Here is a 111,036-nt window from a genome sequence, read left to right as displayed (position 1 = left end):
GTTCTTAAATGCGACCGCAACCCAATTTTCCCTCGTTTCTTATGAATTGTGAGCATCAAGTTAGGGTCAATATGATCCTCGTGACAACCTTCACAACACTGAAATCCCAAGAATGCCAAAAAAAATATTTAAAAAAATTAAAAAGTTTTGGAAGCAAACAATTATTTTATGAAAGAGTACAACCTTGCCTAAGTTACAACAGTGCTACAATTCCTAACCTGATGGGGCCCGTGAAGATCCGGGGTATAACAGGTCTTCATATCATCATACCATGCTTGTCGTAAGAGGCGACTAACGGGATCGGGTAGTCAGGCTCGCTGACTTGCTGATGCACGTCATCGTACCCCAATTGCGTAGATCGATGCTCATGATGTCAATCACTGGATTGTTTGGTACAAACTCGATTACTTACGGACCGCCGTCATATAGCTGGAATCTTGCTTAGAGCGGCGATAAACACCAAACCAAACCAAACTAAAACCTAAGCTGATGGAATGGTAAAGACGTCGTATGTATGACACGAGGAGATGATATTTGATACGTGCTTATCTGAGAACAAGGCTGGCTGTGACCTGTCACCATATCTGCTGGGACGGTGTCGAGAGTGCAGGCTTTGGAATCGCCACAACAACATGAGGTGAGGCAAACATCGCATTTGTCATATATATCTGTATGCGTTCACGAATTGGCATACGTAATATTGTATAACAAAGTTTTAAGGGTTAAAGTAGTTTGGACCCGATTCACGAAGCAATCTCATCGCTACGGGTTACGATGATCGTAGTGCAGCTATTGTTTTGCGAAACGGGTCTCTGATCCCTTTTACCCCAGTAAGGACCTGATATCTCAGTCAGGATGTAGTTACCTAGTAAGAACATTGTACCACAGTAAGGACCTAGCACAACAATAACGATATTGTACTACAGTAAGGGCCTAGTACACCAGTAAGGACCAAGCATCACATTTAGGATATTGTACTACAGTAAGGGTCTTGTACACCAGTAAGGACGTAGCACAACAATAAGGATATTGTACTACAGTAAGGGCCTAGTACACCAGTAAGGACCAAGCATCACATTTAGGATATTGTACTACAGTTAGGGCCTAGTACACCAGTAAGAACTTAGCACAACAATAAGGATATTGTACTACAGTTAGGGCCTAGTACACCAGTAAGGACGTAGCACAACAATAAGGATATTGTACTACAGTTAGGGCCTAGTACACTAGTAAGGACGTAGCACAACAATAAGGATATTGTACTACAGTAAGGGCCTAGTTCACCAGTAAGGACCAAGAACCATATTTAGGATATTGTACTACAGTTAGGGCCTAGTACACCAGTAAGGACGTAGCACAACAATAAGGATATTGTACTACAGTAAGGGCCTAGTACACCAGTAAGGACCAAGCATCACATTTAGGATATTGTACTACAGTAAGGGCCTAGTACACCAGTAAGGACCAAGCATCACATTTAAGATATTGTACCACAGTAACGGTCAAGAACGAATCGAATAACATGGAGGCGGTTCGTCAGTATGGTTGAAGAGGCACAGGCCTCAATGACAAAGCAGGTTGACATCTGCGACTGTAACAGCTATACTTTAACATCAAGTCATCGAAAGGCATTAAGACTAGGTACACATAAGGAAGCGAATTTATGGATGTCAACTTCTTTATTATGAGGAACACAACGTCTTGGAGAATACACTCACTGCTTCATCAGGTGAATGAATGCCCTCTGCCTATTGTCTATTACCCATCAGTGACAATTGGCTGTCATCCATCACCGTCACCTATCAGCGCTAATTTACTATTAAGTCCTGGCTTACATTTGTTCATTGCTTATCACCTGACAGCACCAATTATCTGTTGTTTTTTCCTCTTAAGTTTGCACCTTTGTTATGATACCGCACTTATTTACCTGATGAAGGAGTAAGCATATACTCTAAAACGTTGTGTTCCTCATAATAAAGAAGTTGACATCCAAAAATTCTCTTTCTTATAACAACAGACTACGGTTAAAACGAACACGCTTATAACGAACTGACGGATATAACGAACTTACTTTTTGGTCCCGACTATTTGCTGACGTATATGCTTATAACGAACTAAAATTAGTAGTCTCTTTGAGTTCGTTATAACCGTAGTTTACTATACTTTAACATGTACAATTCCCGTAGTGTTGGTCTATCTGATCCAGGTTCAATCCATAGCTTCCACGGTATAGCTTTGCTATTGCCGACTGAGGCAACGCACATGTAAATTCACGCTGTTATCAAAGAATGAAAAATATGTAGCCAGACATTCTATTTGTTAAAATTTCCCAAGACATGCCACAAAATTGAATGGATTTCTACTACGCTACTTTCTGAGATATCACATGTCAGTGCTGTATGCGCCCGTTGCGTCGGATTAGAATGAGGGACGTTCGCGTCTAGACATCACGCGTCAAGTCTTTCCGGTGAGGGAATATCTACATCATACTTACATGTATCTGTGTGGTGGCCCATACTGAGGCGAGCCATGGGGAATGGCTGTGACGAGCCCTCCCATAAACTTTGTCTCAAAATGTCTTTCCGACACATTTTTGAACAGTTGATTGAGATGCAATTTTACTGTATAACGCACTTTCTGTATACATAGATATATGGTCCACAGAAGTGATTTGATACACAAACTCTAGGTTGCATATTGTAATTTCATAAAAGTTGTATGGGTGCCTTACAACAAGGAATTTAAATCAAGAAGCGTCAGCGTAAGTGTGTTAACGTCGTTCTGAACAATATATCGGTGAATCGCGGCGTGTCAGGTTAAGTTTGGAGATATTCCAATGTGACGCAGGTTTTGTACATATACACATGAATACAAGAAAGATGATTCCGGGACGCAATTCAGCACTGCCTAACAAACGCCGAAGGAATGAGTTTCATCGACGCCACGTGAATCTGATGACGTTAACTGGGGAACCTGGTGACGTTAAGTGGTGGAATCTGATGACGTTAAGTGGGGAACCTGATGACGTTAAGTTGGGGCGTCTGATGTCGTCGTTGTTAGCATTATAATAATAAAGAACCTGATTTAATAAAAAAAAAAATTAAGTTAAGAAAGTCAAGGAATCTTTCTTAGCATTCGTTATCCAGCGATAATAGAGGATCTTCTCTTTCACTGTAAACAATCGGAGGCACGGGTGGCCCAGTCGTCTAAGGCGCCGCGATTCACTGTGCAAAGTTGCGTCCCTTGGGCACGCCAGAAACCTATGATTGTGGGTTTCAATCCCGGTTGTCCCCGATTATGTTTCTAGGTTTGTCAGCATCATACCTCTGATCGGGGGTTTCACCAACGAAGTAAACGTCCGAGACCTGCATCACTTTGGGCTTTCCTCCCACATTCAGCTGACACACCGTGTTATAACTGGAATACTGTTAAACGCGGCGTTAAACCCAACTCACTCGCTCACTGTAAACAATCAAAAGCATCCAACTGTTTGAACTGTGAGAGACATGCTTTTCTGATTATGTTTCAGGTATATAACACTGTTCTTCTCAGCGGCCTGGGTACTTGGTGTCGTGTCTTCCCAAACCATCGCTCTGTCTTCCAGTGGTATGACGGTCCTGAAGGCTGTGTATGGGGCTTCCTGTGGCACGGGCAGAGCTCTGGCAGATGAAGAATCCCTTCTCACAGATTACGTGAAGGCTCTCTGTGACGGCAGGGACGTTTGCTCGGGCGTCGTGGACGTAGACATCTTAAACGGGGCCATCGGCAGCTGTGACGGGGACTTCCACGTGGTAGCGGTTTGTGACCACGGAGAACTTCGCTCCTATAGTCTGGATGGAGAGGCTGCGGGAGATGAGTTCACCATTGACTGCAGAAGTCGGGAAATCCCCGCGGCCCGACAACACCCGGACTGGATGGGGAACATGGGTGATGTACTGGTAAACAAGACAATCAAACAGCTCCGTCTAGCGGGGACACATCACAGCGGGACGTTCTCCTTCAATATGTTCCTGTACCACCTCGCCAAGTGTCAGAACGTCCGGGTGGGACAGCAGCTAATGGCGGGTGTGCGGTATGTGGACTACAGGCTTGGAGCAATGGAAGAGGCTTACGGAGCTCGGGTGGTACACGGGGTCTTCTACGGACAACTCGTTCTCGCGGATCTCCTTGAGATATGGGCTTTCTCTCAGCTTCATCCGAGGGAATTCTTTATAGTTGATTTCCAGCATACATCAACACTGGAAATGTCGATGCAACGGCAGCTGTCTGTCTGGCTGAACGTGTTGTTCCGGGAGACGGTCATTAACAGATGGACCATCGGTCTCACCGAACACACCATGGGAGATGTGTGGGGGTCGGGCAGGAGGGTGCTGTTCCTCCACGACAGACCCACCTCAACCCAGGTGTGGCCTCGTGGGGTGATATATGCTCGCTGGCCAAATGTGTGTACTGGGGAAACTCTGGATGAACACTCGGAGAACGAGTTGTCCCAGATCCACGTCCACCACCATCAACTGGTCATCCTTCAATGGGTCATCACGGTCCGGTTCCAGTGCCTGACGAGTCTTTACGGACGGTCCCTCGACATCCGGGAGGAAGGGATGCTGTGGCTGCAGCAGCACAACCACCCGTTCACCATTGTCCTTACAGACTTTACACTACAGCCTCTGGAGGAGGCGGGCCTCGTGGAGCAGATCATCGAGGCCAATAGACATGTGGATGCTTAGTGAACCAGGGCATTGCAGTTGATGCTGATGGAAAGAGCGAGGACAATGTATATAAGTCGGTTGGACGTTCAGTGAAAACATTTACAGCGCCCATAGGCAGCTTGGGTTGTATACTCCTCAGGGAGTTGAGAACTGAAATGCAAACGGATCCATTGGTCGGGGAACATATAAAACCGCATTTGAGCAGATACTGGTACCTGGATATCTGCGCAATATTTAAAGAAATAAAAGCCTCGTGGTCGTTGTTTATCGTACAATATAAGTTAGCTCCGCGATAAATCACAGAGAACAATAAAGAACAAAGCGTGGTTTATTTCACGCTAAAACACTGTTCTATCATGACGTCATTTCTGGAGATTCGAACATGCGCTGGCAACTTGATGACGTCGTAAATTGGACGACGTTATTCTTGAGAGGGAAGGGTTTGCTATCTTATGTATAATATAATAATAAGTACCCAGTTTATTATGTCTCTGTTCTTTTACGATATATACCCTAAAATCATTCACCGTCAGGGTCGGTCGGGTAGCCTGGTGGTTAAAGCATTTGCTCGTCACGCCGAAGATCCGGGTTCGATTCCTGACATATGTACAATATGTAAGGCCAAATTCTGGTGTCGCCCCGCCGTGATATTGCTGGAATATTGCTAAAACGGGTGTAAACCCGTACTCACTCACTCATTCACCACAATAGCTTCGGAAGTGACGTCACCTTTTTCTGTTTGGTTCGGGATGTTTAATAGAACCATAAGAGTTGACGTCATCTTCCCGAGGCAAGGGAGTTAACTGACTCTAAAAGTCCAGTTTCCACCCTTGCCGAACTAGACTGGAATTGTGGAGTCACATTTTAGCTGGACCAACGTGGTTATGCATAGTCCAATCAAAATTGCGTAACGAAATCGACATCCGGATCGTAAACTGCCGTGCAGATTTCACTCGATTGCTAGATTTACGTGAACAGATATTTTCCAAATCTTTTCATGCTTTTAATCAAGATGCTTACATGATTTTAGGCACTTCGCGCAGTAAGACACGTTTTATTACAATATAGATTTTGATTATCTATCAGATCGTATTGATCTTGTTTGAAGCAAATGCAAGTGATATGAGTGGTGGAATCGTATTGGTCAACAGGAGGAACAAAGAAGGGACATAACTCGTAATAGCCACTGGTGGCGTTACGATCAAACCCAGAAATTCCAGCCTTAACTGAAATTCCAGTTAACTCCCTTGCCTCGAAAAGATGATGATGTTTTCCTGGAACATATATTATATTGAGTATATATGAGACAGGAAGGGGTGTCTTAAGATCCCAGTTGTAATTGGTACAGTACTCAACAAGGCGAGTTCTAGCGTTAGCACTTCTTTCAATTATGAAAGGACAGTGTAAAATGATTGGTCGCCTAAATTTAGCATCATTTCAACCGGACTCCAAACGAAGGCATGAGTGCGAATGGCGAATGGGCGAATGGTATGTATCATAATAAAACGAACGTAATGCACTGGGTGATCGAGGCTGTGTGAACGAGGACATTGCAGATACTGTATTGGAATAATATGAAAATTTGATGGACATTTTAGATGTGGACATTGCATGTGGTGTAGTTTGAAACTAAGGACCGAGGACATTGCAGTTAATATGTGATGACTTATGACACATTTACACTTAGTGAACGGAGCATTGCAGTTAATATATGATGACTTATGACACATTTACACTTAGTGAACGGGGGTATTGCAGTTAATATGTGATGACTTATGACATATTTACACTTAGTGAATGGGACATTGCAGTGAATATATGTGACTGATGACATATTTACACTTAGTGATCGGGGCATTGCAGTTAATATATGATGACTTATGACATATTTACACTTAGTGAACGAGGACAGTGCATATAATATAGTAGGAAAAGTGACAGCGGACATTGCATATGATATCGTTCGATAACAATTGACATTGCAGTTAATAAAGGTGACTAAGTGACCGAGGACATTGCAGATAATATATACTTGAATAACACGTTAACGAAGACATTGACAAGATACTGGACACTTGAAGAGGACCTATGAGCCAAAGACAGTTCTCGAACAAAGATATGTTATAAACACCAAAAGAAGGATACACCTATGTTTGATGATGACTAGTAAGGAAACAAACAATAAATGGTTATTCGTTGGTTATGTGTTTGCAGGGTTTCGGCGACAGGGTTTTGATAACGTTTGTCTTTTGTTAAAATCAATTTGTCAAATGTGTACTTTCACCCTGCGGTTTAATAGTGATGAATTTAAAGTAATCCCACCCTAAATTCATCTGTCATGAAGCATAACCCATATCGACACAACCCATACAGAGTATGAAACTGGCTTTTATTTAGAGTAGGGTGTATATTTCAAATAAAGGCAAAGCTTTCAACTCTAATATTTCGCCTGTTCAAGTATCAATGATTGTACGTCTATCGCCCAATGAATGCTGAGCACCCGTTGTGCAGAGTTGGGTCCCTTGGCCATGTTTTGATCAGTGATTTCGAATACAAAAATCGCTCCGATTGTCGTTCTTGGCCTGCCAGTTCTACTTCTGTGGGAAAAGGGTAAACGTTTTCGAACTAAAGCATTTCAAATTTCAGTCAACAAAAATCCGACATGTATCCTTAAGACCAGGGCCCACTTGCACAAAACGATCTTAGCTCTAAGATGATCGTAACTCCCATACTTTAACATAGGCTTACGATAGGTGTAGCGCCAAGATCGCTTTGTGCAAGTGGGCCCAGGACCAGTATACAATATATGTCCCTGGTATATCTGCATCCCGTAAAAGACTCGTGAAGATCCAGGGTAGATTAGATTTTTAGCAACCTGTGCTTGCCATTAAAGACGACTATGCTTGTCGTAAGAGGCGACTAACGGGATCGGGTGGTCAGGCTCGCTGACTTGGTTATTGCATGGAGTCAAGGGTGAATCGATGCTCATGATGTCAATCACTTGATTGTCTGGTCCAGACTCGATTATTTACAGATCGCCGTCAAACAGCTGGGATATTGCTGAGTGCGGCGTTAAACAACAAACAAAGCTTGTCGTAAGAGGTGACTAAATCCACTGGGAGGCTTGGTGATATTATCATGCTTGCCAGACAATTCTATTTTCAAGGTTGGGAAGCGGTGGAAATCTGATGGTGCCCGAGTTGGTGAATACAGATGAAATTTCATTCAGTTCATAATATAAACCGCTGGTTTGCTGACAAAGACTCAATTATTTACAGGTTGCCGTGATAAAGTTGAAATATTGCTGACAGCAGCATTTAAAAGATTCATTTCTTTACTTACATCTGACGTTTCGTTGAGAAAACTTAACGATTTAACAGATATAATAGACTAGGATTCAGAAGCACGTGTTCGTGTGATACGAAATAAGACTGATAACCTAAATCACGGTATTGCCAGAAAGTGTACACAGCGGAATGTATCGGGCGGGTAATGATTGCTGCGGTTGCATTCAACCATTAGTGTAAGGACACCCACACCTACCTACTAATTATCCTTCCCTATCCACATGATTTGTGATAATACGTTTTTTGACACATACCATAATGAAAGACTATTGGCACCATCACTGCTAGATTTAATATTGGTGTTATTTGGCATTGGAGGACGATGGAGGTAATGAGTGCCCAGCTCATGTGATGATGTCGGAATTAGGCTACAGACCCTTGAAAGGCTATTCGTACTTAAAACTGTCATGTTGTGGGAGTTTGACATAGTACGATGAAAGGCTATTCGTACTTATATTGCACAGTTTGTGTTGTTGTGGGAGTATGGCTACAGTACGATGAAAGGCTATTTGTACTTATATTGCACAATTTGCGTTGTTGTGGGAGTATGGTTACAGTACGTTGAGTGTGGGTTTTTGTTTTACGCCGCGTTTAGCAATATTCCAGCAATATCACGGCAGGTGACACCAGAAATGGGCTTCACACATTGTACCCATGTCGGGAATCGAACCCGGGTCTTTGGCGTGACGAGCTAACGCTTTAACCACTAGGCTACCCGACCGCCCCTACAGTACGATGAAAGGCTATTCGTACCTATATTGCACAGTTTGGGATGATGTGGGAGTATGGCTACAGCTACGATGAAAGTCTATTCGTACCTATATTGCACAGTTTGTGTTGTTGTGGGAGTTTGTCATAGTACGATGAAAGGCTATTTGTACTTATATTGCACAATTTTGGGATGCTGTGGGTGTATGGCTCCAGTACGATTAAAGGCTATTCGTACTTATATTGCACAATTTGGGATGCTGTGAGAGTATGGCTCCAGTACGATAAAAGGCTATTCGTACTTATATTGCACAATGTGGGATGCTGTGGGAGTATGGCTCCAGTACGATGAAAGGCTATTCGTACTTATATTGCACAATTTGGGATGCTGTGGGAATATGGCTCCAGTACGATGAAAGGCTATTCGTACTTATATTGCACAATTTGGGATGCTGTGGGAGTATGGCTCCAGTACGATAAAAGGCTATTCGTACCTATATTGCACAGTTTATGTTGTTTTGGTAGTTTGTCATAGTACGATGAAAGGCTATTCATACTTGTGTTGCACAGTTGGTGTTGTTGTGGGAGTTTGACTAAAGTACGATGAAAGACTATTGGTATACCGGTGTTGTTGTTGGAGTGTATCTGCATACTGATAAAGAATATTGTTGCATTGTAGTATATTGCACAGTTTGTGAGTGCACAGTTGGGATTTTGTTGCAGGGTCAAAGGCTACTTGTACATACTGTTATATTGCACAATTTACATTGTTGTGGGAGTATGGCTACAGTACGATGAGTGTGAATTTTGGTTTTACGCCGCTTTTAGCAATATTCCAGCAATATCACGGCGGGGGACACCGGAAATGGGCTTCACACATTGTACCCATGTCGGAAATCGAACCCGGGTCTTTGGCGTGACGAGCTAACGCTTTAACCACTAGGCTGACCGACCGCCCCTACAGTACGATGAAAGGCTATTCGTACTTATATTACACGGTTTGGGATACTGTGGGAGTATGGCTTCAGTACGATGAAAGGCTATTCGTACTTATATTGCACAGTTTGTGTTGTTGTGGGAGTATGGCTACAGACCCATGAAAGGATGTTCGTACTTATATTGCACAGTTGGTGTTGTTGTCGGAGTATGGCTACAGGACGATGAAAGGCTATTGGTATACCGGTATTGTTGTTGGAGTGTATCTGCATACGGATAAAGGCTATTGTTATAGTGTAGTATATTGCAAAGTTTGTGAGTGCACAGTTGGGATTTTGTTGCACGGTCAAAGGCTGCTTGCACATACTGTTATATTGCACAGCTTATGATGGTGCTGTGAAAGCCTTCCAGAATCTGTATTATAGGAGTTTTGTCGACACATCATTAGTAGTAGTCGTGTTTGTCGTGGTGGTAATAGTAGTTGTTGTAGTACTAGTAATAATAGTTGTTGTTGTAGTAGTAGTGGTATTAGACATAGTAGTTGTAGTAGTGGCAGTAGTAGAAGACATGATATTATTATTACTGTTTCTTCTTCTTCTTATTATTATTAGTAGTAGTAGTTGTTGTTGTTGTTGTGTTGTTGTAGTTGTGGTGGATGTAGTAGTAGTAGTAGTAGTGGTAGTAGAAGTACTAGTAGTAGAATTAGAAGTAGTAGAAGTAGTAGTAGTGGTGGTGGTGGTGGCAGTAGTAGTCGTCGTCGTAGTAGTAGTAGTAGTAGTGGTAGTAGAAGTACCAGTAGTAGAATTAGAAGTAGTAGAAGTAGTAGTAGTAGTGTTGGTGGTGTGGTAGTAGTAGTAGTAGAAGAAGTAGTGGTAGTAGATGTACTAGTAGTAGATGTAGAAGTAGTAGAAGTAGTAGTAATAGTGTTGGTGGTGTGGTAGTAGTAGTAGTAGTAGTAGTAATAGTAGTAGTAGTAGTAATAGTAGTAGTAGTAGTAGTTGTAGTAGTAGTAGTAGTAGTAGTAGTAATAATGGTAGAAGAAGTAGAAATAGTAGGAGTTGTAGGTGGAGGAGTTTTAGTCATAGTATATGAGTGCATGGTCACCATCTTGTACTGAATACTGTAGTTGTCCACGGTACTGTAGTACCGCGTGTACACCACTAGCAGGAAACACGGAATCGAACAGACATGTTTATGTTTCCCATATCTTCATCACCTTGTGATTGTGACTGATACAAGTATCATTAGACCTGTCTACATCGCAGCCCGGGGACAGGTGTCGGTGGTGATGAGATTACAGAGGTTGATTGGTCTAGGAGAGGGGCAACAAAGTGACGCTGACGTCGGTAAAGGTACACAGGTATGAAACTCGAAAATATTTGTTTGATAGATGAAAATGTGACTCGGGTGAGAGGATGGTGATGAGGAGTGGAGAGATAGGATGGGTTAGAAAGGTGAGATGGGTTTGAGGAGTTGGGTGGAAGATAGTGATGGTTGAGAGGGGTTGAATGGGTTTGAGTGAGTGAGTGAGTATGGTTTTACGCCGCTTTTAGCAATATTTCAGCAATATCACGACGGGGGACACAAGAAATGGGCTTCTCACATTGTACCCATTTCGGGAATCGAACCCGGGTCTTCAGCGTGACGAGCGAACACTGTAACCACTAGGCTACCCGACCTGAGTGGAGAGGGGTTGGATGGGTTTGAGGAGTTGGGTGGAAGGTAGTGATGGTGGAGAGGGGTTGGATGGGTTTGAGGAGTTGGGTGGAAGGTAGTGATGGTGGAGAGGGGTTGAATGGGTTTGAGGAGTTGGATGGAAGTGAGTGGTGGTGGCGCGAGGTTGGCTGGGTTTGAGGAGTTTGGCGGAAGATAGTGATGGTGGAGAGGGGCTGGGTGGGTTTGAGAAGCTTGGAGGAAGGTAGGAGGGGTAAGGTTGAGGGGCAGTGGAGTCATAAGGTGGGATGGGTGGTTGGAGATGGAGGGAGCGTTACACTGGGGTGGCACAGAGAGAAGGGTTGTTGGGATGTGTGTCTCATTTTATGGAGATCGGAGTCATATGAATGTATGAAAATATATTCTGTTTTGAACCAGTGTATAATGCATGATGTATTAGACCTTAACTCTCTTATACATCACTTCCCCGGCCCGAGGTTTCATTCCGTGACTCACATGTCACATGAAACACAGACTAAACTCTGGACTTTACCGTCCTCATTATAGGGACACTATGACACACGACTCCACACTAAGTAATGAAACGGCAATCGATCATTATTATGATTAATTTCCTAATTTCGACTCCTGATTGATATGTTCATGCGGAGACATACCTCTCAATCGTTTCCTCTGTCGATGTTATCTTGATCGATTCCTCATATTAAAGCCGGCGAAATCCAAGGCTTGTCGTAAACCTAACCACACCGCTTGCCATCGTACGTGATCAGAGTTCAAATATTGGTAAGCCGAGGCTTTAAACCATCATGTTTCGGATAGGTATGGTCTTGAAACTTCAAAGTAATTGATGTGTCGCATTAAGACCATTGCTAGAATGTCAAGGATCTATCCCTGCGGATATGTCTGATTCGGTATTTTCACTGGTAAAGGTTCGTACTTTTGGAAGCTCCAATCTGCCATGGTATAGCATGTATGGAGCATGTATCGATGAAATATCATCTCTGATATTGAAAGATCATCTCTGATAGTGAACGCTCAACTCTGATATTGAAAAGATCAACTCTGATATTGAAAGGATCAACTCTGATATTGAAAAATCAACTCTGATAATGAAAGGATCAACTCTGATATTGAAAGGATTAACTCTGATATTGAAAGATCATCTTTGATAGTGAAAGATCACCTCTGATATTAAAAGGATCAACTCTGATATTGAAAGGATCAACTCTGATATTGAAAGATCAACTCTGATAATGAAAGATCATCTCTGATATTGAAAGATCAACTCTGATATTGAAAGATCAACTCTGATAGTGAAAGATCAACTCTGATAATGAAAGATCATCTCTGATATTGAAAGATCAACTCTGATGTTGAAAGATCAACTCTGATAGTGAAAGATCAACTCTGATAGTGAAAGATCAACTCTGACAGTGAAAAAGAAACTTCATGTTGTGTTTTTTCTTTATATCAACCATCCAAAAATATTCAGTTCTGCTCGGATCTGACAGCGGAATACATCCCTACTATGAGGCGCCGTGTAGTTGTATCTGTTGTTGATAATTACACGTGTCAGTCATTCACAGAAACGTCAGTAGTATTTTCACTGGCTTTATTTCCTGACATCACACTCACTGCCCATACAAACATCAGTTCAACACTAGTAAGACCAGATCAGATCAGAATACATAACACATTTATATTTGGATCAACATTAAAGAGAGCTTCAGTTGTACACTCATATATAACACAGAACACATGCACCCGAGCTGCACAACATCAACATATATATATGTATGTATTTCGAAGCAAATTAAGTAACATCAAGTTCGTTGTCTCTACCAGTCTGGGAACAGTGTCTACCCTATATCACAATCAAAAGTGTAATATATAATTACAATAAAACCTCATAACCTCGAAATCTGTAGTTAATGCGAATGTTATACAAGAAGACTGTGACGGTAAGCAAGTGACATATCGAGTTATATGAGTTCGAGGTGAAGAGGTTTCATATAGACCCTCTTTACTTAACTCTCAAAAACATACTGGTGACGAATATTTTGTTACCCGCAGGTCCTGCTGACGACCCCAATCAGCAGGAGCTGCAGAAACCTCTGTCCATATAGTAAGGCCATGATAAATTAAGTATTAGATTTTCATCCCAGCCCGCCTCACTACCATACATCCACCTCGCATCACTGTGTGTTACCTCCTTCTTTACCTGATGACATAATACATTGTCCTGCTAAACATTTTTCTTGTGAATCACATCCAATGAAGCTAATCTACACATTTGTCCTGAATAGTATTCCTAGACATTGATATAAAGTGTAATATAAAAAATAAAAGGCCTCTCGACTAGCATTTTGATTATTTTATGAACATCGAGTAACAAATTAATTGTGGTCTAAATACTAGAACTTCACTTATATATGTTGCTTCTCTGTGCAGTAGAATTAATCAACCACATAACATTTTCATCACGATCATTGTTCAACAGTAAAACATTAGTTGTGGAAACACATTACAGAAAAAAACGGCGTCTGACAAACTTGTCTAAGTCTCCTTTCACATGCTGACGTTTACTCATGGGTTATTTGTGCATATGGGGTTTGAGTGCATATTTACTTTCTGATCGGGCGACGTTGCGATTATGTCATGGGTGGAATCTGACGACTACATACAGGTTATCTCTCGACTCGAAGATAGCTTTTCATCATAAGTCATCGTGAACAGAAGAGGCAGAGATATTTTCCAGTCTCCTTGTGCACAGGTCTTGTTCTTGGACAAGCCCAGGAAAATAGAATTTGGATGAGGAAACGATCCCATGATTGGTAGACTAGGGGAAACCTTTGACGACGATAATTCGGTTCCAAATGTCCGTACGATGAATGAAACTTCTATATTCAATGTGAAGAATCTCTTCCTATTTTGTCCCATCAACGTAAACATTCACCCTGCTTACATTTATGAATTTATTTGTGAGCAAAATTTTTAAAATATAATTTTTCATTATTTCCCAGGAGTATCTATCCACACATATGGTTCACATGACAATTATTTCAATCCTATGTACATTCACGTAAATAGAACCATGAGTAAAAGTCCACATGTGAAGGGGATTGATGACAGTGCCAGTAGTATTGGAGGAACTGAAGGAATAAGACCGTCATAGAGTCACACATCTGCGTCAATTACACATCAATAACCAGTACGATATGCTTTGACCCAACTCGTCCACATTTGTACATAGTGTAGGACAACAGGTAGACGAACGGCTAGCACAACATGCATAGGTCATGATGGGTGGATGTCATTCAGGCACCGTCACACCACCTCCATTCAAGGTATTTTCAGTTACAATATTCAACGCTTGTATAACACTGTCACCATAGAGAATCATCAACAAAACTTGCTCTTGAACCTTGTACAGCTCCATTGCAACACTGAGTTCATAATCCATTAGGTATCATTTTGTAGCATTGCAACACCAAAATATATTCGTATCTAGTAATGACACTACTGCAACGTTGTTCATAGTAACTAATAACGGAATACGACAGCCTTTTCACAAAAGCCATGAGTGTTAACACATCATCATGTTAGCAGCAATGTCAATAAATTTTATCACATCACTTTGTCCCCACTGCAAAATTGTCCGTTAGTTGTAGCTCATCACTTGTGAGCAGTACAACATAGTCCATTAGTATTAGCACATCATTTGTGATTAGGGCAACATTGTCCATTAGTTGTAGCACATCACTTATGAGCAGTGCATCATTTTCCATTGGTTTTAGCACATCATCTGTGAGCACTGCAACATTGTCCATTAGTTTTAGCACATCACATTGTGAACATTGCAACATTATCCATAACTTTTAGCACATCACCTTGTGAGGACTGCAACATTGTCCATAAGTGTTAGCACATCACCTTGTGAGCACTGCAACGTTGTCCATAAGTGTTAGCACATCACCTTGTGAGGACTGCAACATTGTCCATAAGTTTTAGCACATCACCTTGTGAGGACTGCAACATTGTCCATAAGTGTTAGCACATCACATTGTGAGGACTGCAACATTGTCCATAAGTTTTAGCACACCACCTTGTGAGGACTGCAACATTGTCCATAAGTGTTAGCACATCCCCTTGTGAGGACTGCAACATTGTCCATAAGTTTTAGCACATCACCTTGTGAGGACTGCAACATTGTCCATAAGTGTTAGCACATCACCTGGTGAGCACTGCAACAATGTCCATAAGTTTTAGCACATCACCTGGTGAGCACTGGAACATTGTCGATACATTTTAGTATGAATTAGCACACGACTTCCTCAGCAGCAATGTCCATAAATATAAGCACATCACCTTGTGAGCACCGCAACATTGTCCATATGTTTTAACACATCGTCATGTCAGTACTGCGGCAATGTCCGTCAGCGTTCTCATGTGAGCCTGTGAGCACTGCAACAATTCCAGTTGTCCGTCGAATATCATTAAGGCAGCAAGGCGACCACTCTTAGTTACTCAGCATGGGAGTACTACAACATATTCCATATACAGTAGTTCATCGCCATCATGGACTCATGATCATTGAGTATTATTGAGACTTCTGTGACTACGGTACGACTTGTCGAACCTTCTGAGACCTCTGTGACTACGGTACGACTTGTCGAGAGTTGTTAGGCTTCTGTGATCTCGGTACGTCTTATTGAGCTTTATGAGACCTCTGTGACTACGGTCGACTTGGCGAGTCCTATGAGGTTTCTGTTATCATGTTACGACTTACGAGCCTTACTTGGCTTCTGTGACTACGGTACGACTTGTCGAGTGTTATTAGGCTTCTGTGACCTTGGTACGTCTTATTGAGCTTTGTGAGACTTCTGTGACTACGGTACGACTTGTCGAGAATTGTTCGGCTTCTGTGACCTTGGTACGTCTTATTGAGCTTTATGAGACTTCTGTGACTACGGTACGACTTGTCGAGAGTTGTTAGGCTTCTGTGACTACGGTACGACTTGTCGAGAGTTGTTAGGCTTCTGTGACTACGGTTAACTTGTCGAGAGTTGTTAGGCTGCTGTGACCTCGGTACGTCTTAGTGAGCTTGATGAGACTTCTGTGACTACGGTACGACTTGTCGAGCCTTCTGAGACCACTGTGACTACGGTCGACTTGGCGAGTCCTATGAGGTTTCTGTTATCATGTTACGACTTACGAGCCTTACTTGGCTTCTATGACTACGGTACGACTTGTCGAGTGTTATTAGGCTTCTGTGACCACGGTACTACTTGTCGAGTCGTATTTGGCGTCTGTTATTACGGTGCGACATGTCGAGTGTTATTAGGCTTCTGTATCTATGATAGGACTTGTCTCGTGGTATTAGTGTTTTGTAACTATGCTACGACTTGTCGAGTGTTATCAGGCTTCTGTGACTACGGTACGACTTGTCGAGTTTTATCAGGCTTCTGTGACTACGGTACGACTTGTCGAGTGTTATTATACTTCTGTGACTATGGTACGACTTGTCAAGTGCAATTAGGGTACTGTGACTACGGTATGACATGTAGTGTGTTATCAGCCTCCTATTATTAATGTGGTAAACGTGTCGAGTCTTTTTTGGCTTCTGCGACTACTGTACGACTTGAGTGTTATTAGGCTTCACTGACTGCGGTACGACTTGTCGAGTGTTATTATGCTTCTGTGACCACGGTACGACTTCTGCTTACATCATAGGAGTCGGAGTCCTTCCCGATGTATCGACGTCCACTGCAAGAAGTAAACCAAAATTCAGGAAATGTAAGCTTGACAATTAAAGAAGGTGCAGGTACGATTCTGCCCTATATTTGTATCGGATTTCAAGACCGTCAGGCAATGGTATTTTTCTAGATCTTAAGAATCATCCTTGCAGTACCATCACAGAAGAAACATAGGAGGTTGTACTCTGAACGGTAAATGATATAAACTCATATTGATCAGATTATCCACCTCCACATCCAAGTCCAATCCACATGCACATCAAAGTCCACATCCACACTCACATCCATGTCCACATCCATGTTCACACCCAAATCCACATCCACATTCACATCCACATCCACATCCAAGTCCACCTCCACATCCATATCCATGTCCACATCCAACTCCACATCCACATTCACATTCACATCCACATCAATGTCCACATCCATGTTCACATCCATGTCCACATCCATCTCCACATCCACATCCAAGTCCACATCCAAGTCCATGTCCACATCCACATCCACATTCACATTCACATCCACATCCACATCCATGTCCACCTTCACATCTACATCCACATCCACATCCACATCCACATTCACATCCACATTCACATTCATATTCACATCCACATCCACATCCACATCCACATCCACATCTACATCCAAATCATTGTAGGGGATGTTATCAGATGGTGATGATATATCATTGAACGATACTGAAATGGGTTTGCAACAAGAAAGTTAGGATAGAAACGCTAATTCAGATCGAATTTACTGTCCTCGCATATAATGTCACCAACTGCAGAAAAGTTGAGTTTTAACTTGACAAAGGCAAGTTAACGTTATACGTACCCTTTAGTTGTGGAAAGGGGCTCCAGTTCATCTGTAACAGAGACAAAGACCCAATGAATCGTACAACATGGCAATACAACATTACTATAAACTCGTTAACAAATCAGTTTGAATGTGTTTTTTGACATAATTGTGACCAAAAACGTATCTCCGTGACATTTTAAGAAATTAAAAGACGATAGGATTGCTATTTCTAAATCAGTACGTGCCAGAGTTGTGGCAGAGATTAATGTCGCCCATCGCTCTATGTCTCGTCGTGAAGCTCATTATTAAACACACACAAGCAGAATAAATGTCTTACGGTCCGTGTCAGGACAATATTTCATCGATCTTCCACTGTCTTATAAAAGAACACAAGGTAAAACTATCTCTCTAGCCTTTGCATCTGTCTTGACACATCGATTGACAGTCATTAGGGTCCCTCTCATAAGGTAATTGCTCAATGAGAGAAAATAAAGGCCATGCTTCAATCTTTCTCATCTTGTCTCCTACAGCTTGAGGAGGTGTAAAACACAGGCACTGGAGACAATCTAGGCGTTGCTGGGATTGCAGATTGCGACGTCGGTGACGCTGACAGTGTACTTACGGTTGTTGTATCTGCGCATGTCCTTGCCATCACAAGGGAGGTAGATACAGGCACACACTGATTTGAACTCCTTCCGGAACTTGCCTTTCATAAAAGATAACAAAAAAATCAGTAAACGATATTGAGCGTTTGCTGGAGGGTTTGGTCACAGATACACCCACACATGGACGATTGTGAATGTTCGATGTGCCTGAATATGTTATTGACATGTGGCATAAATGGGCCATGTATTTGTTTCGGATTTAGACGTGCCGTAACGTCATTTTTCTGAATCTTCAGAATCATCATGACAGTAACATCACAGAAGAAACATGTCAGGTTGTACTCGAAAAGGTAAATAATGTATCCTCATATTGATCAGACTAGCCACATCAGAACGGGACAGCCATTGGAAGAGATGGTGGTGACAGATGATAGATGGATATTGAACTGAGCTTGCAACAAGAAAGTTAAGATATTAACGCTAATTCAGGTCTAATTGACTTCCCTTGCAAAGATGAAACTACAGAAGAGATGAATTATAACTTGACACAGTTGGCGTTCCAAGTACCCAACGACCTACGTCTAATTACGAATGATCTGTCTTGAGTTATATATATTGTACGTCCCAAGTGATGACCAGGGTCTTATTTCTCGAGGGACAGTGATATGTTCGTTGTATGATTCAGCCTCTTGATGTCAGTAGCCAGCTTGAATAAACAACAACATTAATGTGGCTGATTTGACCCCATTATCTTTCTGTATGAAATATGCCCAGGCTTACCGCTCATGAAGTTATAGATAATTGGGTTGATGGAGCTGTTGAAGTAGACGAGCCAGTGAGCTGAGAGTGTGCAGATAGACACTGAATGAGGATGGATCATTGCAATCAACGAACTGTCGGTCAATCTGAAGGAGATCAAACATCATTCAATGAAAACCAATCTTTGAAAAATGATAGTGTGTTCCCTACAGTATCAAACATACAAAGGGCATCTTAAAAGAAATTTTGCAGTTAACCATAAACAGATTCCAGTCAAATTCTGCAACAAATTTATTTTTCAGGAAATATTCCACTGATCCATTGCATAGAAATAAGTACCGCAGTGAAGATTGTGTCTGGAATTAGGCGAGTCTCTCAAAAGGAAATATTTTTTAAATCACATTAGATGTAAAAAGCTTCGATATACTGTTAAAAGGATGTTCAGTTAAAAAAAAACAGTTTCATAAGCTGACCACAAAAGACAAAGAACCAACTGTTAAGTCTTACTTTGAAGTCCCTGAAAATATTTACACTTCAACCTTGATCATATATAAAAACGACCGTTAACTAACAAAATCAAATTCTGAATCTGCTTTAAAACGTGTACGAAATATAAACTTCCCTTCACTTTTAAAAGCACACATTCATATGAAAACAAAGTTAACACCTATCCTTTAAACTCCCTAACTCCCGCTATGAAAGAAGGGGAATGATCAACTAGACTCATACCATGCATCCACGAAGGTAATAAACCAAAGAATTACATAACAATAATTGAGACAATTATTAAATGTTTCCTCTAAGTTAGCTTCTGTTAAAATAGCCCACCGCATTAAGATACTATCAGCATAAAGCAAGAGATTCATAATTCATGTGAACAACGAGGTATTAATATCTTGTAGATACATGAGAAAATTAACAACAGTGATATGTGACGTAATGAGTAATACATAGACTTTTACACGTGTATATGGGGAGGAAACACAATCCTACCTTAGCAAGCTCCACGTGTATATGGGCAGGAAGCATAGACCTACCTCATCACGTGTATGTGGGGAGGAAACACAAACCTACCTCATCAAGTTCCACGTGCACATGGGCAGGAAACATAGACCTACCTCACCACGTGTATAAAGGGAGGAAACACAAACCTACCTCATCAAGTACCACGTGTACAAGGGCAGGAAACGGACCTGTCCATCAAGTCCCACGTGAACATGGTGACGACACACAGACCTACCTCATCAACCCCACGAGCATTTCGGGAGGAAACAGACCTACCGTAGCAAGTTCCACGTGAACATGGAGCGGAAACAGACCTACCTCATCAAGTTCCATGAGTATATCGGGACGACACACGGACCTACCTCATCAAGTCCCACGTGTACATGGGGAGGAAACACAGACCTACCTCATCAAGTTCCACGTGTACATGGGGAGGATTTACATACCTACCTCATCAAGTTCCACGTGTACATGGGGAGGAAACACAGACCAACCTCATCGAGTTCCACGTGTACATGGGGAGGAAACACAGACCTACCTCATCAAGTTCCACGTGTACATGGGGAGGATTTACATACCTACCTCATCAAGTTCCACGTGTACATGGGGAGGAAACACAGACCAACCTCATCGAGTTCCACGTGTACATGGGGAGGAAACACAGACCTACCTCATCAAGTTCCACGTGTACATGGGGAGGAAACACAGACCTACCTCATCAAGTTCCACGTATACATGGGGAGGAAACACAGACCTACCTCATCAAGTTCCACGTGTACATGGGGAGGAAACACAGACCTACCTCATCAAGTTCCACGTGTACATGGGGAGGATTTACATACCTACCTCATCAAGTTCCACGTGTACATGGGGAGGAAACACAGACCTACCTCATCAAGTTCCACGTGTACATGGGGAGGAAACACAGACCTACCTTATCAAGTTCCACGTGTACATGGGGAGGAAACACAGACCTACCTCATCAAGTTCCACGTGTACATGGGGAGGAAACACAGACCCACCTCATCAAGTTCCACGTGTACATGGGGAGGAAACACAGACCTACCTCATCAAGTTCCACGTGTACATGGGGAGGAAACACAGACCCACCTCATCAAGTTCCACGTGTACATGGGGAGGAAACACATAATGAACACCAGCACCACCACAATCAACATCCGGGCAGCTCGTCTACGGGCTTGTAGTTGCGCTGTCACAGCTGACTGTTCCCCCTCTGAAACAAGACGGCAAAAATAAATATCACTGAAAGACGCAATTGATAGTAAAATGGTCCACAGTCGAATCTTTGTGACATCGCGAAATGTTACGCAAAATTAAACGTTGCATTAAATGTAAGGTTTGGTTGGTTGGTTATTTAACACCGCGCATAACATAAGCTCGATGGTGACGCTGGCAGTATTTTACTGATGATGCATATGATTTGGTTTGTTGTTTAACGCCGCACTCAGCAATATTCCAGCTATATGACGGCGGTCTGTAAATAATCGAGTCTGGGTCAGACAATCCAGTGATTAATATCATGAGCATCGATCCAAGCAATTGGGATCGATTACATGCATCAACCAAGTCAGCGATTCTGACCACCCGATCCCGTCAGTAGCCTCTTACTACAAGCATAGTCGCCTTTTACGGCAAGCATTGGCTGCTGAAGACCTATACTACCCCGGATCTTCACGGGTCATTGCATGTGATCTACATAAAAAATACGTATTTGGCTAAGAATATGTTGAAATTAGCTTGTCAGTTATCTGTTATGAATTACAATACTATGTTAACTAAGCTTGAGGAGACGCAATTTATGGATAACAACTTCTTTATTTACTGTAAAGGCGACCTTGAGTCAAGCAAGGCTGACATCAGTATAAGGATCTATACCGAAACGCTATCATTACAGGAAATAAAGAAGTTGTTATCCAATAAGTGTGTCTACTTTGTCATCCGCCAACCTCTAAGTAATGCCTATCAAACAATTCAACTTGATAAGCAAAGATAACGAGTGGGGTGTACAAAGGATATTATGCGAATGTCCGTGTCGTTTCTAGTGCAGAACTTATTGCAGTAAAGACGTCGAATGGCTCAATTATTTTTTAGACGAAGAATGGAAGTGTGTGATGGCGTCATGAACTAATTACCCATTCGCTGACATCTGATATGCGCTAACAATAAAGTGCAAACTGGTTTGGTATTTGAAAAAATAACATAAATATTATGACTGTAAAACACTGTAGGTTTCGCTTATATTTAAAGTACAATGTTCTGATCAGCAAAGTCGTTTGACCATTGTAAATGTAGAAGTAAAAGTACAGTGCCTTCTAAGAAAAAGCTTTCATCGCCTAGTTTTTCAGCCATGTCAGCCCTCAGTATCCTATCGTTATATCTTGTCTTTGTGCATTTTTCTCTCTGATCTGACACAAAATCCTCAACATCATCTCCAACCTCCACAAACCTCGGAGACATAACTTTACTTTGCAGCTCTGATTTCTCAAACTCATAAAAATGTTATATCCTAAAATATCACAAATAACTGACTTTCCTCGTACGCATGAATCTTTGTCAGGGGAAATTCGATTTAATGTTTCGGGAAGTACTTGCATACGTTGGCGATGGACCTGTTTCACACCATCACTTGTCTGACTGTACACTGTATACGTTGAATGTCGGGAGATGCTGAGTGACACTTTTAACCATATCAATTGTGTTTCTTGCATATGCAGAGATTAAAATTACCGTGTATCTTATCTCTTAAACTAAGCCGGAAAGAGCAATCAGCTGTCCACATATTTTCTCCCACAACTACCGGTGATTTAGGTTAAAAAGTCCGATTATATATCGTAAAGTTTTTTTGGGCAATGATTGGAAGAAATTGTAACTGAAACCATATTTTACCAGGAATAATATTATATGCATTCCAATATCGTGTAATTTTAGTTGCAACTTTCACTATACATATAATAATATAATGATGATGATGATGATGATGATAAAAATAATAATAATGATAATGATAATAATAACTGTAGTACTTTGGTACAGGTGATTACTGGATGTATTTTACGTATGGAACAGTTTCAACAGTCACCGTTGAGACCTCCAACGCTCTTGCTATTTCGATCGAGAAAAACATCATGTCGATGATTAATAGTAAAACTACAACAAAAACGACTTTTAACGAGTCCATTTTTTTTTAATGATATATGTATCCATTCTCTGTCAACTAAGGTTAGTTTCAAGGCATCAATAGCAGTAATTTGATCGTGGTTGCTGTGAATAACGTAGAGTTGGTGCTATCTCTCTGTCAGTTCACACACGATTTCGATAAATTTAATGCAAACAATATTGAAAGAAATACGGAACAACCTAGGATAGCAGAAATACAAAACTTCAATAAAAACAACTATCTATTCCACTTCACGCTATATTGAGCAGTATAACTGAAACGCGTACGGGAATTACGTAATGGCTATCGTTCTTTTACGGACGAACTCTTCTCCGCGCTCTTTGTCGTTTGATTAGATTAAGGTTCGATTAAATACATGGCGGTTAAACCCCACGGAGGTAATATTTCCCTCTAAAATTCTACTGGGATTGGGTGTAAATCGCATTCATTTAGCTTCAGCAGTCGCATTAATTTAGGGACGCATTAATGTCAATTTTTTTAAATATAAATGTCATGGTAATATAGAGTGCTTTCAAAACTATACATATACGAGGGTTGACCGATAACCTATGAGCATAAGCAGGGGTTTGTGATCTCTGGAAAATAGACAAACATGCAGTGATCAAGTATTTGCAGGCAAAGGGTATTAACATTAAAAGCCATCAAGTAAGGATAAGAATTAATGGATGAACAACTTCTTTATTACAATTAAGAGCGACGTTTCGGTGTAGGTTCTAACACCGTTATCAAGCAAGTGGTATAACCTACTCCGAAACGTCGCTCTTAATTGTAATAAAGAAGTTGTTCATCCATAAATTCTTATCCTTACTAAGTACTCCAACTTCTAAATGCCCATCAAAGAAATTAAAAGCCATCCTTGAAGAAATGATAACACTAAGGAAGAATGTTCCTTCCTATGCCGCTGTAAAGAGGTGGGCAGAATTAAGTCTGGCATGGAAGGACTGTGACGTCAACAACATCAAAATGATCTAGAGAATCCATGATACAGTGGTGACCGCCCGACAAATGAATGGGCGACATATTGCTAGTTAAGTGTGCATTTCCCAGGAGAGAGTACATTCCATCATCACAGAAACTTTGACAATGGCAGAAATGATCAGCTGGTTGGGTTCCAAAGCGTCTCATAAAAAGCACCAGGCACAACATGCCTCTTGATAATCTAGCTCTGTCTGAAACTGATCTTGACAGGCTCTTGCAAAGATTTGTTACTGTTGATAAGCAATTGGGCTCACCACTCCCAAACAACAATCAAGACAGTTGAAGCATTTGACATCATCACCACCAAAAATGGCAAAGACTGTTCCATCAGCTGGAAAGGTTATGGCCTCCATGTTCTGGGATACAGAGAGTGTCATCATCGTGGACTATCTTCTTGATAAGAAAGTAGGCTTACCACTACCAAACAACAATCAAGACAGTGGAAGCATTTGACATCACCACTACCAAAAATGGCAAAGACTGTTCCATCAGCTGGAAAGGTTATGGCCTCCATGTTCTGGGATACAGAGAGTGTCATCATCGTGGACTATCTTCTTGATAAGAAAGTAGGCTTACCACTACCAAACAACAATCAAGACAGTGGAAGCATTTGACATTACCACCACCAAAAGTGGCAAAGACTGTTCTACGGCTGGAAAGGTTATGGCCTCCATGTTCTGGTATACCGAGAGTGTCATCATCGTGGACTATCTTCCAAAAGGCCATACAATAAACGGAGCATGGTGTGCTTCACCTTTGAGACACTTCAGGATGAAATGATGACAAAGAGACGGGGAAGCTGAAAAAGGGCGTACTCGTCCTCGGGACATTGCTCCAGTTGACAAATTAATGACATTTCTACATCCAGCTCATTTGAACTCCTTTAGCACCGACCCTATTCTCCGGATCTGGGCCCACTTGCACAAAGCGATCTTAGCGCTACGACTCTTGAAAGCCTATGTTTAAGCATGGGAGTTACGATCATCTTAGCGCTAAGATTGCTTTGTGCAAGCGGGCCCTGGTTCCACCAGACTTTCAGCTATTCCAAAACATGAAGAAAGCTCTAGCCAGAATCCATTTGGAATCGACCGATGACGTCAAGCAACTGAGTAGAAGGACAGCCAAAAGAAGGACTTCTACGACACTTGGATAAAATCGTTAGATAAGTATATCAATGTAGAAGGGGATTATGTTGAAAATTTCATTTCAGTGTCATTTTACCTGAGGCTCAGAACTTATCAATCATCCCTCGTACATGTCCATACGTCAAGGTATATGGATGGAGTGGGTACACTGATTAACTATACATACATACGCCACGTTAATATAGGGAACATCCATAGTACTATACAAGGATACGTCATGGTCATATAGAGAGCTCCCATAGAACTATATGCAGCTACGTCAATGTAATATAAGTAACGTCCATAGAAATATAGGAAGAAAAGTCAACGTTATATTGATAGCATCCATAGAAATATACACATATACGTCACGGGTATATTGAGAGCATCCATGGAAATATACACATATGCGTCACCGTTATATAGAGAGCATCCATAGAAGTTTACTCAGATACGTCAAGGTTCTATAGAGTGCAGACTTAGAAATACTAGTATACGCAGGTACGAGAGGGTAATAGAGGGAACATCCCGATAACTATACACATATACGTCACGGTTATGTAGAGAGCATACATGAAAATATACCCATATTCGTCACGGTTATATAGAGAACAGCCAGAGCACTATACACATATACGTCACTTTTGTATTGAGAGCATCCATAGAACTAAACACATTTTCGTCACGGTTCTATAGAGAGCAGCCATAGAAATATACCCATATTCGTCACGGTTATATTGAGAGCATCCATAGAAATATACCCATATGTGTCACGGTTATATAGAGAGCATCCATAGAAATATACCCATATTCGTCACGGTTATATTGAGAGCATCAATGGAAATATACACATTTTTGTCACGGTTATATAGAGAGCATCCATTGAAATATACACATATACGTCACCGTTATATAGAGAGCATCCATAGAAGTTTACTCAGATACGTCAAGGTTATATAGAGTGCAGACTTAGAAATACTAGTATACGCAGGTACGAGAGGGTAATAGAGGGAACATCCCGATAACTATACACATATACGTCACGGTCACTGGTATTGGAGAGAATAAATACACGTTTACGCAAGTACGTCAAGGTTATATAGAATGCTGCCTACGCGGATACGCGTGGACCTATTGCACTAAAGTTCATATGAGTAGTAACATATGCGCATACATGGCGCTGAGAGTATGACACGGGAATGACATTATCTATATGATCATTAAGGGCAAAATCCGTCCGGTGGTTCCGAAAGTGGAAACTATTCAGTGCATGCGAGTAGGGGAGTTTGTAAATTGAAACTGTCGTTTAACGCATCGTTAGCGATTACATCCCATTGCTTTCTAATGAGAACGGAATGTGATAAGTTAAGCTATTATGGAACACTCGTACACCCGTCCATTACCCCAAGACCGATTTACCATTCCCGAGGCCGCAACAACGACGACTGCTGTTGTGGAACGGTGATCAAGGGTTATCAATTTGATCAGTTATAGGTCAGTGATGAATTATCCGCGTGCCTTTGAATTCAACAAGCAATACTATAGGGTGCAGTCGTGTATTCCCCGCTCGTCCATCAGATCTTAAACGGGGCATCAGGGACGGGAACAGCCCGCGAAATAAACAGCGAATCATTTTTTCTAATTGATTTTAAGTCGAGCTGCTTGACACGATGATGTCCCCCGTGTTATACAACTGTCACCCACATCGTAGGAGGGACCCCGCGTCTTCAATCCTTCACGTTCACTTGAGACATCAGCTGTATTCAATTCACATTGGGTTGTTTTATTACTGTCATGAGCACTACACTGATTAAATGGTTTCTGCCGTGAAGGCTATCTACCATCTGTGCCGTGTACTAAACACATTGCGGAGCTCAGTCGGGCTACATTTAACTTACCAGAGGATATGAGAGATATGGGTCATGCTAGACCCGCGGTACTTAATGGGCATTAGAGCGACAGAACGGCTGCCCGGATAGCGGGAGGTCAGTGGTTTGATCCCGGTCGCGTCATACCATAAGACGTTCAAGGGCTAAAACAATGACTGGTCGCCCGCAGTCAGTATACTGTGTGTCTGAGAGTGAGTGAGTGAGTGAGTGAGTGAGTGAGTGAGTGAGTGAGTGAGTGAGTGAGTATGCCTCTTTTAGCAATAGTCCAGCAATATCACGGCGGTGGACACCAGAAATGGGCTTCACACATTGTACCCATGTCGGGAATCGAACCCGGGCCTTCGGCGTGGCGAGCGAACGCTTTAACCACAAGGCTACCCGACGGCCCCGTGTGTCTGAGAGGGTATCCATGTTAAAATTGCGTTATGGTATCTTAGTGGGCTGGCACTATAAAATCGGCAATAGTCCGGACTAATATACACGCACGCGCACGCACGCACGAACGCACATGCACACACACGCAGGCACACGCACGCACACGCACACATACACACACGCACACGCACATGTGCATACACGTCGCAATATGAGTGCCATAATCTTGAACGCAACGTTGAACCCTATTTCACCTCCCCTCCCCTAATGGACATTAACGTTAACATATAATTATATGTATATAGCTCATATAATTTTGATCAAAGAACAAATGTAGCGTATCCGTAAGCATGTGCCTTTGTTTGAAATATGCCTCTGTTCCCCCAGCAGTGAATGGGTACCCGGTAGGATGAAATGATAATGTGACTGTTAATCTTCTAGTGACTCATAAGTAGATTTCGTTGTATACTCTCCAGGGAGCTGAGAATGAAAATCGAGTGCTCACTGATCCATTAAACGTCGTTATAATAATGTAACTCCATGATTATTCACTTACTGATTGGAATTTGGTGCATTAGAAATGGACCTAATATTATTAATAATGATGCGTCCCTTACGAGACTCGGAATTTTTGTCCATAACTCCGCCCACTGAATCCAAAACGAGGCTGACCCGGCTGACGATCGACCAATAAGAGCGAGTTGAAAGACCCGTTCATCGAGTAACTTTAACTGTTGTGTCCGCAAAGATCAAGCGATTCGCGCTACGAAGAAAATATCATCTTTTACGCTACCCCGAGGCAGAAGAACAGCGGAGGAAATTAATTATATCCATTCGAAGAGACGAAGGTCTGTTTTTTAAAGTACATTTGACAGTGACCTGAAAAAATCCTTGACCTACGGTTATGTAAATCAAAGCGGACAAACCTACCAACGTAAAAGTTGTTGAACGAACTAAAAACTGATACATGTTGTTCTCAAATAAATAAATTTACAAATTAACAACACAACATATCATTGTCGATGAAATTACACTGTAATCTACATCATCTGAACTGTTATAACATAATTGTTAATTTTTCAGCTTTGGAAAATGCCGTAAATAGTTCGTGTCAGATTGCTAGCGCTCCATATTTTGAACTATCTTGCCGGGTCGGCCTCGTTTTCGATCTCCTCATGAATATTCATAAAGAATATTAAGACACCCGTATTATCATATTTCCCATCTGCACGCCGTGGAACCCAATCTCCTGTCTTCCCCGATTAGGGTCATCAGTCTGTGAACACCCTAAATGTACGTCTGATCGACGGTTTCACAAAAAAGGCAAACGTCGACACACACATTCATTTTGTGATTTTCTCAAATAAAAAAACCTGCTGCCAGTATTAATGTTCATATTAAAGAGGCGTAGAACCCAACTCACTCACTCACTCTCTCGTGTCAGGGGCGGTCGGGTAGCCTAGTGGTTAAAGCGTTCGCTCGTCACGCCGAAGACCCGGGTTCGATTCCCGACATGGGTACAATGTGTGAAGCCCATTTCTGGTGTCCCCCGCCGTGATATTGCTTGAATATTGCCAAAACCATACTCACTCACTCACTCACTCTCATGTCAGTGCTCTTGATTGCCAGGGCTATCAGATTATCAAAACCGTTCGGTATTCGTCAACTGGTCTATAATACATCGCGTAGGCCGTTACAGTTGAAGCGAATTGAACCCCTCAGGACTAGTCTATATTTACACACATAATGAACTATTACTTTAAAACTTATCTATCTGTTTAACGTCGAGGCAAGTGTCACAACTTATTACTCAAACAGCGTTGTGGCCGACCCAGAGAACATTCATCTCCGTTGTGGCACAACTGGGGCTTGAGTACCAGGAACAGCGTTGCTACAAGAACACTTACTCTTAATACAAGGGTCTCTGGTGTACCAGCGGTGAACGTCTCTTGCTAGCGTGACGTCGTGACGCTAACGTCTAGACCGTCAGTCTATCAAGCGATAAAGGGACGTCTTGTGTCACACGAGTCGCCGTGTAGACATGACGCTTAAGTGCTACGACTTCAATGAAATGGACGTTTGACAGATGTCATAAGAATGTAATTTTCCTATAGGAGATATGTCGAGGCCCCTGTCTCATGGCGATGTATGGAAAAATCGTGATGACAGTGTGTCCGTTCAGGCGACGTGTGATAATATAAGCTCGGTGGTGACGCTGACAGTATTTTAACTGATGATGCATATGATTTGGTTTGTTGTTTAACGCCGCACTAAGCAATATTCCAGCTATATGACGGCGGTCTGTAAATTATCGAGTCTGGGCCAGACAAGCCAGTGATTAATATCATGAGCATCGATCCAAGCAATTGGGATCGATTACATACATCAACCAAGTCAGCGAGCCTGACCACCCGATCCCGTTAGTCGCCTGTTACAACAAGCATAGTCGCCTTTTACGGTAAGCATGGGTTGCAGAAGATCTATTCTACCCCGGATCTTCACGGGTCTGATGCAGATGAGCTCGTGCTGACGTTATGTCTGGTATGCTAAACGCGCTAATTTTTTTATTTTGTATAGATAATTTGTTACAAGATATAATTATGCACAAGACATTCTGGTTGCCCTGGAAACATGTAAATTGCGTGTCTGGTGGAGGTTAGAATTAGACAAAAGATTCAGTCTCTGACAAATATCAGGAGGAACGGACTGGTAATACACTACCGGGCAAAAAATGTAAACGCTTGAAAATTCACGCTTCAGTTTGTTCATACCTGTATACTGTGACATTACGACCCCCACTTTGCTAAAACTTCACCTGTGGTGACATATTCATTGATATGCTCCATATAATATCATCATCGAATAGCCATTTCTTGTTAGTTTCATTGTCGCCACCATCAAACAAGGTGTATACTTTCACTTGCCCGGCAGTTTATGCAATACAGTAAACTACGGTTATAACGAACACGCTTATAACGAACTGACGGATATAACGAACTTACTTTTTTGTCCCGACTACTTGCTGTAGTCATGCTGTATAATGTACTTATAACGAACTACGGTTATAACGAACTAAAATTAGTAGTCCCTTTGAGTTCGTTATAACCGTAGTTCACTGTACTGTGAAGAAGGCGGTTGATTAAAACTTCATAACCATATGCATCCCTTAACTATTTACACACCAGGGCTGGATGCTACCACAACCAGGTTCTGATAAATGCGATCACCGGTGAGAAATTGGTGATGGGGACCTTCCCTATCATTAACATCTGTTGGAAAGTCAAGGCTCCGGGAACATGTGCCCGAGGCAAAGTGAAAGAAGAAAATCTAATGATGTAAATGGCCAGTAATGTTATTGTCATCCGCATCTCAAGGACAGCCGCTGCTGTATCCTTGAGTCGTCGATGTTCATGATTCAACCTAAAGTAATAAATATTACGACGACACTTCTCACGAAGCTGAGGCTAAAAATAATAATAATGATGATGATGATGATGACGATAACAATACTGTTTGTTTGTCTGTTAGTTGTTTAACGCCACACTCAGGGATATTGCAGCTACATGACGGGGATCTGTACCAGACATGTAAGTGATTGATATAATCAATAGCAATAATCAACGCCCATCAGTTCTGGGTGGGTTTGACTAGGCAGCGCTTCCTGGGAGAAGTCCCATTCGTTGTCTGGGCTGCGTGTATGAGCCTAACCAGCCTGACTGTGCCAGGATCATCCAAACCCTCTTAGCTACATTTTTTTTTTCAATCTGTAAATAATAATAACAATAATAGCAACAACAACAACAACAACAATAATAATGATAATGATGATGATGATGATAATAATAATAATGATAATAATATGCGTGTTAGTGTCTGAAACCACATTGGCAACAAACAGTTACCTTTTATTGTAGATGCTACATGTAAGTACACACTTTTATCCAGTAAATGGTTCGAAGGTGGTACATGCACATAAATTATAGGGAGCGCTAATAGATAATTATTACCGGTTTGTTATAATGGTTAATTATATATCTAAAAAGCGGCGTAAACCATACTCACTCACTCACTCACTCACTCACTCACCCATATATCTGTATATACACGTAACTGGATGCATCAAACGTTGTTTTGGAAATTATTGTTACTATCTTCTATCCAAACTCTCCTGTGACCAGAACAATATTTCTCGTTATCTGAGGTTAATGTTTGATTACATTCGACAACGGTAGGTTAATTAGGACGTTTTAAGTAAGCCATTATTTATTATCGGTGTACACATATCGACCTACGGTCCAGTCTGTTTTATTGTGATAAGAACAATTCTGATAAATTCATTGTTGGCTGTTGATGCTTCAGCCAGCATCCACAGCGACGGTTCCTGCTACAGTGAATGTAACTTCATCTAGCCTGCCATCAGTACCATAGAGCCAGGGCGGCCATAAACCGCTGCTTTAGTAGGCAATGCTAAGGGCACAGAACCATTTAGGCGTACTCAACCAGTTTTTCGCCCCAGATGAAGATTTGAAGCGGTGGTGGTCAAAGCGTGCTTACTTTGTTGTCAGCTTTGAACTGCCAAGTAAACAACTATTATATCTGATAATTGTGGTGTAAAACACCACGTTCCAACGCCGTTGCGTCCTAGGATAATGACACACCGAGAAGCTAAACATCTTATCCATCACTAAACCATTATAATAACATGACGACGTAGATTGCAGGAAACTCTAAGAAGAGCGTTTAAGTTGGCAAAATATTAAACATGAACATATTTTCATTGTCGTAAATCAATGTAATAAAACTGACAGAAATAATACTGCGCACGCATGATCTGTCAGTTACGTCATATATTAGACAATGTGGGTGTTATAATGTCTGTGTTAGCCACCTGGTAAGTTTGCATATGATCATTACTGTAGGTGCATATGCCTCCATGCTTCCCAGTTTGCAGAACATGCACTGTTTAAACAGATGTTGTTTGTGTGGGTTGTTTACCACAGTACTCATGGTCCAAGGATATTTGACCGCCTCCGTGGTCTAGTGGTAGAGCATCCGCCCGGAGAGCGGAAGGTCCGGGGTTCGATCACCGGCCGCGTCATACCAAAAGACGTTAAAAGATGGTACTTGTTGTTACCCTGTCTGGCGCTGGGCATTAAGGAGATAAAACAAGGACTGTTCGGCTCGGAGTGTCTGAGTGGGGTATTCATGTTAAACTGCGGCATGGTATCTCAGTGGGTTAGCACTATAAATCGGCATCAGTCCGGACTAGTACAAGCAGCCACACACGTGCATGCACGTCGCTATATGAGTGCAATAATCTTGGACGCGACGTTAAACCCAATTTCACCTCACCTCACTCCAAGGATATTTGGACGAATAATGGGTATTTCATCAATTATTTACTTCCTTTTCATGAACAAATTAGTCCTTATGTTGAAAGTAGGTGTCAGGCCATTGTGTAATATACATGATATATGTAATGTAAACTCTGAATACTTCCAAAATTCATGCATACATGCTCCCCAGAAAACACTCGTTTCTCTAAGGGACCGTCTCAAAAGTTAAGTCAACCACTAGATTGAAAAAAACTTTAATCTAGAATTTACCACCAACCTACCACCTCTAGATTAATGCCCTGTATGATGAGATATTACTAGAAACTCCACACCTCATCTAAAGTGCCACCTACTTCACGCACTATCATGTAAAAACCCTGTATCGCGTTTCAATGCACACGCACCACATGACCCTGAATATGAATTAATAAAGGGGTTCATACACAGGGCAAATGCATAATTTCTATTGAGGTTTCTTGGTAAAAGACAACTGAAACAGTAAGCACATTTGAAGGCTATTAATAAATGTGTTAATTCGATCACAAAATAGCAAAAAAGCTAGAATATATTTGATGCCGGGCCACCTACCCAGATTGCGAACTTTTGAGACGAGCCCTGATATGATATTTCATATATTTGTAACTTCGGCCGGGTAGTTTACTTCACTGCAAATCTGCGTTGTGCAGAGTTTCGGCACCGCAAGTCGCTGTACAGAGTTACGATACCGCAAGTCGTTGCACGGAGTTACGGCACAGCAAGTCGCTGTACAGAGTTACAGCACCGCACATCGCTGTACAGAGTTACGGCACAGCAAATCGCTGTACAGAGTTACAGCACCGCCAATCGCTGTACAGAGTTACGGCACAGCAAGTCGTTACACAGAGTTACGGCACCGCAAGTCGCTGTACAGAGTGACAGCACCGCAAGTCGCTGCACAATGTTACAGCACCGCAAGTCGCCACACAGGGTTACAGCACCGCAAGTCGCTACACAGAGTTACGGCACCGCAAGTCGCTGCACGGAGTTCACTTCCGATTATGAAATATGGCATGTCAGAAACATAATCCTCCTTCCATCCGGTTTCAACACCATGATGCACCCACGACCTGGGCCAGTTCGGGACCCCCTTACCTTCAGTTGACAATAATAATATAATACTGTACAAACCCAACTCAATCACTATCACATTCCCCCGACCATCAGATGACGTGTTGGTTATATCATGGTAGAAATCACTCTTCTTTGTCTGCTCCTCCCAAAGGGAACCACGTCGTGTCCTAATATGGCCTGACGCATTATTGGCTGCAACCCTATCTCAACACGCACCCAACTATATTCTTTTGGATTCGTATATTCGTGCTGGATTAATACCATAAAAGGGGTCATTGAACACCTGGCGACAGCCACGAGGCGTTATAACAGGAGATTTCTGATTGGCTCCAACACCCTGTGGCAATGTCGGTGTCCCTGGGGATCGTGGAACTATCAGTATCACGTAGCCTTGCGTTTTGAATAGGAATGAAAGAGAGAGATACAAAAAAACTAACATTATCGTTATTGAATTCGTTGAGTGATTTGTATAGAATATGGTGTTTTCAGAAAAAGCAAATCTCCAGTCAAATTATGAAATATCCACTTTACGTTCCGAAGAAGTAATACAATGAATCTCATCCAAACAATGTCAATACACATCATGTAATATATTAACGCAGGTACAAAATATCGATTTGGTAATGTTGGTCGGTATAAAAAAAGTCGAATGGAGGCAACGTCCGCACGCATTCGAAGTGCAAGGGCTGATACTAATTTAGAAGGTATGGCGTCCACCATAATTCTTGTCACAGCAAATGTCTCAGTCTGTTTATGGTAAATATATTTAACTTTGTTTTCAGTTCCACAGTGCCATACCATCACGGAACGTATTTCTAACCGAAGTGACGAGACTTCACTTTAGTCACGTTCTGCCACAACGTTATAGGTTTATACAAAGACGTAGTCACATGTTGCCAGTGTTTGTGAGTGACCACTAGTGACGTCCAGTTACCTCTGTGACCTCAAGTGACCTCTAGTGAGTGAGTATAGTTTTACGTCGCTTTTAGCAATATTCCAGCAGTATCACGACGGGGGACAGCAGAAATGGGCTTAACACCGTGTACCCATATAGGGAATCGAACCCTGGTCTTCGGCGTGACGAGCAAACGCTTTATCCACTTGGCTACCCTGCCGCCTCTGACCTCCAGTGACCTCTAGTGGCAGAAATCGGCCAATCACCAGGCCGATGCTTTATCCGCCTCCATGCTGCATTGTGAGACACAGTGTCAAAAAGGTTCAACGTTCTAAGACGTATTTCCTTTTCTTTGACGTCTCATGGACCTGATGATGTAATTACGACTAGACATACCTACACAGTTGCACACTGGATAACGACTAGGCTTCTTCGTCCTCATACTTTACCCATCGTTATCAATTAATGTGTTAGGGGCACGGGTGGCCCAGTCGTCTAACGCGCCGCGATTCGCTGGGCAGAGTTGCGTCGCTTGGGCACGCCAGAAACCTAAGATTGTGGGTTCGAATCCCGGTTCGCCCCGATTATGTTTCTAGATTTGTCAACACCATACCCGTGCTCGTGGGTTTCATCGAAGTGGTAAACGTCTAAAACCTGCATTACTTCGGGCTTTCCTCCCACATTAAGCTGACACGGCGTGATATAACTGTAATACTGTTAAAAGCGGCGTTAAACCCAACTCACTCACGCATTAATTTGTATATTAATCAGACACACGTGGTTGTAACACAATGAGTTGGCTGCTGCTCGCTGTCAGTAAATCTACGAAACTAATTAGTTAACAACTCAAAAACAGTAAATAATTAACGAGTTCATTACCCTGTGTCCTGCCACTCGGTAAAGTATGTGAGTCGACGTGTGTACAGACATGCATGCATAGACTGTTACAGTAGGCTTACAGGTGTCTACAGGGGCCCTCGGGCTGAGAAGACCTCTCACCGGAGACCAGATCGATTGCAACGAACTTGAAAGACCTGATGTTGGACGTGAGTGACACGACACTCGTATACCATGTTGGCTGTACACTGACACATGTAGTACAAGAGTAACTTTACCGTGTGGACTCCATGGTAACCAGTGAGACGCTGGTAACATATCCATAGACTATGGACTATGGAGTCTGTGATAACCTATTCATGAAGTGTTATCCAGTCTATGGTAAACTATTCAGGAAGTTTTATCTAGTCTATGATAACCTACTCATGAAGTGTTATCTAGTCTATGGTAAACTATTCATGAAGTGTTATCTAGTCTATTTTAACCTACTCGTGAAGTGTTATCCAGTCTATTGTAATCTACTCATGAAGTGTTATCTAGTCCATGGTAAACTACTCATCAAGTGTTATCTAGTCTATGGTAAACTACCCTTGAAATGTTAGCTAGTCTATGGTAACCTGCTCATGAAGTGTTATCTAGTCTATGGTAAACTACCCATGAAATGTTAGCTAGTCTATGGTAACCTGCTCATGAAGTGTTATCTAGTCTATTATAAACTACCCATGAAATGCTATCTAGTCGATGTTAACCTACCCATGAAATGTTATCTAGTCTATGGTAAACTACAAATGAAATGTTATCTTGTTAATGGTAAACTACCCATGAAATATTATCTAGTCTATGGTAAACAACCCATGAAATGTTATCAACCAAGTGTTTCCCCGGTCTGTGGTAACCTATCCGGGAAGTGTCCTCGGTCTGTGGTAACCTATCCGGGAAGTGTTTCCCAGTATGTAGTTACCTACCCGGGAAGTGTTCCCCGGTCTGTGGTAACCTATCCGGGAAGTGTTCCCCGGTATGTAGTTACCTATCCGGGAAGTGTTCCCCGGTCTGTGGTAACCTATCCGGGAAGTGTTCCCGGTCTGTGGTAACCTATCCGGGAAGTGTTCCCCGGTATGTGGTAACCTATCCGGGAAGTGTTCCCCGGTCTGTGGTAACCTATCCGGGAAGTGTTCCCGGTCTGTGGTAACCTATCCGGGAAGTGTTCCCCGGTCTGTGGTAACCTATCCGGGAAGTGTTCCCCGGTCTGTGGTAACTTATCCGGGAAGTGTTCCCCAGCCTGTGGTAACTTATCCGGGAAGTGTTCCCCGGTCTGTGGTAACCTACCCGGGAAGTGTTCCCCGGTCTGTGGTAACCTATCCGGGAAGTGTTCCCCGGTCTGTGGTAACCTATCCGGGAAGTGTTCCCCGGTCTTTGGTAACCTATCCGGGAAGTGTTCCCCGGTCTGTGGTAACTTATGCGGGAAGTGTTCCCCGGTCTGTGGTAATCTATCTGGGAAGTGTTCCCCGGTCTGTGGTAACCTATCCGGGAAGTGTTCCCCGGTCTGTGGTAACCTATCCGGGAAGTGTTCCCCGGTCTGTGGTAACCTACCTGTGAGGTGTGAGCCGGTCTTGGTGCTGGACCAGAGGCAGGCTGCGATGCTGACGTAGGTGTACCCCATGATGACGACAGGAACCAGGTAGAACGTGACGAATATAAAAATGTCGTAGTTGAGAGCAAGGCTGCTCATAGAATTATCCGGCGTGCATGACGTCATCAGCAGCGTCAGATTCTGTGGGATCATCTGGTCGGGCGTCTCTTTGAACAGCAGCAACCGCGGGATCGACAACACGTGGGCCAGCAACCAGATGACGACGATGGAAATAACCACACGGCGTTTCGTTTCCTTGAACGTCAGAGGGTGACATATGGCGAACCAGCGTTCAATGGAGATCGCCGTCAACGTCAGGACGGATATGATGATCGTCACCGTCTGGAAAAAGTATTGTCAAAGTAAGTTGTACTCTGTAATCAAACAACTACCTTTAATTGGAAACAACAATGCCTTAGTTTGACACCAATCTGTTTTTTATACGAAATACTCACTTGTAACTGTTAGGTCATAATATGCATCCGGTGATGTTTTCGGAGAAGAATTTGTACCGAAATTTTCCCAACGAGGCGACTATATTGATTGTGTGGTCAGGATTCGCGATTTCGTTGACAGAGTGTCATTGGTATCCCGACAGCGTGGGGTGTTCATAATATCAATCACCTGTTTCTTTTTCTGGTCAATACTCCATTATTTACCGTCGACCCGTTAAGATCCGGGGTAAAATAGGTCTTCAGCAACCCATGCTTGCCGTAAAAGGCGATTATGCTTGTTGTAGGAGGCGACTATGGGGATCGTGTGATCAGGCTCGCTGACTTGGTTGATGCATGTCATCGTATCCCAATTTCGTTGATGGATGCTCATTATGTCAATAACCGGACTGTCTGATCCAGACTCGATCATTTACAAACCGCTGAAAATATTGCTGAGTGCGGCGTAAAACAACAAACAAACACACATATGACCGTCATATAGCTGGAAAACTGCTGGAGAAGCAACGTAAACAAAACAACAACAAGAATTAGGAGTTAGAACAAGCAGCATTCTCTAAACCGAAATAAGTGATCGGACTTTGCCTATATGTTTCCCGATTGAACGTAAGATGTTCGACGGTTGCCAATACCGTCCGATTTAGGATGTGATGGTGGATGTGATGCAATGTATAGCTGGGGAATCGAACAAGGGTCTTCGTCATAACGAGAAAGCTTTAGTTACTAGACTACCCCACTTTTAGCGTGACAGCGTGTACGTGTGTTTTATGTAACGTCTTCTAATGTCATGAAAAAAAGTAGACGTTTAGCGGTTGTTCTTCATCCATATTTATGCCTAAGCAAAAATATATGAGGCTTTATTTTGAACTCTGATATATATTACAGAAAATTCGATATCGACGTAAATGTACATTGAGGCCTCTGGAGATTCATAAAAGTAATAACCCTTGATCTGACAAGGAGAAACATGGTCGGAAATCTATTAAAGGAAAAGGTTGTGAATAATAGAGAAAAATGAAATCCACACCGATGTGTAATGATTGCTAAATGTCCATTGCAATCTTGTAGGCAGCACAGCAACTGCTCACGGGGGCGGTTTAATGTTACGAACAGGAGGGGATGGAAAGTCATGGCAAGTTTATAGCGTCATTATAATCACTGAGTGACGCTTCGGGAAGTCAGTGTTGTACACTGTTTCTGATTTTGGGCTTTCGATCGTGTTATTCTTTATCTACAAAATGTACCACTTGTGTTAAAGGCTACTGCCTTGATCACTAATCGCACTCTCTCCTATTACTAATCGATTAAGTCCATAAACCTGACTATCAAACCGTACCAAAACAAATTAATAAGATTTCGTGAGATTTCAACAGCTCCATTGATTATATGTAGGAGAAACACGATTTAAAATGTCACCGAAATGACCGTTCAATCGCAGCTAGGTGGATATATGAGACACAGATGTACATAACAATCACGATATATGTACATAAGGCATAGATTGACCGACATGTAAATACTGCGTTCAAAGATGTCGCCGAAAAGATCAAAGGCGCCGTATCTTTTTCATCCTGCGGTAAAGTACACTTTGAGAGATACAGTATAATGGGCTGACGTCATCACGCTGTTTAAATTACCTCCCCGGTGAACTAACGTATCCTTGGTAACATTGTTCTGTCATTACCGTAAATCGAGATGGCGCACCCACTTCAAATATCGATCGGTGGAATAGTTTCTTAAAACTTGTCGAATACTTTACTATTATTCTCTTGGAAGAAATATAGCAAATATGGTTATTCAACAAAATCAAACCAATGTGTCCTTTCCACGTCAGCGACAAAATTGTCCGAGGTGTTGGTGCCCTAGGCATTATGTGAATGGGCAATTCTATAAAAGTTTCGTAACAATGAAATTAACTGTTGGTCAGTGCAGGGAATTTAGCAACATACTGTAGTCGATCAAAACGGCCTATGGAGTTCCTCCTCCGCCATCTTTGTCCCAGGGAGACGATATCATGTTGTGAACCTACTCGGTACACACCCGCTTCATGCCGTCTCCCCCAACATTAGTGTTGGAAACAAAGTTGTATTTTTTACGACAGAAAACACCCCAACTTACAATAAACCAGCGACCCGTGCTAGTTCCGTGCTAGAGTAGGTCTTCAGCAACCCATGCTTGCCGTCATAGGCAACTATCGGGATCGGGTGGTCAGGCTCGCTGACTTGGTTGATACATGTCTTCGTATATCATTTGGGTGGAGCGATGCTCATGGTGTCAATCACTGGATTGTCTGTTGTCTGGTGCAGACTCGATTATTTACAGACTGCCGTCATATAGCTGGGATATTGCTGAGTGCGGCGTTAAACAACAAACAAACAATACAATATCCAGCGGAACAAAGCATCGTTATGTTTACAACGTTAGTCTTTCATTCAGCATCTTAGAAACGTAATAGAGTTAATAAAGTTTGTTCTTCCCCCTTGGGTAGTGTAAAGAAGAATAGTTTTGCCTTGATCCATTTTAACGTCAAAGCAATTCGAGCGCAAGCGTCCTTCATTACATTAATTTTGAGGAAATACTCCCGGGCATTTTTTATACTATTGGGAAAGACCTCATGACATTTACAATTTGGAAAACTTCATAACACTTACTATTTGGAAAGACGTCCTGACACTTACTGCCTACTATTTTAAAAGACTTCATGACCTTTACTTTATGGAAAGACGTCCTGACACTTACTGCCTACTATTTGGAAAGACTTCATGACCTTTACTTTTTGGAAAGACTTCCTGACACTTGCTATTTGGAAAGACGTCCTGTCACTTACTGCCTACTATTTGGAAAGACTGCATGAGACTTACTATTGGGAAAGATAAATATTTCAAAGATAGTATTCTATATCAACGTTTCCATAATTCATTAGTCAGGACGATATCAGCAGAAAACGTATCATTTAGATTATAGGAGTTTTACAGACTCTCATCCACATCCATCAAATGGCTTCATTGTTTTACTGAGCTGTACCCTTCCATGATGCTCTGGTCACCATGACGATGACAGAGACGGTGTGTGGAAACAAACAGAGTTCCCGGCACATCGTATCTTCAGGAATAAAACAAATATCCTTAGCGAATACAAGACATTTGTGATTAAACTCTCGCCCTGATGAAGAAAGACAAATATCCTTAGCGAATACAAGACATTTGTGATTAAAACTCTCGCCCTGATGAAGAAAGACAAATATCCTTAGCGAATACAAGATATTTGTGATTAAAACTCTCGCCCTGATGAAGAAAGACAAATATCCTTAGCGAATACAAGACATTTGTGATTAAAACTCTCGCCCTGATGAAGAAAGACAAATATCCTTAGCGAATACAAGACATTTGTGATTAAAACTCTCGCCCTGATGATGAAAGACAAATATCCTTAGCGAATACAAGACATTTGTGATTAAAACTCTCGCCCTGATGAAGAAAGACAAATATCCTTAGCGAATACAAGACATTTGTGATTAAAACTCTCGCCCTGATGAAGAAAGACAAATATCCTTAGCGAATACAAGACATTTGTGATTAAAACTCTCGCCCTGATGAAGAAAGACAAATATCCTTAGCGAATACAAGACATTTGTGATTAAAACTCTCGCCCTGATGAAGTAAGTCAAACATCCTTAGCGAATACAAGACATTTGTGATTACAACTCTCGCCCTGATGAAGAAAGACAAATATCCTTAGCGAATACAAGACATTTGTGATTAAAACTCTCGCCCTGATGAAGTAAGTCAAACATCCTTAGCGAATTCAAGACATTTGTGATTACAACTCTCGCCCTGATGAAGTAAGACAAGTTCTATGGATGAACAACTTCTTTATTACAATTAGTGCGACGTTTCGGTGTAGATCCTAACACCTTTATCAAGCAACTGATAAAGGTGCTTGATAAAGGTGTTAGGATCTACACCGAAACGTCGCACTAATTGTAATAAAGGAGCTGACAAATCAAGAAATATAATCAGGACGAATGTGAATTCGACCCCAAGGTCATAGTTTTATTGCATAAGGGACACAACTCGTGGAGCCACCGTATGGAAGACATTAGTACCCGTACCTCTAGTCAAGGAAAGGAGGCAATGCATCCATAGTTGTCTCATTCTGGAGGATAACGTGATATAACTGCCATACTGTTAAAACTGACTTAAGGTTGTATAACTGACACCCTGTGATATTACTGATGTACACAGCCGCTTTAAAAGAACACTAACACGTCTCACATTTCGGACTCATTATATGAAGGTATCGTCTCTTTAATTCCTGCCTGGCATTTTATGAAGGTCTCGATCAACTCTTTAACTCCTAAATGGCATTGTATGAAGGTCCCGTCTCGCTAATTCCTGGCTGGCATTATAGGAACTGTCTCATTAATTTCTAAATAGCAATCTATAAAGGAACTGACTGTTTAATTCTTGACTAGCATTATATGAAGACGTCTCGTTTGTCCATGAAGAGGATAATATGGAGCTGTAAAGAAGGATCAGCGCCCATAGTTCCAGGCAAACACCCCTTCCTAACAGAAGCCTATAACCTAGAAAGGATAAAGTTGATTTAATTCAGGGCTGATGGTTACTTATCGCTTCCAACATAATACCATGGCTTGTCACAGCCATAAGAAAGATAGCATATATTAATTGTGTTGTAGGATAGACTATCGACAAAGAAATATAGGCTTGCATTCACTCATCCCAGTTCCATCCTTCCGACAAGACGTAAGTCCCCAGAGGCATTAACTCAGTGTTAATGAAGCCTGGTCTCTGCTGAGGAGGAATGACTAGTTGTTTTAGTATCCATCGAGGCCCCCATCTCGCCGCCTATAGTCCGCTCAGTCATCCGTTCGGACAACGCAGCAAGTACTAAGTCAGTCTTATAACGAAGTTAATTATCTGCCCAAGCGTCGTCACCAGAAAAAAATGTGTTAATTTATGAATGCCTATCTAAGGACACTGCCTAACGTCCCGAGACAAGGGAGCTAAGTAACTCAACAGCCTTAATTGACCATACTTGGAACACTAATTCAACGTACACCACGAATTTACTGGCATTATACAAGTGACAGCGGGTTCGCGTAGGGTGCATATGATTACAATATGTGTATAGCATGAATAAAGCCAAAACCTTGGTGTGACATGAACAACGCAAACCCGGAACAGTAATAATAACGCTTATCTTTGTACAGCATTGATAACGTCAACCTTGGTAAAGCATGAATAACGCCAACCTTGGTATAGCATTGATAACGCCAACCTTGGTATAGCATGGATAACGCCTTTCTTGGTAAGCATGGATAAACGCCAACCTTGGTACAACATGGGCAACGTCAACCCTGGTAAAGCATTGATAACGTCAACCCTGGTATAGCATTGATAACGTCAACCTTGGTATAACATTGATATCGCCAACCTTGGTATAGCATGGATAACGCCAACATTGGTAAAGCATTGATTACGTCAACCTTGGTATAGCATTGATAACGCCCAACTTGGTACAGCATGGATAACGCCAACATTGGAATAGCATGGATAACGCCAACCTTGGTATAGTATGGATAACGCCAACCTTGGTATATCATTGATAACGCCTATCTTGGTATAACATGGATAACGCCAACCTTGGTATAACATAGATAACGCCAACCTTGGTATAGCATTGATAACGCCTATCTTGGCATAGAATAGATAACTTCAACCTTGGTATAGCATGGATAACGCCAACCTTGGTATAGCATTGATAACGCCAGCCTTGGTATAGCATGGATAACGCCTATCTTGGTACGGCATGGATAACGCCAACCTTGGTATAGCATTGATAACGCCTATCTTGGTACAACATGGATAAAGCCAACCTTGGTATAGCATTGATAACGCCTATCTTGGTACAACATGGATAAAGCCAACCTTGGTATAGCATGGATAACGCCTCTCTTGGTATAGCATTGATAACGCCTATCTTGGTACAGCATGGATAAAGCCAACCTTGGTATAGCATTGATAACGCCTATCTTGGTACAGCATGGATAAAGCCAACCTTGGTATAGCATTGATAACGCCTATCTTGGTACAGCATGGATAAAGCCAACCTTGGTATAGCAAGGATAACGCCAATCTTAAACAGCATGGATAACGCCAACCTTGGTATAGCATGGATAAAGCCTATGTTGGCATAGCATGGATAACGCCTATCTTGGAAAAAAATGGATAACGCCAACCTTGGTATAGCATGAATATAATGTAATTAACATCGACCTATGTAACGCCTGATCCTGTTGGTAGAGGCAGTAGGTTGCCAGTGTTTGTTTTTAATAATATGGTGCTGGCGCCAAATGAGTACGTGTTCTCTGTGATACCACCCGACAAGGCAGCCCTCCATGCAGAAAAGTACAAACGCCCACGGTATAAATACACAGACAACAAAATGAGCAGGTGATAACCTGTTCCGTAAATACTTGTTGAACTGGAAAACCTTTAACCTAGAAGTGTCACATCCACGTTCAAGTGATGACGTAAGTACTATCCTCGACCTTTCTGTGATTTCTGTGATTACACAAGGGGCCTATGTTGTGACACCTGCGCGTATACATTGTTCTCCTCCTTTGGGGAAAGACACAGATTCAAGCTTGTAAGGTCACGATGAGAAATGTTCTTTTCTCTATATCGGCGCCAGGGAATTGCCAGTCCTCCTTTGGGATGAGGAAACAGGCCGGAGTTGCTGAACATTAAAAGTAGCGTCACTGACGGCGGAGTTAACACTCGTATGAACTCCATTTTCATACCACGGAGAGGGACCAAATAGTCCAGCAGCTGGAGTTGGTCACTAAGGTACTTGGAGCATGAAACTGGCATGCAGGGCTACGCTTAGCCTTGCTCCAAAAGTGCATTGAAAGAAAAGTCCATGGATGTGCAGTAATTCTATCCTCCTAATAGGCAAGTCAAGATATATGGACAGAACACAAGGACTCCAGTCTCTTGTTCTTATTAGTTACGTAATCTAGAAATTATGATTTAAACAAATGAATATTGCCTTAGAGGCTTGTGCAAGTCTAGGTTACGCTGGGAAAAGTAAACATCATGATGAAGACTCCTGAGGGCTTTACTGTTAGGTATAAAAACCGAGGCACACGCAGCAATCTGCCTTTTAATCATTTCATATATCATTGACACTAGTTCCCCCGGGTTCGGGAATACGGTTGTAATCTGTCTGTTATTTCCATGAACACATGGTGAGACCTGTTGTTTTACACCAGCATGAAGAGCGCTGTTTGTGATGTGAGCCTGCTTGTATGTTTTCCACATGAACGACTGTTGCTGCGGGGGCCACGAGTGGCCCAGTCGTTTAAGGCGCCGCGATTCGCTGTGCAGAGTTGCGTCTCTTGGGCACGCCAGAAACCTATGATTGTGGGTTGGAATCCCGGTTCGCCCCGATTATGTTTCTAGGTTTGTCAGCACCATACCCGTGCTCGTAGCTTTCACCGAAGTGATGAACGTCTGAGACCTGCATCACTTTGGTCTTTCCTCCCACATTAAGCTGACACGCCGTGATATAACTGGAATACTGTTAAAAGCGGCGTAAAACCCAACTCACTCACTCACTCTACGTGCTGCGCGTACACATATATGCTTGTGCTGACTGCAAGAATTGTAGTGCATGTAACAGATGTTAGCTCGACAAATATGGCATTCAGATGACGATGTAACCCCACGTAACCAACACACAAGTAAGATGGACGTAACAATCAGATTAACAATCAAAATCTCTTCATGCGCTTGCCAAAGCTTATATCACTTGAGGCCGACACGGAGTTTTAGGTCTAAAACACCTGTCAGTTAAACGCCGCTCTTGTTGAAGTGTGTTTCAGATAAATCACGGTGTGTAGACGGACGCAAGACATCTCGGACCACATTAGCAACTGCCTCAATCACAACATCAACTGGAAAACGTCCAAATCCTCTTTATCTACCTCCATGACTTCATTTAAAGAAAACTAACAGAAGCATTTCACATTCGTCGCCACAAGCCATCAATCAACAGAGATCAAGGCTATTTCATCCCACGGCCTACTATGAACTCATTAAGCAGTAATCACCCCACCTATGTATACTTAGCCCTGTCTATTGGGGTTTCCTGTCTTACTGGCTTCCTCATCAAGTGTTCTCTGTCCATCATGTTACAGTAGTATCCTTCTGTTGCCATATAAGTGCAATAATCTCATCTCACCTTAAACCTAATATCACCTTACCTCAACTTCTGTTGTCATTACTTAACCTACTCATGTTAATCCCTCTCTTGTTTGAGGGGGCACGGGTGGCCCAGTCGTCTAAGGCGCCGCGATTCGCTGTGCAGAGTTGCGTCCCTTGGGCACGCCAGAAACCTATGATTGTGGGTTGGAATCCCGGTTCGCCCCGATTATGTTTCTAGGTTTGTCAGCACCATACCCGTGCTCGTAGGTTTCACCGAAGTGATAAACGTCTAAGACCTGCATCACTTTGGTCTTTCCTCCCACATTTAGCTGACACGCCGTGATATAACTGGAATACTGTTAAAAGCGGCGTTAAACCCCACTCACTCACTCACTCTTGTATGCAATTGTTGTTACTGTTAATCATCCCCTACTATATATATATATTCTGTACCATGTTCATTATTCAGCTTTGCTTGACAACGGTATGAAGATTTATACCGAAAAGTCACTTTTACAGTAAATAAAAAAGTTGTTATCCATAAATTTTGTCTACTTGGGATGCAAGTCCAATGCTGCAGCTGCAGTATCCAGTACTGCCGGTGTCCTCCTCCTCATCCGTGTTGAACATCAACAAGCACACGGTGTCGACATCACAGCCGCGTCTAAACTAACCCATCTTGTTACCGCTGAACAAAAACGAGCCAAAGACCACATATGTTACAATATAAAACTAATCACCGACCGAACCTACAAATCACCCCGGACGTAATTGTTTTTTATTACGTGCATGCTAAATTCAGTTACGGTTATAGACAATGCTTTCACCAAATAGTTTTATATTCTTTATTCGTCAATTAAACACCGTTGCATGGTCCGTATATCTATAAATCTTCTAGTGTTACCACGGACATGCGAGCGTTAGGTTTAAGACATGATCTTTGTAATGTATTACTTTATAAAGCCGAATTGTCACTTGTAATGGAGCTAGGCAGATAATAGCAATGACCGAACGTGACGAGATGTGGCAATTTATTATGGAGGTAAGGAGTATGGCCGTCAGTTGTAGTTTCGTTTGTGAGAATATTCAGGAAATACCAAACTTAACCCCCTGTTCATAAAATGGACTTGTCCGATATTTCCGAGATCGGATTGTATTTATTATTCAAATATAGGTTAATATGTTTTTGGAGAAATATCTGGACAAAAATGTTGATATGTCGCAGAAGAAATAAACGAGTTGTGGTCGTTATTTATCGTAGAATAAAACACAACACATATAAACACTATATCAACACCACAGGGGCATGCTCAAAGCGGTAGACTATTATTATTCCGGTCAATGGATCATGATATGTGCACTCAACCATCATTCTCAGCTCCCTAGGGAGTATACAATGCAAGCTGCCTGTGTGGCGTAAGGTTAACAACCACGTTTCTATCTCATCGTACCGGGTACCCATCCACTGCTGGATGAACAGCGGCCCATTCCGAACACTTGCCCAAGGAGATACCAAATGTGTTACATGATCTTCGTGGACCGAAGCCCAAGAAACTCTCAGGAGGCAAGCTGTCGACCGCGGTCACCCATCCAAGGACTCTCCGCGTCGAACGTTGCTTAACTTTATCTGATTTGAGACCTGTGCGCTGTGCACAGGACCGCTTTCACATATCTAAAACACCATAATATTAACACCATACACCATATCAATCCAGGAGGACTACAATCTTTCCACCCTACCGGGGCGGTCGGGTAGCCTAGTGGTTAAAGCTTTCACTCGTCAGGCCGAAGACCCGGGTTCGATTCCCGACATGGGTACAATGTGTGAAGCCCATTTCTGGTGTCCCCCGCCGTGATATTGCTGGAATATTGCTAAAAGCTGCGTAAAACATACTCACTCACTCACTCACTTTCCACACTACCGCAATGTAACGCAACCATGGACGATCATAAAGGCTCCAACAACAAGACGCTAATGCACAATGTTAGTCGCGATTTTACCAAGATACTCGACACAAACAAAAGCTTTCCTCTCTCACAATGTGTCAACGCTGTGTCAACATCACGTTTATCATTAACTTAAAGGTTTAATTCTGTAAATAATGTAAAATTATAAAATAGGATAATCAATTAAATCACGCCGTAAAACCATCACATAATCGATAATGAAATTATCGGTCCTTGCGTGACGTCATTTAGCATTCAAGCTTCTGATTCAGCTGAAGTAAACGATACCCATAATTTGACATTCAGAAACACGACCCGACAGTCTGGTATCAAACCATCTCAAACTCATTGATTAATATGGCCGTATATAATTAGCACTCTGTACCATTTATCCACAAAACATGGCGCCGATTGATAATCAGCTCAGAGACTGTAGTACCAATGCAATGGAGGAGGTCAGACAGGGTACGACTTTACGGCGCGCTATCACGAATACCACTAGACTTCATCAAACTAAAACTGTTAAACTAGAATAGTCCTATCTTGCGAATACATTGGAAAGGAATTGATTCCGAAGTGAAGTGCAAAATATCCATTATGGAGCGACGATGATCTGAACTCACCCAGTAGGTTGCCGTTAAAGTTATAGGTTGAACCATTCCGATACCAATGTCGGATGATGTTAGCCATCCGCCGCATCAACCTCATCCTTCCTGACCCCTCTATCCGGATACTCTACCCCGAAATGCCTCCAGTGACAGTGGTGGTATTTATCAATCAAGCAAACAATCAATCAAGCAAGTAATCAAGCAAGCAAGCAATATGCCTATACAAATTTGTATACAAAGCACTTGAGGGTACATTTTATACAATAGACTATACATCAATTGTCATGGTAACTTTAAATTTCGTATAAGTGCATGCTTTCTATAATTCATGGCATGGAAAATGAACAATGACACATTTTAATTGTGTCAAAAAATCCTCATTACTACGTAAATTGGATACAAGAGAGGATCTTTGAGAACACAGAATGGACAAACAAGAAAAAAAATGCTATTCATCACATTCATTTATGTAATGTTAACAAGGTCGCACATTCCCCCGGGTCCACTCTATTCTACGTTCCTCTATAGTGAAATGGCCGTACACTGGGCCATGTGTCTGTGTAGGAGTAAGCTTATACACAGTTTTAGAGAATGGGATAGTGAGTGTGGTCCGTATGACGCCGTGTCTAAATAGTAGCTAAGTTGCATCACGGCCTGACTGCTTAATGTAGAGTATGTTTGTTTGTTTGTTTGTTTGAACGCCACCCTCTGCAATATTCCAGCTTTATAAAAATAATCGAGTCTAGACCAGACACTCCTGTGATTGACATCATGAGCATCGATCCACAAAATTGGGATACGATGACATGCATCAACCATGTCAGGGAGCCTGTTTACCCGACCCCGTTCGTCGCCTTTTACGACAAGCATAGTCGCCTTTACGACAAGCATAGTCACATTTACGACCGGCAAGCATAGTCGCATTTACTACAAGCAAAGTCGCCTTTACGACAATCATAGTCACCTTTACGACAAGCATAGTCGCCTTTACGACAAGCATAGTCGCCTTTACGACAAGCATAGTCGCCTTTACGGCAAGCATGGTTACCTATTCTAACCGAGAGGACCATACAAAGAGATTAAGGTCAGTATAGCGGAACCAATGGTCACGCATATGACGCTGACACATCACGATAATACAGGGCAAATCTTGGGTTCGAACTTACGACCAGCGGAATCTGGGGCTGCCTCAGGACCTCTGAATAGCTGTGGTCCTTAGACCGCTTGACCAGTGACATTAACCCTTCTGTCGGTATACCTAGATGACAATGGCGAGACTGCTGTTCACGCGATCCAGACACCTCTTTAAGATGCTGATACATTTGCAGTTCATTTGAGATATTTGAACTTCACTCCCATCTTTATTGAAGGTATATACATATCACGTGCTTTCGCTAATCACACTTAAAGCACTGACATTCTTGGAAAGGTATCAACTATTTTGATCATAATTACTAAATATCTGTCTGAAACCGCACGGGACATTGATTACTTCCTTCTCGCATCTCACCAGTACTACTATTACAAGGTGATTTCCAAATGAAACACATCAGTTCACACAGAACTGAATTGTTTAATCAGTAAAGACCACACAAATAAATAAATAATCAATAACTATATTTAAACACACAGTTCAGGTTTACAATAAAAAGGTCAGGTGAGGTGAGGTGAAATTGGGTTTAACGTCGCGTCCAAGATTATTGCACTTATATAGCGACGTGCATGCACGTGTATGTGTGTGTGTGGCTGCTTGTACTAGTCCGGACTGATGCCGATTTATAGTGCTAACTCACTGAGATACCATGCCGCAGTTTAACATGAATACCCCACTCTGACACAGTATACTGACTCCGAGCCGACCAGTCCTTGTTTTAGCCCCTTAATGCCGAGCGCCAGACAGGGTAACAACAAGTACAATCTTTTAACGTCTTTTTGTATGACGCGGCACGGGGTCGAACCTTGGACCTTCCGCTCTCCTGGCAGACGCTCTACCACAAGACTACAATAAAAAGCAATACCGTGGATCAATTAGGTGGTAGCAGCAATCAGTAACAGGCCCCAGAATTAATATAGTTCATTCGCGAATATTCAGGATATTGTCACTGTTGATTGTCTTGAAAGAGGCCTGTCTCCGACTTTGAATCCAGAAAAGTGTTTGAAGTTTGCAGGAATTTGGTGTTTCCAATTAGGTAGCCAGAAGTAGATTAGGAAAAAATCGCCCTCGTGTCGCTTTTATTATATACAGATACAGCGACCCTTCTAGAAACTGTTCCATCTTAAAACTTCTCTAACGACCAACGATGTTCATCTGCACAAGTGCGATATCATAATATGATACAAAAGCAAAAAAACACCCGCTGCTGTCGACTGCCGCCACAACAGCACTTGTTATTTTAATGGTATTTCACTCATTTGATGCAACTGATAATTACAACCAAATATTGCCACTGAAAATGCTGAAACATACCATCCACCATGAGTGTTATTTGCTAGTTTAGCAGACTGGAAGCGAAATATAAGAACGGAGATGGTAATACGCTGGGTGATCACTGTGAGAATATGTACATATTACAGTCAGACCGTGAAATCAGTCATTTCATGAACAGCCATATGCCTCTGCTCATTTTCACAAACTGAACTGATGATTTTGATTTAAACTATGGTGATGGCGACTGTGGCATTTCAATTAGGCGTCCAGCCACGTACACCTATTTGCAGATTTGGATAGTATCTTTATTCATTATGTATTGTAGGCCACAGGCCCATTATACATTACAGAGTATAAAGTGATAGGGAAACATAATACAAAGGTTTTTAAAAAATATTTTTTGGTTGACCTGAGACAGTACAGGAGCTGTCAGTGCTGATAGGTCTAAAGAATCTTGATGATCTACTGTTGTTGTTGGTTTGTTGTTTAACGCCGCACTCAGCAATATTCCAGCTATACGACGGTGGTCTGTAAATAATCGAGTCGGGACCAGACAATCCATGAGCATCGATCCACGCAATTGGCATCGATGACGTGCATCAACCAACTCAGCGAGCCTGACCACCCGATCCCGTTAGTCACCTTTTACGGCAAGCATGGGTTGCTTAAGATCTATTCTACCCCGGAATCTTCACGGGTCCTTGATGATCTACTGAGGCAGGGATGTCGAACTTAGGCCAACTCCGATACCAAACGTGGCTGCATATAGGCGACACTGGACGCCAAAATGATGCAAAGAGGCCTTATCAAACTGTACAAATGTTCAGTCGGTTGGCCATTTTTGGAAATATTGTCTCTCATCCAAGCTATAAGCATGGCCTTAATATCCCCAAGCTCTTGGGATGTCTTGACGTATCATGAACTAACGTCAACGCAGGCCAGAATTCTCAGATTTCTTTGATGACAGGTGCAGTGAGCTGAGCCTCGACGTTTTTCTTGCTGGGAGACTGGCAAGCTTTGTTATCTCTTCAATGATATCTCTGCGATAATGCTTGCTTAAAATGATTCGCAAAAGATGGCGACATATGGAAGTAGTTTACAAAAATAAACATAAAATATATTACGTAATGTAAAACAAATACTCATTTCAGTCTTTTGTAACATATGTTCGTCAGTGAGTAAGTATTGTTTTACGCCGCTTTTATAAATATTCCAGCAATATCACGACGGGGGACAGCAGACATGGGCTTCACACATTGTACGCATGTCGGGAATCGAACCCGAGTCTTCGGCCTGACGAGCGAACGCTTTTACCACTAGGCTACCCGACCGCCCCGATATGTACGTCACTAGGTTTATACGTAGTAAGGCTCCTGGAGGGAGCTGTTTGTTCTCTTGTACTTACCGTTAATATACGATAACCTATGTTTGTCCCTGTAAACGGAAACACAATTGGTTCAGATGTACATGTGGTATTGCCCAAAACCAATTTAATGGACACGAGCATCTTCTTAAACAAATCTAACGGCACAGGAGACAACCAAATACCCAAATCGACCAATGATTAGACTAAGTGACCTTACAGATTAAGGATGAGGATGCAGTTCATCCTCTGTATGATAACGTGATCGCTGTAACCAAGTTTGAAAACCGTCTCTGAGCCGTACGCGTAAGCAAGTAAAGAGCTGTAATTCTCTATAATGCGATGTCCAGTGCCGATCCTAAAGCCAACTGACATAAGAAAGGCAATCAAATTTATTCGTTCATCCGTTTAAGTTTGCAAAAGAAATGAAAATGGTTAAGGCTAATGTTTTTAAAATATCGAATGGCACCGACACATGTCTTAGGAGCAGAAGACCAGGACACATTGTCTTCATGTCAGCCATCTTCTGTTCCATCAACTCACGGCAACCTTCGATCACTTTACTATTCCCTCCTGTAAGATACACGTACAAATAATGCCTTGGTAATTGTCAGCCAACGTTTAACATTTCGACTACGATAATCTTTTAGGTCAGAGACAAAAGTCCTAGCCAGCAAACGAAAGTTGGTGTTTTTGTTTAATCCCTAAGTTTAATATCTTTAAAAGGTCATTGCAGAGATATTTATTTTTTAAAACTCGAAACCCGCCGACATTGGATTATGTTTTCTCTTAAATCACTTTAATATTTTTATTTCTTTTTGCTTTGGGTTCATTAAGACGATGTTGGTTTCTCATTCGCCTATTTTATGGTTTTATTATTCATCAGGAAAAGTTTCTGTTGATTAGGGTTAAGATGGCGTTGAGACGAGGATTGAAATGAACGTGAGGCAGTGAATCATGAAATATTCAACATTGTCAAAAAGTGTTTAACATTGCGATGGATTATTCAACATTGTGACGAAGTATTCAACATTGTGATGATGTATTCAACATTGTGATGAAACATTCAACATTGTGATGATGTATTCAACATTGTGATGATGTATTTAACATTGTGATGAAACATTCAACATTGTGATGAAGTATTCAACATTGTGATGATGTTTTCAACATTGTGATGAAACATTCAACATTGTGATGATGTATTCAACATTGTGATGAAACATTCAACATTGTGATGATGTATTTAACACTGTGACGAAGTACGCAGCACTGTGATGAAGTATTCAACATTGCGATGAAGAATGCAACATTGTGACGAAGTATTCAACATTTTGATGAGCTCTGCAACATTGTGATGAAACATTCAACATTATGATGCCTTATTCAACATTGTGATGATGTATTCAACATTATGATGAAGCATTCAACAGTGTGATGAGTTACTCAACATTGTGATGAAGTATATGTATTCAACTTCATTGTGATGAATCATTCAACATCATTGTGATGAAGCATTCAACATTGTGATGAAGTATTCAACTGTGTGATGAATTGTTCAACATTGTGATGAAGTATAAGTATTCAACATCATTGTGATGAAGCATTCAACACCGTGAAGGTGTGCTGCAATATGGTTTGTGATTACAACCGTTACTTCAATCGCATTCAAAGCCCTCTTAGAAATACCCTTCAATAATTCTGAACTGTAGCGGGCGGTCGGGTAGCCTAGTGGTTAAAGCGTTAGCTCGTCACGCCGAAGACCCGGGTTCGATTCCCGACATTGGGTACAATGTGTGAAGCCCATTTCTGGTGTTCCCCGCCGTGATATTGCTGGAATATTGCTAAAAGCGGCGTAAAACCTCACTCACTCACTCTGAACTGTAGACCAAACGTGATACGAACGCGGAACCCTATTCCTTACATATTGAGTTTCGAAAAAGAATATAAGACCAATTTTCTTGTTAATGATGAACGAGTAGTTTTAAGGATTTCAACTTCCCTATTCTAACAGACATGGGTCCACACAATGTGTTTGCTTCCATAGATCGGATATTTGTTGAGATTGCGGAGCTGCCGGAGGCGCCCAACTGCTCACTGAGCCCCTTTGTGGTGCTCATGTGTAATGACTAATGAAATGTTGTATCATCATGCCGTGCGACACGCAACTACACCGACAGGAGTCATGCCAATGGCTGGCTCCGTAAGTAGCTGTGTTATGCTCACGTGCTGCGTCACATATGGCAATGAATGGTTACGCGAGGCATTTCGGTGCAGTATATGTAGGTCAGCTAGGAATTCTACCATTCCTAGGTCCAACATCCTGTATATTTAGAACATCGGAATAACGATGTGGCAGACAATGGCACCAGGGATTGGAACACAGCGGAACAAGGACAGGCGAGAATTAAATTTCCTCGCGTCGTTAGAAGGCAACTTCTGGAGCAGATACGTATCTGGAATATCAATAACCATATCTGAGAAAATCATCCCGTAGTGATACTAGGCTTAACCTCTAGACCATTCATGCATCTCAACTACAGTTCCAGTCCCTGTAGGCGAATATAGTCGACATTTCGCCGTTTGGCCGAGTCCCTTATGGCAGCTAACCATTATCGGACTTCGCATAGAATCTGTGTAAACTTCCACAAAAGGCACAGAAACTTGTGAGGGATGTAAAAAATCCTCCCTGATGAAGTACTAATTCCAAAAAAAGACATTTACGTGGGCCGTATTCAAGGCACCTACATAAGGAGCACATGCAGTCCTTCAAGCAATTAGATTGTGTGGGAAGTCTCTTACATTTTCATCAACGTACGATCAAAGGACTGGGTAGTCCTAAAATAGCGTTTCAAATTCCCAGGATTTTGTTGAACCTATAAACTTTGCTTTTTTCATTTTGATATAAAGAGATGGAAATAATAGGACGACTAGAAGTGCTATAATACAAAATAAATAAATAATAATTGCCTTGTTTTATATTTTCAATTCATTATTTTTCCGTAAGGGATCAAAACAATCCATACATATAGCTCCATTATGGTTGTGACAAAAAACATAATGCTCCCTGTAACGTTAAATGTTAAATGTTAACTGTCGATGAAATGCTGCATGTGCACTATGTTAATACTGTGTATGGGGGCTGTCGGGTAGCCTAGTGGTTAAAGCGTTCGCTCGTCACGTCGAAGACCCGGGTTCGATTCCCGACATGGGTACAATATGTGAAGCCCATTTCTGGTGTCCACGCCGTTATATTGCTGGAATATTGCTAAAGGCGGCGTAAAACCATACTCACTCATTCACTCATTAATACTGTTTATGGACATCGTGTCGTGTTAAACAGGCTGTTTTCTCTGGTTAGATTTTACCTAACTACTAAACAACGGAAATGATATGACAGTTAAATATACACGGCATGGGTTTCGTTGTACTTCGATCAATCAGGGGTAACAGGGAACGAACTAATGATATGGCAGACTAGGGTTGGTCACAGTCCTAACAAGTTAGATTCAAATAATTCAATGCCACTGTTTTTCATCTTGACAAAGTTTAAGAATGATACCAGTTCATGATTACCCTTATAGTGTTTAAAATCACCCCTTTTCAAGGGCAGGAAGCAGGTACTATACTTACAGCAAAGGGCACAAAAGCGTTACCAAATCTGTATAATTTCCAAAATTACGGACGAAATTTACCTCCATCATGCTTAGATAATCTGGTCCTTAGAACACCAAAATACATTGTACATTTTTTTCAATATTTGCTCGTTTGGAATTTCATTTTCACTGACAAATGTTTCAACGTTTATAAGTCAAAATTATATTTTTGTTGGTTCTAAACTCATCATGCAATATTTTGACATACAGCGTAAGGTTTTCCTAACATCTACTACCGACCACATACATCGTATGAGTCACAGATGCCAGTACCAATATGTCTGACTCTGTCAAAGAGCATGGAATCTGCATGGAGCCTGCCAGGTTATCCACGGAGACCCAAGTGAATCATATGTCAAAGCTGCTACTTTGGCCTCCGTGTTATCCCTTATATCCGAAAGTGTCTTGCTCCCAAAGTCACACATGCATTTGTTCGTGTACTCTTTATATCTTGACTCTACGATTGCAACAGTATCCTATCTGGTCTCAGCTTTGAGTTCATTGACAAATTGCAGAAGACAGCTGCACTTGTCATTTGTCGATTATCAAGACTTGAGAAAATTATAGCTGTGCTTATGAATCTCCATTGCATACCTGGCTATATTTAGAAGATACGGTTCAACACAAAATTATTTCAATCAAAGTTTTGTGTTGAACCGTATCTTCTAAATACCAATATTGATGACTGTCGTACTGCGCTTTGCCGCTATCGTTGTAGTTCTCATACACTCCATATTGAAGTGGGGATATATCATAATGTCCCAAGAGACCAAAGACTGTAAACTCTGTAAACATTGGTCTTATCGAAAACGAATACCATTTTCTGTTAATTTGTCAAACATATAACAATCTTAGAAACAAATATATTCCGGGAAAATATTATGTCCATCCTACATTACATAAATTTACCATACTGTTGTCATCATGTCATGCTGAAACCATGAAAAACCTCTCTTTATATATATTCCATGTCATGAATATTAGAAGCTCGTTAATGTCCATTGTGGACCTGATTATCTAAATGTACAATGGGCCTATGGCCTACAGTGCGAAATGAATAAAGAAATACCAACCTGGCGTCAAGATGATTATCATTTACAGATTAAAATAAATAGATGCAGTAAAGATGGTTTGAGAGATCCTTGTACATTAAGGCTGGTTAGGCTCATAATCAGCTCAGGGCCCTTGCCCCCTCTACACGCAATCCAGACAGCGAATGGGACATCTCCCCGGAAGCACTGCCTAGTCGAACCCACCCAGAACGTTTCGGGGAATGCGAAGGCTCGTCAACACTGCAGCCTTCTGCAATACCCAGATTGTCAGAAGGGATGTATTCCCGGCAGCAAACCCGGGTACTCTCCCAATGTCAGTCAACAGATCGGGAGGTACCAAACCTAAGGCACCGAAAACAATGGGGGGTCGAACAACTTGGTACATGTACTTGGGATGCAAGTGTAATATTTTGTAACGGTAACCCAGGTCAGCATATTTGCCATATTTTCCCACATTCGTGTCAAAAGGAACAGGGAAATCAATGATAAATATGATTTCATTGGATTTATCAAAAAATGACAAGGTCAGGTGTGTTTGCCTGGAAACATCTGAGGCTGTATACGGGCCTATTCCAAAGAATTTTGTAGTTGTCATTTTTCATGACGAACTCTATGTATTCTGGGTCGCATCGTGGATGGACCTCCCAGTGAAAACCACAAGCATGGCGAAGACGTCAATAAAAGGATCGAACCTGCCATCAGGTCGCTTATAAGCAGCAAAATCTCTGCACTTGTACACAGCAGACGTTATTAAAATGAACTTGCCGAAGCTGGACTTTCTCCTTCATCGATCATTTGATTGTCTGGTTTGTTTACAAGCTGGAGTCTCATGGCAGGAGTACTGCTAGGCTGCGTTAGGCAATAATTTCTTACTTTTTTATGCAAATTGTATGAATGGCGGGTGCTGCTGGTACAGCACGACATGATCACCCTTTTCGTGAACACCTGGTGTCATCACTGATTTTCAGTGGTACATTCATATATTTTCAACTTTTCAGTCCAGCCTTCAAGAACGATGATGTTTGTTATTATTATTACTAATATTATTATAATAATTCTGTCACATTGCAGGTTCTGTAGTTAAAACGTCTGGGCTCGACTAGCAGTTTCATATACAGAACCGGAGGCCATCTGGTAATTATATGAGAAAAATGTATCTGTTCGCTATTATTTTTGGCCGAATACTCGAACATAATTCTGCACGTATCTTTGTCATTAGGTATGCAGTATGCATGCAGTATTTGCAGTAGCACACCATACATATTTTGCATTCGTTCACTCATTTTTGCAGTGTTATCTATGAAAACAGCTCAATTCTGATCCGATTTAACACATGGCCTCCATATGAAAATGCTACCTTTGCCAATAACTCAGTAGTTTCTATACCATTGATAACGCCATTATCCCTCACGTATTGGCTGGTACAGTAATGCACGTTACATGTTGTGTGTATTTATTGTGAGCCCGCACTGGCCTTCACGTCCGAGTATATTCCATCAATTTACAGTTACCCGGGGAGTCTATTTGCATCATCTCTACAACAATTACCGGTTTAATGAAGCTTCACTCTTCTCATCCTTGTAGTGACCTCAGAAGTCCCATAAAAATATATCATCAATATTGCAAGGCGAGCTATATTGAAATCAAGCCGAGTTGTCCCACTTAGCCATTTATTGATACATCAATGTTGAATGTAATATTATCGTACTAGAATTTATTGTGTGGAACCACCATTCTTTACATAGGTTGATTAAGGACGCTTGTTATCTCTCTTTTATATTAAATTAGTTTCTACGTTGCTACACATATTTTTTTATTGGTCAAGTGAGCGCCGGCTCCGAAAACTTAAAACTGGTTGAGAGAATTGCAATAGGAATTTCATCAGTGAGGATGATAATACTGTCCATTTGCACTAATTATATTCAACATCGCGTGTGTCCTGTTGTGTTGCGTAATAATATGCATTTACAAAGTGTAACCCGGAGACTTGATGTAATTATTTTCGGAATTTTGTATTGTACAATTTGTTCTTTTCAGATCTGTTATTAAAATGCATATATATCAATTTCACATTTGTGAAAATGTGATTAGCTGCCTTAGGTCATGTACTGTGAACATTTCAGAGTGAGTGAGTTTGGTTTTACACCCCTTTTAACAGTATTCCAGACTCACGGCGTATTATAATTAGCTTGATGTGGGAGGAAAGCCCGAAGTGATGCAGGTCTTGGGTCTTTTCAACAGAGTGATTGTATTTCAAATAATAAGACACAGGGAGTGAATGTGTTCTGTTTTTAGGCAGGTTGTTACATCGATGCTTCAGCCAAATTTCCTCGAGGGTCACCAAGAATGGCTTCACATATTGTACTTTCAACGTCTTCGGGTGACGTGCCAAGACTTCATTATCTGGTCTTCTTCGTTTCATAATTGTAAACGTACGTATTTATAACGACCCAATGTATAATTACTGCCAGCATCCATATTTTTCAATTGATCAAATTTGTTTTGACGAAAACATGTCCCATTTTAAAACTATGTTTAACCAAGTACATAGTGCCCTCTGGGAAGAGAGTCTGATACCGTAGAGTAGACGTTGCACTGTGCGACATGGTGCTTCAGAAGAAGTGGTATTCATGGTGTAGTAGTCGTGGAGGATGGCGGACAGAAGGCACGAGTGGTGCCTTAGGCTTGGACAGAACCTTAATCTTTTTTTTCTTTTCTTTCTTTTTTCTTTCTAAAAGTTGAAACATTGACGACATTGTTAGTTTTAACAGAAGGGAAAAGTGTCGAAGACGATTGTGTTAGTTTAAACAGACAGGGAAAGTATCAACAACGACATCGTTATTGTTAACAGTAGGAGAAATTGAAAATACGAATAAAACTCATCCTCGTGATAGACCGAAAACATACTTGCTTGTTTACAGTTGTTTATACAAGACGTACGCATTATGTTAAGGATTTAAACACATTACTTAACATGTTTAGATCGTTTAACATGTAAGATCTAAACATGGCTTGTATGTGTTTACATTCTAAACACATTTTTTTCAAATGTATCTGGCACGTTATTCATGCCAAAACGCCCAACTCGTGAATTTAGTAGCATATGTTTTTTTGTAGATATGTGACGGAAACAATCAAAGACCATTCACAAGTTTAATGTCTTTACATAGCGTATATATCTTCACACACAGTTCATGATGCCGTGAACAAACGAGACAATGGTTTTAAAAAATACCCTGAGAATCAAGATGACGCAAGTCAAAATCAGTAGGTCAATTTACATATCAAAATGTTATTAACAAATAAGAAATATATATTAGTACATGCCCTTATCCTTCACAGGGGGCGGGACCCGTGAAGATTCCGGGGTAGAATAGGTCTTCAGCAACCCATGCTTGCTGTAAAAGGCGACTATGCTTGTCGTAAAAGGCGACTAACGGGATCGGGTGGTCAGGTTCGCTGACTTGGTTGATGCATGTCATCGATCCAAATTGCGTGGATCGATGCTCATGATATTAATAACTGGATTGTCTGGTCCAGACTCGATTATTTACAGACCGCCGTCATATAGCTGGAATATTGCTGAGTGCCGCGTTAAACAGCACACCAAACCAAAAAAAACCACAGAGGGCGGTCGGGTAGCCTAGTGGTTCATGCGTTTACTCGCAACGCCGAAGACCCGGGTTCGATTCCCGACATGGCTGCAATGTGTGAAGCCCATTTCTGGTATCCCCCGCCATGATATTGCTGGAATATTGCTTAAAAGCGGCGTAAAACCATACTCACTCACTCCTTCACAGAATATCTCCCGGTCGAGCACAGGCAGGTATTATACATAATATCTGAAAGTTTACCTACGTTAGATATTAGGCATAATAACTGAATTTGAAAAAAGAGAATGACTTGTTAAAGATTTTGTTAGTAACATGATAAACAAACACTTTCATGGAGATTATTTGACTCAAGTAACCACACAATGTTATCAATGGTCAACACGTGACATTTTCATAGACATCTTACTTTGACATGGCTTACTGGATTAGCATGGATCTTGATTAACATATTATTGAAAAGTCAGTCTGCAACACTAGGTCTTGAAGCACGAAAGGCTGGAATGACATCTTGAATTGCACATCAACGTGCTTCGAAACCCCGACATCTAATTGTTTCACATCTCTTGTATCAGCATTATTGCATCGCACAAATCGCTGTCCACAAGATTTTGATTGCTGCTGGAACAGGCGTCCGAAGAGAGATAACAGTTTCAGTGGATACGACAGCCATCGTGTGGAGAAGTGCCACTGACGTCGAAGTTCAAAGCACTAGACTACGGCAAAAGTGCAACATGTTGTAAATTATATCCGTCACGATGTCCATGACATCACCAGCCTTTACCACAGATAGCAGAATTTTACTTCTTTTCATCATCTTCTTAGCTTCTTGTTGTGATTCTGTTTCGTTGTTTGCGGATGTTGTTCTGTGTGATGGTGACGGTGGATATGTCATCAGATGCTGCTGTCTCAGGTGATGGTGTTTAAGTCAGGTGATGTATTGCCGAAGATGTGGCAGATGGGGCAGCCTTGGTGCATGTCTCAGCAGATAGAGTTGGAGCTGAAATCTGGAAATTACTTCCTTTGGGAGATCGACAGATGTCAAACACCTTTTGGCATCGGAGCCTAAAGAGCAGCGAAAGGCGACCTCTGGAGTCCGCTATGAGTTCATCCGCAACAGGACGCAGAGCAACTGGTACGCCACATTGTACATACGTACACTTTCTAATCATTCATTGCTATGCTATTCCGTTTAAACGAGATGCCAAGTGTTTGTTGATTTGGAGACAACTTTATTGGAGTTACAATCTAACTTCCTTATATGCGATAAAGGGAGTGACCATCTCTCTTCGTTGTTTTGGAGACAACTTTTTTCTAACTTCCTTATATGTGATAAAGTGAGTGAGTGAGTTGGGTTTAACGCCGCTTTTAACAGTATTCCAGTTATATCGCGGCGTGTCAGCTTAATGTGGGAGGAAAGCCCGAAGTGATGCAGGTCTCAGACGTTTACCACTTCGGTGAAACCCACGAGCACGGGTATGGTGCTGATAAAACTAGAAACATAATCAGGGCGAACCGGGATTCGAACCCGCAATCATAGGTTTCTGGCGTGGCCAAGGGACGCAACTCTGCACAGCGAATCGCGGCGCCTCAGACGATTGGGCCACCCGTGCCCCAATATGTGATAAAGCGAGAAACCAACTATCACTGTGTGTTTTTGGAGACAACTAAATTTTAGTAACAATCAAACTTCCTTATATTTGATAAAGCGAGAAACCAACTATCCTTCTTGTTTCCATCAATCATATAACTCTCTATGCTGCCCAATCTGGTTATTAAGCCAAAAATCTAAACACGCGTTTTTTTTAAATTCAATCACCGGGTTTCATTACTTTCGTATTTACTGACTTTCCAGGTATGTCTTTAGGAAATATATCCATATGACTCTGATAAGATTTTGATAATGAAACCCGGTGCTTGAATTAAAAAAAACCCGCGTGTTTATAACAAGAAAATTGAAATTCTGAACCTGGAAACATAAATAGAACATCTTCAATGTAGTGACTTCTAAACTCGAACTGGGTGTAACTAAAAGAACGATGCAGTGGGAATTGTAATCATTATTCGTTGATCAACGTCAACACCTGCATTTTCCTGTCGGCATATGATTGACTGTAGCCTTAATAATCATAGCGAGTCCCGGATCAGAGATGATCTTATTAAGTCTGTGTGTTGATATAGTAGTCCATATTGAAAAAAGGTCATCTGGCTATAGGTCAGTGGTAATATCCATCATGTTAGATAAAGCTCCGTTTCCACTCCTGATTAGATGAAGTGGGCGAATCATTGTAATGCCACACGGAGTGCAACTCTATTCCATTCCTCCAATATATTTGTCCTCGTACCCTGTGGGGCCTGGCTGCATTATTTTTAAGGAAGGCTGATATAAGAGGACAGTGGTTAAAACGCACCCCTACTTTTTCACTTGGACAAAAGTTTCTAGTTGAAAATATATGAAAAATAAACCTCTTTCTCCCTGTGTTTATACTGTGTGAGTCACCCTTGCGTGATGCACGTGGGATGTGTTATGTTTGTCTCTTTTGCTGTCCATGGCTCAATTTAATGTCCTGGAGTCATAAACGATTACTGTATCCAGATAATGAATAAATTACAACCAACTGTCCATTCATGAACAATATTGGTGCGTTTACATAACAGAATGACGTCATAGAGCGTTTTAACAATGAATCGGTGGCACCTTGCGCTTGTAAAAGCTTTGGCGTGTCACACTCAAGAGTTGCTTGTCACAAAGGGTTCGAGTCCCCAGACAGGTACATCCTGTTTTAATAGTGCTGGAAAATTGTGAGTCACAGTCGCTGCAACAATCCAGACAGACAATCGATCGTGACACCGGGAATGGTAAAAATCAAACCTGGTTCTTTGGCATGACGAGATAATGCTCGACCCATGAGGTTAACACACACACACACTGGCAGAGTGCATCCATCAGTTAAAGGATGCGGTTTCATCACACTAAGCTCCGTAACATAAGATACGTGTGTGTCAATTTGAAATATCACAACAAACAATTCCATATAACACTTGCCATTAAGTAGGAAGGCACAAGATGTTGGCTTGTTTATATTTATGACCGAAAGGGTTCAAAGTTGTTCGTATCCAAAGCTATTCTCGTGATGAATCATTTGCACAAAGCAAAAATATAAAGTTGCTTTCCAAATCATTTTTTATCATTTACAGTGACTTTTTTTTTGTTTCACGATAATTTAAATATGTACGTATGACAATCTATAAATATGCATATCATATAATGCACAGCAATTGTGATGAAAATCCTTCTGTCATGACAGAATAACTCTAGCAACATGAAAGAATCGTGTGTTCTTTGACTTCTTTTGAGTAGTATATATGCATATCATTTGATGCGCAACTATTGTGATGCAACACTCATATAACGTGTGATGCTAGTCTGTCTTACAGACCCTGATACAAATATATATCGAATACAGCCCATGCAAGTCTATAATGTTTGGCAAGTCTAGATTACTGCAGTATCTGAAAATGAAGAAAGTCACTGGGCTCCCTCTAATTATATTTTTATTAAGATAACTGAACAACATTTTTTTTCTCTACGATATGTCCATTTTAGAGACTAGATGTTAGTCTATTGTGATGCGGGTGGTGGCCAATAGAAATATAGGTCAGCTGAAGGTCACACTGTCCACGTGCCGTGTTGCATCATATTTACTGTGTGAGTGAGTGAGTTGAAGGGTTTACCTTCACAGCAGTGTGTGCCTTGATCGACCCTGGACCAGACAAACCACTGACAGCATTGGGATCGATTCACGCAACCTTGGCAAGAGGACAAAAAATGACCATGGTCACAGCTTGGAGTGGGTCATTTTGCTTCTTGGTGAATACTTTGTATACAAGGTGAGGAAATCGGGACAGAATAGCTCCTAGTATCGAAAGATGTGGATTACGGGTTTGAATAGATCTCCAGCAACCTAGGCTGGATGTGAGAGGCTGCCATTTGGATCGGGTTGTCAGGCTCGGTGACTTGGTTGTTTGCATGTCCTCCTGTCCCGACGGCGTGGACGATGCTCACAACATCAATCACTGTTTGATTAGTCCAGACTCGATTCTTACACGCCGCCGTCATATAGCTGGTGCACGTAAACAACAAACCAAACAATGATTACAACGTCATATGGTTGAATGTCAAGGCCGATTGTCATCCTGCACGACGGCGTTCATCATGCCAAGGGGCGGTCGGGTAGCCTAGTGGTTAAAGCGGTCGCTCGTCACGCCGAAGACCCGGGTTCGATTCCCGACATGGGTACAATGTGTGAAGCCCATTTCTGGTGACCCCCGCCGTGATATTGCTGGAATATTGCTAAAAGCGGCGTAAAACCATACTCACTCACTCACTCATCATGCCAACGTCCATCGTTCCACTGACCTTGACCCGACTACTTCCATCCAGCCATTATACACTTGGGAAAAAAGCTGACTGAGCGCATTCCAACATTCACTCACTGATTCTTAACTACGTGAATGTTGAAAGACATAACTATAGAGTTCCCCCAAGAAACCGGAGATCGCAGATCTCTGACGAAACCAAGCGCTAGGTGCATTAACACAGGAAACAGCACTGTAAACCAGACAACGCCACAAGACATTATCGTATCCGTCAATCGCTCAGTGAGTGAGTGAGTTTGGTGTTTCGCTGCTTTTAGCAATATTCAAGTAATATCACGGCGGGGAACACCAATGGGCTTCACACATTGTACCCATTTCGGGAATCGAACCCGGGCCTTCGGCGTGACGAGCGAACGCTTTAAACACTGAGCTACCCGATCACCCTCAATCGCTCAGCAGGTCTATCCGCCACAGTGGAGTTGTTCCTTTCTTCCTTTCATTAAAGATTGGATGTCTCCTTTTGTTGTAGTTTTAAACGTATGTTCAGAGAATATGACTGTTTGTATGTCATTTGTTAAATAGAATACGTCGTTTATTATTCATGAAGTTGGCTTTGTTTATCGTATTCTGCTTAGGATCCCTGTGTACCAAGAACTTGAGTTACATTCGATATGTTTCTACATCGGAGAGCTTTACAACAGGATTAAGGGTAAGGCAGAGGTAAGAAAAATACTTATGGTTTGTTCAGCCCTACTGATCAATCGTGCCCTTTACGGCTCTGACATTTTTATCAAAATTGCACCTACTCATCAAATCTCATATTTGAAAAAAAAAAATATCTTTGGTTTTTGCTTGTCCCCTCTCCCACGGGAAATCTGGTACTTGTAATTTCTGTTTCATGTGAAATTAGTACTAATCAGTAATAAAGTACTAATCTGTTTAATATTGCATGAAGGACCCCTTGGGAATACCGGGGACCATATTTCCTCATTAACCAATATTTGTATCAAGGATCGTCTAAATAAACTAGTGGGTGGATACACTGTGATTATTCCAATACTCATTGTGTCCGCCTATGTTAATGTTTAATAACGCTTCCATCAATAGCTGGACAGGTGAGGTGAGGTGAAATGGGGTTTAACATCGCGTCCAAGATTATTGCACTTATATAGCGACGTGCATGTACGTGTGTGTGTTTCTGTGTCTGCTTGTACTAGTCCGGACAGATGCCGATTTATAGTGCTAGCTCACTGAGATACCATGCCGCAGTTTACTTGAATACACAGTATACTCCGAGCCGACCAGTCCTTGTTTTAGCCCCTTAATGCCAAGCGCCAAACAGGGTAACAACAAGTACCATCTTTTAACGTCTTTTGGTATGACGCAGTAGGGATCGAACCCCGGACCTTCCGATCTCCGAGCGGACGCTTTACCACTGAACCACGGGGGTGGTCTAATAGCTGGACAGAGAATTGACGGTCTAAAACATCAAAAACAATGGATGTACGTTTAGAGCCTCAACATCCAAAGACGTGCAATTCACGGCATACATTAATTATTAGATTTATCAAAATATCACGAGCCAGTTGCTACAACATGTACGATGTATGTGATGACTTCAATTGCCTCGCGGCATCGTCGCCGGGTGAGAACTAGAACATGATTTGTATCGCCAAGGATATTGACGTCACATCCCTTCAATCCTAGGGAACTTTGGGCGCGGATCTCATGCGGGATGATGAAAAGATCACGACCTTTGTGTGTGCGTTTGTATTTGTGTGTGTCAGAGAGATAGAGAGAGCGAGGGGGTGGGGTGTGTGGGGTGGGGGTGGGTGGGTGTATGTGTGTGTCAGCGTGCCTGTATGAGAGTGTGTGTATGTGTGTGTGTGTGAGAGAGAGAGGGAGTTTTGTGTGTTGTATGTGATTGTTGTGTGTGTTGTATATGTGCGCTGTATTTGTTATATGTGAGTGTTGTGTATATTGCATGTGTCTTGTGTATGTTATATGTGAGTGTTGTGTATGTTGCATGTTTGCGTTGTGTATGTTGCATGTGAGTTTTGCGAATGTTATATATGTGTGTTGTGTATGTTGTATCTGAGTGTTGTGAATGTTGTATGTGAGTGTTGTGTATGTTATATGTATGCGTTGTGTATGTTATATGTGAGTTTTGTATATGTGATATGTGTGTGTTGTGCATGTTATATGTGTGTTGTGTATGTTATATGTGTGCGTTGTGTATGTTATATGTGTGTGTTGTGTATGTTGTATGTGTGTGTTGTGTATGTTGTATGTGAGTGTTGTGAATGTTATATGTGTGTGTTGTGTATGTTATATGTGTGCATTGTGCATGTTATATGTGTGTGTTGTGTATGTTATATGTGTGTGTTGTGTATGTTATATGTGTGCGTTGTGTATGTTATATGTGTGTGTTGTGTATGTTATATGTGTGCATTGTGCATGTTATATGTGTGTGTTGTGTATGTTATATGTGTGCGTTGTGTATGTTATATGTGTGTGTTGTGTATGTTGTATGTGTGTTGTGTATGTTATATGTGTGTGTTGTGTATGTTGTATGTGTGCATTGTGTATGTTATATGTGTGTGTTGTGTATGTTATATGTGTGTGTTGTGTATGTTGTATGTGTGTGTTGTGTATGTTGTATGTGAGTGTTGTGAATGTTATATGTGTGTGTTGTGTATGTTATATGTGTGCATTGTGCATGTTATATGTGTGTGTTGTGTATGTTGTATGTGTGTGTTGTGTATGTTGTATGTGAGTGTTGTGAATGTTATATGTGTGTGTTGTGTATGTTATATGTGTGCATTGTGCATGTTATATGTGTGTGTTGTGTATGTTATATGTGTGTGTTGTGTATGTTATATGTGTGCATTGTGTATGTTATATGTGTGCGTTGTGTATGTTATATGTGTGTGTTGTGTATGTTGTATGTGTGTGTTGTGTATGTTGTATGTGAGTGTTGTGAATGTTATATGTGTGTGTTGTGTATGTTATATGTGTGCATTGTGCATGTTATATGTGTGTGTTGTGTATGTTATATGTGTGTGTTGTGTATGTTATATGTGTGCGTTGTGTATGTTATATGTGTGTGTTGTGTATGTTATATGTGTGCATTGTGCATGTTATATGTGTGTGTTGTGTATGTTATATGTGTGCGTTGTGTATGTTATATGTGTGTGTTGTGTATGTTGTATGTGTGTTGTGTATGTTATATGTGTGCATTGTGTATGTTATATGTGTGCATTGTGTATGTTATATGTGAGTGTTGTGTATGTTATATGTGTGCATTGTGCATGTTATATGTGTGTGTTGTGTATGTTATATGTGTGTGTTGTGTATGTTATATGTGTGCGTTGTGTATGTTATATGTGTGTGTTGTGTATGTTATATGTGTGCATTGTGCATGTTATATGTGTGTGTTGTGTATGTTATATGTGTGCGTTGTGTATGTTATATGTGTGTGTTGTGTATGTTGTATGTGTGCATTGTGTATGTTATATGTGTGTGTTGTGTATGTTATATGTGTGTGTTGTGTATGTTATATGTGTGCATTGTGTATGTTGTATGTGTGCATTGTGCATGTTATATGTGTGTGTTGTGTATGTTATATGTGTGTGTTGTGTATGTTATATGTGTGTTGTGTATGTTATATGTGTGCATTGTGTATGTTGTATGTGTGCATTGTGCATGTTATATGTGTGTTGTGTATGTTATATGTGTGCATTGTGTATGTTATATGTGAGTGTTGTGTATGTTATATGTGTGCATTGTGCATGTTATATGTGTGTGTTGTGTATGTTATATGTGTGTGTTGTGTATGTTATATGTGTGCGTTGTGTATGTTATATGTGTGTGTTGTGTATGTTATATGTGTGCATTGTGCATGTTATATGTGTGTGTTGTGTATGTTATATGTGTGCGTTGTGCATGTTATATGTGTGTGTTGTGTATGTTGTATGTGTGCATTGTGTATGTTATATGTGTGTGTTGTGTATGTTATATGTGTGCATTGTGTATGTTATATGTGTGCATTGTGTATGTTATATGTGAGTGTTGTGTATGTTATATGTGTGCATTGTGCATGTTATATGTGTGTGTTGTGTATGTTATATGTGTGTGTTGTGTATGTTATATGTGTGTTGTGTATGTTGTATGTGTGCATTGTGTATGTTATATGTGTGTGTTGTGTATGTTATATGTGTGTGTTGTGTATGTTATATGTGTGTTGTGTATGTTGTATGTGTGCATTGTGTATGTTATATGTGTGTGTTGTGTATGTTGTATGTGTGTGTTGTGTATGTTATATGTGTGCATTGTGCATGTTATATGTGTGTGTTGTGTATGTTGTATGTGTGTGTTGTGTATGTTATATGTGTGCGTTGTGCATGTTATATGTGTGTGTTGTGATTGTTGCATGTGTGCATTGTGCATGTTATATGTGTGTGTTCTGATTGTTGCATGTGTGCATTGTGCATGTTGTATGTGAGTGTTGTGTATGTTGTATGTGTGCGTTGTGTATGTTATATGTGAGTTTTGTGTATGTTGCATGTGTGCATGTTTATGTTGAGTGTTGTGAATGTTGCATGTGTGCGTTGTGCATGTTATATGTGTGCGTTGTGTATGTTATATGTGAGTGTTGTGTATGTTATATGTGTACGTTGTGTATGTTATATGTGAGTTTTGTGTATGTTGTATGTGAGTGTTGTGTTTATTGTATGTGAGTGTTGTGAATGTTGCATGTGAGTGTTGTGTATGTTGCATGTGTGCGTTGTGTATTGTTTTGTGAGTTTTGCTCATGTTATATGTGAGTGTTGCGAATGTTGTATCTGAGTGTTGTGAATGTTATACGTGAGTGTTGTGTATGTTGCATGTGTGCGTTGTGTATGTTATATGTGAGTTTTGTGTATGTTGTACGTGAGTGTTGTGTATGTTGCATGTGTGCGTTGTGTATGTTGCATGTGAGTGTTGTGTATGTTGTATGTGAGTGTTGTGTATGTTATATGTGAGTGTTGTGTATGTTGTATGTGAGTGTTGTGTATGTTGTACGTGAGTGTTGTGTATGTTGTATGTGAGTGTTGTGTATGTTGTATGTGAGTGTTGTGTATGTTGTATCTGAGTTTCTGAATGTTATACGTGAGTGTTGTGTATGTTGCATGTGTGCGTTGTGTATGTTGTATGTGAGTGTTGTGTATGTTATATGTGAGTGTTGTGTATGTTATATATGTGCGTTGTGTATGTTATATGTGTACGTTGTGTATGTTGCATGTGAGTGTTGTGTATGTTGCATGTGTGCATGTTTATGTTGAGGGTTGTGAATGTTGCATGTGTGCGTTGTGCATGTTATATGTGTGCGTTGTGTATGTTGTATGTGAGTGTTGTGTATGTTGCATGTGAGTGTTGTGTATGTTATATACGTGCGTTGTGTATGTTGTATGTGAGTGTTGTGTATGTTATATGTGAGTGTTGTGTATGTTGTATGTGTGCGTTGTGTATGTTATATGTGAGTTTTGTGTATGTTGCATGTGTGCATGTTTATGTTGAGTGTTGTGAATGTTGCATGTGTGCGTTGTGCATGTTATATGTGTGCGTTGTGTATGTTATATGTGAGTGTTGTGTATGTTATATGTGTGTGTTGTGTATGTTATATGTGTGTTGTGTATGTTATATGTGTGCGTTGTGTATGTTATATGTGAGTGTTGTGTATGTTATATGTGTGTGTTGTGTATGTTATATGTGTGCGTTGTGCATGTTATATGTGTGTGTTGTGATTGTTGCATGTGTGCATTGTGCATGTTATATGTGTGTGTTGTGATTGTTGCATGTGTGCATTGTGCATGTTATATGTGTGTGTTGTGATTGTTGCATGTGTGCATTGTGCATGTTGTATGTGAGTGTTGTGTATGTTGTATGTGTGCGTTGTGTATGTTATATGTGAGTTTTGTGTATGTTGCATGTGTGCATGTTTATGTTGAGTGTTGTGAATGTTGCATGTGTGCGTTGTGCATGTTATATGTGTGCGTTGTGTATGTTATATGTGAGTGTTGTGTATGTTATATGTGTACGTTGTGTATGTTATATGTGAGTTTTGTGTATGTTGTATGTGAGTGTTGTGTTTGTTGTATGTGAGTGTTGTGAATGTTGCATGTGAGTGTTGTGTATGTTGCATGTGTGCGTTGTGTATTGTTTTGTGAGTTTTGCTCATGTTATGTGTGAGTGTTGCGAATGTTGTATCTGAGTGTTGTGAATGTTATACGTGAGTGTTGTGTATGTTATATGTGTGCGTTGTGTATGTTATATGTGAGTTTTGTGTATGTTGTACGTGAGTGTTGTGTATGTTGCATGTGTGCGTTGTGTATGTTGCATGTGAGTGTTGTGTATGTTGTATGTGAGTGTTGTGTATGTTATATGTGAGTGTTGTGTATGTTGTATGTGAGTGTTGTGTATGTTGTACGTGAGTGTTGTGTATGTTGTATGTGAGTGTTGTGTATGTTGTATGTGAGTGTTGTGTATGTTGTATCTGAGTTTCTGAATGTTATACGTGAGTGTTGTGTATGTTGCATGTGTGCGTTGTGTATGTTGTATGTGAGTGTTGTGTATGTTATATGTGAGTGTTGTGTATGTTATATATGTGCGTTGTGTATGTTATATGTGTACGTTGTGTATGTTGCATGTGAGTGTTGTGTATGTTGCATGTGTGCATGTTTATGTTGAGGGTTGTGAATGTTGCATGTGTGCGTTGTGCATGTTATATGTGTGCGTTGTGTATGTTGTATGTGAGTGTTGTGTATGTTGCATGTGAGTGTTGTGTATGTTATATACGTGCGTTGTGTATGTTGTATGTGAGTGTTGTGTATGTTATATGTGAGTGTTGTGTATGTTGCATATGTGCGTTGTGTTTTGCGTATAGTATGTATGTGTGTTGCGTATGTTGTTTTGTGTGTGTCATACGGAGTTAAAGAACGATATTATCGTAACATTCGTTACGAACTTGTCGTTCATCTGATAGACTACCTATACACGCAACATGTCAGCCCTCCTGGCTCATTGTTCCATAAATATTTAACTCCATTAATATTCAACGTGAAAAAATAAAAATACATCGACATACATTCATACAATATTGACCTTAACTTATGTTTTTGAGAACGCAAGAACTACAAAGAACAAATAAATATAATATTCACAATACGTGACAAAACCCTATTTTTCATAAGAAATCTGTGCTGAAAGATTCGATTACGATTCCCACTATATCATGAGCATATATGTTTATGAACCACGATCAAATGGTGATGGCGTTCGGGAAAAGCTGAGCGAAAAAGACGAGACCATCTGAAAGTTTTCAAGCAAATCAAGTGACATCGTTCGTTGGTAGGTTCAACGTCTTTCTTTAGATCGTTCATGAAGAGAAGACAGAGTATGCCGGATGCCCGACGCCGGACTCTGGAAAAACACGCCATCAGAACATTTACCTGACTATTAGTCAGGTGAGCTAAAGGTCATTTATATGTTTCGTGAAAACGGTATGAAACGCCATTTGTAAATCCATATACATTCCTGGAAGTAAATATGTTAGGAAGTATTAATGATACACCTGTACGAACATATAAGAAGGTAATTAGAGATATATCTACCTGGTAATACTCCACAATCCTGCACATGGCGTCCCCAAGGAACCAGGTCTCCCATATGGACTGGATATACGACGGCGGGAGACACAGCGTAATAACGAGGAAGTCCGCTACAGCTAGGTTCACAAGGAACAGGTTGGTTGACGTCCTGAGTTGGCGGTTTTTCCACACCGCATAACACACGAGAAAGTTGCCGGTGAGTCCCAGAACGAACACAATCACATACAGCGCCGTAAATACCCATTCGTGAGGCTTCGGTTCGATGTAGGAGTAGATGGCGTGTAGCAGGTCGTCGTCGGTGAAGTAACATTGCTGGATGGTGCCGTTAACTTCGTAGAGGTGCTTGCAGGTGGCGCGGCTCCAGTTGGCCCTGGACATTGTTCTAAAGAATCACGATTCCCGCAAGCCTGCTTGGTGCTGATTGACTGGTCAGAGCAGAAATGAAGTCAGTAAATGGGACCATTTCGCAACAAAGATAAATACACAACTGCAAATAATCTACAGGTTCTCTGTATGTGATAATGATGACTTAAGTGCAGCTTTAACGCGAGTAGCAGTGTGGTCAAATACTTGTTTTGCCTTCATCAGCCTGTGTATATATGGTTCACTGACAGTATAAACAACACGTACAAACACACAGATAATAATGTCCACCAACAACGTGTTTTCCTAGCGCTGCAGACAGTTTACATCATCTCCAGATGTGCAGGGTCCGATATAACGCCGCGTGTTGCTCGGACGTCGCCTACTCTCACCCCTCTTGTGATTTCATCGCTACAGGCAATCAGAAACTGTACCGCGGCGACTCTCAACGCCAGCAGCGTGTGTACCGCGCGACGGTTTACAGGAGAAAGACAAGGTTAGGAAGCCCAGCTTGCTGCTGACCATACAGTCAGTTAACAGACGCAGGATGCTCGTCGCGATGTTCCTTTTCACAAGCCGTCACGCCTACAAGGGGATGCCAACATGCCGGGGCATAAGGGCAGAGGCAAGCGTATCAAGGAGTTGAATGAGGGTGTTTTGTTGATAGACTGGGGCAATGGGAAAATGGTTAGACTTTGAAGAAAGGTGTGTGTATGGCTGGGTGGGGCTCAGTGTGTGGGTGTTCGCGTGTTTTGTATGAACTGCCCGTGTGTAGATGCGGGTCAAGGTATGTTTAGGCTTTAAATGGACTTGTTGAAGTCAGGGAGCTTAGGGCATACAGATTAGAGTAAGTATTTGTTCAAAGGGGCAAACATACAGTGTTAAGTTATGAAGAAAATAGTATGGAGATTGCTAGATTAAGGGTTGTATAATGTATGTGGTAGATGAGGCTTGGTATTTTAGATAGAGGGAGGTTTTGGTAATCGTTCTTGATCCATGCATAAAGGATCTTCCTAAAACTAAACACTCGGCGCGTTGGTAATATATATATTTATATATATATAAAATTTAAATATAAATAAATATAAACATATAAATTTATACATATATATATATATATATTGCATCAGGTGGTTCCGATTGTGTTTTCAACGCCGCTTTTCGAGATGTTACCCTTTTGAAAGTAACATTTGAATAAAGAAAGTTCTATTTTTGAATATAAACATATTTCTCCTTCTCCCACTCACACTTCAAAGCTATGTTATCATTTCTTTCTCATCTGGGTGGTGTGGTAGCCTAGAGGTTTAAGCGTTCCCTCGCTCGTCAAACCGAAGACACAGATTCGATTCCCTGCATTGGTACAATGTGTCCCAAGGCGTGATATTGCTGGAATACTGCTACAAGCGGCGTAAAACCTAGTCTGTCTTACAGACCCTGATACAAATATATATCAAATACAGCCCATGCAAGTCTATAATGTTTGGCAAATCTAGATCACTGCAGTATCTGAAAATGAAGAGAGTCACTGGGCTCCTTTTTATTATATTTTTATTAAGATAACTGAACAACTGTTTTTATGTGCGATATGTTCATTTCAGAGACTAGATTTTAGTCTACGTAAAACCATACTTTCTCATTTGTTTCAGCTAAAGTTTGATCAGGCGTTTATTTGAGCCAGGTCTGTATTATTTATATTTCTGTGGGTGCTTCAACTGAACTGGCGCTACATGAGCATGCGGTGATTAAAGGACTTATCGTTCTTCCAGATGGGGCCGTCTCCATGGTCTGGTGCCAGTGTTGTGGCTGTCTGTGGAATTGTACCCCTCTCTATTGATACGGCCTGGGCAGCTTTCACTGATATTTGTATGGGCATTGTGAAATCAACGAGGCAGTAAACAACATGATGGTGGCACCGACCCACCCATGATTATGACTGGCAACGGGAAATGAGATAAATGCAGTGAATGATCAACATTCTTAAAGAACTCTTTCTTAATGTACACGGACAGCAAGGGATATTGAAATGATAAAGATATAGGTCAGGTTACCCTTTGTCTTGATATTGATAATGGGTTTACCATATATACTCTTATATTCAATTTAAGATCTTTATCCAAATATCCATGTAAGTGTATTGTGTTGGTCGTGAATGCATTTACGGAATTGGGAAAGTTTCAATGTGGTTTTTCATAGTTGAATCAATGTTTGTTCATAAAGCTTATGGAGATTTTTCTGTTCATTATATCGAGTAAATCTCACAGTGTGTACGCCAACAATCCCCCAAGGGTTGAGTACATAAATGAATTAGAGCGTTTTCGTTTTCGTTCTGTAACAAGGGACAGGATCACAATTCTGTATAGTGATTCTGACCGACAGCCATGTAGCCGCGCAGTTGATAGGTATTAAGGATGCAGCGTTGGCCACATTTAGAGATCATTGGATGACTGCATCTGCATTGTTTGCGTCACGTGGAGGCGCGCTAACATTGGGAAGTTTATAGATTGTGAGTGATGGAAGACAACAATGAGAGAGTAAATATCACCGGGAATTGGTCTTGCCTGTACGGGAGATGTGTGGTGTGGGATGTTTGCCGCTGCTGCCCTTCATTGGGTTTGTTTGTTTGTTTGTTGTTTAACGCCGCACTTAGCAATATTCCAGCTATATGACGGCGGTCTGTAAATAATCGAGTTTGGTCCAGACAATAAAGAGATTGACATCATGAGCATCGATCCACCTTATCCCGTTAGTCGCCTAACAAGCATGGTCGCCTTTTACGGCAAGCATGGGTTGCAGAAGACCTATTCTACCCCGGAAACTTCAAGGGTTCTCACAGGGGCACGTGGCGGTCCATTCGTCCAAGTTATATTTGCCTTCCCGATGCCGTGGGTTCGATTCGCCCAGCATACGACTCTTGGTAGGAGATGATCATACCCTTGGTCGTGGATTTCATCAAAGAGGTACATAGTAAGGATAACATATCAGTCATTCTCAGTTAAATGGTACAAATACAGTCGCTTAGATATGAAGCCGCTTTATTCCTGAATTGTAGTGTATTTTAAGATGAATTTCTGGGTGTTATTTAGTTAAGTATACCAGAAACTTAAATCGAAACAAAATAACACATAACACATGTGCTTATCATTTACAGATGTAATTTCCTAGCTTGGGGGTGCCATTTTGCAATCGTCCTTGAATAAAATTTCTATCAAGAAAATTGTGTACCAAATATGTGTGACAATGTCAGAAATACTACCTATCATTCTGAAAACTTCAGTATAGTCCTCTTATTTCAATGCCAAAAATCCTGCATGAGAGCCAGAATTGAATTGTCAAAAACACTTAAATATTTTGTCGGCACATGATGCGAAATGTATGTTATGCTAACTTTCATGATGCTTAGCTCAATTGTTTATAACATTTTTTGCAACCAAACAGGTTTATTCAAAGCTGGGAGAAACATACAAAAAGTATAATCCTTGTAAAATACAACAAAAGCCACAGTTGGTGTGAACTTGTTCGCTAATTAGAAATTTTGAAAGCGATTTTTAAGGATGTTATTATACGTGACAGCTTATAAAAGGTAATGTGAATTTGAATTAGTTTCAGCCTATGGTCGTTAACAGGGGTACTTTATCCACAAAGGGTTCGTAACAGAACAGCGCCAAAACGCAGCTTTTATATCTGGATATTGAACCATTGAAGTTCAGATGTAATTTACGCTTAATAATTTACGTTTGATAGGCAATTAAAAAGATAGCGTTAAGCAGTAAATGTAAACCACAAAGACAATCTAAACACACGTATTGGTACCACTGGCCATTGCATCACACCTTCTGATGTCCTCAGAAACATCTAGAGGTTTGGCTTCACCATCTTGTTCAGTATAACGTAAATTACGAACTCTGTGACGTAAATGTCTCGTGATGGGATCTTCATTTACTGCTACTAAACTTTATAAAATCTGACAAATCTTTCTTTTATTTTGTGCTTAGGAGTGTCATCAATTTAAATATCGAGTTTTTATCATGTTTAGTCAAATTCAATGACAGATCATTTACTGTTGGGAATTGTCCAAACAACCCACCGCCAGGAGCCGTATTTTTAAATATATTCGAGATTAATTGTGAATTAAATTTATAAAGTTAATCACTAGGTCAGAATACACTCAAATGCAATTGTAATAGTTTTAGGAAGTAATTTCAAATGCAAACCAACATTTTTCAGAGTGACGTAAATTACAACGCAAATTACACATTCAGTATGGAATAGATTAGTGTCAATAAGTTAAAGTAAACTGAACCAGTGCATCAGTTATTGTTTGAAGGTTTTTTATATGTGCTGCTACTACAAATTTGACTATTTATTGCAGACAATATGGCAAAATTATTTAGATTTAAAATTTACGTCACGGTACTGTGCTGCTGTTTGAACGGCTGTCTAAATGTGAGAACCAAGTATATTTTCATATTGCTACGTTATATGTATGAAAACTTGCCTTCTCGGGACCCGTAATGATGCTTATATGTTGTCCTAAGGTTTAATTTCTTGTATATGCAAATAAAGGAGAAAAAGTGTAAGTATAAAGTAGATATATTTAAAAATTATTGTGCATGAAATATCTAGTTTCCTTTTAGTATTTAAAATATGCTGCATTGTCCATCAAAGGATCTTTAGAATTGCGATAGAATCTGTAATGTTTAATCAGGATTTGTTATGTAAATTACACTGTAATATCAGGGTAAGTCACTTTGTATTACTTGGGTAGCTACCACAACACTATTTGTCCCTCAGTGCTGATTGTTTGGTAATAGTATTGTTGAAGTTCTACTTTATGAACATAAAAGCTTTCATGAAAAATCACAACTTATTTTTTCTATACTTTGCTCAGCAAATTGTTTCAATTTAACTGAGAATGTCTGATACATGGATAAACACAATTTCTTAATACAATTAAGACCGACCTTTTTGGTGTAGCCTCTAACATCCTTATCAAGAAAGTGACGTTTCGGTGTAGGTTCTAACACTTGCTGGATAACAGTGTTAGAACCTAAACCGAAACGTTGCTCCTGATTGTAATAGAGAAGTTGTACAGCCATATATCTAATCCTTACTTAGCACTCGAACTTCTAATTGCCTCTTAAAGAAAGTGGTACACGTTTTAGACATGCATCCCCTCAATCTGACAATTGAGATATTGTTCGAAACGGCGTTACACGGTCGTACTGGTGGATAGAGCAGAAATGAGAGGACATGTTAGAAAGAGCATAATGTTAAACTAGTAAATCAAAAACTGAAAATGATAAGAACACAAAGAAATATGTTCCTCCAAACTATCATTTACTTCCCTCGAAATAACGACTCCCTCCTAAAAACGGGAATAGTTACATACACCCACATTGTTGAATAAATTCAACAGATGCAATGCATTGTTTTCAGGTAAATATAAGTAGGACATCATCTTCTATATGTTCTCAAATGTAATTTGAATATCCAGCCATCAAACTTATACATCTCTGTGACACGCTGCCTCAAACTAGTAGCTTGCCCATGTCAGTAATCAACAGTTTATCTGACGGCATATTTGTAAGCAAATGTGTTTATGTAATCTAGTATGCATGATGTCACTAGTACACAAGGCTTTATGCACTTATATTTACATCAATGCATTCGGTATGCACATTAGAAGTAATCTGGTTGTATAAATGCACACAAAGGTGTTACAGAAACTCGTAGTTGTGGTAAGTTCCTGCTTGGTCTCTGGAATCGAGTGGTCCGGTAGTCTATGGAGCAGCAATTCCCTGGCAGTTCCTTCCTTTATCGGACATCTCTGATCGTTGGTTTGGATCCAAGTTCGATCTGATAATGTTTCAAAGTTTATCACTATGGTACAGGGGATTGTGGGTTTCACCAAACTGTCGTCATCACATCACACTGTCCTGCAACATGAAGATGATGAGCTGTGATATGACTGAAATACTAAACAAAGCTAGACCAATCTCTCTCACTCTTGCAGACACAAGCACTTGTCAATACACCGTTGGGTGACGAGTGAGTGAAAAAGTGAGTGAACAAACGGTTACAGGCCGGCAAAGCCACATTTCGAAAATAGATAGCCCAAATTGATGTGGCTCTCGCGGCAATGGTTATGGTTGCGTGATTGTATAATGTGGCTCTTGCGGCTATGCTGTCAAAACATGCTTTGTGATTCTAACAGGTTACCGTATATATAACAAAACAAATCTTGTTTTCTCATTTTCTATTCAACAAGGATAACATATTCATCAAAACTTTACATTGATGAATATGAATAGCATATGAATATCATAATGCCGATGAAGGAGGTCGCCCACGTGGTCAGCATATTCCATCAGCAATGGCATCAAGCCACACATCATCCACTTTGTCACGAGGTACTAGAGGGAGGGCAGCAGCTCTTGTCACCAGCTTCTTCACCTCCTCATCTTCCTTATAGTCCAACGCCAGACCTTCTTTCTGCACCCTCCTCCAGATACATTGGGTGAAGTGAAAGAAACACCCTCTAACTAATGTCCCAGGAAATGCCTCAGTCACGGCATTGTGAGCTGCACGTTCAAAGTCCAACTGAATTGTAAGTGGGGCAAACTCTAGACCTCCCCTACTAGCAAAATCGCATAGGTACTGAAACATGTTGACATAACTTTTGTTCGATTGGACAACAAACAGTAAACTAATGGAAACATATGGCCAAACACCTTAGCATGTAAACAATAAATCTGATCAAACAACTTGGGACAGGCATAAAATGTACCATCACAAAATACAATGTCTGCAGTACACAAATGTTCAATGTTCTTGTCTGTGGTGAAGATGATGATGTCGTCACTAACACGGTGTAGGAACGGGTCGCCTCCCTCAGTCTGGGAGTACCGCGCTTAGTAATTTAAATGTGGGACACTCATATAAAGGTATCGGTAATCGGATTAATTAATTACCCGCTAGAATAGGCGAAATGCACTCAGCTGAAAATGTGGCTTTACCGGCAATAGCCATTTCTGAAATGTGGCTCTCCCGGCTAGACACCGAACAAACAGAGTGCGTCCATGTTGGGAATCAAACTCCGACCTTGGCGTGACGAGCCATCGCTTTAGAACTGATATACCATTAAATATATATTCTGACACTGGGGCAAATACCACATTATGTATTGTACAATGAGACTTAGCATAGCATTGTAATGGGTTATATAGTGTTGATCCTAGCTGTTCTAGTTTCACATCATACTCCACTGACTAATGCTACACTGGCAGTAGCATTATGTAGTATATAGAGCATAACACACATACACAAATACATATACATATTGATTGAGTTAGTTGGCCACGACGCTTTAATCAATGTGTCAGGTATAAGACAGCATTTTAGCTTAACGTGGCAAGCCCATGCATGTTTAGTAGGGTGTGATGGACACTGAAGCAGTATACAAACTGATCAAGTCCAAAAGCAAACAGTCTGGTTTGACGTCGTTTTGATTATTAAAACATCCATTGTGCTGTGAGTGGAAGTGATTTGTGGTGATGAAGTCATCATGGTATGTTATCATCGGTCATCTCAGCAATACTCGTAAACAACAGGCTGTTTACAACAAGGATGCTATGTTTCCAAGGGTAAAAGATGAAAATCAATATCAATGAGTCATGTTTATAGAATTTTCTCATAAAAATATATGTTTTCTGTTTTATTTCACGACACATGTACATCCAATAAGAACACATATTATTTTTGCTGTGAAAGTTATTTCAGTGGTATCAACTGATCAGTTTGGGGGTGTGGCGGTGGGGGGGGGGGGGGGGGGGGGGGGGTGGTCACTAAGCGGTGTTAAGGGTCTATCGTAGTGATCAAATATACTTTCATTGTCAGCTTTCACTCTACCAGTCACACAGCAACAACTCATCTATGACCACATGAATGTTCGAATACCTTCCCCACACCTCCCCTGCGGGTTAGGAATCTGCAACCCTTTGGTTTGCAGTCCATCGCCGCTACGGAGACGGTCACAAGAGTCAATTTTCCTCGTCATTATTAACCGAGTTTGGTTAATTTGTACATGTTTGTGTTAATATTTTGCTACGTTCGTTGTAAGTCCTGGTCGTATATGTGTTATGCAAGTGCCTGTGAATCTGATTTGTCATCTAATTTCAATATATCAGTGCCTGTGTTGCGACTGTCTGTTGAATTGTACCCTCTTTTAGTACGTCCTGTCAGTTTTCACTGATATTTGTATGGGCATTGTGAAATCAACGAGGCAGTTAACAATCTCATGATTATGACTGGTTACAGGAAATGAGATAAATGTAGTGAAGGGTCAACATTCTTAAAGAACTCTTTCTTTATGTACACGGACAGCGTGGGATATTGAAATAATGACGATGAAGGTCAGGTTACCCTTTGTCTTGATATTGATAATGGGTTTACCATATATACTCTTATATTCAATTTATCCAAATATCCATGTAAGTGTTTCTGTGTTGGTCGTGAATGCATTTACGGAATTTGGAAAGTTTCAATGTGGTTTTTCATAGTTGAATCAATGTTTGTTCATAAAGCTTATGGAGATTATTCTGTTCATTATATCGAGTAAATCTCACATTGTGTACGCCAACAATCCCCCAAGGGTTGAGTACATAAATGAATTAGAGCGTTTTCGTTTTCGTTCTGTAACAAGGGACAGGATCACAATTCTGTATAGTGATTCTGACCGACAGCCATGTAGCCGCGCAGTTGATAGGTATTAAGGATGCAGCGTTGGCCACATTTAGAGATCATTGGATGACTGCATCTGCATTGTTTGCGTCAGGTGGAGGGGCGCTAATATTGGGAAGTTTATAGAAAGTGAGTGATGGAAGACAACAATGAGAGAGTAAATATCACCGGGAGTTGGTCTTGCCTGTACGGGAGATGTGTGGTGTGGGATGTTTGCCGCTCTTCATTGGGTTTGTTTGTTTGTTTGTTGTTTAACGCCGCACTTAGCAATATTCCAGCTATATGACGGCGGTCTGTAAATAATCGAGTCTGGACAAGGCAATCCACAGATTGACATCGTGAGCATCGATCCACGCAATTGTCGATATGATGCCATACATCAACCTAGTGAGCGAGCCTGACCACCCGATCCCGTTAGTCGCCTAACAAGCATGGTCGCCTTTTTACAGCAAGCATGGGTTGCAGAAGACCTAATTCTACCCCTGTTGTTCCACCATGAATCTTATCCTTTCTTATAACTCCGACTTCTAAATGCCTCTCAAAGAAAGTGGTACATGTCTTAGACATGCATCCCCTGGGGTTTTCTTCTCACATCAATTGAGATATTGTTTCCAAATGACGTTGCACACCGTTCTGGTATATTGTGTAGAAAAGAGAGATGATAGACATAATAAGGACACACATTAAAATGTTCCTCCGAACTATCATTTACTTCCTTCGAAATAACGACACCCTCCTTAAAAAAGGAATAGTTACATACACCAACATGGTTGAATAAATTCAACGGATGCAACGTATTGTTTTCTAACATATATATATAAGTAGGACGTCATCTTCTATATGCTCTCCAATGTAATTTGAATCTCCAGCCATCAAGCTTAGAGATGTCTGTGACGCGCGGCTCTCAAACTAATCAGGCTTACTTACGTGTAGTAGTTTGCCCATGTCAGTAATCAACAGTTTATCTAACAGCATATTTGTAAGCAAGTGTAGGTTCTAACACCGTTATCAAGCAAGTACTCATTTCGGTGTAGTTCTAACACTGTTATCAAGCAAGTGATCGTTTCGGTGTAGGTTCTAACACTTGCTTGACAATGGTGTTAGAACCTAAATCAAAACGTCGATCCTGATTGTAATAAAGAAGCTGTTCAGCCATATATCTTATCCTTACTTAGTACTTCAACTTCTAAATGCCCCTCAAAGAAAGTGGTACATGTCTTAGTCATGCAACCCCTGGAGTTTTCCTCTCACATCAATCTGACAAATGAGATATTGTTCCAAATGACGTTGCCCCCCTTGTGGTAGATGGAGCAGAAAAAAGAGGGCATGTTTGAAGAAAGAGAGCATAATGTGAAACCAGTAAATCAAGAACACCCGAGAAACAAACTGAAAATGACATATTAAGGACACACATTAAAATGTTCCTCCGAACTATCATTTACTTCCCTCGAAATAACGACTCCCTCCTAAAAAAGGAATAGTTACCATACACCTACTTTGTTGAATAAATAACGACTCCCTCCTAAAAACGGGAATAGTTACATACACCCACATTGTTGAATAAATTCAACAGATGCAATGCATTGTTTTCAGGTAAAAATAAGTAGTACGTCATCTTCTATATGTTCTCAAATGTTATTTGAATATCAAGCCATCAAACTTATACATCTCTGTGACACGCTGCCTCAAACTAGTAGTTTGCCCATGTCAGTCATCAACAGTTTATCTGACGGCATATTTATAAGCAAATGTGTTTATGTAATCTAGTATGCATGATGTCAGTAGTACACAAGGCTTTATGCACTTACATTTCAATCAATGCATTCGGTATGCACATTAGAAGTAATCTGGTTGTATAAATGCACACAAAGGTGTTACAGAAACTCGTTGTTGTGGTAACGTCCTGCTTGGTCTCCGAGGTTCAGTTCACACCATGATTACACCGAGTGAGTGAGTGAGTGAGTGAGTGAGGGAAGGAGGGAAGGAGGGAGGGAGGGTGTGCACAGAGTGTATCCATGTTGGGAATCAAACCCCGACCCGACGAGCCAGCGCTTTAATAACTGATATACGCCAAAATATCTATTCTGACAGTGACGTAAATATCACACTATTTGTTGCACAGTACAACTTAGGATAGCACTGGGGTCGGTTATGTAGTGTTTGCCCCAGCTGTTCTAGTTTCACATCATACTCAAGGTACAGTGACTAATGCTACACTAGCAATAGCAGTCAGTTGTTCGTAAAGAACAAAATACACGTCCACAAATACATATACATGTACATATTGATTGAGATAATTCGCCTTTACGCTTTAATCGTTGTGTCAGGTATAAGACAGCATGCCAGCTAAACGTGGCAAGCCCAAATTGATGCCATCGATGTTTGCACGTTAACGAAGCTTTTGAGACTCCAGTCTTTATGCATATGTAGTAGGGTGTGATGGATACTGATGCAGTATACAAACCAATCAAGTCCAAAGTCAAACAGTCTGGTTTGATGTCGCAGTTTTTTACAACGTCCATTTAGGTTGCGAGTGGGAGTGATTTGTGGTGATGAAGTCATAATAGTATGTTATCATCGGTCATCTAGGCAATGCTCGTAAACAACAGAGGCTGTTTACATCAAGGATGCTGTGTTTTCAAGAGTAAAAGATGAAAATCAATATCTATAAGTCATGTTTACAGAATTTTCTTATAAGATTAATACATTCTGTTTTATTTCATGACACACGTACATTCCATAAGAACACATGTTACTTTGTTATAAAAGTTATTTTAGAAGTATCAATGGCTTGGTAGGTGGTTGTAACTAAACATAGTCAAGGATCTATCATAACAAAGTAGACACAATTTATGGATAAAAACTTTTTTAATACTGTAAAGACGACGTTTCTATATAGATCCTTATATCCTTGTCAAGCGTCGTAGTAATCAAATATACTTTCAGTGTCAGATTTCTGTGGGAGAGTAACAATGCAAGTCTAAAAGCAACAGCACAATATTTGCAGAGAGCATATGTATGTACATGTAGGGACAACAAAATTAATAAGATAACAAAAAGTTTTCATTGTTAGTATATATATATATATATATATATATATGCTCTCTGCCTCATAGCATTCAAACACCTGATGAAGGAGCAAGCATGTATTACGAAACGTTGTGTTCCTCGTAATAGGGGCGGTCGGGGAGTCTAGTGGTTAATGCGTTCGCTCGTCGCGCCGAAGACCCGGCTTCGATTCCCGACATGGGTACAATGTGCGAAGCCCATTTCTGGTGTCTCCCACCGTGATATTTCTGGAATATTGCTAAAAGGCGGCGTAAACCTATACTCGCTCGCTCCTCATAATAAGGAAGTTGACATCCATAAAGTCCCTTCCTTATGTGTATCGCTTCTAAATATCTTTCATAGACATAATAAATATAAGCAAAACCAAAACTGATAATCATTCAAAGTAACAGCGACAAAAATAACCTTAGAATCATAATAAATAAAAGCGACATACTACCTCCGTTTTCATAATAAATATAAGCGACAAAAAACTCATGACAACTAAAAACGACAAATATACCTCCTTAATTATAACAAATAGACACGACAAAATCCTCTCCACAATCACAGTTAGGAAAAGCGTAAAACATCCTCCTTTATCATAAGAAAACTCTGCAAAAAGACGAGTCCAGTGTACGACTCCGACTAAATCATCAGTTGGGTATATGGTAAACATTAGTATCATCTGCAAGCCAACTGCCCAGCAGCCAAACACTAGCCAAATTTGGGAACTGCACCAGACATCAACCCCGTCACCGATGCACACACACAGACAAGCAGTAACCGCACGACGTTCCCTAAAAGCCCATACAGAAACACACCTGACTGCACCCAACCGTGGTGTGATGCAGACGCCAAAGGCTGGAGCTGCTGGAACATCGCTAGACAGGAGAAAGTCGATCCCTCACTTAACAAAGCCCAGCGGACCACTTGAACGTTAACCGATGCATGTGAAGTCGCTCTTGATTCATTGTCATATAGTCGATGGTAAACAGGCACATAGCTTATCTGACGATGTCTAACAAGACATAACAAACAAAGTTTGAACGATTTTCTGATTTCCTAATACATTCATCCCATTTCTCTTTTGGCGGATGAGTCTCGACTGGTGAACGCACCACTCCCAGCCTAAGGTTAGTTGGTTGGGTGGTTTGTTGTTTTTTGCCGCCCTAAGCAATATTCCAGCTTTATGCCGGCGGTCTGTAAATAATGGAGTCTGGACCAGACAGTCCAGCGATTGATATCATGAGCATCGATCCACGCAATTGGGCCAGCGAGTCTGACCAATCGATGCCGTTAGACGTCTCTAACGACAAGCATAGTCGCCATTTACGGCAAGCATGGGTTGCTGAAGACATATTCTACCCCGGATCTTCACGGGTCCCCAGCCTAAGGCTAATATGTAAACGGGTACTGGTCCTATGTACATCTGACAATGATGGAGCTATCACGTTGAAACAATTAGATAGTTGTGATAAAAACTGATTATTGTCTGTGTGATCCAGTCGGACCCTTTGTTGGATCCAATTCACTCACTCACTTTGTTCCAGAAGTTCAGAGTACACATTCTTGTTCTCAGAGAATATTTTTCTTCTCTTCGTTTTCATGTCCCTTCTCCAAAACTAGCAAGGTCATTTCTTTTAAATGTTTTTGTCATTGTAATTGTTTTAAATGTTTGATTTGCAAGGCACTCAGGAGAACGATTGCTTTGCAATGTTATGTCACAGTGTACGTATCTACTTCTAGTAAAGCCATTAAAAATATAAGAACATATGTAAGGTATTGACAAACTATTTGAGAATAGCTTGCATGAATACATAGCTAAAACCTGACATGAAGTCATTCCAATTACGATAAACACCAAACAGTAAATGAATAATGACTGTTATAAGACATACCATCATGATATACTGACTGTCCTTGTCTAACACATTGACATGAACTAGCTTTATTTAACTATTTAGGATAAAACATTCAATCTGCTTTTTCTCTGAGTCACATCATTTAGTGTGTGAAATATGTATGCACTGAACCGCATATGTTCAACAATTGATTAAGAAAATTAGTGTATTGGTTTTATATTAACATGCATAAAGAACAATCCCAAATTACGATTTACATTCATGAATTATACTTTCGTATAATACAAAATGGAGAGTGTAATATATTTCAATTAATGCTTACATACGGTTTTGATGTCACAAGCTATTCTACTCAGTCAGACCTATGTTGTTGTGTCATGGAAGATAATGTCTTAGAAATGACCCATTTGTAAGGATTTCTTAATCACGTTTTGCGTGAACAATAGGTATAACATAAACACATGAACTTGAACTCTCCAAACTCGAAGTATCTGGATAAGATGATGAAACAAGATGTTATGTTCTGATCATAAGTGACGTTTCCATCTGTATTAGTGAAATAGTTTTCACAATTTTAACACTCATTTTTTACAACTCAAAACATGGATCATTTGGAAGATATATCTCTTGCAGATATCCTGGATTGTAACTGGATATCATTAAGTTGATCTTTAATTATATAATTATTTAAGATTACCTTGACTTTGGAAATGTTGTGATATCCATATTTAACTAAGGCCGAGTTTGTCAAACATTCGTTTTACGCGTGTAATTTATGTTTCCATGTCCCCATTCAATTATCATAAAAACATTTTGTGATACATAATGAGAAATAATTTAGATGTTTTCCCTGTCAGTATTCTTAAAAAAATGTCATTCTAATTTTGACTAAGAGAGATGATATCCTCCAAGTTCCCCATAGATCATAACATTTCTCTTTCTTAGTGATGTAAGGTGTTTTAAAAAACCGAAGGTGAATAATTTTTGTAATAGTAAGAAATTTCAAGTACCCATATTTCGCTACCACAAAAAAAATTGGTACAACCATAGCGTCAAAAAAGCGCAGTTGACATCCAATTGACAAATGCAACGTATTCTGTAAATCCTTTGTATTTGACGCCAACATCTGCATACAATAACATTTTCTATTAGCTATATAGTTGATAACATTCATCGGTTTTAACTCAATACCTTTACAACTGTGTGTCCACCATCAGTGATGTTTCAAAGTCATTTAGGAACAATGCACACAAAAGAGGTGAAATTTCCATAAAACGAGATACATGATTTATTTTTCTGATAAATATTATGAATAACTTAGAGGCATTTGCCACATATGTTATATTGTGATATTCTTTTGCCAAACACCTGATCGCAAGACTCAGTCGAACGCTTTTTCTATGGCGTCATCAGGCGGCATCAATGAGGCGGCGAATCTGGGCGTGCATTGGTGTTCACGGTGTGTATACTCGTTACTGAGCGTACCAGGTATTCGTTAAAAAACCACAGACGTATCAAGACAGTACCTGGTTATCTCTGATCATTCTATCGCATGTGACCCTGTTAGTGAATAAACGATCATTGAATAACATTTTCTTGTTTGTTTTCATTTATTGACCATCAAGCATGGGTGTATGCTTTCTTTTGACCACTAGTTTAGTAATAACAATTTCTGTTAGTTCATAACATTCATTTGGTTTGAACTCATTACCTTAACAACCATGTGTCGAAAAAACATATGAAAACAGTACCTGGTTGTCTTTGATCATTCCTGTGAACTGTGATCTGCCTTCCTCCATGTTCATGTAAACTTCATGTACACGTCACCTGTTTTGAGTTTCGCACTGAAATTGTGCATGGACTATCGCATGTGACCCTATTAGCGAATACACGATCATTGAACAACATTATCTTGTTTGTTTTCGTTTTATTTTCTTTCCCCACTAGTTTAGTAATTACATTTTCTATTAGTTAAAAACATTCATTTCTTTTGATATCATTACCTTAACAACCATGTGTCCACCAGAAGTGATGTTTAAAAGTCATCTGGGAACAATGCAAACAAAAGAGGTGAACGTTCTATTACAAGGGTTACATGATTTGATATCCTGATACATATCATGAATAACTTTGAGGCATTTGCGTGATATGTTATATTGTAATATTTTTTGCCAGATTCAGTCGAATGCTTTTTCGAAATCTATAAATGTACAAACTAATTTCTGATTCCTTACATTCAAACTTCCAATAGGCTTTATAAGGCATATATGGTCACACTATTTCCTTTTCAAAAGCTTGCTTTAGCTTCAGATAGGATGAAATTTGTTTCAATACATTTTTATAAACTGATATTTATAATGGAAGTGACAAATTTTCCAACACAGTTCATCAGGGTAATTGGCCTGTAATTTCCAGGTTCTTTTGGATCTCCTTTATTCTTATATATACTTGTAGGCTTATTTACACCTGCTAACTTTATTAGATATTAGACAGTTTAAAACAAATATCCATCCATACATCATTGGTGGTTGAGACCTTTTTCGTTGATGATGTTTTCAAGTCCAAGCAGCAGCCTATGCTTGTCGAAAAAGGCGACGCGATACATCGGATAAACTTGCGTGTGATGGTTGTCTGGTTCAGACGCGAGCCATTGCCGAGAACGGCGCCAAACAACAACCCAAACAAACAAATAGTGTTTTATCACCATATTTCCTTGCCATACTTGTATTTTACTTTCTGACTACCAATTTCGAGCTCATCTTACCACATATGCTGAATCTATGAGCAAAGGGTGCGACACCGCTTAACGAAAGATAAGCATATTGTGGTCTTTCAGACAACTAGCAATAAACATGAGAAAGTATGGACATTCTCTTACGTGATGTTGCTGAAGGCCTGACTTGTAGGCACGGAGCAGAACAACAACACAATTGATGCCAAATTGTATCGTGAATGTTCCTACCCATTGCCATGTACATGGCATCATAGTGCATGTTCAGAGATAAAATGTGAGCACATTTCGGCGCCTCAGACAGAAACTGTTAGGCGTGGTTTATTAGTGACCCTGTTTCATATAAAAATCGATGCAGTTTTTGAGTGTAGTTACGAGGTATTAACGTACAACTGGTAGCACTCTGCCGCCAATGATCTTACTATTTGGTCGGAAAATGTGGCCTATAAAGAGGGATTTGTGTCTTTGATAGCTTAATTCTGCTCAATGAGAGGGGTTTTCCTACAGTCCCGCTCTTGTGTCTGAATTATCCGGTAACCCAAGGTCTTGAATATTGGAGATGGGTGGATGAAGTGCCGATATAAGACGACTGGTAGACCATGCTCCGGGGCGGTAAAAAATCAAGCCATTGTGTGTAATGTGTCATTTTTCTTTTCTTATATGATATAGCAATAGCAATTAGGAGCCTCGGGGAGATTAAAACCAATGTTAATTTCTATCTTAGATACTTTATTTCTGTTATCTGACAATTTAACCACTTGAAAATATTCTATTATCTAGCTTTCTTCTGCTCAGTATTAAGAAATATGTTCCAGTTGTACCATCGCGATAGATGCGTTACCAAGCTTTCTGCTGCTGAGTATAAATGAATACGCCACCATGGGGGAGATGTTTTAACTAGCCTTCTGCCGCTCAGTATCAAGGAATACGTCATAGTTTCGCCATCACAATGCGTCTGTACCTAAGACTCCGTCCACCCGTTACAGTTACGTCATCCAGAAAGAGAGCCTATCCTGCTCATTGCCATTGTTACCATATGCACAGTTTTTTTACCATTTTGATCATCTTTATGTCCTTAGTCTACGCCAGTCGTCCGATATATACCCTGTATACATGTTGTAATTATCCGACATATAATCTGTTCGCATAGTGTACACGTCGGTTCTCCGACATATGATCCATGCATAATGAGACATAATTCAGTTCATCATCTCTCTCCCACTCTCACTTCAAAGACTATGTTATCATTTTCTCTTCATCTTGGCGGTGTTGAAACCTAGGGGTTTACGCGCTCACTCGTTACACTGAAGACACGGGTCCGATTCCCTGCATTTGTACAATGCGTAACCAGTCCTGATAATGCTCGAATACTGTTAAAAGCGGCGTAAACCATACTCACTCACTTCTTCAACAAACGTTTGATCAGGCGTTTATTAGAGCCAGGTCTGTATTATATTTCCGTGAGTGCTTCAACTGTCCTGGCTCTATATGAGCATGCGATAATTTAAGGATTTACCGTATTACCAGACGGGGCCGTCTCCATGGCCTAGTGCCTGTGTTGTGACTGTCTGTTGAATTGTAGCCCCCCTTTTAATACGTCCTGTCAGTTTTCACTGCTATTTGTGTGGGCATTGTGAAAGCAACGAGGCGATAAACAACATGATGGTGGCATCGACCCATCTCATGATTATGACGGGCTACAGGAAATGAGATAAATGTAGTAAAGGATCAACATTCTTAAAGAACTCTTTCTTTATGTATACGGACAGGTGGGATATTGAAATAATAAAGATATAGGTCTTTATCCAACGACCATTTAAGTTTATTGTGTTGGTCATGGATGCATGTACAGAATTGGGAAAGTTTCAATGTGTTTTTTATAGTTGAATCAATGTTTGTTCATAAAGCTTATGGAGATTATTCTGTTCATTATATCGAGTAAATCTCACATTGTGTACGCCAACAATTCCCCATGGGTTGAGTACATAAATGAATTAGAGCGTTATCGTTTGCGCTCTGTAACAAGGAACAGGATCACAATTCTGTATAGTGATTCTGACCGACAGCCATGTAGCCGCGCAGTTGATAGGTATTAAGGATGCAGCGTTGGCCACATTTAGAGATCATTGGATGACTGCATCTGCATTGTTTGCATCACGTGGAGGTGCGGTATGCACATTAGAAGCAATCTGGCTATATAAATGCGGACAAAAGTGTTACAGAAACTCGTTGTTGCGGTAACGTCCTGCTTGGTCTCCGAGGTTCAGTTCACACCATGATTACATTGAGTGTGTGAGTGAGTGCGTGAGTGAGTGCGTGAGTGCGTGAGTGCGTGAGTGCGTGAGTGCGTGAGTGAGTGAGTGAGTGAGTGAGTGAGTGAGTGAGCGTTTGAGTGAGTGAGAGTGAGTGAGGGAGGGAGGGAGTGTGTGCACAGAGTGTATCCATGTTGGGAATCAAACCCCGACCCGACGAGCCAGCGCTTTGATAACTGATATACGCCAAAATATCTATTCTGACAGTGACGTAAATATCACACTATTTGTTGCACAGTACGACTTAGGTTATGTAGTGTTTTGCCCCAGCTGTTCTAGTTTTACATCATACTCCGTGTACACTGACTAATGCTACACTAGCAATAGCAGTCAGTTGTTCCTAAGGAACAAAATACACATCAACAAATACATATACATGTACATATTGATTGAGATAATTCGCCTTCACGCTTTCATTGATGTGTCAGGTATAAGACTGCATGTCAGCTAAACGTGGCAAGCCCAAATTGATGTCATCGATGTTTGCACGTTAACGAAGCTTTTGAGACTCCAGTCTTTATGCATATGTAGCAGGGTGATGGATACTGATGCAGTATACAAACTGATGAAGTCCGAAGTCAAACAGTCTGGTTTGACGTCACAGTTTTTTACAACGTCCATGTAGGTTGCGAGTGATGAAGTCATAATAGTATGTTATCATCGGTCATCTAGGCAATGCTCGTAAACAACAGAGGCTGTTTACATCAAGGATGCTGTGTTTTCAACAGTAAAAGATAAAAGTCAATATCTATGAGTCATGTTTACAGAATTTTCTTATAAGATAAATATATTCTGGTTTATTTCATGACACACGTACATTCCATAAGAACACATATTACTTTGTTATAAAAGTTATTTTAGAAGTATCAATGGCTTGGAAGGTGGTTGTAACTAAACATAGTCAAGGATCTATCATAACAAAGTAGACACAATTTATGGATAAAAACTTTTTTAATACCGTAAAGACGACGTTTCTATATAGATCCTTGTATCATTGTCAAGCGTCGAAGTAATCAAATATACTTTCAGTGTCAGATTTCTGTAGGAGATTAACACTACAAGTCTAAAACAGTCACAATTTTTGCAGAGAGCATATGTATGTACATGTAGGGACAACAAAATTAATAAGATAACAAAAAGTTTCCATTGTTATATATGCTCTCTGCCTCATAGCATTCATTCACCTGATGAAGGAGCAAGTATGTATTCCGAAACTTTGTGTTCCTCGTAATAGGGGCGGTCGTGTAGTCTAGTGGTTAATGCGTTCGCTCGTCGCGCCAAAGACCGGGCTTCGATTCCCGATATGGGTACAATGTGCGAAGCCCATTTCTGGTGTCCCCCGCCGTGATATTTCTGGAATATTGCTAAAAGGCGGCGTAAAACCATACTCGCTCGCTCCTCATTATAAGGAAGTTGACATCCATAAAGTCCCTTCCTTATGTGTATCACTTCTAAATATCTTTCATAGACATAATAAATATAAGCAAAACCAAAACTGATAATCATTAAAAGTAACAGCGCCAAAAATAAAAAGGCGACATAATACCTCCGTTTTCATAATAAATATATGCGACAAAAAACTCATGACAAATAAAAACGACAAATAAACCTCCTTAATTATAACAAATAGACACGACAAAATCCTCTCCACAATCACAGTTAGGAAAAGCGTAAACAAATCCTCCTTTATCATAAGAAAACTCTGCAAAAAGACGAGTCCAGTTTACGACTCCGACTAAATCATCAGTTGGGTATATGGTAAACATTAGTAACAACTGCAAGCCAACTGCCCAGCAGCCAAACACTAACCAAATTTGGGAACTGCGCCAGACATCAACCCCGTCACCGATGCACACACACAGACAACGTTCCCTAAAAGCCCATACAGAAACACACCTGACTGCACCCAACCGTGGTGTGATGCAGACGCCAAAGGCTGGAGCTGCTGGAACATCGCTAGACAGGAGAAAGTCGATCCCTCACTTAACAAAGCCCAGCGGACCACTTGAACGTTAACCGATGCATGTGAAGTCGCTCTTGATTCATTGTCATATAGTCGATGGTAAACAGACACATAGCTTATCTGACGATGTCTAACAAGACATAACAAACAAAGTTTGAACGATTTTCTGATTTCCTAATACATTCATCCCATTTCTCTTTTGGCGGATGAGTCTCGACTGGTGAACGCGCCACTCCCAGCCTAAGGTTAGTTGGTTGGGTGGTTTGTTGTTTTTTGCCGCCCTAAGCAATATTCCAGCTTTATGCCGGCGGTCTGTAAATAATGGAGTCTGGACCAGACAGTCCAGCGATTGATATCATGAGCATCGATCCACGCAATTGGGCCAGCGAGTCTGACCAATCGATGCCGTTAGACGTCTCTAACGACAAGCATAGTCGCCATTTACGGCAAGCATGGGTTGCTGAAGACATATTCTACCCCGGATCTTCACGGGTCCCCAGCCTAAGGCTAATATGTAAACGGGTACTGGTCCTATGTACATCTGACAATGATGGAGCTATCACGTTGAAACAATTAGATAGTTGTGATAAAAACTGATTATTGTGTGTGTGATCCAGTCGGACCCTTTGTTGGATCCAATTCACTCACTCACTTTGTTCCAGAAGTTCAGAGTACACATTCTTGTTCTCAGAGAATATTTTTTTGTCATTGTAATTGTTTGAAATGTTTGATTTGCAAGGCACTCAGGAGAACGATTGCTTTGCAATGTTATGTCACAGTGTACGTATCTACTTCGAGTAAAGCCATTAAAAATATAAGAACATATGTAAGGTATTGAAAAAAATATTTGAGAATAGCTTGCATGAATACACAGCTAAAATCTGACATGAAGTGATTCCAATTACGATAAACACCAAACAGTAAATGAATATTGACTGTTACAAGACATACCATCATGATATACTGACTGTCCTTGTCTAACACATTGACATGAACTAGCTTTATTTAACTATTTAGGATAAAGCATTCAATCTGTTTTTTCTCTGAGTCACATCATTTAGTGTGTGAAATATGTATGCACTGAACTGCATATGTTCAACAATTAATAAGGAAAATTAGTGTATTGGTTTTATATTACCATGCATAAAAACCAATCCCAAATTACGATTTACATTCATGAATTATACTTCGTATAATACAAAATGGAGAGTGTAATATATTTCAATTAATGCTTACATACGGTTTTGATGTCAGACCTATGTTGTTGTGTTATGGAAGATAATGTCTTAGAAATGACACATTTGTAAGGATTTCTTAATCACGTTTTGCGTGAACAATAGGTATAACATAAACACATGAACTTGAACTCTCCAAACTCGAAGTATTTGGATAAGATGATGAAACAAGTTGTTATGTTCTGATCATAAGTAACGTTTCCATCTGTATTAGTGAAATAGTTTTTACAATTTTAAGAGTCATTTTTTACAACTCAAAACATGGATCATTTGGAAGATTTATCTCTTGCAGATATCCTGGATTGTAACTGGATATCATTTAGTTGATCTTTAATTATATAATTATTTAAGATTACCTTGACTTTGGAAATGTTGTGATATCCATATTTAACTAAGGCCGAGTTTGTCAAACATTCGTTTTACGCGTGTAATTTATGTTTCCATGTCCCCATTCAATTATCAGTAAAACATTTTGTTATACATAATGAGAAATAATTTAGATGTTTTCCCTGTCAGTATTCTTAAAAAAAATGTCATTCTAATTTTGACTAAGAGAGATGATATCCTCCAAGTTCCCCATAGATCATAACATTTCTCTTTCTTAGTAACGAAAGTGAATAGTTTATGTAATAGTAAGAAATTTCAAATCCTCATATTTTGCTACCACCAAAAAATTGGTACAATCACAGCGTCAAAAACGCGCAGTTGACATCCAATTGACAAATGCAACGTATTCTGTAAATCCTTTGTATTTGACGCCAACATCTGCATACAATAACATTTTCTATTAGCTATATAGTTGATAACATTCATCGGTTTTAACTCAATACCTTTACAACTGTGTGTCCACCATCAGTGATGTTTCAAAGTCATTTAGGAACAATGCACACAAAAGAGGTGAAATTTCCATAAAACGAGATACATGATTTATTTTTCTGATAAATATTATGAATAACTTAGAGGCATTTGCCACATATGTTATATTGTAATATTCTTTTACCAAACACCTGATCGCAAGACTCAGTCGAATGCTTTTTCTATTGCGCCATCAGGCGGCATCAATGAGGCGGCGAGTCTGGGCGTGCATTGGTGTTCACGGTGTTTATACTCGTTACTGAGCGTACCAGGTATTCGTTAAAGACAACAAACATATGAAGACAGTACTTGGTTATCTCTGATCATTCTATTCGCATGTGACCCTGTTAGTGAATAAACGATCATTGAATAACATTCTCTTGTTTGTTTTCATTCATTGACCATCAAGCATGGGTGTATGCTTTTCTGTCCCCACTAGTTTAGTAATAACAATTTCTATTAGTTCATAATATTCATTTGGTTTGAACTCATTACCTTAACAACCATGTGTCCACCATGAGTGATGTTTCAAAGTCATTTGGGAACAATGGAAACAAAAGAGGTAAAATTTCTACTACAAGAGATACATGATTTGATATTCTGATATATATTATGAATAACTTTGAGGCATTTGTGTGATATGTTATATTGTAATATTTTTTGCCAGACTCAGTCGAATGCTTTTTCGAAATCTATAAATGTACAAACTATTATCTGATTCTTACATTCAATATTCCAATAGGCTTTATAAGGTATATATGGACACTATTTCCTTTTCTAAAGCTTGCTTTAGCTTCAGATATGATGACATTTGTCTCAATACATTTTTGTAAAACTGATATTTATTTATTTACCATGGATGAACAACTTCTTAAATACAATTAGGAGCGACGTTTCGGTGTAGGTTCGCCGTTATCAAGCAAGTGAGCGTTTCGGTGTAGGTTCTAACACCGTTATCAAGCAAGTGATCATTTCGGTGTGGGTTCTAACACTGTTATCATGCAAGTGATCGTTTCGGTGTAGGTTCTAACACTTGCTTGAAAATGGTGTTAGAACCTACACCGAAACGATCACTTGCTTGATAACAGTGAACCTACACCGAAACGTCGTTCCTGATTGTAATAAAGAAGTTGTTCATTGTCAGCTTTCTGTAAGAGAGAAACACTTCCAGTCTCACAGCAGCAATACATTTATGACCACATGGACTTTTGAATAACCACCCCCCCCCCCCCACCACACACACACACACACACCACACACACACACCCCTCCCCTGCGGGTTAGGAATCTGCAACCTCTTTGTTTGCAGTCCGTCACGCTACCTCTACGGAGAAAAGTCACAAGTGTCAATTTTCCTCATCACTATTAACCGAGTTTGGTTAAGTTGTACATGTGTGTGTCAATATTATGCCACGTTCGTTGTATGTACTGGTCGTGTATGTGTTATACAAGTGCCTGTGAATCTGATTTGTCATTTAATTTCAATATATATTATCCATCTTATCCATATTTGACTTATTGCCTGATGATATGCACTTTATTAGAAAAGGTTCTGAACATGTTTTGACATGTTTAAATTCGAAATATCGTTGAACTTTGAACATGTTTAATGTGTTTAAATTTCCAATATGTTTAGATAATGAGAATGTTGTGGTTAGGTGGTGTTCAGGCGATAGCTCATTTCATGTTTTTAGTCCTAAATGAATTTAGATAGAGCACACCAAATGTGTAACACATTTTTACAGTGCACTTGAAAATGAGTCAGGATATGTCAGGATCCTGAGCGAAAAAGGAAATAAAAGCGACAAAACCCCTTCCACAGTCTTAATGATCTTAGGGACAAAACCCTCTCTATAGTCATGATAGATAAAAGCAATTAAATACCATCCGTAATCGTAATGAATAAAAGCAACAAAAACCCTTCATAATCGTAATAAATAAAAGCAACAAAACATCCTAAACAATCAAACATAAGCGGACGAAACCTCCAGAATCACAATAAATAAACGTGACGAACAACTTTGATAAACCTAATAAAGTAAAGCGACAATAAAAATCAAAATCATAATAAATAATATCAACCAAAACATTGATAATCATAATAAATATGAGCAAAACAAAAACTGATAATCATCAAAAGGAAAAGCGAGAAAGGTAACCTTAGGATCATGATTATTAAAAGCTGCACTTTTTTTATTATGATAATAAATATATGCGACAAAAATGATCATAATGATAAATAAAAGCGAAAAAAAACCCTCATTATCGTAATCAATAAAACGACAAAACCCTCTCCCAATCAGAAGAAGGAAAAGGGAAAAAAAAACCCTCCATCTTCACAATAAATAAAAGCAACAAAAAAGCTATTTTATCATAAGAAATATCCGCTAGAAACCAGAGTCCGGTGTGCGACTAAATCATCAGCATGTGTTTCTGAATCACTTTCAAATAGTAATGGTTCCATGTGTTCGCGAAAAGGTGAGCGTATCCTGCCCAACCGGCGGTAAGCGTCAGTAACACCTGCAAGCCAACTGCCCACCAGCCAAAACACGGGAACACAAGCCAAACTAGGGTATTGCACCAGGCATCAACCCCGTTACAGATGCGCTAAACACAGAAATACGCCTCACATACCCCCCCCCCCCCCCCCCCCCCCCCCACACACACACACACCAGCCCCCCCACCCCCCCACCCTCCCAGAAACATACATCAAGCCCCCAACATTGCAAACTCGACCAAACAACCCCCCAAGCAATAACCGCACGACTCTCCCTAAAACCCCTGAGGAAAGGGCACGCCTGACTACACCGAAAGTCGCGAAATGCAGACGCCAAAGGCTGGAGCTGTTGGAACACCGTTAGACACAAAGATAAAGGCGACCATTGGATAGCTGAAGTCATCCCACACTTAACAAAGCCCCGCGGACCACTTGAATGTTAACTGATGCATGTGAAGTCGCATTTGATATACTGTTACATAGTCGAGCGTATACAGGCACATAACTTTATCTAACGATGTCTAACTAGACGTAAAAAACAGAGTTTGTACTATTTACTGACTTCCTAACACAATATTCATCCCATTTCACTTATGGCAGTGCAGCTTGAGTGGTGAATGCGCCACTCTGACAGAGGTGTGATCAGGTACGGGAGCTGTCAAATTGAAACAATTAGATAGTTGTGATAACAACTGAATATTGCGTATATGATCCAGTCGAACCTTTTTATTTATAGACAAAACGACACTCACTCACTTACTCACTCACTCACTCACTAACTCACTCACTCACTCACTCACTCACTCACTCACTCGATAGGTAGGAAGGTAGGTAGGTAGGTACAGTGTAGGTAGGTAGGTAGGTAGGTAGGTAGGTAGGTAGGTAGGTAGGTAGGTAGGTAGATAGATGGATACCTACATACATAGATATATACACAGATAGATACATAGATAGATAGTACTTAAGGCACTTACTGGGCATTCACCTGATGAAGAAGCAAAAAGTAGCTCTGAAACGTCGTACAAAGACTAAAAGAAGTTGCTATCCATAAAAAGTGTCATGTATACATGAGAGTAACAATTGGTGTGGAACGATACTGGGCGAAATTAAGTCTTATAGTTCATGTTTTTGCTGCAACGTTGAACACATGTCTGTCGTGTGTGTGTGTGTGTGTGTGTGTGTGTTACAGTACTGGACTCTACTGTAGTGCCCATCAGTACTTTCGGTCAACAGCGGTCATTTCAAACTTTACGTCAAATTGTGGAACTCAAATTATACAGTTGGACAATAAACAGACTCGACCTCTAACTCTACCATGTATATTGATCTATATTTACAGCCTTATCTTGTTTCTGTTTTAACATTCCAACAAGAAAAGTTTCAGAAACAAAAGATGTTTATTAAATTATCTTCGATAAACTTCCTCGCTTAACGAATAAGAGAAAGTTTTTATCGTCCTAAAAGAAATTGAAACACTTCAATACATAAAAGAAGAGCAAGCGAATAAAAAAACATGCGAATCCTACTGAAGAGGTAGATGCCAGATCGTTTATTACATTATAGAGGGTGAATACAGCTAATTCCTACAGGAATAGAAATTACATCGTCCAAGCTTCACATCTTAGAGACATTGCACCATTCATAATCTCCTGGTTCATCCTCGGGAGAAATTATGTTGTTCACAGAGAATATTTTTCTTCTTTTCGTTTTCATTTCCCTTCTCCACAACAAGCGAGATCTTTTGTTTTGTTTGTTTTTGTCATTGTAATTTGATATGTAAAATTATGCCACAGTGTACGTATCGACTTCAGGTAAAGCCAAGTAAAATAGGAAGGAAGATATGCAAGTTACTGACAAAATATTTGAGAATAGTGAGTGCGTGAGTGAGTGAGTGAGTTGGGTTTAACGCCGCTGTTAACAGTATTCCAGTTATATCGCGGCGTGTCAGCTTAATGTGGGAGGAAAGCCCGAAGTGATGCCGATGGTCTCAGACGTTTACCACTTCGGTGAAACCCACGAGCACGGGCATGGTGCTGACAAACCTAGAAACATAATCGGGGCGAACCGGGATTCGAACCCACAATCATAGGTTTCTGGTGTGGCCAAGGGACGCAACTCTGCACAGCGAATCGCGGCGCCTAAGACGACTGGGCCACCCGTGACCCCATTTGAGAATAGCTTGCATGAATAAATATCGAAAACCTGACTTGAAGTCATTCCAATAACGATACACACCAAACAGTAAATATGCATAGTGACTGTTGTAACATATACCACTATGATATACCGACTGGCCTAGTGTAACCCACTGACGTGAACTAATTTACCAATTTACTGAAGTATTTAGCATTTTCTCTCTGTTTATTCTATGAGAAACATCATTTATTATGTGAAAGATGTATGCACTGACCCGCATATGTTCAATAATTGATAAAGAAAATTCGTATATTGGTTTTATATTAGCATGCCAAACAACCAATGCCAGATAACGATTTATATTCATGAATTATACATCGTATAATACAAAACCGAAAGTGTAAAATATTTCAATTACTGCTTACATACAGTTTTGATGTTATGCGATATTCCACTCAGTCAGACTTATGCTGTTGTGTCATGAAAACAATATGTCTAAGAAACGAAACATTTCTATGGATTTCATAATCACGTACTTTGTGCACAATAGGTAAAACATAAAAACATTAACTCGAAATCAAGTAACTCGAACTCTATTATCCGGATAAGACGATAAAAAATGATGGATCAGGCAGGATGTGCACACGTTATAGGTGAGGTGAGGTGAAATTGGGTTTAACGTCGCGTCCAAGATTATTGCACTTATATAGCGACGTGCATGTAAGTGTGTGTGTTTTTGTGGCTGCTTGTACTAGTCCGGACTGATGCCGAGTTATATTGCTAGCTCACTGAGATACCATGCCGCAGTTTAACATGAATATCCGACTCAGACACAGTACCCTGACTCCGAGCCGACCAGTCCTTGTTTTAGGCCCTTAATGCCGAGCGCCAGACAGGGTAACAACAAGTACCATCTTTTAACGTCTTTTGGTATGACGCGGCACGGGATCGAACCCCGGACCTTCCGCTCTCCGCGCGGACGCTCTACCACTACAGCACAGAGGCGGTCACACACGTTATAACGACTTACTCGTATGTTCTATAGTCCGCAGGATTTAATTAATCCAATGGGGATCCCTGGTTAGAATTGGTCCCCAGCTGAACGGAACTGAACTGAACTTTATTACACTCAGGTCGCTAGCAGCGACATCAGATGTACACTTCAAGCATTGATTAATACAACAAGTATGTACATGAAAACAGATTTACAATGTCATAAATATATTTTCCGGTCAGTCGGATCAGATGCAGCTTAAAGGGTGTACAGACATTTATGAAATATTATTTTCAGGTTTGAACTTTGTCATGGTTATTTTACATAACTTCGATAGTGTTCTTAATTTTCTTAGGCTATTAAAGAGTAAATTTATTGTATACATGTAATGTGTAATATTATCATATTTATGAATGACTTGTTTCCTTTTGGTTAAATAAAGGACACATAACCAAACGGTGAATTTAATCACCTATGTCAAACAACTGGCAGACTGGGCATATTCTTCCAGATAATGGTATTTTCCTCCATCTGCCTGTTTCAACTGGTAAATTGTGACTGGATTCTCTGAGTATAAGTAAAGATCTCAAAATGTTTCCAGCTGTGTTAATTAGTTTTCAAAATATTTTAAGTATCTATTTTTACAATATAATACATGGATTCTTTGGTAGATATATCTCTGGGAGATATTCCTGGATTGAAACGGGATATCATTTAGTTGATCTTTAACTATATATTTAAGATTGCCTTGACTTTGACAATTTTGTGCTATCCATACATAACTAAGGCTGACGTCATCTACTCATGTTTCCATCCTTATGTTAAATTATCATTATAAAGTAATTTTGTACATGACAGATAATTTAGCTGTTTTCCCAGACGGCATTCTTGCCCGAAAATATATCATTTTAATTTTGACTACGTTATAGAGATGATATCCATATATCATAACATTTCTGTTTCTTAGTGACGTAAGATGTTTAAGAAAACGAAGGTGAAGAGTTTATGTATTAGTAAGATTTTCAAATCCCATATATTTCGCTTCCATAAAGAAGAAATGCTACAACCTTAGCGTCTAAAAAGCGCAGTTGACATCCAGTTGACAAATGTAATTTTCGCCCTCGGCTTAAAATATAATACATTCTTTTATGGCTTGTTCTGATAAGGTTTGCGTCATACCAGTAAAGATAACACCAACATGTTTATAGGATTCCTCATTTCCTAAAGGATATTCACTTACATTGAAACTGTTTTTGTAATCATTTTTAGATCCGCCCATAAGCATTACTTTAATCTTGGACATATTAACATTAATCCTCTAAGTTTACAATCTGAGGCCTGGCTAAAAAGTACTAAGCCTAACTGTGAACGGGCCAAATCGGGTGAATAAGGGGGATGGTCAATGAGTTCGAACCTACAATCATGGATCGCAGACATGGCACCCACCGATTTGTGAACAGGGGCATTGTCTTGGTGGAACAGGACACCTTTAGTGAGCATTCCCCGTCGCTTAGCTTTGATAGCTTCACGCAACTGTCTCAGTAGGTCAGCATAATATCTTCCATTGATAGTCCAGCCTTTTTCAAGATAGTCAATCAGCAGAATACCCTTGGAATCCTCAAAGACTGAAGCCATCATCTTTCCAGCAGAAGGAACCGACTTGGCGTTTTGGGGGGGGGGGCTGGTGATTCCGGATGCTTCCATTGTTTAGAATGAATTTGGGTTTCTGGTTGAAAGAGATGAATCCAGGTCTCATCCATGGTTACAAATCGGGCCAAAAAATCATCGGGATCTGCTTCAAAACGGCATAAAATGTCACGGAACGTCAGGAATCTGACACGTTTCTGATCCGCTGTCAAGAGCTGTGGCACCCATCTTGCAGAAACTTTTGTCATTCCCAACTCGTTGGTGATAATGTACTCAACCCTATCATGAGAGATGCCCATAACCTGGCAATATGTCGAGTCGTCAGTCGTCACCATGTCATGCATCCGGGTAATGTTTTCCGGGATGGTTGCTGTTGAAGGCCTTCCTGGACGCGGGTCATCGTCAAGGCTCTCTCTGCCACGCTTGAATTCCGCAGCCCACTTCTTTACAGTGGAAAAGGAAGGGGCATCATCCCCTAAAGTGGAGACCATGTCAGCATGTATCTGTGTTGGAGTTAGCCCTTTCAGTTGCAGGTACTTGATGACTGTCCTATAGCCAGTTTTGTCCATTTCTGTTGATTTTAATGGGTAGGTTCACAAGGTGGTCTGGTACAAAGACAATAATAACACTACAGTTGCAGTTCTTATGTCTATGATTCATTAAATGATTGTACTTGTTGGTGGCAAAATTTGTTTCAATCCGATTGAGATATCCCACTTAGACTTAGAAATGAGTCTAACTTATTATGTTAATCCTTCGCATTTGACTCCAACATCTGCATGATACAAACATAGTTATAACATTTTCTATAGGTTCATAAACTTCATTTGATTTTAACTCAATACCTTTACAGCCATGCGTCCAACATGAGTGATGTTTCAAAGTCATTTGGGAACAATGCAAACAAAAGAGGTAAAATTTCCATTACAAGGACTACATGATTTAATATTCTGAAGAGCATTATAAATAACTTTGAGGCATTTGCCAGATATGGTATAGTGTTCTAACACCTGCTCGCCAGACTCGAATGCTTTTTCGAAATCTACAAATGTGTAAAATAATTTCTGTTTCCTTACTTCCAATATTTCCAATAGTTTTTTTATGCTATATGGTATCACTGATATTATTTCCTTTTCTAAAACCTGCTGCTAGCTTCAGATAGGTTGAAATTTCTTTCAATACATCTTTATACATATTCATAATGGAAGTGAAACGTTTTCCAACATAGCACAGCAGGGTAATTGGTCTGTTATTTCCAGGTTCTTTTGGATCTCCTTTATTCTTATATATTGGCTTACTTACACCTCCTTACTATTTTAAGGGAAGACACTAGTATTAAGAACGATATTGAACAGTTAAATTTAATATCCACGAATATATCAATGGTGGTTGAAATACATTCGTGGATGATATTTTCAACGTTTGCTTGTCGCCAAAAGCGACGCAATGGATCGGATAAACTTGCGTGTCATCGTACACACACGGCGTGAATGGTTGTCTTGTTAAGACTCGATTACTCATAGCCCACAGTCATATAGCTGGACTATTGCTGAGAACGGCGACAAACAACAACCAAAACAACCAAATATTTTCTTTCACCGTATTTCATTGCCATACTTGTATTTAACTTTCTGACCACCTTTTTCGAATTCATCTTTGGCTCCGTAGGTAGACATTTCCTTCAGAATGAGCGAGTTCAGAGTTTACGTTGGCTCCGAATGTGAACGTCTCCTTCAGAGTGATCGAGTTTATGGGATTCCTATGTAGACATTTCCTTCAGAGTGATCGAGTTCAGAGTTTACACTGGCTCCGAATGTGAACGTCTCCTCCAGAGTGATCGGGTTTATGGGCTTCCTATGTAGACGTTTCCTTTAGAGTGAGCGTGTCTAGAGTTTACGTTGGCTCCGAATGTGAACGTCTCCCTTAGAGTGATCGGGTTTATGGGCTTCCTATGTAGGCGTTTCCTTCAGAGTGAGCGCGTCTAGAGTTTACACTGGCTCCGAATGTGAACGTCTCCTTCAGAGTGATCGAGTTTATGGGCTTCCTATGTAGACATTTCCTTCAGAGTGATCGAGTTTAGAGTTTACACTGGCTCCGAATGTGAACGTCTCCTTTAGAGTGATCGAGTTTATGGGCTTCCTATGTAGACGTTTCCTTTAGAGTTAGCGAGTTTAGGGTTTAGAGTTTCACGTCGCTGTGATGAAGTAGAGTTCTAACAGCCTGCGTCTCAGTAATGTGGGAGGAAGCCCAAAGTGGAGAGGCCTGTGAGGATCCGGGTTAGAATAGGTCTTCAGAAACCTATGCTTGTCGTAAAACGCGACTATGCTTGTCGTGAAAGGCGACTAACGGGATCTAGTGGTCAGGCTCGCTGACGTGGTTGATGCATGTCTTCGTGTCCCAATTGTGTGGATTGATACTCATGATGTCAATCACTGGACTGTCTACTCCAGACTCGATTATTTACTGACCGCCGTCATATTGCTGAGTGTGGCGTTAAACAACTAATCAACCAATGCGTCGATGCGATTATTGAGGGTAGTTTGAAGGTCTAAACTTACGACTGGGCGCAGTCTGCCGGCAATGATCTTAATATTTGGTCGGAATATGTGGTTTGTAAAGAGGGATTTGCGTCTTTAATAGGTAAACTCTTGTCAATGAGGGGGCTTTTCATACAGCCCCACGTATGTGTCTGAATTATCCGGGAACCCAAGGCCTTGAATATTGGAGATGACATGAGACTGGTATTCCATGTCCCGGACGGTAGAAATCAAGCCATTGTGTGTGATGTGTCAGTTTTTCTTTTCTTATATCATGTATCAAGAGCGATTAGGAGCATCGGGGAGATTAAAACAAACATTAGTTTCTACCTTAGTAACTGTATTTCTGTTACCTGACTATGTCATTCCATGCGTAACAGCGGTCAATTGTGCCATTGTCTAACATAGCATTTCACATTATGACATTTATAGCCTCAATCAATCTCTCTCATTTTATTAATTGTGTTTGTTTTTATGTCGACAAAAGTTTGGACTCAACGAATTCTTCGCCTTCATTCTGAGGTAATTTCCCCGTCAACATATGCGTTGACACATATATAGACCTCCTCAGTTCCTCGCCATATGATCTCTACGTTTTGTACTGGTCAGTTCTCCGCCATGTGATCTATACATATTACACTGGTCAGTTCTCCGCCATGTGATCTATACATATTACACTGGTCAGTTCTCCGCCATGTGATCTATACATATTACACTGGTCAGTTCTCCGCCATGTGATCTATACATATTCTACTGGTCAGTTCTCCGCCATATGATCTATACATATCACACTGGTCAGTCCTCCTCCATGTGATCTATACATATTCTACTGGTCAGTTCTCCGCCATGTGATCTATACATATTCTACTGGTCAGTTCTCCGCCATATGATCTATAAATATTACACTGGTCAGTATTCCTCCATGTGATCTATACATATTCTACTTTTCAGTTCTCCGCCATATGATCTATAAATATAACACTGGTCAGTTCTCCGCCATATGATTTATACATATTGTACTGGTCAGTTCTCCGCCATATGATCTATACATATTACACTGGTCAGTTCTCCGCCATATGATTTATACATATTGTACTGGTCAGTTCTCCGCCATATGATTTATACATATTGTACTGGTCAGTTCCCCGCCATATGATCTCTACGTATTGTACTAATCATTTTCTCCGCCATATGATCTATACATATTCTACTGGTCAGTTCCCTGCCATATGATCTGTCCATATTCTACTGGTCAGTTCTCCGCCATGTGATTTATACATATTCCACTGGTAAGTTTTCCTTATGTTGTTCATGCTAGTGATATCATAGTGATATCATATATATGGAGATTTTTGGAGAAACACATTTCGGTGCAGAGCCTGGGTTTACCCGCTCTAAACTTAATCTGGAACCGAACGCGCAGCGTGGGATTTCAAATGTTAAACTCAGCGCTCATGGCGATCAGTTTGACGCACAAGATAAGACGTCACAATCGTATATAGAAAAGCCATAAATAGCAAGCCCTCCGTTATCCTCAAAGCCTGACATACATTCTCTTATTGCCGTTGTCGTATTGCCACACATGCTTTGAATATTGTAGTAATCACCAATTTCCGCTTTGTAGCCTATTATTTTACATATTATTATTTAAATATGCCCACCGACAGTAAATACTTAATCAGTACAATTAAAAAATATTAGCGTCCGCGGTGATGAGGCGGTCAAATCGGCTGTTTTAATCAGAAGGGAGTTTATTGTGATTTCATACCTTTGATTGAACAATCAAACTTGATTATTTTCCAGATTCATAGTAGAATGTGTATTCCCAACTTATACAGGGCAGTTACTTATTTTACAAGGGGCTTTCGTACCAATAATTTGGGAATTACTCATAGTGGTGGTGATGTTGTATTCATGTTAAGTTTTTTATCTCAACACAAGACTGAGATGCGCATTTTTTCGAACTGAATTAATTTCCAGACTCAACTGTAATTTCATCCAATAATGATTAATTAATAAATGACAATACAGGGACATTTCTGTCAGCACGTAAATTAACCTGACGAAATCGAGAACATCATTCCACTTCTTCTCTGTTTTGGAAAATCTGTTGGAAGCACGGCCATGATTTCCGGCCTTCGGGACGCTGAAGGTCGAAACCCACACACGGGTATGTTACCAAATGAAAACCCTTTGCGATAAACTAAACCCCTCTGCTTCTGACAGTCAAATTACAAAATCGGCCGTTTACAGCATGGACTGCATGCCTTAAATAATAGAATATTCCATATCCCAATCTTTAATATGCCACCTCGTCGACGAGGATGTGAATGAGAAAGGCCACACGAAATTAATAGTTTGTGGTTTATAAAGCTGTGCATGTTGTTTGGGGCGATTTGATGATGAACAACAAACATTACATTATTCTCTCGAGTCATAATGATTGAATGTTTTATTGACCCAACATGATGCCAAGTTCATCATGTAACATCAATATGCATAACATACTTTTAAAATGCACAACATAATGAACAAAACTAAGACAAAATGTGTTGTCTTTGAGGTTCTTTGTTAGATGCATTATCCGTTGTTTTATAAACTAAGCGTGTTCCTAAATTCATCACCAGATGTTTGTTCTAGAGTAGACAGTAGCAGTTCTTCTGAGGTGGAATATGAGGTCCCATTCGCAGATCAGTAAACTTTCAAACCCACAGAATAATAATCACTGTCAAAAATGTATACACATAATCTATGCACATTGTTGTAGACATTACATGACTACATACTCACAATGTTCGAGCCTTATCACTCATTAACTGCGATAGTTTAGTTTTAGGTTCGGTATGAATTTGTTCAGATCCAATCCTCCCCGAATGTCACATGCTTCTGAGTTTTAATAACTGGTGTTTTGATGATTAAAGGAACCTTACTCCGTCTGCATGATTCGTTAACCATCGAAGGGGCGGTCGGGTAGCCTAGTGTTTAAAGCGTTCGCTCGTCACGCCGAAGACCCAGGTTCGATTCCCGACATGGGTACAATGTGTGAAGCCCATTTAAGGTGTCCCCCGCCGTGATATCGCTGGAATATTGCTAAAAGCGGCGTTAAACCATACTCACTCACTCACGTTAACCCTCGAGTTGGTCCAATACGTCAACTTGACAAATTTACACGTTGATGCTATTTCTAATCAAGCCATGTATAGTTTTTATTCATAGGTGCACATATGATGCATGGTGTATTATGCTGGCGAATATTCCTCCTGAAAACCGCTTGTGCTACGGATAGCGGCCATGAGCGAGTACAGTTCACTTCAGTGTGGACCCAAGAACATCTGGGTTAGAATTGGTCTTCAGCAACCCATGCTTCCAGTAAAGGGCGAATATGCTTTGTTATTCTGTACATTGTACGTACATGTGATTTGGTAGTTTTTCGGCAGAAGAAATTAACAAAAACGAGAAAAAAGAAGTTTGTTTCTTGATCAGGGTTTGATGTTTGCATTATATTCCCCACATGGGTACAATGTGTGAAGTCCATTTTTGGTGTTGCATATTGCTGGAATTTCGCTTAAAACGGCGTAAAAATGAAGAAGACAAGGATGATAGATACAGGACATGACTACATAGCGATATGTTCAACTAATGGAGTTACATTGCCACTGACAGTTAATCAATAGTTTTACTCCATGAATAGTTACATGAAACAACATTACTTCACACAACTTCAATGCAGTTTGATTATTGAATATTTTCAAAGAAGACTGTTTTGTAAGAAAACAAAGATATTCCCTGCTGCCAGGAAACAGACTTCTGAACACGTAAAATACAAATAAATGCTTAGGAACATTCCGACAAACAAAGCATTGTATAGATCGGTGCCATCAGTGTATGTATGATGATAATCGAGACTGTTATTCTCTGGCTTGACGTTTCATGTGTACTTATCTGGAAGAATTGTTCATGAGTGTCGTGTCGCTATTAAACAAAGCCCAGACCGGACAGACAGACGTGCTGGTCTTACAGCACTTACTATTGCCTAATATAAGATAGCTACGCGATAAACCACAAAAAGCAATGAAGAACGAAGCGTTGTTTATGTAAGAAATAAATGACGAGTGGGAATTGTTTGTCGTTTATTTCATATCTGAGAGATTAACATGTACTGCCTCTTTAAAGATGCTGATAAAATGTACAAGCTTTAACAATAATTACCCGTATTTAAATAAATAATGATGTCTCCCTGAATGAATCCGACCTCTGCAATGTCAGACAAGTCTATTTTATGCTCTGGTGGGTATTCCAAAAAATATTCTCACAATCCTCACGTCGATTACCTGTACCTTTTTCGAATACCGATTGTCAAATCTCTCCCGCGTTTGGATGCAATCGTTAGGAGAATAGCTGCAGATACTCGACGTTGGCATTGTGCGAATGTGCGGGAAATTCAAAACTTAACGCACGTACTCATAAAATGGAGTTGTCCGACATTGCCGAGGTCGGATTGTGCTCAGGGAGCCATCATTATTAAAATTAAGGTAACTGTTTTTAAAGCTTGCACATTTTATCAACATCCTTAAAAGTGCTGTACATAAAGTTGATATCTCATATAAGAAATATACGAGTCGCCCCTCCGGGTTTATTCTCCCTCAGTGCTTTATTGTACGCTAAACAATACCCACTCGTCCTTTATTTCTTAAATAGTACCTGCATCCTTGAACATTTACAGATAATTAAGATAGCTGCTCGATGGATGCCACAGTTTCTAAATTTTGAACTGAAGGGAAAAAAACTGACATAGCGGGAGAAATTTATAGCTAAGTGAGGAGGTTTCATCAAATTCAAAAAGAGATTATTAACGGGTGATGAAACATCGGTCTACCACCATCATCCCGAGTCAAAACGTCAATCCATGGAATGACACCATTCTACTTCTCCGGCTCCAAACAAATTCAAGTCTTCAAGATCAGATGCTGACTGCTTGAGTTCTAATCCTTTGTGACAATACTTCTTCTCACCCTTCTCGACTTGCAAAGGCTGCTGTGCGACAATGTGGTTTTGCTGGA

At 40.5% G+C, this 111,036-nt stretch overlaps 2 protein-coding genes across 2 annotated transcripts; one reads left to right on the top strand and one right to left on the bottom strand.

The window, feature by feature from the left end:
• Positions 1–577: 577 nt before the first annotated feature.
• On the top strand, positions 578–5,056 carry LOC139478907 (uncharacterized). Its single transcript, XM_071261588.1, has 2 exons — positions 578–637; positions 3,530–5,056. The coding sequence occupies exons 1-2, from the start codon at positions 633–635 to the stop codon at positions 4,725–4,727; spliced, it is 1,203 nt and encodes a 400-aa protein (XP_071117689.1). The 5' UTR covers positions 578–632; the 3' UTR covers positions 4,728–5,056.
• Positions 5,057–15,713: 10,657 nt separating this feature from the next.
• On the bottom strand, positions 15,714–73,549 carry LOC139480023 (orexin receptor type 2-like). Its single transcript, XM_071262998.1, has 7 exons — positions 73,057–73,549; positions 37,637–38,018; positions 21,414–21,537; positions 19,320–19,444; positions 18,557–18,640; positions 17,971–18,001; positions 15,714–17,140 (listed from the first exon to the last, which is right to left on the bottom strand). The coding sequence occupies exons 1-7, from the start codon at positions 73,429–73,431 to the stop codon at positions 17,065–17,067; spliced, it is 1,197 nt and encodes a 398-aa protein (XP_071119099.1). The 5' UTR covers positions 73,432–73,549; the 3' UTR covers positions 15,714–17,064.
• Between the last annotated feature and the right edge of the window lie 37,487 nt (positions 73,550–111,036).

The sequence above is a fragment of the Haliotis cracherodii genome, unplaced genomic scaffold (assembly GCF_022045235.1).
Source record: "Haliotis cracherodii isolate W230 unplaced genomic scaffold, xgHalCrac1.p SCAF_4, whole genome shotgun sequence".
In the NCBI taxonomy this organism is placed as follows: domain Eukaryota; kingdom Metazoa; phylum Mollusca; class Gastropoda; order Lepetellida; family Haliotidae; genus Haliotis; species Haliotis cracherodii.
This window is presented reverse-complemented; position numbering and strand designations above follow the sequence as displayed.

Coding starts and splice junctions, on each gene's coding strand:
- LOC139480023 (XM_071262998.1), bottom strand. CDS start 73,431: ATGTCCAGGGCCAACTGGAGCCGCGCCACCTGCAAGCACCTCTACGAA. Junction 38,019..73,056: donor GGATTGTGGAGTATTACCAG/GTAGATATATCT, acceptor TACTTTTTCCAG/ACGGTGACGATCATCATATC. Junction 17,141..17,970: donor CCCCTTTCCACAACTAAAGG/GTACGTATAACG, acceptor TACTTCTTGCAG/TGGACGTCGATACATCGGGA.